The 136810-nt window shown below is 58.6% G+C and overlaps 3 protein-coding genes and 1 pseudogene across 5 annotated transcripts; 3 read left to right on the top strand and 1 right to left on the bottom strand.

Annotated features, from left to right (window-relative positions):
- Positions 1–6681: 6681 nt before the first annotated feature.
- KCNAB3 (potassium voltage-gated channel subfamily A regulatory beta subunit 3) lies at positions 6682–13744 on the top strand. 2 transcript variants are annotated; one of them, XM_077806655.1, is made up of 14 exons: positions 6682–6923; positions 8260–8303; positions 8474–8511; positions 8635–8714; positions 9000–9044; positions 9186–9230; positions 9835–9878; positions 10223–10309; positions 11947–12032; positions 12255–12375; positions 12584–12678; positions 12912–13032; positions 13248–13336; positions 13655–13744. In XM_077806655.1, exons 1-14 carry the CDS (start codon positions 6682–6684, stop codon positions 13742–13744), a joined length of 1227 nt encoding a protein of 408 aa, XP_077662781.1. The 2 variants fall into 2 exon arrangements, with proteins under 2 accessions (XP_077662781.1, XP_077662782.1); XM_077806656.1 differs by lacking the exon at positions 10223–10309.
- Positions 13745–22510: 8766 nt separating this feature from the next.
- Positions 22511–24927, top strand: RNF227 (ring finger protein 227). The gene is made up of 2 exons (XM_077806630.1): positions 22511–23068; positions 23855–24927. The coding sequence occupies exons 1-2, from the start codon at positions 22570–22572 to the stop codon at positions 23905–23907; spliced, it is 552 nt and encodes a 183-aa protein (XP_077662756.1). The 5' UTR covers positions 22511–22569; the 3' UTR covers positions 23908–24927.
- A 1997-nt stretch (positions 24928–26924) lies between these two features.
- LOC144258206 (protein mono-ADP-ribosyltransferase TIPARP-like) lies at positions 26925–58922 on the top strand (annotated as a pseudogene). The gene is made up of 7 exons (XR_013344648.1): positions 26925–27145; positions 52106–52265; positions 53391–53880; positions 55015–55018; positions 55134–55321; positions 55399–55649; positions 57185–58922. The product of XR_013344648.1 is annotated as a protein mono-ADP-ribosyltransferase TIPARP-like (transcript).
- A 1302-nt stretch (positions 58923–60224) lies between these two features.
- Positions 60225–127770, bottom strand: CHD3 (chromodomain helicase DNA binding protein 3). The gene is given in 42 exon segments (XM_077806628.1): positions 60225–60807; positions 60809–60822; positions 61048–61165; positions 61608–61771; positions 63307–63502; positions 63935–64067; positions 64812–64920; positions 65111–65251; positions 65633–65737; positions 66009–66162; positions 66763–66878; positions 67386–67551; positions 68083–68227; positions 68890–69023; positions 72401–72486; positions 73417–73482; positions 76684–76861; positions 76947–77113; positions 77708–77939; positions 79291–79415; positions 79876–79993; positions 80501–80632; positions 81442–81583; positions 81943–82116; positions 82710–82831; positions 83148–83285; positions 83836–84036; positions 84609–84800; positions 86639–86738; positions 87099–87230; positions 87892–88103; positions 88238–88441; positions 89488–89721; positions 95396–95571; positions 96806–96985; positions 98101–98248; positions 100301–100431; positions 101156–101394; positions 110072–110196; positions 112602–112775; positions 113551–113669; positions 127291–127770. Coding segments are annotated over 42 exon segments (6231 nt in total). The 5' UTR covers positions 127490–127770; the 3' UTR covers positions 60225–60717.
- Between the last annotated feature and the right edge of the window lie 9040 nt (positions 127771–136810).

Genomic DNA, 136810 nt, shown 5'->3' with positions numbered 1-136810 from the left:
CACACCCATACACACAGCCCCGGCGCCCCAGACAACTGACAATAACACACCTGAACACACAGCCCCAGATCCCCCAGAGACCCTACGATAACACACCCATACACACAGCCCCGGCGCCCCAGACAACTGACAATAACACACCTGAACACACAGCCCCAGATCCCCCAGAGACCCTACGATAACACACCCATACACACAGCCCCGGCGACCCCAGACAACTGACAATAACACACCTGCACACACAGCCCCAGAACCCCCAGAGACCCAACAATAACACACCCGTACACACAGCCCCGGCGCCCCAGACAACTGACAATAACACACCTGAACACACAGCCCCAGATCCCCCAGAGACCCTACGATAACACACCCATACACACAGCCCCGGCGCCCCAGACAACTGACAATAACACACCTGAACACACAGCCCCAGATCCCCCAGAGACCCTACGATAACACACCCATACACACAGCCCCGGCGACCCCAGACAACTGACAATAACACACCTGCACACACAGCCCCAGAACCCCCAGAGACCCTACAGTAACACACCTATACACACAGCCCCGGCGACCCCAGACAACTGACAATAACACACCTGCACACACAGCCCCAGAACCCCCAGAGACCCAACAATAACACACCCGTACACACAGCCCCGGCGCCCCAGACAACTGACAATAACACACCTGCACACACAGCCCCAGAACCCCCAGAGACCCTACGATAACACACCCATACACACAGCCCCGGCGACCCCAGACAACTGACAATAACACACCTGCACACACAGCCCCAGATCCCCCAGAGACCCTACGATAACACACCCGTACACACAGCCCCAGTGACCCCAGACAACTGACAATAACACACCTGCACACACAGCCCCAGATCCCCCAGAGACCCTGCAGTAACACATCTATACACACAGCCCCGGCGCCCCCAGACAATTGACAATAACACACCTGCACACACAGCCCCAGAACCCCCAGAGACCCTACAATAACACACCCGTACACACAGCCCCAGCGACCCCAGACAACTGACAATAACACACCTGCATACACAGCCCCAGATCCCCCAGAGACCCTACGATAACACACCCGTACACACAGTCCTGGCACCCCCAGACAACTGACAATAACACACCTGCACACACAGCCCCAGATCCCCCAGAGACCCTACAATAACACACCCGTACACACAGCCCCAGCGCCCCCAGACAACTGACAATAACACACCTGCACACACAGCCCCAGAACCCCCAGAGACCCTACGATAACACACCCATACACACAGCCCCAGCGACCCCAGACAACTGACAATAACACACCCGCACACACAGCCCCAGAACCTCCAGAGACCCTACGATAACACACCCATACACACAGCCCCGGCGACCCCAGACAACTGACAATAACACACCTGCACACACAGCCCCAGAACCCCCAGAGACCCTACGATAACACACCCATACACACAGCCCCGGCGACCCCAGACAACTGACAATAACACACCTGCACACACAGCCCCAGATCCCCCAGAGACCCTACAGTAACACACCTATACACACAGCCCCGGCGACCCCAGACAACTGACAATAACACACCTGCACACACAGCCCCAGAACCCCCAGAGACCCTACGATAACACACCCGTACACACAGCCCCGGTGCCCCCAGACAACTGACAATAACACACCTGCACACACAGCCCCAGAACCCCCAGAGACCCTATGATAACACACCCGTACACACAGTCCCGGCACCCCCAGACAACTGACAATAACACACCTGCACACACAGCCCCAGAACCCCCAGAGACCCTACGATAACACACCCGTACACACAGCCCCAGCGACCCCAGAAAACTGACAATAACACACCTGCACACACAGCCCCAGAACCCCCAGAGACCCTACGATAACACACCCATACACACAGCCCCGGCGACCCCAGACAACTGACAATAACACACCTGCAGACACAGCCCCAGAACCCCCAGAGACCCTACGATAACACACCCGTACACACAGCCCCGGTGCCCCCAGACAACTGACAATAACACACCTGCACACACAGCCCCAGATCCCCCAGAGACCCTACGATAACACACCCGTACACACAGCCCCAGCGACCCCAGACAACTGACAATAACACACCTGCACACACAGCCCCAGATCCCCCAGAGACCCTACAATAACACACCCATACACACAGCCCCGGCGCCCCCAGACAACTGACAATAACACACCTGCACACACAGCCCCAGAACCCCCAGAGACCCTACGATAACACACCCATACACACAGCCCCAGCGCCCCCAGACAACTGACAATAACACACCTGCACACACAGCCCCAGAACCCCCAGAGACCCTACGATAACACACCCATACACACAGCCCCAGCGCCCCCAGACAACTGACAATAACACACCTGCACACACAGCCCCAGAACCCCCAGAGACCCTACGATAACACACCCATACACACAGCCCCGGCGACCCCAGACAACTGACAATAACACACCTGCACACACAGCCCCAGATCCCCCAGAGACCCTACGATAACACACCCATACACACAGCCCCGGCGACCCCAGACAACTGACAATAACACACCTGCACACACAGCCCCAGATCCCCCAGAGACCCTGCAGTAACACATCTATACACACAGCCCCGGCGCCCCCAGACAATTGACAATAACACACCTGCACACACAGCCCCAGAACCCCCAGAGACCCTACAATAACACACCCGTACACACAGCCCCAGCGACCCCAGACAACTGACAATAACACACCTGCATACACAGCCCCAGATCCCCCAGAGACCCTACGATAACACACCCGTACACACAGTCCTGGCACCCCCAGACAACTGACAATAACACACCTGCACACACAGCCCCAGATCCCCCAGAGACCCTACGATAACACACCCATACACACAGCCCCAGCGACCCCAGACAACTGACAATAACACACCCGCACACACAGCCCCAGAACCCCCAGAGACCCTACGATAACACACCCATACACACAGCCCCGGCGACCCCAGACAACTGACAATAACACACCTGCACACACAGCCCCAGAACCCCCAGAGACCCTACGATAACACACCCATACACACAGCCCCGGCGACCCCAGACAACTGACAATAACACACCTGCACACACAGCCCCAGATCCCCCAGAGACCCTACAGTAACACACCTATACACACAGCCCCGGCGACCCCAGACAACTGATAATAACACACCTGCACACACAGCCCCAGAACCCCCAGAGACCCTACGATAACACACCCGTACACACAGCCCCGGCGCCCCCAGACAACTGACAATAACACACCTGCACACACAGCCCCAGAACCCCCAGAGACCCTACGATAACACACCCGTACACACAGTCCCGGCACCCCCAGACAACTGACAATAACACACCTGCACACACAGCCCCAGATCCCCCAGAGACCCTACAATAACACACCCGTACACACAGCCCCAGCGACCCCAGAAAACTGACAATAACACACCTGCACACACAGCCCCAGAACCCCCAGAGACCCTACGATAACACACCCGTACACACAGCCCCGGCGACCCCAGACAACTGACAATAACACACCTGCACACACAGCCCCAGATCCCCCAGAGACCCTACGATAACACACCCGTACACACAGCCCCAGCGACCCCAGACAACTGACAATAACACACCCGCACACACAGCCCCAGAACCCCCAGAGACCCTACGATAACACACCCGTACACACAGCCCCAGTGACCCCAGACAACTGACAATAACACACCCGCACACACAGCCCCAGAACCCCCAGAGACCCTATGATAACACACCCGTACACACAGCCCCGGCGCCCCCAGACAATTGACAATAACACACCTGCACACACAGCCCCAGATCCCCCAGAGACCCAACAATAACACACCCAAACACACAGCTCCGGCGCCCCCAGACAACTGACAATAACACACCTGCACACACAGCCCCAGATCCCCCAGAGACCCTACAATAACACACCTGCACACACAGCCCCAGCGCCCCCAGACAACTGACAATAACACACCTGCACACACAGCCCCAGAACCCCCAGAGACCCTACAATAACACACCCGTACACACAGCCCCAGCGACCCCAGACAACTGACAATAACACACCTGCACACACAGCCCCAGATCCCCCAGAGACCCTACAGTAACACACCTATACACACAGCCCCGGCGACCCCAGACAACTGATAATAACACACCTGCACACACAGCCCCAGAACCCCCAGAGACCCTACGATAACACACCCGTACACACAGCCCCGGCGCCCCCAGACAACTGACAATAACACACCTGCACACACAGCCCCAGAACCCCCAGAGACCCTACAGTAACACACCCGTACACACAGCCCCAGCGACCCCAGACAACTGACAATAACACACCTGCACACACAGCCCCAGAGACCCTACAGTAACACAAACACTTGTCCAGAGCTAACGCTGGGTGCTGCCTTCCCCTCCCCCCGTTATCCCCTCCCCCGTTTTCAGCTCCCCCTCCTCTCCCTGGTAGCCTGCCCAGCCCCCCCAAACAGTGCAGGTGGTGCCCAGGCCAGATCTGCGCCATGGTTGGGCACAGATGGGTGTAGACAGGTGCCCTGGGCTCCCTCTGCCCCTCCCCCCCCCACTACCAGGAGAGCGGGTGATAAGGGGCAATGGGGGTCTGGCACAGCCCTGGTATAGGGAGTGGGGGTGAGGCAGATGCTTCAGTGAGGCCAGACCCGCATCGGGGCCTCTGCCCCGCTTACCCTGAGAGACCCTACAATAACACACCAGGGCAGGCTGCCTCCCTCCGCTCTCTCCCGGCTCTGGGAGGGGAGTGGGGGCTGGTGGTTAGAGCAGAGGGAGCTGGGAGCCAGGACTCCTGGGTTCTCTCCCAGCTCTGGGAGGGGAGTGGGGGCTGGTGGTTAGAGCAGAGGGAGCTGGGAGCCAGGACTCCTGGGTTCTCTCCCAGCTCTGGGAGGGGAGTGGGGGCTGGTGGTTAGAGCAGAGGGAGCTGGGAACCAGGACGCCTGGGTTCTCTCCCGGCTCTGGGAGGGGAGTGGGGGCTGGTGGTTAGAGCAGAGGGAGCTGGGAGCCAGGACGCCTGGGTTCTCTCCCAGCTCTGGGAGGGGAGTGGGGGCTGGGGGGCTTCCAGCCTTTTCCCACTGATTGGGAAATGACGCCACCAGGTGGCTGTAGGAGCAGCTGCAGCCTGGGTGCTGCGGGGAGAAGGCAGCCCCGGGCTGGGATTTCAGCCCCCCCAGGCCATGCGCTGTCCGTGCAGGGCCCTGACTTCGAACTCCCGCCCCTCCCCCAACCCTTGTATCCAACAGGGACCCCCTGCAACAGCCCCCCCTGCTCTGACCACCAGCCCCCCTCCCAGAGCTGGGGAGAGAACCCAGGAGTCCTGGCCCCCACCCCCACTGCTCTAACCCACCAGCATCCACTCCCCTCCAAGAGCTCGGGAGAGAACCCAGGAGTCCTGGCTCCCAGCCCCTCCCCCACTGGACCTCACCCCGTACATCCCATCCCCTCCGCTCCCCAGATATCGGGGAGGGGGGGGAGGGTGTCTGTGCAGCGCCAAGGGGGGGGTCTGATGGGGGGGTCTGGTCTGGTCTGTGTCGGTACCTCCCAGCTGCGCTGCCGACCACTCCCAGCAGGGGGAGCGCTGAGCTCGCTTCTCCCGGACCCTTGCCTTTTTTCTGGGGGGGGCGGGGCGGGTCTGGGCTTCGGTCCCCCTCCCCAGCTCTTCTCGCGCTCCCCCCATTAATCACCCCCCCCCAAATTCTTATACTTTATCTCAGAAACTCTTGGCCGGACCCAGGCGTCCGGCTGCGAGGGGACCAATCCACCCCTCCCCCATACACACTGGAGCGGGACGGGGGAGGGGGGGAACTGTCCTACATAGCAACAGCCGCACCCCCCCCCCCCCAGCAGAGCCTCACACTCCTAGCGCTCGGGGATTAACGGGGGGGGAACCCCAGGGGTGGGGGCCCTTTAAGAGTCACTGCGGCGATGAGCGCAGCGCCCCTCCCCCTCCAGCTTGGGGTGGGGGTTCAGACTGCAGGAGGGAGAGGCCCCGGGACTGGGGTGGGGAGAGAACCCAGGAGTCCTGGCTCCCAGCCCCCACTCCCCTCCCAGAGCGGGGGAGAGAACCCAGGAGTCCTGGCTCCCAGCACCCCCTGCTCTAACCATCAGCCCCCACTCCCCTCCTAGAGCCAGGGAGAGAACCCAGGAGTCCTGGCTCCCAGCCCCCCCCCCCCCCGCTCTAACCACCAGCCCCCACTCCCCTCCCATCTGCTTCCCTCCCGCCATCCCTTGCCCTGGACCAGTGGGTGGAGCCTGTTATGCTAATGAGGCCAAGGCTGCTCTGCATTGTGCAGCGATCCCTCCGGGAGCGGGGGGACTCTCTCTGCCCCTCCCCCACTTTCCCCCCCGCCCAACCCCACTCCCCGGACCCCGCACGCCCCCATCCCCAGCACGGCCTCGGCCCCTCCCCCACGGCCACCCCAGATTACCGGCAGCCCCCATCCGGGGGAGAGGACGGGGGGGGGGGGGGCTGCGGTCACCGTAAGGTTAAGAGCGAACACCCCGGGGGGGTCCCGGCCCCCCGCACCTGAGCCATGCAGGTCTCGATCGCCTGCACCGAGCAGAACTTGCGGAGCCGCAGCACCGAGGAGCGGCTCTGCACGGGGGGGCGCGGGGCGCCGGCCCCGGGGGGCACGGGGAATGGGGGGCACCCGCCCCCTAAGGGCGCTCGGGGGCTGGCGGCGGTGGCGGGGCTGCGGGCTCCCGGCCAGCACCTGCCCCACATCGCGTTTCTGCTGCGGGAGTCCACGGGGCTGGCCACCGGCATGAAATACAGGTAGGGGGGCAGGGACGGGGAGTTGGGGGGGGCCGGGGACAGAGAGGGGGAGTTGGGGGCACCCATGGGGCGTAGGGGTCTGCTGACGGGAACATCGAGAAGCATAAGAGCTCGTGCCTCAGTGGTTAGAAGAGAGGGGGCTGGGAGCCAGGACTCCTGGGTTCTCTCCCTGGCTCTGGGAAGGGAGTGGGGGCTGGTGGGTTAGAGCCGCGGGGTGGGGGGCTGACAGCCAGGACTCCTGGGTTCTCGCCCCGGCTCTGGGATGGGAGCTGGGGCTGGTGGGTTAGAGCAGGGGGAGCTGGCAGCCAGGACTCCTGGGTTCTCTCCCTGGCTCTGGGAGGGGAGTGGGGGCTGGTGGGTTAGAGCAGGGGGAGCTGGCAGCCAGGACTCCTGGGTTCTCTCCCTGGCTCTGGGATGGGAGTGGGGGGTCTGGTGGGTTGGGAGGGGGCAGGGACTGGAGACAATTGGACACACATCATTCAACTTCCAGTCACAGATACTCCAAGTCCTACCAGTTTAGTTTCCACTGGTGTGTTATTGTGGGGTCTCTGGGGGCAGAGGGACCTCCATGTGTGGGTGTGTTATTGTAGGGTCTCTGAGGGTGTTTTTGTAGGGTCTCTGGCGGTACAGGGAGCTGTGATGGGGTAGCTGGGCTCTGTACCCCCTTCCCACCCCTGGCAGGGGCCAATTAATTCTCTGTCCTATTTGACCCTTCAAATTGCTTTAAAATAATGCCCCTCTCCCTCCTGCCGTGGGTGCGAATCCCTCTTAAGGTGGGGGCAGTCCTGTGGCTGCAGGACTCCTGGGTTCTCTCCCCCGCTCCGGGAGGGGAGTGGGGGCTAGTGGTCAGAGTGGGGGGGGGGCTGGGACTCAGGAGTCCTGGGTTTGTTGTAGCTGTGTGATCTCTGGCATGGCCTGTGGTTGGTGCCTCGGTTTCCCCTCTCTGCTCTGGACGGAGATGCCCGGCTCCTGTGCCAGCCGGAGCAGCCGCAGTGAGTGAGAAGTTACTATAAATAGCTCCAAGATCGGGGCTGACCCCAGGCCTCTGCACCGCCAGGGGGGGAGGTGGGGCACCGGAGGGTATCTGCCTCGTATACGGGGCCCCTCGTAAATCAGCCACCTCTGGGGTGGGGCGGCTGGTTACACAGGGACCCCTTGCCTGGCGCTGAGCCTGGTGGGGCTCAAGGTAATCCAAGAGCATTAGCAAAGTGGGGTGGAGGGTGCCCTGGACAGGGTTGGCAGGGGGCTGTGGGTCAGGAATGAGGGGCACCAGGACTCTCTGTCCTTGGGGGGTGGCCTCTGTAAACCCCCCCCAATTCTGCTTTTTCTCCCGCAGAAATCTGGGTAAATCCGGGCTCCGTGTGTCCTGCCTTGGGCTTGGTGAGTTCTCGTGGCGTGGGGAGCGCGGGCTGGGGGGATCCCGGCAGGGCTTGGGGCTCGCTGGGAGGGCACAGATGGGGGGGTAGAAGGGTATCTGGCCCCCCCCAAGACCTCCCCACATCTTCCCCCTCTCCTGGCTCTGGCTCATATCACCGATTCTCTCCCCACAGGCACCTGGGTGACGTTTGGCTCCCAGATCTCAGACGAGGTGAGTCCTGGGTCAGCCGGGGAGCTGTGGGTCCCTGTGAGATCCTGAGGGGGCCCAGCATGGGGGTGGGGGGGGGCATGGAGCCGTGGGTCCGTCACCTGACTCCGCTCTCTGCACCCCCAGACGGCGGAGAAGGTGATGACCATCGCCTACGAGAACGGGGTCAATCTCTTCGACACTGCCGAGGTCTACGCTTCCGGCAAGTAGGTGTCCCTCCCCGGGCAGGGGGGAACCCAGGAGTTCGGGCTCCCAGTTCCCCGCCCCCACCCTGCTCTAACCGTTCTACACCACTCCTCTCCCACAGCTGGAGAGAGAACCCAGGAGTCCTGGCTGCCAGCCCCCTCTGCTCTCACCCACCAGCCCCCGCTCCCCTCCCAGAGCCGGGGAGAGAACCCAGGAGTCCTGGCTAGGGAGCGCTGTGCTGTTCGGTTGGGGGGACTCCTTCATTTCTCAATTTTTCTTTCATCTGTTTTTTTCCCCTTCTTCAGGGCAGAAAAAACTCTGGGCAACATCCTGCAGAGCAAAGGCTGGAGGTAACCCGCCCCCCAACCTCCCTTCTGTGGGGCAGGGACCGGGAGGGGGCTCAGCCCCTACTAGGGGGCCGAGCCAGTGGGGCTGGGCTGGGGGGTCCCCCCCCCATTGCCTGTCTAACCTGCCTCCCTTTCTTCCCCCAGGCGATCCAGCTATGTTGTCACCACCAAGATCTACTGGGGTGGCCAGTGAGTACCCAGAATGCCATGGGGCTGGGGGGGCGGGGAATGGGGCAGAGGCCAGTCCCCTCTAGGGGCGCTGGCTCCCATCAGGCCCCAGGGGGGGACTGGCTGGCTCAGGGGGGCGGGGAATGGGGCACAGGGCCTGTCTCCTCCAGGGTGCGCCGGCTGCCCTCCGGCCCCAGAGCGGGGACTGGCTGGCTCAGGGGTGCAGGGAATGGGGCACGGGGCCTGTCCCCTCTAGGGGGCACCGGCTCCCATCCAGCCCCATAGCAGGGACTGGCTGGCTGAGGGGGGCAGGGGAATGGGGCAGGATCCTGTCCCGTCTAGGGGGCGCCGGCTCCCCTCCAGCCCCAGGGCAGGGACTGGCTGGCTCAGGGAGGTGGGAAATGGGGTAGGGGCCTGTCCCCTCTAGGGGGCGCCGGCTCCCATCCAGCCCACATTTATCAATGAGAGGAATTTGCCGGGTCTCAGCCCAGCAGGGGGGGTAGGGTGTGTGCTAAGGCTGAGCTGGCCATGGGCCCTGAGGCCCCCGGTGCCCCCTGGGGGCAGGTCCCTATGGGGTGGCTTAGGGGATTCCCCCACCCCCATCTCTTAATCTCTCCCCCTCCAGGGCGGAGACGGAGCGGGGCCTCTCCCGGAAGCACATCATTGAGGGTGAGATGTGTGGGGGCGGATGGGGGTCAGCACAGGGGTGGGGTGGAGCTGGGGGAAGGGCAGGGGGAGCGGCGGGACAGGGTTTGGGCTTATGGGGGTGGAGCTGAAGGAAGGGGGGCAGCAGGAGGAGGTGGGGCAGGATTTGGGGAGCCTCAGGGGAGATGGAGTAGGGGATGGGGTGGGGGCTATCAGGATTGGGGGGGGCTGTGGGGAGGGAGCAGCACGGGAGTGTCCATCCCAGGGGGGAGGAGTTGGGGGGGTGGCAGGATTCAGGAGTCCAGGCAAGGTGGGGGGGTCCCTGTGCCCCCCAACTGACCCCGCCATGCCCCTTCCCCCCCCCCCAGGGCTGAGGGGGTCACTGGAACGGCTGCAGCTGGACTATGTTGATATCGTCTTCGCCAACCGCATGGATGCCAACAGCCCCATGGAAGGTGGGTCCTGCCCCCTCACACCGCCCCCGCTGGCTCCGTCTCCCCTCCCCCCATCCCTTCAGCATTGCCCCTCCGGGGAGCCCCCACCCCGGCACCGAGAGCCCTCGCGTGTGTGTGTCCCCCGGGAGATCTCATGGGGGGGCTGTGGGGGGATGGGCCCCCCATATCCCCCCCTCACCTCTGTCTGCTTCCCCCCGCAGAGTATGACCCCAACTTCCGCCTACTGCTACTGGAAGGTACTGGAGAGACACACCCCCCCCCGACCTCCCCGTAGACCCCCCACCCCATGGAAACCTCTACAGCCCCATAGACCCCCCAAACTCCTATAGAACCCCCCAGAACCTATCGAACCCAATAGGCCCAGGCTTGTGAGCTAAAGAGCCCCCTGAACTTGCATTGATACCCCCAAACCCCATAGACCCCTGAATCCCTGTACTACCCCATACACCTGACCCCATAGGGCAGAGACCCTCCTGAACCTCCATAGATCCCCCCCCCAAACTCCATAGATCTGGCCCCATAGGGCAGAGATCCCCTGGAATGCCCATTGACCCCCCAAACTCCATAGAACTGGCCCTGTAGGATAGAGATCCCCGAAACCCCATAGTTGCCCCTTAAAACTAATAGAACCTGAATGCCCCAGAAACCTCCTCGCCCCCCCGCCCCCGATGGACCCGGCCCTGTAGGGCAGAGATCCCTGAACCGCCTGGAACCCCATTAATCCCCTTGCTCTCCAAACCCCATAGACCTCTCCCATACGGTGGACCCCCCCCAAGCCCTCATAGACCCAGCCCCATAGAGACCTGCCCCAAAGCCCCCTAGAACCCTATAGCACCCCGACCCTCATTGACCCAGCAGTGTAAGATAGAGACCCCATACTGGGTTGCTGTGGGGTTCACGGGACTCTACCCTATAGGTCAGGCTCTCTGCGTACGTGTCAATGCAGAGGGGTGTCTGCTCATACTGTAATGTTTGGGCGGGGGGGTGGAGATGGGGTGAGCCCTGCCCGTGGACAGACCGACACAGATCCTAACAGGCCCGTGGCCGGCACGTCCCTCGGAGATGGCTCGGCCCAGGTCCCACCTCTGTCTGCTCTGGCTCTGCAGTCTGGGTGTGAAAAACTGCCCTCAGTAGGTTTCAGAGACAACACCCCATTGAGCTAAATGGGGCCGGGTCATGTCTCCCCTGTGGCCAGCCAGGAGTGAATTCATCACCTTTAGGTCTCCAGAAATAACCCAGTCACTGAGATAAATTGAGTCAGGTCACAGGTCTGTCCGCAGAGTGGGCCGGAAACCCTGCCATCAGTCGGTTTCAGAGTCAATGGTCCATTGAGCTAAATTATAGCGGCCCCCATATCCGTCAGGGCTATATACTTGCCCATCGGTAGGGGCCAGGATTAACACCCCCATTGGTGTCTGCCAGCAGCTTGTAGCTCTGACAGAGCCATTGTTCCACAGCTCAGGCTAAAATGTGCTATTGGTAGGGTTCAGAGTGAACACGGCAGCCAAGTGGGGCGCAGGTCCCGCAGCTTTGAGCAGCTGGGAGTAGAAAGCGGGGCTCCCTCGGGGGGGGAGGGAAGCGGGGGTCCTCGGCTGACCTGTCTTCCCTCTTTCTCCCCTCCAACCCCCCGGGCCCAGAGATCGTGCGGGCCATGACTTACGTCATCAACCAGGGCATGGCCATGTACTGGGGCACCTCGCGCTGGAGCGCCATGGAGATCATGGTGAGTGACCCGCCCGCATCGGGAATGGGGGGGGCCGCGGAGGGCACCCCCGGTTTCTGGGGGGGGAGCGGGGCAGAGGGGAGGGGACGTGGCCTCCAGGCAGGGAGAGACTTTCAGGGCCCCATGCCTGGGAGGACGATGCCAGGAGGTGGGAGGGACTTTGGGGGCCGCCCCCCCCGGCCACGCCAGTCTGACCTCCCCCCCCCCCCCCCGTGCCCGCAGGAGGCATATTCGGTGGCGCGACAGTTCAACCTGGTGCCGCCGGTGTGCGACCAGGCCGAATACCACATGTTCCAGCGTGACAAGGTGGAGTCGCAGCTCCCCGAGATCTACCACAAGATCGGTGGGTGCCCGCTGGAGGGGAGGGGGGTCCATGGGGCAGGGTGTTGGGGGGTGGAATCGGGAGCTGGGGTTGGAGGGGAGGAGGGTCCATGGGGCAGGGTGCAGAGGGGGAGGGGATGAGGACAGGAGGATCTGTGGGGCAAATGGGGAGGGGCGGGGGGAGTCGCTAGGGGGCGCTAATCCCTCCGTTCCCCCCTCCCCTGCCCCAGGTGTGGGCGCCATGACCTGGTCCCCCCTGGCCTGCGGCCTCATCACCGGCAAGTATGAGGAGCGGGTCCCCGAGAACTGCCGAGCCGCCATCAAGGTACGGGGGCCCCCCAACCCCCCCCGTTTCCCCCATGTCCCCCCTCCCGGCCCACCCCCCATGCCTAGCCCGGATGCCCACACACACACCCTGCCATGACCCCCTCACCCTTGTCCTGCCTCTACGCCTGCGGTGCCCCTGGTGGCCCTGCACCCCCATCTGGGCTCCCTCTGCCTCGTGTCCCCTAATCCGCTCCCCGGCCCCCCTGACGCCCTGTCCCCATCCCCCCCCAGGGCTACCAGTGGCTGAAGGACAAGCTCCAGAGCGACGATGGGCGGAAGCAACAGGCCAAGATCAAGGAGCTGCAGCCCATCGCCGAGCGTCTGGGCTGCACCGTGGCTCAGCTGGCGATTGGTGAGGGACAGGCCCCGCCCCAGGGCGGGGCTAGGGGGCGCTGTGGGGCGGGGGGGGGCTCAGCAGGTGGCGCTCTCCCCTGGCAGGCCTAGCTCGGTGGTGCTGTGGGGCAGGGAGCAGGGCAGGGGGCTCAGCGGTGGGCACTCTCCCCTGGGGGGGCAGTGGGGACTGACCCCCCCCCGGACCCTTCCCACCTCCCCATCTCTGCCCCACAGCCTGGTGCCTGCGCTCGGAGGGCGTCAGCTCCGTCCTGCTCGGGGTGTCGAGCGCAGAACAGCTGATTGAGAACCTCGGAGCCATCCAGGTGAGCGCCCCGCCCCTGCTGTGCTCCCCCCCCGGCACTGGAGGGGAGCGGGGGCTGGTGGGTTCGAGCAGGGGGGGCTGGGAGCCAGGACTCCTGGGTTCTCTCATGGTTCTGGGAGGGGAGTGGGGGCTGGTGGTTAGAGCAGGGGGTGCTGGCGGCCAGGACTCCTGGGTTCTTTCCCTGGCTCTGGGTGGGGAGTGGGGGCTGGTGGTTAGAGCAGGGGGGGCTGGGAGCCAGGATTCCTGGGTTCTCTCCTGGCAGGGGGAGGGGCATGGGCATGGGAGAATCTCACCCCCCCCGTCCCCCGTCTCTCGGCAGGTGCTGGCCCAGCTGACCCCACCCGTCATTCAGGAAATTGACGCCCTCCTGGGCAACAAGCCCAATACAAAAAAAGAGTCCCGGGCTTAGGGACACGTCGGCGCCCGGGCCTATGCACGACCGTGTCCCATCGGACTGTGTATCCCTCCGCCTGGCTCTCTGGTGGAGAGGAGGAGCCGCTTCGCGCATGACCCCAGACCCCCCCCCCCGGTATCTTTCCGTGGCGGGGGCGGAGCCGGATCCCTCCGCCCCCCCGTCCCCCCGGCCGCTGCTTCGACCTATCCCCACTGCCGGCATGAGCCAGGGGATTGGCGGGCGAGAGGCCCCGCCCTCCCCGCCAGCTTTCGCGCCGGATCTCGCCGGCCGCTTCGCCTCCCGCCGGATCCATGCTCCCGTTTTTAAAGGGACGGGCCCCCGCCTCGTCCTGGGGGACAGGCGAGGGATTCATTGATCGATCTAACGAACCCTCGTTAATTTGCTGGCGGCCTCTGCGAGTTGAGCCAGTTTCCTGATTTTTATTTATTTATTTTTTTGGTCCATCTGTCCGAGAGATTTGGGGAGGGGCCGTGAGGACCCCCGGGGGAGCCAGGAGCGTGGGCTGCACGGGCCGGGGGGAACTCCAGTAATCGGACAGAGGTGGGGGGAAATCAGGGATGGATCCCAAGTGCGCAGCCCGGCAGCTGACGTGGAGAACGGGGGGGGGGCGAACATGGGGGCACTTTCCTTGCGGCCCCCGCCCCCGTTGGCTCCTGTGTGGCTCTGGGACTCTTCCCCCCCCTCCCCAGCTGGCTGCCCCCTGCTGGGGCCTTGGGGAATTCCCTCTAGGGGCCTATTTTTCCTCTCCCTGCCCCTCTCCCCGGTGGCGGAAGGATATTGATCAAATCCACCCACCCCAGGACATTTTTCTGTCCACTTGAGTTTCTTTCTCTGCTTTAAATGGAAAAAACAAAACAAAACCCATGGATCATCCAGAGCCAGCTGTTCCTATAGCAATAATGCTCCAGCGAGGGGGGGCACGGGGGAGGCCTACGAGCCCCCCCCCATCCAGGACTGCCCCTCCCCCTCCTGCTTTCGCACAATCCTGGCTTCCGGTCGGACGGACGGGGGCTGGACAGACGGGCCCCGTCCTCTCGGGGGAAGGTGGACTCTGTACCAACACGAGAGCGGCGCTTCCCTTTCTCCCCAGGAGGGGGCGACAGGCCCTGCTGCTGACAGAAACCCAGAGGAAAGCGATGGGGGCAGGACCCAGGCGTCCGGGACAAAGTCTCCGCTCCCCTGAACCATCCTTTTCCTTTGCTTCCTGGCCTACGTGGCATGCGGCTGCCATGACTTGCCCCAGAGGTGGCCGCATCTCCTCATCGGGCCGGGGGTCCCTGAGTGGCCCGGCACTGGCTCCCGCGGGGCTGCTCCAGCTGGGCTGGCAGGCAGGCAGGTGGCCCCCGCTCTGAGCCGGGCTCTGGGGAGGGGAGTGGGGGCTGGTGAGTTAGAGCAGGGGGGCCCCCCCCACCCTGAACTGGGCTCTTGCCCGCAGACCCTGTGTGAACCTGCACTGCACCTCAAGAGCCAGTAGGGGGCGCGTTTTTCTTAGATCCCACCAGATGGGTTTCAGACTTGGGAGGGGAATTAAACGCTGGGGTGCGTTAGAGCCGGGGGGGGGGAGGGGGCTGGGAGCCAGGACTCCTGGGTTCTCACCCCAGCTCTGGGAGGGGAGTGGGGGCTAGTGGTTAGAGGAGGGGGGGCTGGGAGCCTGGACTCCTGGGTTCTCTCCCTGGCTCTGGGAAGGGAGTGGGGGCTGGTGAGTTAGAGCAGGGGGGGCTGGCAGCCAGGACGCCTGGGTTCTCTCCCTGGCTCTGGGAAGGGAGTGGGGGCTGGTGAGTTAGAGCAGGGGGGGCTGGCAGCCAGGACGCCTGGGTTCTCTCCCTGGCTCTGGGAAGGGAGTGGGGGCTGGTGGGTTAGAGCGGGGGGGGGGGGCTGGGAGCCAGGACTCCTGGGTTCTCTCCCCGGCTCTGGGAGGGGAGTGGGGGCTGGTGGGTTAGAGCGGGGGGGTGGGGGGATGGGAGCCAGGACTCCTGGGTTCTCTCCCTGGCTCTGGGAGGGGAGTGGGGGCTGGTGGGTTAGAGCGGGGGCGGGGGGGGGGGAGCTGGGAGCCAGGACTCCTGGGTTCTATGCCGAGCTGACGCAGTCTGTGACCTTCTCCGCTGTTCATAATGAGCCGCTTCATTGAGCGGTTCTGCGGCGGACGGGATGTTTGTCCCCTTTTTCCGCAGTAGGGCGTGAAAGGAGAATAGCCCAAGGCCTGAAATAGCTGCCGTGCTGCGGGGCGGGAGTGAGGGGCACCAGCAGGGCTGGGGGGGCAGGGCTGGGCTGGCAGGGGGCTGCAAGGTAGGAGTGGGGGGTACTGGCAGGGCTGGGGGGGCAGGGCTGGGCTGGCAGGGGGCTGCGGGTCGGGAGTGAGGGGCATCGGCAGGGCTGGGGGGGGCAGAGGCTGCGGGTCGGAAGTGAGGGGCACTGGCAGGGCTGGGCTGGCAGGGGCTGCGGGGCAGGAGTGGGGGGCACCAGCAGGGCTGGGGGGGCAGGGCTGGGCTGGCAGGGGGCTGCAGGGTAGGAGTGAAGGGCACCGGCAGGGCTGGGGGGGCAGAGGCTGCGGGTCGGAAGTGAGGGGCACTGGCAGGGCTGGGCTGGCAGGGGCTGTGGGGCAGGAGTGGGGGGCACCAGCAGGGCTGGGGGGAGCCCAGGGCCCGGCTAGCAGGGGGCTGCGGGGCAGGAGTGGGGGGCACCAGCAGGGCTGGGGGGAGCCCAGGGCCGGGCTAGCAGGGGGCTGCGGGTCAGGAATGAGGGGCACCGGCAGGGCTGGGGTGTGGGGGGCGCAGGTGTGGGTCTATCTCAGGGTTACGCCTCCCCACCCACCTGATGCGGTGCATTGCAGGTCGTTCTGTTGTGCCCTCCAGTTGGGGCCCCCCTGCCCTGTAGCCTCACCCCACACGGACCCCCCGCCCCCCGAGATCTCTGGGGTTTGGGTGTGGACGCTTCGCTCTCTTTTCAGAAGGTTGAAATGTAAAAAAGAAAATAATAAACCAGTAACCAACCGAGCCTGGTGGCGCCTGCCTTCTTCCCGAGCACCAGCAGGGGGCAGCGACGCTGAGGGGACTGGGCCACACAGCCGGGAGAGGGGTCCCCGGGTAACCAGCCGCCCCGCCCCAGAGGTGGCCGCATCTTGGCGCCGGGCGAGGAGTCCCCGGGTCACCAGCCGCCCCGCCCCAGAGGTGGCCGCATCTTGGCGCCGGGCAAGGGGTCCCCAGGTCACCAGCCGCCCCGCCCCAGAGGTGGCCGCATCTTGGCGCCGGGCGAGGGGTCCCCGGGTCACCAGCCGCCCCGCCCCAGAGGTGGCCGCATCTTGGCGCCAGGCAAGGGGTCGCTGGGTCACCAGCCGCCCCGCCCCGCCCCAGAGGCGGCTGCATCTTGGCGCCGGGCAAGGGGTCGCCGGGTCACCAGCCGCCCTGCCCCAGAGGTGGCCGCATCTCAGCGCCAGGCGAGGGGTCCCCGGGTAACCAGCCGCCCCGCTCCAGAGGTGGCCGCATCTTGGCGCCGGGCAAGGGGTCGCTGGGTCACCAGCCGCCCCGCCCCAGAGGTGGCCGCATCTCGGCGCCGGGCACGGGGTCCCTGGGTCACCAGCCGCCCCACCTCTTCCCCCCACAGCATCATCCTGAAGTGGGGCTCTGGTGTAACCCCCCTGGATCCTTTCCCACCATCCTGCTGCCTGGGCCCATGCGTCCCGACTTAGGGGCTGCTAATTTTTCCCCTTCCTCAGGCTTGTTTCAGCCCAATCCCCCAGCTGAGCGTAGCCCCCCCACCCCCCCACAGAGACCGGCCGGTCCCACCTCCTCCCCTGGACCCCTCGGCGTGTGGAGAACTGGGCTGAGCCCGGGGGGGGCGGGGGGAGCGTGGCTGAGATGGGGCCTAGATGGCACGTCCCCCCACACAGGGGGCCTGAATCAGCCACGGTGCCCAGCCGGGCACAAGGGGGGAGCCTGGCGCGCGCGGGGTTGGACGGGGCCGACGTGTGGCCAGGGCGGGTGCTGGCAGGGGCTTCGGCAGCTGGGAGAGTCCCCGGAGAGCCGCTGACTCATCAGTACTAGAGTCACACTGGGGGTGGCAACGGGCCAGAGCACACGAGCCGTGCGTTTCCACAGGCTTCCCGGCTCCGGGGGCGAAGAGTGAGTGGCTGGGAGCCAGGACTCCTGGGTTCTCTCCCAGCTCTGGGAGGGGAGTGGGGGCTAGCCCCCCGAAACAAACCCCAGCACGCCCATGTCCATCCGACGCGCCGGCCGTTTGTCTGCTACATAATTGAGTTTGGCTTGGGCCAACATCTCGCTAATCCCGGCGGAGAATAACAGAGGGGACAAAATACTTGACCATAAACCCAGTTAGCCTGTTATTTGCTCCAGAGTCAATCCAGAGTCACTCCACGGGAGTCAATGGACCGATCTCTCCCCTCCCTCACTCCAGAGTCAATCAGGAGTCACTCCACTAGAGTCACTGGGACAATCACCCTCCCCCCGCACACACACACTCATTCCGGAGTCAATCAGGAGTCATTCCACATCTTGGCTGTAACCCCCTTTCTCTATGTGCCGCTGGGCCACCCAGCGCAAGAACAGGGAGGGGCTGGCACATTGTGCCATGCTGTATATCGGCACCCAACTCCCATGGGCCGTCCCTGCCGTTCCACTATCTTGCGCCCGGCTGGGCGGCCCCATGTGCCACGTCCCAAACCCACCTGATCACATCCTGTTCGCTAATTTGCCTCTTCCTCTTCACCCCCCGGGCACTGCCCGTTGAGGAGGTGACACCCCAGTTACAGCCCTGCCGGGAAGATGGCTGAACAGGCCCAGCCAGCCGCCAGGCCCACAGTAATTAGCCAACAAATTTCATGCTCCCTGAGCCAGGCGCGTGGGGATAATGCGCCTCCCGTGACCAAGGGAGGCTGGCCAGGCACATGGCAGCTTCAATTACCAGAGACAGGCAGGTGGGGCTGTGTGCCTCAGTTTCCCCACCTCTTTGGCTAGTCTTTGGGGCAGAGCCCGTTGCTCCCCATGGGTCTGTGCAGCACCTGGCACAATGAGGGGCCCAGATCCGGTTTGAATGGTCTTACAGCTTCCTTAAGACTGTGTGATTATTTCACAGGGCTGGGAGGGGGGTGGCGGGGATAGCAGGGGGCTGCGGGTCGGGGGTGAGGGGCACTGGCAGGGCTGGGGCAGGTGGGGGGAGCTCAGGGCTGGGAGTCAGTTTGCTGTAGGGCAGGGTGTCTCAGCCCCCTTTCCGGGTTCGCCGGGTTGAGCAATCCTGGGAAAACCGGCTCCTGGGATTACGCAAATCCCAGTGGAAGCTGGCACGGTGCCCACGGCAGGGAAACCAGGGTAGGACCCAACCCCCCGAACGCACCTCTCTGCCCAGCCCCCACTCCCAGCCCTGCAGAGCCAGCGTCCCCGAATCCCATCCCCTGCCCCCCTGAGCCAGCTAGTCCCCGCCCGGGGCCGTCTGGGAGCCTGGGGGGGAAAGGCCCCATGTCCGTACCCAGTCCCAGAGAGGAGGGGCGCAGGGGACATGCCCGCAGCTTTCTGGCCGTGTGGCATGTAGGCACCTGGTGTATTTATTTACCCGCTGGGACTGACTCATGCTTTGTGGCTGGCGGGCGTGAGTCAGAGGTTGGGAAATCGGCCATGTGGCAGGGCACAGGCCGCCGGGTCATCTCCCCCTTCCCAGAAGCTATTTGCCTGGGGGGGGTCACATGGGTCCCTAGATCCTCTCTGTAGCTCCCAGGCCCCCCGATTCCCCCCGACACCCCCAGGCCCAGCCCAGAGCGTCCAGTTAAACCAAGGTCTGCTGGCAGCGAACAGGACAGGCCGAGGTCCCTGCCGGTCTGGGGCTGTCCGAAAGCTGTTGCACCCCGAGCCAGGCAGACACCAGGAAACGCCCCTGCACCAGCTGGGGTCTGGGGACGGGAAATCAGGCTGGTTATAGGATGGAGGGAAGACAGGCAGACAGGGGATAGATTTGGGGCACATGGATGCTGGAGAGGAAAGCGGGTGAGGGGGTGTTTGGGACATAAACACACATGATCTATCAATCGCTCACACACAACCCGCGGGGGACACCACAAATGTACCACCACCAGGGCGGTCGGCCCGGAGATGGCCGCACCGCCATAGGCAACCGCGGTCATGGGTACGACCGTACCCCCACTCGCAGGCAACACAACGGAGAATGCGCTGACCCCGTGGCCCGCACAATGTGCTGACCCCGTGGCCAATTGCAAGCCCCCAGCCAGACTGGGGGGTGTTCGGCCATGGGGAGATCTGGCCCCAGTAGGGAGCCCTGGGCCTTTGGGGGTGGGGATGGGGTAGGATCCAGCCCTCAGGCAAACTGGACACTAGAGGAATGGGCTTCCCCAGCCCCCCAACTACCCCGACCTGCCTGGAGTGGGCACAGTCCCGGCACCCATGGGCGTCCTCCTCTGGGTAGGGCAACGAGTGCCTGACGCTAATGGATTTAGTCCCACTCTCCTTCCACTGCTGGGGAGAGAACCCAGGAGTCCTGGCTCCCAGACCCCACTCCCCAGCTAGAGTGGGGGAAAGAACCCAGGAGTCCTGGCTCCCAGTGCCCCCCACCCCCCCGCAGCCTGCTGCTGACAATGGAGCCCAGCTATTTGCTAATGACTCCAGCCCCTGCGGCTCCAGCTGCCCCAGGGCTGGGCCCGTCATCTCCAAAGCCAACTCCGCTTGGATCCAGGCCCGGGCTCATCACCTGCAGGAAGAGCGAATGACGCACGTTTGGACCAGCAGCTGGGGGTGACCTCATCCTACCCCCGGGGGTATCCTGCCACGGCTTCTCCTCAGCCCCTTTCTGGTGCAGCACACCAAGGGCCCGTCGAGGAATGCAGCCACCTCTGGGGTGGGACGCGGCAGCTGGGTAACAGCCCCGGAGAAACAGTGCACAGGGATCACTCACCTAGCACTGCAATGCAGCCACCTCTGGGGTGGGACGCAGCAGCTGGGTAACAATCCCTGAGTGATGCTGCATAGGGATCACTCACCTAGCACTGCAATGCAGCCACCTCTGGGGTGGGACTCAGCAGCTGGGTAACAATCCCTGAGTGATGCTGCACAGGGATCACTCACCTAGCACTGCAATGCAGCCACCTCTGGGGTCGGACGCAGCAGCTGGGTAACAATCCCTGAGCGATGCTGCATAGGGATCGCTGGCCCGGGACCGGAATGCAGCCACCTCTGGAGCAAAGCACAGCCGAGGTTTAACAGCTGCAGAACACCACGACACGATCGTTTAGCAGAGGATGCGCAAGAACCATGTTAGGAAGCTGGAACAGGTGGCCGGGGCAGGGGGAGGCCGTAAGCCACGGGGTCCTGTCACCCACATGCCCAGCCCTGTAAAACACGGAGGGTCAGGACATGGCCAAATGGGCCCAGGACAGGCCCTCAGCGGGATTGGAGGCTGAGGGGAGAGCGCAGTCTAGTGGCTGGGGCTCTAAGAGGGTGTGGACACCCGAGGCTATCCCCACCTTGGGCGATCACCTCCACCCTGTCTGTGCCTCAGTTTCCCCCTCTAGACAGACAGGCGTGGCGGTGTTAACTAGCCGGCGCGGAGACCCCGAGACCCGCCGGAGAGCCGGTCCCCTCGGAGGGGGATTATTTCTGATTTCTCCCTGGCGGGCGCCCAGGCACCCAGGCCTGGTTCAGGGCTGCGCCAGGCGCGCACAGGAGGCCGGCAGAGGCATGAGGGGAAGCGACGCTTTTGGACGGACGGAAACAGGCCGTTAGGCAGGTGGGTGGGGGGCGCAGAGCGGTCAGGGCTCAGCCAGGGAACCAGGGTTAGGGCAACCCCTGGGCCGGGGGCCCTGGTCGGAACCTCCTTTTACAGCGGGAGAAAATGACGCAGTGATGGGGACAGAACCCAGGAGTCCGGGGCTCCCATCCCCCCACGCAGAGAACCCAGGAGTCCGGGGCTCCCATCCCCCCACGCAGAGAACCCAGGAGTCTGGGGGGGGGGTCCCATAGAGAACCCAGGAGTCCGGGGCTTCCACCTGCTCCTCCCCCCACAGAGAACCCACGAATCCAGGCTCCCCCGAGAACCCAGGAGTCCGGGGCTCCCATCCCCCCACGCAGAGAACCCAGGAGTCCGGGGCTCCCATTCCCCCCCACCCGAGAACCCAGGCGTCCGGGGCTCCCATCCCCCCACGCAGAGAACCCAGGAGTCCGGGGCTCCCATTCCCCCCCGCCCGAGAACCCAGAAGTCCGGGGGGGGTCCCATAGAAAACCCAGGAGTCCGAAGCTCCTATCCCCCAATGCACAGAACCCAGGAGTCCGGGGGCGGGGGGTCCCATACAGAACCCAGGAGTCCGGGGGGGGTCCCATAGAGAACCCAGGAGTCCGGGGCTTCCACCTGCTCCTCCCCCCACAGAGAACCCACGAATCCAGGCTCCCCCGAGAACCCAGGAGTCCGGGGCTCCCATCCCCCCCGCCCGAGAACCCAGGAGTCCGGGGCTCCCATCCCCCCACGCAGAGAACCCAGGAGTCCGGGGCTCCCATCCCCCCACGCAGAGAACCCAGGAGTCCGAGGCTCCCATCCCCCCCGCCCGAGAACCCAGGAGTCCGGGGCTCCCATTCCCCCCGCCCGAGAACCCAGGAGTCCGGGACTCCCCCGCGCTGCGGGTCCGGGAAGGGGCGGAGTTTGGCCGCGGGCGCGCCCCGCCCCCCCAGGCCGGGGGCGTGGCCAGGCCGGCTATATATCCGCCGCCGGCCCGCGGGGGAGGAAGCCGTTAGGCGAGAGAACAAGTTTGTGCGCGTGCGCGCGGCCCCTTCCGCCCTCGGGTACGGCGGCCGCCAGCGGACACGCGAGCCATGGACGCGAACGCGGAGAGGGGCGCCGCCGAGCTGGCGTGCGGCATCTGCTACCTGCCGTACGACCGCCGGGCGCGCGCCCCGCGCCGCCTCGGGCCCGCGCACGGCGCTTGGCGCCGCCCCGCCCCCTGCCACCACGCGCTCTGCACCGCTTGCCTCTGCCGCCTGGCGCGCGACCAGAGCTGGGAGGCGGTCACGTGCCCCTTCTGCCGCACCCCCACCTCGCTGCGCGTGCGCGGCAGGGGCTGGGAGGCGGAGACGAGGAGGCGGAGCAGGAGCAGCAGCAGCAGCCGGCGCCGCCTGGCCCTGCCCCCCGTCGACCCCGACCTCTGGAAGCGGATTGGCCGGCGGGAAGAGGAGGCGGGGGAGGAGGAGGAGGCGGTGCCTGGTAATGACGTACCGGAGGAGGCGGGCCAATCGCGGCTGTGGCGGGCGCTGATGAAGCTCCTGCGAGGGGGCGGCAGCCGCAGTAGCACGCGGGAGCGGCAGCCAATCAACCGTAAGTATCTCCCCTCGCGCCCGCTCCTTCCCCCCCCCGCACCCCTCCCCGTTCCCCTTCAACGGTTCGGGCGCGCGCTGCCCGCCCCAAGGGCGGGGCCGCACGTGCCTGAGGAGGGCGCAGAGCCTGGGCCACGTACATCCGGGTCCTTCCCACTTTGGCTCTGAGGGGTAGGAGCCTGGCCTCAACGTAGCCAATGGGGGGGGGGGGGAGGATGTCAAGTCAACTCCCCCCTTCAGCTAGCGCTCCACCCCTAGGGGTCTGTGGGGGGGTGTGCTGTCAAGTCACTCCCTCCCTCCCCCCTTAGCGTGCCCACCATGGGGGGGGTGATGTAAACTCACCCCCACCGTGGCACGTGCCCCCTCACCCCTAGGTGGGTGGGTGATGTCACCCCCCTCCTTGGTGATGTCATCTCTTATGGGGGGTGACGTCACCCCTTGGCCATGGGGAGCGTAGGGTCTAGTGATTAGAATGGGGTGGGGGCTGGGAGCCGGGACTCCTGGGTTCCATCTCTCACTCTGGGGGGGAACTGGGCTCTAGTAGGTTAGAGTGGGGGGGGGGGCGGCACGCTCTGGGAGGTAGGTGGGGCAGGAGGTCGGCCATCATCAGTACCCGTCCCGCCTTTCTGCTCAGTTCCCGCTCTCTAACATGGGGACAGGAAATCCTCGAGCGGAGGCGTTTCAGTGGTAAATATTTGCCAGGCTGGGTTGCGTGGGCCGGGGAGCGTTATCACTTGTGTCGTTAGGTCTCTGCCTGCACTCACGGCTCTGTGACTCTCTCCCGCAGCCTATTGTCCAGAGATGAAGGATCTCGCCCTCATGAACTGCTACATCATGTGAGGCTCCAAGGGCTAGCCACAAGAGTTGGGGCTGGCTGCTCGTCAAAAGGCTCAGAAGACTCTTGGGAGAAACCAGCTCTTTCTCTCCTCCTCCCCCAGCAGTGCTGGCTAGCTTCTCCTCCAGGCAGGTAGTTACTGACAAACTGTCTGATCTCATTAGACTCCATCAGCTCTATGGGACTCAACCATAGCACTGGAGCTAGAGTTCCTGGTTCTCATTAACCTGCAGAGAGAGATTCCCGAGGCACCAGCGACTGGCGCGATTGCTTGCGGCATTGACCTGTCACTGCTCATCTCTGTTGCAAGCAGGGAGACTTGACGGGGGCTGTTGGGTCAAATCAGCCGCAGAGATCTGACTGTCTGTTGCCATGAGGCCTGGCGGCTGATCAGTTTGGAGGCTGGCATCCCAACAACTTGTCTGGTCCTGACATCTACAGCCCCTGAAATGCCTTACGTGTCCAGCTCTCCCACTCTCCACCCCTCTCTGCCGTATAAAATGCCAGCGATGCCACTGACCCACCTACCAGCAGATACGGTAAATATCTGGTGGAAAGTCCCATATGGGCAAACTCTGAGCCTCCAGTATTAACTGATTCAGACAGCAAGATTACGTCTGTGTGCTAACGAACTAGTTAAAAATACCCCTCAAACCCATGACCTCTTTCTCTGCGAATCCCAATGAAAAGCCTATTGCTGTGGTGGTGTTGCCAAATTATCTGCCAACCCATATCCTTTACCATTGCGCAAGTTAGCAGCCCAATCTGGAGGCAGAATTCCTGTCTGGCCCCAGTTTCGGAGCGCTGCATGTGAAACCGTTGCATGAGGCGAAGGTTTCAGACGTCCCATGCATCTCTCGCTGAAGAGGCTGGCTTCTTGGTGCTCTCTGCTATTGTAGCATTTCTGTGAAATGAATTTAAATATTGAAGAGTTTGAAATAGGGAATGTGTGTATCTGTTGTCTTTAATATTTAACTATTGTAACTTATATTTAATTTTAATAAAACCTGAAATGTCAACGCTTATTTGGTTGCCTTGATCTCCTTTCCAACAGGAAGGTGGTGCCTGGGGACAGTATCATCAGTAAGACCCATTGCTGTTACTTGGGAGGGAGGGAGGTCCAATAATCAGGACAGGGAGTCAGGACTGGCTTAGAGAACGGTCTCTAATGCTTAGAGCACGAGGGGGTTATTTTTTAAGCCCTGTTGCAGAGCAAGGGTCCTTCCTTATCCTGAATAGTGCATAACCTCAAATGTGAAGGATGCTGTCACTGGTTTGTGGCATGTCTCTGCCACTAGCCCCTGTTAAAACAACCTCCTAGAAGAGTCATTCTAGTTACCGTGTGGCCTGCTCCTATTTCTGTGTAGTCTTAAGACACTGTGTGCAGCTTCTCTTCACTCCATAGACCCAACACTCTTATCTAGGTGGCTCAGAAACTGTCTTTAGCACTCACAGCTGCCTCTGCCCTTTCTTCCCCACTCCTTGAGCCCATCTGATTGTTCTCTGCACCCATGTTCTGACGGTGTGTCTCAATTTTATCCCCTACTCAGGACTTCAGGTTTTCATTTCCCACCACTGACAGCTCTTTAAAATGGGCCCTGTAAACTCCATGTGGATTTGGCTGCACCATCACCTGAGATTAGAGCCACACGCTGGAACTACGTATCTGTGCCTGGCTAGGGGAGAGGATATGACTAAGACTTTGGTGACTAACAATTCTCATTAAGCACCAGCTGTTTATTATTTAAAATTTAATAGATTCTAAGATCACTGTGATCATCTAGTCTGATCTGCATAACCCAGGCCAGAGAACTTCCCCGAATTATCTCCTGTTTAAACTAGAGAAGAATCTTAGAAAAACATCCAACCTTGATTTGTTTGGCATCTACAGTAACTAGCCATACATAATCCCGGGCAAACCCAGTTCATCTTGACCTCCTTCCTACCTAGCAGCTCTGCTGACTCGTGCTTACTCTGATCTTAAAATGATCTCATGGCATGTGACTTTCAGATCACGAAGAAGCCCTTGCCTCACTCACCTACACCCTCCCAGACGTGCTCTTCTCCTTTGTCACCTAGGGTGTGACACTGAGCCTTGAGTAGAGTTTCTTTGGTGGCAGTAAATAAGGAGAAAATGAGGGACACCAGCCAGGCAGATTGGAACATGGCCAGTCCCTGGAGACTCCCTGTCTGGCTAATGGGACTCTGTGGCTCTTAATTGACTGTGATTGTTTGCGCTTTGTGCCTGAAAGGAAACAAATCTAGAGTAAAAATAAACAGAGGTGGGTGGACTTTCCTTTTTTTAAGAACGACCCAGTTTGGGGAGCTTGTGAAGTGGATTTTTTCCATCTGTGCTCTTCTCCAAAGAAGGTGTAAGTGGGTTTAAGGCCACAAGGGGCTGTCAGGTTTCAGAGTAACAGCCGTGTTAGTCTGTATTCGCAAAAAGAAAAGGAGTACTTGTGGCACCTTAGAGACTAACCAATTTATCTGAGCATGAGCTTTCGTGAACTACAGCTCACTTCATCGGATGCATACCGCGGAAACTGCAGCAGACTTTATATACACACAGAGATCATGAAACAATACCTCCTCCCACCCCACTGTCCTGCTGAAGTGAGCTGTAGCTCACGAAAGCTCATGCTCAAATAAATTGGTTAGTCTCTAAGGTGCCACAAGTACTCCTTTTCTTTTAGCTTATCTAAAGTGATCATCAAGTTGGGCCATTTCCAGCACAAATCCAGGTTTTCTCACCCTCCACCCCCCCACACACAAACTCACTCTCCTGCTGGTAATAGCCCATCCAAAGTGACAACTCTCTTCACAATGTGCATGATAATCAAGGTGGGCCATTTCCTGCACAAATCCAGGTTCTCTCACCCCCCTCCCAAAAACCACACACACAAACTCACTATCCTGCTGTGTCGGACTGCAGTTCCCAGTCGGGTGGGTGCACCGGCTGCTGCGCAAGGGGAACTATGAGGAATGAGTGGGAGCTGGAGCCCCGGTGTACCTGGCCGCTGTGATGGAGTATCTGACCGCTGAGATCTTGCAGCTGGCTGGCAACGCTGCCTGGGATAACAAGAAAACCCGCATCATCCCTTGGCACTTGCAGTTGGCCGTGCAGAACGACAAGGAGCTGAACAAGTTGCTGAGGGGAGTCACCATTGCACAGGGTGAGGTCCTGCCCAACATCCAGGCAGTGCTGCTGCCTAAGAAAACTAAGAGCCACAAAGCGAAGGGCAAGTGAGAGCGGATGCCAACCCCCCCCTCAAGACCACCACCTTCCTCTGGAAAGATCAACAATTGGCCACAGCAGGAGACGGGACAGTGCTCTGAGCTTGTCCGTAGAATCCTCTCTCTGGATGCCTGGCTGCTGTGTCTTGCTCACATGTGGGTCCGATTAATAAACAGATTTGGGGATGGGAAGGAATTTCCTTACAGATCAAATAGGCAGGGACTTTGTATGTGTGGGGGGGGTTGGGGGGGGCACAGGGAATTTATCTTCCTCTGCAGCATGGGGTATGCATCACCTACTCAATTCCCTGCCATTGCAGGGGACCTAGGCGTGGCACCTGGCTTTCTCCTGTTCTCTGCCAATTTAGCATCCTGAGGGCGGATGTGCTTTGGTCTAACTGAAATCATCGGGCTCAACATAGCACTATCTGGGTGAAACTGACTAGCCCGTGCTTCACAGAAGGTCAGACGAGATGATCTGACAGCCCCTTATAACATTCATAAACCAGTTGGAGAACACTTCAATCTCTCTGGTCACGCAATCACAGACATGAAGGTCGCTATCTTAAAACAAAAAAACTTCAAATCCAGACTCCAGCGAGAAACTGCTGAATTGGAATTCATTTGCAAATTGGACACTATTAATTTAGGCTTAAATAGAGACTGGGAGTGGCTAAGTCATTATGCAAGGTAGCCTATTTCCCCTTGTTTTTTCCTACCCCCCCCCCCCCAGACGTTCTGGTTAAACTTGGATTTAAACTTGGAGAGTGGTCAGTTTGGATGAGCTATTGCCAGCAGGAGAGTGAGTTTGTGTGTGTGTGTGTGTCCCCGGGGGTGGGGGGGGAAGGGTGAGAGAGCCTGGATTTGTGCTGGACATGGCCCACCTTGATTACCATGCACATTGTAGGGAGAGTGGTCACTTTGGATGAGCTTTTACCAGCAGGAGAGTGAGTTTGTGTGTGTGGTTTTTGGAGGGGGGTGAGGGGGTTAGAATCTTAAACTTGGCCTTGGCCCGCACTGTCACTCCTTGCTTTCCATGGCCAGACGTGACGGGGATTCCCGAGCACCTGACTACTGTCACTGCAGCGATCAAATGCACAATAACACTACTTGGTGGGCAGGGGAGATTGGAAACACACATTGGGTGGGGGAAAAAGTCCCTTCTTGGCCCTTGCAGGTGACAGGCTAAAGCCCTGAAGCATGAGGTTAGATTCATAGACTCCAAGACCAGCTGGGACCACAAAAACCATCCAAACAGCACACAGAAGCTGGATTAAAACACATCTTTCGCAAAGCTATCTTGTCATAAAGGCTCCAAACAAGGGAGAGTCCCTTGAAATGTCACCCTCTCTGGCCTTTGCCTTCCAGCTCAAGGGAAGAAACCACTGCTTCTCTAGCTTCTCTTGGAGATTTTTCATGCCTGGACCTGCTTGCTTCGTAAGGTGACGTCTCCTACAGAAGGGCCTCAGGCCGGTTGGCTGCATTTCGCCCACGTTCCTAACAGAGGAGGCTGTTTTCTGAACAAAGTATGGAGGCTATATATTTACATGAGGGGGGGACTATTCTGGAAAGCAATGACTGAGGAGAAAAAAAATATATATATGGGGCGTGTGGTATATAATCAGGTGAACCATGAGTTCCCAATGCAACTCTGTGACCAGAAGGGCTAATGCAGTGCTTGGATGCATAAACAGGAGCAGCATGAGTAGGAGCAGAGAGATGATTTTACCTCTGCATTTGGCATGGGTGTGACTGCTGCTGGAATGCTGAGTCCAGGTCTGGTGTCCACAATTCAGGAAGGGATGTTGATAAATTGGAGAAGGTTCAGAGAAGACCCATGAGAATGATTACAGGATTCAAAAACCTGCCTTAGAGTGAGAGCTTCAAGGAGCTCAATCGAGGTAATTTAAGAAAGAGAAGGACTAGGGGTGACTTGATCAGTCAGGGAACCAATATTTAATAATGGGTTCTTCAATCTAGTAGAGAAAGGTCGAACAACATGTTCCTATGGCTGGAAATTGAAGCTAGACAAATTCAGAGTGGAAATAAGGCATAACATTTTAACAGAGCAGTTAACCATAGGAGCAACTTACCAGGGGCCGTGGAGGATTCTCTCACTGACCATTTTTTAAATCAAGATTCGGTGTTCTAACTTCCACTGATGAGTTAGGAATTTAAATCGCTTTAAAGATTTGAGCCTACATTTCACTGACTTTCAGTGAGACTTAGGTTCCTGAAAAGTCGCTTCTAAGGTGTTCAAAAGTGCCTTGTGCTCAAAGTTTGGCCAGCTGTCCCTGGTTGAGAAAGAGGTGTTAGAAGGGATGGGAGTTGAGCAGAAAGAACAGCCTCAGCGAAGCTATTAAAATCCTCCCGTGCAGTGCTGTGTGACAGGCATAAAAGAGGTACGTGCATAAAAGAGCAGTGTAACTAGGTCAGATGTGGTTGGATTTCAGCTCTCCGAGGCTAAGCAGAGGGAAACGGAGCTGCGAGCCAGCCACAATAATTCCATCTCTCGGGTCCCTTGTCGTTCTAACATGGATGCATAGATTATAACACCAAGAGGGACCCTTGTAGTCCCATCTTGTATAACACGCTGGGTGGGAAGCCCCCAGCCCAGTTTCTGGGCTATATTTATTTTTTTAGATTTCAAATCAGAAAGATGCCTTTCTGACGCTCTGATGCACCCTAGCATCATTAATCATATAATTAAATGAAATCTGAGCGGTGTTAAAATCGTTGCTTCACAGGATCTCGGCTGGCCAGCTACCCTTCGTCTAGGAAGCCGTCTCTAGAGAGCCGGCCCAACAAAGGTCGTTTTCAGCATACCCGGAGAGTCGCGTTATTTGGGCTATTTCAGATCATCTTGGGCAGCCTCTGAACCAGGAGTAAATAAGTATTTGAGCACAGGCAGATAAATAGAAACGCTGTGTGTTCATGAGTGTGACGGATGTTTCAAAGGGAGAGGAATGACAGATTTAACAAACTTCTCCCACCTGCCTAGTATCTAAGAATAGCCAGGTGTGCTCGCTCCTACCCCTTTCATCAGGGGCTGCCTGGAGGGTAGCATGTAGCTGGGAGGTTTAGGTTGGATATTAGAAAAACTTTTTCACTAGGAGGGTGGTGAAGCACTGGAATGCGTTACCTAGGGAGGTGGTGGAATCTCCTTCCTTTGAGGTTTTTACGGTCAGGCTTGACAAAGCCCTGGCTGGGATGATTTAGCTGGGGATTAGGTCCTGCTTTGAGCAGGGAGTTGGACTAGATACCTCCTGAGGTCCCTTCCAAGCCTGATATTCTATGATTCTATGATAAGTGGAAGGTATTTTGGTAAGGGTCGTCTTTATGGCCTCTTTCCATCAACACCGCAACTCCCAGCTCTTGCTATCTCTCTGTAGCCTTTAGGCCCAAATTTTCGTGACTAAAGGTAGACCCTCAAATCCATATTTAGGCCCGGTAAGCAGAAGTCTATGGAAGCTACCGGCCTCTGAACACCAGACCAGTTGTCTATGGGGCTAGTTGTGCACGTGTGCCTGGTTTTGGGCACCCAAAATGTTGACCTTTTGCCTCGGTTTCAGATTTCCCCATCTGTAATATGGAGGTACCTGGGAGCTGCTATGCAAGGGTTAATTAGGAAAGCATAGACTATGCCATACTGGATCTAGACCAGCGTGTCGCCTCAGGTTCTTGTGAGGAAGGTGGAAGAACCCCAGCGTAGACAGAAGTGACATAATCTGTCCCTCACGTCCCCTTCTGATCCCTTTAGGGAGAGATTGGTTTAAATCTGGAAGCATGAGGAGTAAGATCCCTTACAATAGTGAATGCTAATCAACTTTGAAACTCTGGATATTCATATCTATATGAATGTCCAATCCTTTCTTGAATCGTGCTGTGTTTCTGGGCTCAGTTAGTATCAGAGCCAAGATTTCAGGGAGTTTAGTACTAAAGTTTTAGAAGGGGGGAGCGGCCCTGAGTGTAATCGATGCAGCAATGCTTCCTGAGTCTGCAGAGAGCCTGAGCCAATTGCTCTGAGATGGGGGATCTTTCCCATTCATATCAATTACCCCCAGAGTTTGGGGATACTTACAATTTAGGGTGGAAACTACAACACTCAGGGTTTTTTCCATGGTTTCCAAGCAAAACCATGAGAGCCAGTGAGAAATGTTTCCACGTGATGTTTCTTTGTTGAAAAATGTCAGAACCAAAATTTTGTGGGAAAGGCTCGGTTTGGACACATTTCTCGATGTGAAACATTTTTGAAAAATTCTGAATGTTTCAAAACCAAAAATTGTGTTTTTTCCACTTTGAAATGATTTTTCTTTATTTTGAAATGTTTAGCTAATTAGAAAACAAATATTTAAAACACCCAGTATGGTTGAATAGACATGAAACATTTGAAAATGACTGACACAAAATGTTTTGATTGACCTGAACTAAATTTGGGGGATGGGGGGGGAATTTTCAGTTTGTGAAAATATTCAAATTTTTGTGTTTTCCTCCTGATTTGGGACTGGAAAAATTTCCAAACTTTCCCAGATGTTCACAGGACAAAAAAGCCATTTCCTACCCAGCTCTTAAACGACTTGTAACTTGATAACTTTGGCTGAGTTTCCTCAAAACTCAGTGAATCTCAAACTCAAAAATAAACTCCTTTAAGCCATACCAGTCATATTTCTCAAGCATGATGATTTCCCAGTAGCAATCCCTCTGAAGCATCTGCTGTTGGTCACTGTCGGAAGACAGGATACTGAGCTAGATGGACAATTGATCTGACCCAGTCTGACCGTTCTTATGTATGTGTGTATTTTTTGGAATGCGCACACATTTCTATTTTGAATCTTATTTCGCTGTCTATATAAGCACCCCAAATATTTGCTTAAAGTTTTACTTTTGTGCAATAGAACGGATTCCTTCACTGTTTAGAGCTTACTTCATTAGACGTATTTGAAGACTAGCAAGCTCAGAATTATATAATAAAATCTGTGTTAGCGATGGATCGGGCGAAATCGGTGGCTTAGCAGAGTTGGGCATGTGTCTAAACATTTGATGTATCTATATGGGTAAACACTGGAGTATTTTAAGGGATCTTGGCACTTACCTCATTCTATTTCAACGTACTGAGCAACAGAATCAAATCAGTATATCTCTTCCCTCAGTTCATCTCTGCCACCTAGTGGGTAAGTGGACACGTTAATTGTTAAGAAGATTTATTTTGAGTGTTTTTTTATTTGCTTTATTATTTTTGTATTTCATAGATCCTAAGCCAGATCATCCAGTCTGACCTCCTATAACACAGACATAAAGCTGCCCTGAATTGTTTCCTGGCTGAACTAGAGCAGATCTTTCAGGGAAACATCCAATCTGACACTAAACTGGGAGGAGAGGTAGACATGCTGGAGGGTAGGGATAGGATACAGAGGGACCTAGACAAATTGGAGGATTGGGCCAAAAGAAATCTGAGGAGGTTCAACAAGGACAAGTGCAGAGTCCTGCACTTAGAACAGAAGAACCCCATGCACCGCTACAGACTAGGGACCGAATGGCTCGGCAGCAGTTCTGCAGAGAAGGACCTAGGGGTGACAGTGGACGAGAAGCTGGATATGAGTCAACAGTGTGCCCTTGTTGCCAAGAAGGCCAATGGCATTTTGGGATGTATATGTAGGGGCATTGCCAGCAGATGGAGGGACGTGCTCGTTCCCCTCTATTCGACATTGGTGAGACCTCATCTGGAGTACTGTGTCCAGTTTTGGGCCCCACACTACAAGAAGGATGTGGAAAAATTGGAGAGAGTCCAGCGAAGGGCAACAAACATGATTAGGGAACTGGAACACATGACTTATGAGGAGAGGCTGAGGGAACTGGGATTGTTTAGTCTACGGAAGAGAAGAATGAGGGGGGATTTGATAGCTGCTTTCAACTACCTGAAAGGGGGTTCCAAAGAGGATGGATCTAGACTGATGATCTCCTTCCTTAGAAGTTTTTAAGGTCAGGCTTGACAAAGCCCTGGCTGGGATGATTTAGTTGGGGATTGGTCCTGCTTTGAGCAGGGGGTTGGTCTAGACACCTCCTGAGGTCCCTTCCAACTCTGATATTCTATGATTCTATGGTGTTCCAAGAAGGAGGAGTGCTAGGCAGAGACGGGCTCGATCTAACAAAGAAAGGGAAGAGCATCTTCGCAAGCAGGCTGGCTAACATAGTGAGGAGGGCTTTAAACTAGGTTCACCAGGGGAAGGAGACCAAAGCCCTGAGGTAAGTGGGGACGTGGGATACCGGGAGGAAGCACAAGCAGGAGAGCACGAAAGGGGAGGGCTCCTGCCTCATACTGAGAAAGAGGGACGATCAGCAAGTTATCTCAAGTGCCTATACACAAATGCAAGAAGCCTGGGAAACAAGCAGGGAGAACTGGAAGTCCTGGCACAGCCAAGGAATTATGATGTGACTGGAATAACAGAGACTGGGTGGGATAACTCACATGACTGGAGTACTGTCATGGATGGATATAAACTGTTCAGGAAGGACAGGCAGGGCAGAAAAGGTGGGGGAGTTGCATTGTATGTAAGGGAGCAATATGACTGCTCAGAGCTCCGGTATGAAACTGCAGAAAAACCTGAGAGTCTCTGGATTTAGTTTAGAAGTCTGAGGAACAAGGGTGATGTCGTGATGGGAGTCTGCTATCGACCACCGGACCAGGGGGATGAGGTGGACGAGGCTTTCTTCCGGCAACTAACGGAAGTTATTAGATCACAGGGCCTGGTTCTCATGGGAGACTTCAATCACCCTGATATCTGCTGGGAGAGCAATACAGCGGTGCACAGACAATCCAGGAAGTTTTTGGAAAGTGTAGGGAACAATTTCTTGGTGCAAGTGCTGGAGGAACCGACTAGGGGCAGAGCTCTTCTTGACCTGCTGCTTACAAACCGGGAAGAATTAGTAGAGGAAGCAAAAGTGGATGGGAACCTGGGAGGCAGTGACCATGAGATGGTTGAGTTCAGGATCCTGACACAGGGAAGAAAGGAGAGCAGCAGAATACGGACCCTGGACTTCAGAAAAGCAGACTTTGACTCCCTCCGGGAACTGATGGGCAGGATCCCCTGGGAGAATAACATGAGGGGGAAAGGAGTCCAGGAGAGCTGGCTGTATTTGAAAGAATCCTTATTGAGGTTACAGGGACAAACCATCCCGATGTGTAGAAAGAATAGTAAATATGGCAGGCAAGCAGCTTGGCTTAACAGTGAAATCCTTGCTGATCTTAAACACAAAAAAGAAGCTTACAAGAAGTGAAAGATTGGACAAATGACCAGGAGAAGTATAAAAATATTGCTCAGGCATCCAGGAATGAAATCAGGAGGGCCAAATCACACCTGGAGTTGCAGCTAGCAAGAGATGTTAAGAGTACCAAGAAGGGTTTCTACAGGTATGTTAGCAATAAGAAGAAAGTCAAGGAAAGTGTGGGCCCTTACTGAATGAGGGAGGCAACCGAGTGACAGAGGATGTGAAAAAACCTAATGTACTCAATGCTTTTTTTGCCTCTGTCTTCACGAACAAGGTCAGCTCACAGACTGCTGCACTGGGCAGCACAGCAGGGGGAGGAGGTGACCAGCCCTCTGTGAAGAAAGAAGTGGTTCGGGACTATTTAGAAAAGCTGGATGAGCACAAGTCCATGGGGCCGGATGCGCTGCATCCGAGAGTGCTAAAGGAGTTGGCGGATGTGATTGCAGAGCCATTGGCCATTATCTTTAAAAACTCATGGCGATCTGGGGAAGTTCCGGACGACTGGAGAAAGGCTAATGTAGTGCCCATCTTTAAAAAAGGGAAGGAGGAGGATCCTGGGAACTACAGGCCAGTCAGCCTCACCTCAGTCCCTGGAAAAATCATGGAGCAGGTCCTCAAGGAATCAATTCTGAAGGACTTAGAGGAGAGGAAAGTGATCAGGAACAGTCAGCATGGATTCACCAAGGGCAAGTCATGCCTGACGAATCTAATTGCCTTCTATGATGAGATAACTGGCTCTGTGGATGAGAGAAAGCAGTGGACTTATTGTTCCTTGACTTTAGCAAAGCTTTTGACACGGTCTCCCACAGTATTCTTGCCAGCAAGTTAAAGAAGTATGGGCTGGATGAATGGACTACAGGTAGTGATCAATGGCTCCATGTCTAGTTGGCAGCTGGTATTAAGCAGACTGCCCCAAGGGTCGGTCCTGGGGCCAGTTTTGTTCAATATCTTCATTAATGATCTGGAGGATGGTGTGGATTGCACCCTCCGCAAGTTTGCAGATGACACTAAACTGGGAGGAGTGGTAGATACACTGGAGGATAGGGATAGGATACAGAGGGACCTAGACATATTGGAGGATTGGGCCAAAAGAAATCTGATGAGGTTCAACAAGGACAAGTGCAGAGTCCTGCACTTAGGACGGAAGAATCCCATGCACCGCTACAGACTAGGGACCAACTGGCTCGGCAGCAGTTCTGCAGAAAAGGACCTAGGGGTTACGGTGGACGAGAAACTAGATATGAGTCAACAGTGTGCCCTTGTTGCCAAGAAGGGTGGGGGAGGGATAGTTGAGTGGTTTGAGCATTGGCCTGCTAAACCCAGGGTTGTGAGTTCAGTCCTTGAGGGGACCATTGAGGGATCTGGGGCAAAAATTGGGGATTGGTCCTGCTTTGAACAGGGGTTGGACTAGATGACCTCCTGAGCTCCCTTCCAACCCTGATATTCTATGATTCTATGAAGAAGACCAATGGCATTTTGGGATGTATAAGTAGGGGCATTGCCAGCAGATTGAGGGACGTGATCGTTCCCCTCTATTCGACATTGGTAAGGCCTCATCTGGAGTACTGTGTCCAGTTTTGGGCCCCACATTACAAGAAGGATGTGGAAAAATTGGAAAATGTCCAGCGGAGGGCAACAAAAATGATTAGGGGACTGGAACACATGACTTATGAGGAGAGGCTGAGGGAACTGGGATTGTTTAGTCTGCAGAAGAGAAGAATGAGGGGGGATTTCATAGTTGCTTTCAACTACCTGAAAGGGGGTTCCAAAGAGGATGGATCTAGACTGTTCTCAGTGGTAGCAGATGGCAGAACAAGGAGTAATGGTCTCACGTTGCAGCGGGGGAGGTTTAGGTTGGATATTAAGAAAAACTTTTTCACTAGGAGGGTGGTGAAACACTGGAATGCGTTACCTAGGGAGGTGGTGGAATCTCCTTCCTTAGATATTTTTAAGGTCAGGCTTGACAAAGCCCTGGCTGGGATGATTTAGTTGGGGATTGGTCCTGCTTTGAGCAGGGGGTTGGACTAGATGACCTCCTGAGGTCCCTTCCAACCCTGATATTCTGTGATTCTATGACTTCATCCTTTAGGGATTTGCAGAGACTCAGGGCAGGCTTCCAAAAGAAGCTGGCATTTATTAGTCTCCTGAAATCCAGGATCTAAGAAGCCTTTGGTTAGTCTTCACTCTGAGTCCCTGCTGATGGAATCCCCTGCCTGCAGCCTTCTGGGTTTCACCTCTTGCTGCCTTTCTGCTTCGACAGTTGTGAACACGTCATTCGTACCGATGCAGCCCTGCCTCATGGGACTCTGACCCCATTCCCCCACCCCAAGGAAGAAACTAACCCCTTCCCACCCAGTGGCTAGCAGTACTAAGTGAGATGGGGGAAACTGAGTCACATATCTTTCTCATAAAAATATTATTACTCCTTCTCGCTGGTCTATGGACAATATGTTCAGGACATACAAGCAGAGAAGTTAGAGAGGAAAAAAAAACAATAACATTCTGGAGACTTGCTGGAGACCACAACACACCATGACTTTGTTGCTTACAATGCAGAACCCGAACACAAGAACCGAAACCAGAGAGAGACAAAACAGGTTGCTCCCCCCGCCAAACTAGAGAAAACTCATCTCACCTTTCTAGGCTGGCCGGCTGCAGACTGCCTGCTGCTAGACCTAGCGTGCATGCTTCCCGCCAGCCAGCCTGCAGGACCAGGAAAACACCTGAGAATTTGAAGTGATATACCACAGATTTCAATACACCGTGCCATAGAGTTTCTCAGCTGCTCTCCCAAGTTGCCTGAACCTTTGTCTTCCAAGAACATATTTTTCCCGTTGATGGTGGTTCCCGCTAAGAATTCTTTGCTCTTGCGCTCCAAGGCTCCTCCGTTGGCCTTCCAGGAAATGCTTAGCTAGTCCGTTCTGTTCACAAACATGGCAGAGAGGCAAGGTGGGGGAGGGAATATCTTTTATTGGACAAATGGCCTTCCCACGTTCTCCGTAGTCTGCGCCTGGAGCGATCAGCTGGTCTGAGCCTTGGATCATGTCCACCAGAGGAAGCTGACTAGCATAGCTATGCTGAGATAATTCCCCATGTAGACATTCTTATCTGAATTCTTCCTGCACCATTGGACCTCGCTTAGGACTTCGTCAGCCCTGTCTATCCTCTTTGCATATCCTGTCTCTCTCGTTAAGCCCCGGGCGTTTTCTCTACCGTTTGATGAAGGCATTCTTTATCAGTCCCTTCGGTGTCTTCCTCCGGCTGGGTCACTGGGGCGGATTCCTCATGCGCTCACACACCGGTGTTGATCAGGAGTAACTCCACCGGAGTCGATTGGGGCCCATTCCCCTCTCACGTCGATGTCGACCAGTGGAGTTACTCCTGGAGTTCATGGGGCTGATTCTGATCTCTGCTGGAGATGGAGGGTTTACATCCAGAGTAACACACCAGGGGCCCCCTCCTTTCTTAGGTCCATCCCAGATCTCCTTCTTCCAGCACTTCCAAGGTCTAGAACACCTTCGTCCATCTGATGGTCGGTGTCATAAACATACAGCTCAGGGTAGCATAAAATCTCTCTTTTACCTGTCAGGGGTTAAGAAGCTCAAATAACCTGGTTGGCACCTGACCAAAAGGACCAATAAGGGAAGAAGATACTTTCAAATCTTGGGGGGAGGTTTTGTTTGTGCTCTCTTTGTTGTTCTCTCTGACAGAGAGGGACCAGGGCAGGAAAAAAACATCTCCTAAAACCCTACCTGAAATAAGCATCTAAGGTTACAAAAATTGTAAGTAAAGCAAGGAAATGCGTTAGATTATCTTTTGTTTTAGCTTGTGAATTTTCCCTATGCTAAGAGGGAGGTTTATTCCTGTTTTTTTTGTAACTTTGAATTTGAGCCTAGAGGGAAATCCTCTGTGTTTTAAATCTTTTTATTACCCTGTAAAATTACTTTCCATCCTAATTTTACAGAGGTGCTGTTTTTACTTTTTTCTTTATAATAAAGTTCTTCTTTTAAGAACCTGATTGGTTTTTAGTGTCCTAAAAACCCAAGGGTCTGGTCTGTGCTCACCTGATTAACCTATTGGTTGGTATATTATTCTCAAGCCTCCCCAGGAAGGGGGGTGAAGGGGTTTGGAGGGATATTTTGGGGAAACAGGAACTCCAAGTGGTCCTTTTCCTGAATCTTGGTCTAACTCACTTGGTGGTGGCAGCAGTACCATCCAAGGACAAGGAAAGGATTTGTGCCTTGGGGAAATTTTAACCTAAGCTAGTAGAAATAAGCGTAGGGGGGTATTTGATGTTGGTCCCCACAGCTGTACCCCAGAGTGGGGAGGGAACCCTGACAGAAGGTTTTGACCATGATTTCAGCTGCTCAAGCCTCTGATGTCTGAAGTCCTGAACACCGCATCAAGTAGCTTGAAGCACGCGACGCGCCCTCAATCCAGGCAATATTACGGCCGTTTAAGCTAGGTAAAAAGCTCTAGCATGTCCACTCTTATCCACTGCTCCGAACGCAGCCTCCTGGCCCGTGACCTAGGAGAGAGCTCAGATTCTAAGGCCAGTGGTAATAGGCGTCTAATTTCCATTGGTTTTCGGATGTTTGCAGCACTGTTGTAGCCAGGTTGGTCCCAGGATAAGAGAAAGACAAGGTGGGGAAGGTAATGTCATTTATGTGGGTGCAAGAGACAAGCTTTCGAGCTCCACAGAGCTCTGGGAAAGGCACATGAAGGAGATGCAGCAGCCACAGCTCTGTCCCCAGACTGAGACGAAGGACCAGAAACAGAGGAAGGATGCAAAGATCATTCCACAGCAGCACAGATCAACAGAGCCCTGGCACTGGGCAGGACGGACTTGGTCTTATCTTCTGCTCTTTTGTGTGAACCTAAGGACTTCCTGATGCCATGTGCCAGCTGACTGATAAATCCGACCCTGTCACCGCAAATGCTTGCGGAGGTGCGTGTCCCCGAGGAGCGTAAAAGCCTTGGACTCGCTGGGCAGAGCTCACGGGGCCAAGCAGAAGTGAGGGCGCCCAGAGGCTTCGTCTCGGAGGTGTTGAGGCTGTGTGGATGGTCTTGGAAGGACTGGAACCCCTTGCGGGTCTGGCACACTAAAGAGGTCTTCCCAAGTGTCTGCTTAAGCATAGATCCTGAGGATCCGTGACAGGGGATCTCCTTCAAAATCCGACGGCTACCACTAGCAAAGTGTTTTTGACTTGATTTGGTCAGGAATTTTTGGCATGGAACTTTATTTTCCTCAGAAAATGCCAGTTGGCCAATACCCAAACTTCCACCACAAGGGGGCAGACACGATAATTTCTTCTTTGCAACAACAACTATGTAAAAAAAAATTTTTTTTTAAATCCTGTTTTGACACATTTTCAGAGCGAAACGTTTTGCTTTGCCAACTTTTGATGGAAAAAATGTTGAAACCCCTGCGCTAAGGCATTAGACCCCATTCCCTTTCCAGAGCCAGGATAGAACCCAGGAGTCCTGGCTCCCAGCCCCCCTGCTCTGACCCACCAGACCCCACTCCCTTCCCAGAGCCAGGATAGAACCCAGGAGTCCTGGCTCCCAGCCCCCCTGCTCTGACCCACCAGACCCCACTCCCTTCCCAGAGCCAGGATAGAACCCAGTAGTCCTGGCTCCCAGCCCCCCTGCTCTGACCCACCAGCCCGCACTCCCTTCCCAGAGCCAGGATAGAACCCAGGAGTCTTGGCTCCCAGCCCCCCTGCTCTGACCCACCAGACCCCACTCCCTTCCCAGAGCCAGGATAGAACCCAGGAGTCCTGGCTCCCAGCCCCCCTGCTCTGACCCACCAGACCCCACTCCCTTCCCAGAGCCAGGATAGAACCCAGGAGTCCGGGCCCCCCAGCCGATAACGCTCTGACAGGTTATATCTGTTGGGGTTTGTTGCCATCTAGTGGACAGATAAGCATATTTTTAATACAAGGGAACCTCAGAGTTACAAACCCCTCCGGAATGGAGGTTGTTCGTAACCGAAATGTGCGTAACTCTGAACGAAACGTTACGACGGTTCTTTCAAAAGTTGACAGCCAAACAGTGACTTAATACAGCTTTGAAACTTTGCTATGCAGAAGAAAAATGCGGCTTTCCTTGGATTTTTTAGTCCCGTATTTGCTCTTTTTTTTTTTTTTTTTGGTCTCTTCTGCTGCCCGATTCCTGTTCCAAATGAGGTGTGTGCTTGACTGGTCAGTTCGTAACTCTGGGGTTCAATACTCGGAAGGTTGGAAATATCCGATTTTATAACGGCGTTGCCGAGAAGAAAATCCAGCTCTTCCCCATGGGATAAAGAGGTCAGAATCCAAAAGGCATGTTTTGCAAATGCCACACTTTGATGGGAAAAATGTCAAAAACCCTGCTCTAAGCCATTCGACTTTGCAATCAGTGCTTTTGAATTACTGGTCGATGAGGAAGAAAGGAAGGAGGTCCATATTTTAGTAACTGAACCACAGCTGCCAGAGGGCCCCCCGCTTTTAGTGGGGTGCCAACCGGGCCAGTAAACCCAATCTAAATCTGGAGTCAGGACTCCGCTGAAGCGGTGTGAGAGGTGAATCTGGGCCGAGAGGAAAGAGCAACTGAAGATCAGTAGCGGGAGAATTTCCTGCTCTTCTCATTCCAGTTTCGCAGGAGTGACGTGTGCTATACCAGAGTGAACAGTGAGGCAGAGATTAGCCTGGGATCTCACAGCAGGCTCGGGGCAGGGCTGGAATTAGGGCTGGGGACCGACTGGCTAGGCAGCAGTTCTGCAGAAAAGGACCTGGGGATTACAGTGGAGGAGAAGCTGGATATGAGTCACCAGTGTGCCCTTGTTGCCAAGAAGGCCAACGGCATATTGGGCTGTATTAATAGGAGCATGGCCAGCAGATGGAGGGAAGTGATTATTCCCCTCTACTCATCACTGGTTAGGCCACATCTGGAGCATTGCGTCCAGTTTTGGGCCCCCCGCTACAGAAGGGATGTGGACAAATTGGAGAGAGTCCAGCGGAGGGCAACAAAAATAATTAGGGGGCTGGGGCACATGTCTTATGAGGAGAGGCTGAGGGAACTGGGGTTATTTAGTCTGCAGAAGAGAAGAGTGAGGGGGGATTTGATAGGAGCCTTCAACTACCTGAAGGGGGGTTCCAAAGAGGATGGAGCTCGGCTGGTCTCAGTGGTGGCAGATGACAGAACAAGGAGTAATGGTCTCACGTTGCCGTGGGGAAGGTTTAGGTTGGATATTAGGAAACACTATTTCACGAGGACGGGGGTGAAGCACTGGAAGGGGTTCCCTAGGGAGGTGGTGGAATCTCCTCCTTAGAGGCTTTTAAGGCCCAGCTTGACCCCTGGCTAGGATAATTTAGTTGTGGCTGGTCCTGCTTTGAGCAGGGGGTTGGACTATCCAACCCTGATCTTCTATGATTCTAAACCCGGACTCCTGGGTCCCTAGCCACTAGCCCATAGCGTTACCCCATTCCCTCCCTCAACACTGGCATTACAAAGGTAACCCATTGACAGCACCTGCGTGGGTGTTATAATCTAGCAGGACGCTTCCCATGTGCAGTTCCTGAAGAAGCATCAAACCACTCTGGATAATGGATTATTCTGGATTATTTCTGTTACTGTGGGGCCCTGCGCTTGGCTGTATAAACCTGCCCCAGACCGCTTCCGATCGAAGTACCAGACAACAAATGAATGGATAGTGGTCAGCGCAATTGGTCGTGGTCTTGTCTCAACCCAGCCCAGCCGTCCTCAAGACGAATGCAGGCCAGACTTGCCGGGTGGACTCTCTCCAGAGAAGCAGGTACTCGGAAAAGGATTTGGGGGAGCATGGGGGGATAATTAGCTGACCGTGAGGACGCTGTGGGCAAGAGGTTGACTGAGATCCGCGGGTGATCCTTTGAGAGGGCCACCAGCGTAGTAGATGGGGAGCAGTAGACGTGAGAGATTTTGATTTTAGGTGGGCTGTCGACGCAGTCCCATGGGATATTGTCAGAAGCAAACCCGGGGAACACAAGAGGGATGAAATCAATACAAGGTGGGTGCATGACCGGCTGAAAGACCAGACTTGAAAAGCAGTTATCAATTGATCGCTGTCGGACTGGGAGGGCAAATCTAGTGGGATCTTGCAGGGGTCAGTCCTGGATCCAGGGTGACTATTTTCATGACTGACTTGGATAATAGAGTGGGGCATAGGCATAGAAAATCTGCGGATGACCCCGAGCGGGAAGGGGGGTGCAATCGTGTGTGTGAGATCTGTGGGTCCTCTGAGCCCTGTGGATGTGTGTCTGTGTGAGAAAGAGCTGTGTGTTTGTGGGTCTTTATGTGTCTGCGTTGGTGTGTGCAATTTGTGTTGTGTTTGTGAGTCTCCGGGTGTGGGGTGTGTTGGGGGGGTGTCTGCACTGTCTGTGTGTGTTTGTGGGTCTGTGTGTCGGTGTGTGTGACATCTCTGTGTGTTTGTGACTGTGGGTCTCTGTGTGGGGCCAGTCACTCCATCCCCTTGCCTGCTGCCCCTCCCCCTCACTCTAATGCCCCCAGACCCCACAACCTCCTCCAGAGGCGAGTTTTCGTTTTCAGTTGCTGAGCCAGGGCCTGGGGCCGGACAGGGCACGGGTCTGTAGCCCCAGGGACTGGTTCCCAGGCAGTGCTATGCAGGCCGGGCCAGGGCTCCTGGGTTCTCTCCCCTGCTCTGGGAAGGGAGTGGGGTCTAGTGGATAGAGCGGGGGGGAGGGCTGGGAGCCAGGATGCCTGGGTTCTCTCCCCGGCTCAGGGAGGGAAAAGGTGTCTAGTGGATAGAGCAGGGAGGGCTGGGAGCCAGGACACCTGGGTTCCATTCCCCTCTCTGTATCACAGCTGTGATGACTGCAATTTACGGAGGAGATGGGATTGGGGGCGGGTACAGCCTCTTCCTTCAGGCCGGTTCCAGGTCTGCACGCTTCTTTTTCTTCCTGTTGCTGGGAAATCGCCTCTCTCAGAGCTGGGGATGGCCGATCATGCTGCGGAGCAGAGCCAAAGCCCAGCCGGAGAGGAATTTCCCCTTTCCTGCTTCCTTTTCTCCTGAAATAAAACTCAGGAATTTCCCAGTGGATTTTCCTCGACAAGAAGAACAGAGACCAGCCAGCCTGGGGAAGTGGGGAATCGGAGATGGGGCCTTTCCCCTCTATGGGGGACCGGTCCCAATCTGGCATCAAGGGCCAGGGCAGGACTAGCAGGGGGTTGTGGGTCGCGAGTGAGGGGCACCGGCAGAGCTGGGGAGGGAGCTCAGGCCTGGGCTAGCAGGGGGCTGCATGTTGGGCATGAGGGGCACCGGCAGAGCTGGGGAGGGAGCTCAGGTCTGGGCTAGCAGGGGGCTGCGGGTGAGGGGCACTGGTATTCACACTCCTGGCCCCTACCCCCCTGCCTGGTGGGATCCAGATCTGTGTGATCCGGGGCGCCCAGGGCAGCCCTCACTGGAAAAGCCACCGTCAGGGCAGGCTGCAAAATGGAGCACAGATACTCCCACAACGGCTGGGTAACACTGAAGTTAAATTTCCCAACCAGTCACAGAGTGTGCTCCTGGTCCCCCACACTGGTTATCAAGACACAAAAACGAAACCACACAGTGATCTTATTGCATTCCAGTTCTCTGGCTCCCAGTCAGCACCTAGGTCCAGTGCAGTGAGAAGTTATTAAAAAAAACTCTGCTCACGTATACAAAATGTTCTTCTCACCCCAAAGGGCCAGCCACGTCGCCAGGTCAGTAGAGGTTGGGATCTTACCCAAAATACCAAGCTGTCAGCCAATCCTTTAGTGTCTAAAACGAAAAGTTTATTATAAAGAAACAAGGAAAGATAACCAGAGAGATGTCAAATGGCAAAACAGTCACATACATACAAGACTTAAAGTCCACAGATCAGGTTCCTAGCAGTATTGGTGAGTTTGCTGGCTTGAAAGTCCCTCTGGAGCATATCCACAGCTTGGATGGGTCATGCAGCAGTTCTGCAGAAAGGGACCTGGGGATTACCGTGGAGGAGAAGCCGGCTAGGAGTCAGCAGTGTGCCCTTGTTGCCAAGAAGGCCAACGGCATATTGGGCTGTATAAGTAGGAGCATGGCCAGCAGATGGAGGGAAGTGATTATTTCCCTCTACTCATCACTGGTTAGGCCACATCTGGAGTATTGCGTCCAGTTTTGGGCCCCCCGCTACAGAAGGGATGTGGACACATTGGAGAGAGTTTGTAGAAAGATTCGTCCAGAGCTAAGAAGCAGGACTGAAGACAAAATGGAGAAGATGCAGTTGCCTTTTATAGTCTGTTGCCACGCGGCCTGTGTTTCCTTTGTTTCCAACACAAGCTGCCCGGCACATGGCTTGGAAGCCTTTTCTCTCCATAGGCATGTCATAAGGTGTATCCCTTGCCTTCTCTCAATGGGACAATTGTATCGCTGGTGCTCCTTAGTGGGCCAAACTGTCTGGGGGTGTCACCCAGAAGCATAGCACATGTTTTGAAATACAGACATATCTATAACTCATAATCCTTGCAACAAAGCCCGTTGCCAACTGTGTCCACATATCTATTCAGGGGACACCGTCATCGGGCCTAATCACATCAGCCACACCATCAGAGGCTCGTTCACCTGCACATCTACCAATGTGATCTATGCCATCATGTGCCAGCAATGCCTCTCTGCCATGTGCATTGGGCAAACTGGACAGTCTCTACGCAAAAGGATAAATGGACACAAATCAGACGTCAAGAATTATAACATTCAAAAACCAGTCGGAGAACACTTCAATCTCCCTGGTCACTCGATTACAGACCTAAAAGTGGCAATTCTCCAACAAAAAAACTTCAGAAACAGACTCCGACGAGAGACTGCTGAATTGGAATTAATTTGCAAACTGGATACAATTAACTTCGGCTTGAATAGAGACTGGGAGTGGATGGGTCATTACACAAAGTAAAACTATTTCCCCATGTTTATCCCCTCCCACTGTTCCTCTGACGTTCTTGTCAACTGCTGGAAATGGCCCACCTTGATTATCACTACAAAACGGTTTTTTCTCCCCGCTCTCCTGCTGGTAATCACTCACCTTTCCTGATCACTCTGGTTACAATGTGTATGGTAACACCCATTGTTTCATGTTCTCTGTGTATATAAATCTCCTCACTGTATTTTCCACTTTATGCATCCGATGAAGTGAGCTGTAGCCCACGAAAGCTTATGCTCAAATAAATTTGTTAGTCTCTAAGGTGCCACAAGTCCTCCTTTTCTTTTTGCGGATACAGACTAACACGGCTGCTACTCTGAAACCTGTCATAATACAGAGGTGATACAAACACATAAATGAGATGATCATATTTGGCAAATCATAACATATTTGCAGATGCCCTACATGGCATATCTGGCACAACTCATTGCAATTTTACAATATTAATATTCATAATATCCTCAAGCATCCCCCAGATTCCGTCGTACAGCGTCACGGTCTCTGCACGGGTTACATTTGAGGCAGCTCCACACTGTCACAGCAATGGGCTCAGGCTCTGAGCAGACTCAGGCAGCGTTGCTGATGCTCAGGGCAGAATTTGAAGGTTTTCTCTGTAACGGTCACAGAGTCACCGGGGCTCTGGAACTACTCCCTACGAAGCCAGGCAGGACTCTGGGGGAGCCTCCTCTCTGAGCAGACTGTCACCAGGGCAAGAAGCTCACCCGGCTTCCACCTTCCTGGGTCTGACCTCGGAGCATTCAGCATCCTCTGCCCCTCCATGCGCTTCCCACGAGTCTGCCCAGGCGGGGTCCTGGGGAAGCCAGTGGGTCCTGACCCCCAATTCCACAGTCAGACGTGACTCTCAGCCAGCCAGGAAAACAGAAGGTTTATTAGGCGACAGGAACACAGTGTAGAACAGAACTTGTTAGCACAGAAATCAGTGACTTTCAGCCACATCCATCTTGGGGAGTCCTGGCCCAGACTGCCCTGGCCTCCCTCTCTTCCAGCCCCAAGCCGCAGACTGCCCAGCTTCCAGCGACCCAACCCCCAACAGCCCCATTGCTCCTCCTCCTGGTCTTTGTCCTGTTTCCTGGGCAAAAGGTGTCACCTGGTCACATCCCCCTCCTGGGTCTCAGGTTACATATGTGCAGACAGCTAAGCAGCCTCACCTGCCCCCGAGGGCCTCAGTCTAAATCACACCCAATTCCCACCACCTAGGCATTGGTGTAATACACAGGGAAACTGAGGCACACACCATATTAATACAGGACCATAAGACTCACATGCAAGATAACAAGGTGACTAAAACCCCACTTTGTCACAGTAACTATAACATCTGGAGACCTGATTTTTTTTTTCCTGGTCCCACACACTGGTTATCAAGACGCAAAAACGAAATCACACAGTGACTGAAGAACATTGTGGAGATCTGTCGCTCGTCCTTCAACACTTTTCCTTCGACACTTTGGGAACAAGGCTGAAGTCTATGAGGGGTAGATAGATCTGCTTAGGAATTGTTCAATGCATCAGGGGGTTTTGGGGGTCCAAAAATACTGATTTCTCGATTTCCAAACTGTTCACACAACGGGGACAGGTTCAAAGAATTTCCTGTTCCAAAAAAGTGTAGAGGAAGAATTGTCCAAATGTTTTGTTTCGACATTTTTTTCAGAACAAGCAAAAAAAATCCAGGTGGTTTCCCATTTGAAGTGAGTTTTTCATTACCCAATTTACACGAGCTACGCGAATGACAAAAGCATAAAGACGAGAAGAACTTTAAAATCCAAATTGACCCTTTTAAAAGTTTTGGAACAAAACACTCCAACTGGTCTGAAATGGAAAAAAAGAAATCTTTTTTGGTCTGCAAATATTTTTTGTGCTCTTGACTATTTTGTCCATATTCAAGCTGAGGGGAAATTTCAGCCTCTTGAAAATATTTGCAGGATGGCAACATCCATTCCCCCTGCCAATGCCGCGGAGAAAGGGACACTGATTCGTTTCAGTTTGTGTTGGGCCTCCAGAAAATGCCCCCAATCTTCACACGAGTGCTTGACTTTAGGCAGTTGGGTTGTGCCATCCGTTTTATACGGTTAAACTGGTGCATTAAGAAAATAACTCCAATCCAATGTCATGCTTCAGGCCTTCAGCTGGCCACCAGCAGTGGTCAGGAAGGAATGTTTCCCCAATGCACAATTGGCCAGATATAGCTGGGATTTTTTTTATCTTCCTCTGCAGCCTCAGAGGATGGCCACAGCAGGACACCAGACAGGAAGATCAGTCGGCGGAGTATTTGAAGCCACTGGGATTTTGATGTGTTACATACTTATGGAGGCCTGTTGAGGTGAGTCAGGACCAACCTGGGTTCTATTCCTGGCTTGGCCACTGGGTGACCTTGGGTAAAGCTGCTCCACTGATCTCTGCCTCAGTTTCCCCATCTGCTACAGAGAGAGAATGTGGGAAAGCACCTGGAGAGCTGTTGATGAGAGCGAGGTGCTGTTACGTTTCTGTGAAATCTAAACCGTGGTGGCAAGATCGGCACCGACGAAGTGGAAAGTGTCTTATCTTCGTCTGAGATGAATATCACAGAGGTCGTAAGTCTCGTTCTGTTTGTACAGCCCCTAGCACAGGGGGGCCATGATGGGGGCTGCTAGCCATGTACGGAGATGTCAATACAAACAGTTTAAGCACATGGATCATTCAAAACCCACTCCTCTCTCATTCATCCTTCCTGTAATCAGTATCACTGGGGGGACTGCGCTTGAAATATTTTCAGAGCCGGGGAGAAAATATTTTGGAGCGGTTTCCTATGAAGCTGGACTGGGCCCAGACTCCTGGGTCCTATTCCCAGGCCTGCTGCTGGGATCCAGTTACAGACAACCTATTTTGTCCCAAATCGCTCCGCGGTCCCCCAGGAAAGGGGTTGTGATGAACTCACATTTTAAAAATTATTTCACTGTAAAAATAGATTCCCCCCCCCCAATCAAAACTGCAAAAAACTTACCAAATAACACTCTTCCCAGGAAAACTCCATTTGAAGTTAAATTGACCCTCTGTCCCCAAAATCGGTGAAATTGACCCCCCCCCCAAAAAAAAAAACAGCCATTGTCTCCATTTCTTTTTCATTTAAAGCCAGGCCTCTTCTCCCGTCTCCTCCCCAGGGGCTGAGAAAAGGAAAGCGAAACCGGAGCCGGCCCCCCCGGGTCCCATAGCCTCCCGGGGGAGGCGCCAGGGCGGGTTCCTCACCGTGACTCGGGCCCAGCGCCGGGGGAGGAGACCGGGAAGGGCCGGGGGGGGAGTTGGCTCCGGTGGGGACTGGGAAGAAGTGAAACTTTGTTGTTTGGGTCGCTGGGTTTGGGGTGGGATCGCGGCTGCCCTGGGCTTCTCCCAACGCCCGAGCCCCCCCACCCGCGCGGGGCCAGGCTGGGCAGCGGGCCCCCCCTCCCAAAAAAAAAGAAGAGAAGAGGGGGGGAAATACAAGCAACAGCCCCCCCGCCTTGCTGTTGGAAGCGGATCGCAGGCAGGTGGGGTGCGGAGACCCGGCTGCTCTGAAGGCGGAGCTGGCTGCAGAGGGGGTGAGTGGGGGGCACCCCCAGTGGCTGGGGTGGGGTGGGGGCGGTTCCCTGCTCTCCTTGGCTGCCGGGAGCTGAGGTATTGGGGCGGGTCTGGGCTGAGAACGGATGCGATGAGGTGAGTGGATGGTTGCATCGGAAAGCTGGGAGGCAGGACTCCTGGGTTCTCTCCCAAGGCTCCGGGAGGGGAGTGGGGGCTGGTGGGTTGGAGCAGGGGGGGCTGACAGCCAGGACGCCTGGGTTCTCTCCCCGGCTCCGGGAGGGGAGTGGGGGCTGGTAGGTGAGAGCAGGGGGGGCTGGCAGCCAGGACTCCTGGGTTCTCTCCCCGGCTCTGGGAGGAGAGCGGGGGCTGGTGGGTCAGAGCGGGGGGGCGGGGAGCCAGGATTCCTGGGTTCTTTCCCCAGCTCTGGGAGGGGAGTGGGGGCTGGTGGGTCAGAGCAGGGGGGCTGGGAGCCAGGACTCTTGGGTTCTCTCCCCAGCTCTGGGAGGGGAGGGGGGGGCTGGTGGGTTGGAGCGGAGGGAAGGGGGGGGGTTAGGTACTAGGACTCCTGGGTTCTTTCCCCTCCCCATGCACTCTGACCTCTCTTCACTGTTTCCTCTTCCCTACCGTCCGTCTGTCTTTCTGTAAAAACCCAGCTGCTTTCTTCCGAGATCTGCTCCCCCCCCTCGCCCATCCCCCCCGGCTGGGTTGCTGATCAAGCTGTGGGTGGGGTGATCTTTCCAGACCTTGCCTAAATTAGGTGTCTCCTGCTGGCTGAGCCCCTCCCTCTCCCTGCAGCTGTGCAAACCCAGAAGAAAAGGGGGGGTGGGGGTCACTGAATTACCCGCTCCACCTTTCCCCCATTTGATCCGCCCCCCGTGTCGCGAAACCCTAGCTGGAGCCCCGCTTTTCATCCGCAGAGCTCGGGGAGGGGGTGAGGCTGGCCTCTCCTGGCTGGGGGAGGAAACTGAGGCACAGCGGGGGGGAGGGCAGAGGAGAGACTTGCATCAGGGCAGGGGGGCTCACATCTCGGAAGAACGCTCCGGTACAAAGATTGGTTTCCGGTTTTGACCCTTTAAACCCCCCAGCCCCCACCCCCACCCCCCCACTTCTTGCGAGCAGAACCGAGGCGTGTTCACGGGACCAGGCCCTGGGAGGTGATTCGTTTCCCGTCTGTCCAGAGATGGGAGGTATTGGCAGCTTCCAGACTGTTTGAATCAGTAGCCTGTGTTCCCAGCCCCCCCGCTCTGACCACCAGCCCCCACTCCCCTCCCAGAGCCCGGGAGAGAACCCAGGAGTCCTGGCTCCCAGCCCCACCCCCCCCACTCTAACCACTAGCCCCCACTCCCCTCCCAGAGCTGGGGAGAAAACCCAGGAGTCCTGGCTCCCAGCCCCACCCCCCCACTCTAACCACTAGCCCCCACTCCCCTCCCAGAGCCGGGGAGAGAACCCAGGAGTCCTGGCTCCCAGTGCCCCACCCAACAGGTCCTATATTGCTTTCCCCAGCCCCCTAAAATACCCCCACTACGGAGCCATCTCCCTAAGTAGTGGAATGGCCTTGGGGGGGGTGATATCTGTACACACACACCCCCCATATCGTCTTGTTGGAGGGGGGAGGGGCGGGGTGTGTCTGATGTCAGTCCTGGGCCCATTGGCCTGCTCTGGGGGTGGCCCATGGGAGCCAGGGGGAGACCCTACAATAAGAAATGCCCTGGGTGGAGGAGAGGAGCAGAGTCTGGTGGGTTAGAGCAGGGGAGGCTGGGAGCCAGGACTCCTGGGTTCTCTCCCCGGCTCTGGGAGGGGAATGGGGGCTGGGGAGTTAGAGCAGGGGGGCTGGGAGCCAGGACTCCTGGGTTCTCTCCCCAGCGCTGGGAGGGGAGTGGGGTCTGGTGCATTAGAGCAGGGGGAACTGAGAGCCAGGACTCCTGGGTTCTCTCCGCAGCGCTGGAAGGGGAGTGGGGTCTGGTGTGTTAGAGCAGGGGGGCTGGGAGCCAGGACTCCTGGGTTCTTTCCCAGCTCTGAGAGGGGAGTGGGGTCTGGTGGGTTAGAGTAGGGGGGGCTGGGAGCCAGGACTCCTGGGTTCTCTCTGCAGCGCTGGGAGGGGAGTGGGGTCTGGTGCGTTAGAGTAGGGGGAACTGAGAGCCAGGACTCCTGGGTTCTATCCCTGGCTCAAGGAGAGGAGGGGGGCTAGAGGTTAGAGTAGAGGGTGGAGGCTTGGAGCCAGGACTCCTGGGTTCCATTCCAGCCATTCCCAGCCCTGCCGGGCAATAGCTGGCAAGTGCCGAATCACAAGACCCGTTTGCTGGGACACTTCCAACTCCTGGCCTGGAGGTGTTGGGGGATGGGGCCTGTTCTCTCGGGGCTGACCCGGGGCTGTAGTTCATATCCCAGCTCCTCCCTCCGCATGGGGGGCCGGGAGATGTGATGGATCAGTGACCCCCGCCCTGTGGCCCTCAGGGTTACTGATTCTGGGCAGGGCCGGGGGAACAAACTGCCGGGGCTCGGTTCTCAATGAAGGAAAACGATACGTCCGGAGGAGGAACAGAGACGTGATTTTTTACCTCTGGATTTGGCCCTGGTGTGTCGGGGAAACCGTGTCTCCGTTGTGGGGCGAAACTCCCAGCTCCCCCCTGCAGCGGAAAAACACGGCTACGCGTCTCGCCAGTTGGCAGTGGTTTTGCCAAACTGTCCCGCTGGGGGCAAAAAGCTTCTCAAAAAAGTCAAAAGTGGCTTGATATTTTTTTTGGGGGGTGTGTGTGGAAAGGATCGAAAGGACACTTCAAATTTCCTTCCATGGGACGGGGTTTTAAAAATCACCAAAGCCTTCGAAGAACCGTTGAAACCCGGCGTTCGGTTCGCCTTGGCCTTTTGTTGCGTTGAAATTTATCCCGCCCGACTTTTGGTTTGCATCGGCTGAAAAATTGCCCAGATGTTAAAAACAACATGAAGATCTATTCGAAACTGCTCTGGGTTTTGGGCGTTTCCGGGCACGGAATTTTTGGAAATTTTGCCGAAACGTTTGGGGTTTGTAACCCGTCAAAATTGAAACAGTTTTCACTCGCGCCGCAGTTTGGCCTTTTTACGGCTCTGTGTTTCTCCAAAAAGTCCCCGCAAAAGTTTTGTTTCGCTCCAAACGCCGTCAAAAACCATTTTGTCCCCTGCCTGTGAGCTGCAAAACCCACCGCTCTCGGTCCGGTAGAGAGGGCCCAGCCCAGGCCGACGCACAGATGCCGTTTCTCTTCTCTCGGCTTCGCCGCGTCTACGCTGGGGTTTTGCTCGGCAGAGCCGTGTTGCTGTCGGTTTTCGTACGCTGGACCGACACGGCCAGGCTTGAAGTGCCCATCGAGTCAGCCAGATATGTGGGAAGAGCGTCGAGGGTTTCAAAAGATCGCGGCAAAACTGATCCGCCCTCTTTAACGGAGCGAGCAGACGCCGGCAGGTGATGGGATCACCGTGGATCGGACACACGGGACGGCTCGGGTTTTTTGGGATTTCCACCGCACCGGCCTTTTCGAGAAGCTGACCCAAACTGGCTTCAAGCCGGGACGGTTTTGTTTGGGAAAATGTCAAAACAACCCCCCCGCCCCAAAACAAACAATGGGGTGAAACTGCCACAAATTTGCAACCCATTTCGCTGTCCCCTTTTTCTTCCAGGGTGTGGGAGGTTTCAGATGGAGAATTTTGCATGAAGAGATCTTGGCAATCTTTGCTCGGGGTCTCTCAGATCTCTTCCTAAAACACGGGATTTACCCCCACTCTAGACATCAGTCCCGAATCCCACCCCCTCAAGCACCCCAGACAGACCCTCATTAGCCCTGGAGCTGGGGGGGGGGGGGTCGTCACACCGGATCAGGCCCACCTTGCTCGGCATCCCGGCTCTGCCGCCGACCGGCACTGACTGAATTGTAGCTAGGAGCCAGGACTCCTGGGTTCTCTCCCCAGCTCTGGGAGGGGAGTGGGGGCTGGTGGGTTAGAGCAGGGCGGGCTGGGAGCCAGGACTCCTGGGTTCTCTCCCCAGCTCTGGGAGGGGAGCGGGGGCTGGTGGGTCAGAGCAAGGGGGGCTGGGAGCCAGGACTCCTGGGTTCCATCCCCGTCTCTGGGAGGGGAATGGGGGCTGGTGGGTCAGAGCAGGGGGGGCTGGGAGCCAGGACTCCTGGGTTCCATCCCCGTCTCTGGGAGGGGAATGGGGGCTGGTGGGTCAGAGCAGGGGGGCTGGGAGCCAGGACTCCTGGGTTCCATCCCCGTCTCTGGGAGGGGAACGGGGGCTGGTGGGTCAGAGCAGGGGGGCTGGGAGCCAGGACTCCTGGGTTCCATCCCCGTCTCTGGGCGGGGAATGGGGGCTGGTGAATTAGAGCGGGAGGGTTGGGTTCTGTCCCCCAACACTAACCCTTACTCATTCTCTGTCTCCCTGTTTTCCAGCTCTCCCCAGGAGGATCGGGCCGTGTCCAGGCGCCCCATGGCGGCCGTCAGTGATGCCCCGGTAGCCCTGCCATTCGGCGTTCCGCCCCCCCGTCGCGCTGCGGCTCAAGGCCCAGGCGCGGCTGCTCCCCCTCCGGCCCCCGGAACCGGGCGGGGCCGCCCCAGCCCCCCCGCCCGCCCTCCGCGGCCCCCGCCAGCGACCCCTACGGGGAGAGGGTGGAACTGGCCCTGCGGGAGGCGGCTCCGGAGCCGAGCCCCGAGGCCGGGCCCGGGTGCGAGGAGCTGACCTTGGACCACCTGCTGGAGATCGTGGCCCAGCTGGAGTACCACACCCGCCCCGAGGACGGGGTCCGCATCTGCCCCCCACTTCCTCCTGGGCTGCTGCTTCTCCGGGGCCCGCTGCCCCCCGCACCGCACCCTGCTGCCCTACCTCTGGCAGCTCTGGCGGAGCACCAGCCTCCCGCCCGGCTGGCTGAGCGTGGGGCCCGAGGCCCACGGGGCGCTGGAGCGGCTCTACGGCGACCCCGGGCGCACCCACGTGCGGGCCTCCTACCAGTGAGTGCGCGGCCGGGGGGAGCCGGGACGCCTGGGTTCTCTCCCCGGCTCCGGGAGGGGAGTGGGGGCTGGTGGTTAGAGCGGGGGGCCCTGGGAACCAGGACTCCTGGGTTCTCTCCCCGGCTCTAGGAGGGGAGTGGGGGCTGGTGGTTAGAGCGGGGGGCCCTGGGAGCCAGGACACCTGGGTTCTCTCCCCGGCTCTAGGAGGGGAGTGGGGGCTGATGGTTAGAGCGGGGGGGGCCCTGGGAGCCAGGACACCTGGGTTCTCTCCCTGGCTCTGGGAGGGGAGTGGGGGCTGGTGGTTAGAGCTGGGGGGACGGGTGCTGGGAGCCAGGACGCCTGGGTTCTCTCCCCGGCTCTGGGAGGGGAGTGGGGGCTGGTGGTTAGAGCGGGGGGGCCCTGGGAGCCAGGACGCCTGGGTTCTCTCCCCGGCTCTGGGAGGGGAGTGGGGGCTGGTGGTTAGAGCGGGGGGCGCTGGGAGCCAGGACGCCTGGGTTCTCTCCCTGGCTCTGGGACGGGAGTGGGGGCTGGTGGTTAGAGCGGGGGGCCCTGGGAGCCAGGACGCCTGGGTTCTCTCCCCGGCTCTGGGAGGGGAGCGGGGTCTGGTGGTTAGAGCGGGGGGCCCTGGGAGCCAGGACGCCTGGGTTCTCTCCCCGGCTCTGGGAGGGGAGTGGGGGCTGGTGGTTAGAGCTGGGGGGACGGGTGCTGGGAGCCAGGACGCCTGGGTTCTCTCCCCGGCTCTGGGAGGGGAGTGGGGGCTGGTGGTTAGAGCGGGGGGCCCTGGGAGCCAGGACGCCTGGGTTCTCTCCCCGGCTCTGGGAGGGGAGTGGGGGGCTGGTGGTTAGAGCGGGGGGCGCTGGGAGCCAGGACGCCTGGGTTCTCTCCCTGGCTCTGGGACGGGAGTGGGGGCTGGTGGTTAGAGCGGGGGGCCCTGGGAGCCAGGACGCCTGGGTTCTCTCCCCGGCTCTGGGAGGGGCATAGGGGCTGGTGGGGTAGAACAAGGGGGGAGGGGCTGGGAGCCAGGACTCCTGGGTTCTCTCCCTGACTCTGGGAGGGGCGTAGGGGCTGGTGGGGTAGAACGGGGGCGGGGGGCTGGGAGCCAGGACTCCTGGGTTCTCTCCCCGGCTCTGGGAGGGGCGTAGGGGCTGGTGGGGTAGAACAAGGGGGGAGGGGCTGGGAGCCAGGACTCCTGGGTTCTCTCCCCGGCTCTGGGAGGGGCGTGGGCCGCTGACCCCTCTTCTCTCCACCCCCAGCCCTTCGCCCAGAGCATCGAGGCGGCGCTGCGGAGCGGCCAGGAGGAGGCGCCGTGCAGCACGGCCGACCACAGCTACCGGCTCGACCTGCGGGCCGGCTCCCAGGGCAACCTGGCCACGGGCACCCTGCACCCCCTGCGGGCCCGGCCCGCCTTCCGCGCCCCCCCCCTGCTGCTGCCGGAGCTACGGTAACCGCCCCCCCCGCCGCGCCCCCCCCCCCCGAGCCGGGCTCACGGCCCCCTCACCCCCTGCCTCGCCCCCGCAGGACGCTCTCCGGCAGCCTGCACCCGGGCCCCCCCGCCGGCCCCGGGCCCCCCCCCCCCGGCCCCGCCCTACCCCGAGAGCTGGGCACCGCTGGCCCCCCGGGCAGGACTGGCGGCAGGTGCCCACGGCGGTGGAGGAGCGCGGCTTCCGGCTCATCTACGGGCTCCTCCCCAAGAGCCGGCCCGAGGCCCGGGGCCGCCTGGAGCGGGCACGGCGGGTGCAGAACCCCTTCCTGTGGGACAAGTACAAGCGGTGAGTGCCCCCCCCGCGCCCCCCAGCCCTGCGCCCCCAGCCTGCCCCCCATGCCCTGCGCCCGTCGCAAGCCCCGCACCCTCTGCTCCCTGCCGCGCCCCCTTGCCCTGCCCCCGCTGAGCCCCCACAAGGCCTGCGCCCACCGCTCTCTCCTCGCCCTGTCTGCACTGTGCCCCCTGCCTGCTCCCCCCAGCCCTGTGCCCCCCATTCCCCTTACCCCCGTCCCCCGCGTCCTACCCACCCTGCGCCCACCCACACCCTGTGCCCCTCCAGCCCTGCCCCCCCACTCCTCCCAGCCCTGCCCCCCCGGCCACGCCCCCCAAACCCTGCCCCCCCCTCTTTCCTTGCCCTGTCCCTCTCACCCTGCATCCCCGGCCACACACCCCAGCACCTGCCCCTCCACGGCCCCCCAGCACCCCCTAACCCCTCCCCCTGGGCATTTCCTGGGTGCAGAGCCCCTTCCTGTGCGACAGGGACAAATGGAAGGGTGCCCGGCTCTAACCACCACTCCCCTCCCGGAGCCGGGGCGAGAACCCAGGAGTCCTGGCTCCCAGCCCCACCCTGCTCTGACCCACCAGCCCCCCGCTCCCCTCCCGGCGCCAGGGCGAGAAACCAGGAGTCCTGGCTCCCAGCCCCGCCTGCTCCCCTCCTGGCGCCAGGGCGAGAACCCAGGAGTCCTGGCTCCCAGCCCGCCCTGCTCTGACCCACCAGGACCCGCTCCCCTCCCGCGCTGGGGCGAGAACCCAGGAGTCCTGGCTCCCAGCCCCTGCTGCTCTGACCCACCAGCCCCCGCTCCCCTCCTGGCGCCAGGGCGAGAACCCAGGAGTCCTGGCTCCCAGCCCGCCCTGCTCTGACCCACCAGGCCCCGCTCCCCTCCCGCGCTGGGGCGAGAACCCAGGAGTCCTGGCTCCCAGCCCCACCCTGCTCTGACCCACCAGCCCCCGCTCCCCTCCCGGTGCCAGGGCGAGAACCCAGGAGTCCTGACTCCCAGCCCCACCCTGCTCTGACCCACCAGTCCCCGCTCCCCTCCTGGCGCCAGGGCGAGAACCCAGGAGTCCTGGCTCCCAGCCCCGCCCTGCTCTGACCCACCAGGCCCCGCTCCCCTCCCGGCGCTGGGGCGAGAACCCAGGAGTCCTGATTCCCAGCCCCACCCTGCTCTGACCCACCAGTCCCCGCTCCCCTCCTGGCGCCAGGGCGAGAACCCAGGAGTCCTGGCTCCCAGCCTGCCCTGCTCTGACCCACCAGGCCCCGCTCCCCTCCCGGCGCTGGGGCGAGAACCCAGGAGTCCTGATTCCCAGCCCCACCCTGCTCTGACCCACCAGGCCCCGCTCCCCTCCCGGCGCTGGGGCGAGAACCCAGGAGTCCTGGCTCCCAGCCCCCGCTGCTCTGACCCACCAGCCCCCGCTCCCCTCCCGGCGCCGGGGCGAGAACCCAGGAGTCCTGGCTCCCAGCCCCACCCTGCTCTGACCCACCAGCCCCCGCTCCCCTCCCGGCACCGGGGCGAGAACCCAGGAGTCCGGTGTGTCCCCCTGCAGGAAGCAGAGCCACATGAGCCGGCAGACGTCCCCGGAGCAGCGGGCTGCGGATCATCTCTTCCACGGCACGTCGGCGGGCGCGGTGCCGGCCTTCTGCAAACACAACCTGGACCCCCGGCTGCCGGGGAAACACGCCGCCCTCTACGGGCAGGGCAGCTACTTCGCCCGCCGCGCCAGCTACTCCCACCGCTACGCGCCCCCCGCCGAGGCCGGCCTGCGCCACGGCTCCCTCTGCAAGGTGCTGGTGGGGCGCTCGGAGCCTGGGGCAGCCGGCCCCCGCCCCTGGACGCCGGCGACCCGGCCAGCGACCCGTACGACTCGTGCGTGGACAGCCTGAGCGACCCCCAGATCTACGTGGTCTTCGACGGCGACCCGTGCTACCCCTACTTCCTGCTCCAGTACCGCCAGCTGGACGAGGTGGTGATGGTGGGCTGAGCCGGGGGAGGAACCCAGGAGTCCGGCTGTGGGCCCCCCCGCCCGGATTCTCCTGGCTGCGGAGTGAGGGGGAAAGAACCCAGGAGTCCTGCGGCTGCTCCCCCGCCCGGCTGTGGAGTGAGGGGGAAAGAACCCTGCTTCCCCCCCCCCCCCCGGATTCTCCTGGCTGCAGAGTGAGGGGGAAAGAACCCAGGAGTCCTGCGGCTGCCCCCCAGCCCAGCTGTGGAGTGAGGGGGAAAGAACCCTGCTCCCCCCCCCCCCCCGGATTCTCCTGGCTGCAGAGTGAGGGGGAAAGAACCCAGGAGTCCTGCGGCTGCCCCCCGCAGCTGTGGAGTGAGGGGGAAAGAACCCAGGAGTCCTGCGGCTGCCCCCCCACCCAGCTGTGGAGTGAGGGGAAAAGAACCCTGCTGCCCCCCAGCCCGGGATTCTCCTGGCTGCAGAGTGAGGGGGAAAGAACCCAGGAGTCCTGCGGCTGCCCCCACCGCCTAGCTGCAGAGTGAGGGGGAAAGAACTCTGCGGCCCCCCCCCCCCCGGATTCTCCTGGCTGCAGAGTGAGGGGGAAAGAACCCAGGAGTCCTGCGGCTGCCCCCACCGCCTGGCTGCAGAGTGAGGGGGAAAGAACTCTGCGGCCCCCCCCCGCCCCGGATTCTCCTGGCTGCAGAGTGAGGGGGAAAGAACCCAGGAGTCCTGCAACTGCCCCCTAGATTTTCTGGCTCTGTGCTCAAAGGGGGATGGGGCTGTGCCCTCCAGGAGGGGAGGGTGGGGGTGGACACAGGGACGTCCCATGGAAGGGGCCAGCTCGGGTGTGATTGGTCTGGGTTGGGTCCAGCAGGAAGTGATGTCATTCTACAGCAGGCAGTGATGTCACTGGACCCCGACCTAGCCATGCAGGGGCAAGCAGGAAGTGATGTCATGCTACGGGCCCCAGCAGGAAGTGACATCCACTAATGGGCTTGCAGGCCTTGACATCATGTATGAAGGCTACACCTGGCCATGATGTCATTACAGAGCCAACCAATGGGGCGCAGCGACTGGGAGTTGCCTCGTTTGACCCTGGGAGGCCCCGCCCACTCTTACAAACCGGATTCTGATTGGGTGTAAACTGAGTCAACAAAGCATGGCCAGCAGGAGCCCCTCCCACTTTGCCAAACCAGCTCCCGATTGGCAGAGAGGGCAGCGGCGCTGGGCTCAAACCTAGGGCCTGCCTGCGGGCATCTCCTGCTGCTGCTTTAATAAGGGGGGGGGGCTGTTGTAGGGCCCAGGCTGGGACCTGGCCCCATTGCCCCCCAGCAATAAACCAGGCGTGGAGCCTAGGCCATGACGTCCGTGTTCTCTGTGGGGCGGGGGTCGCTCCCCCCGGGAATGGGCCGGAACGAACCTTGCCTCAGTTTCCCCACCTGGTTCTTTCTTTCCAGCCGAGCCCCCCTGGAGCAGAGATGTGGGGCTGGGGGGGTTCTTCTGACCCCCGCTAGCAACTCATGGTTCCTAGCAGGGGCCCCCCTTCCCCAAGGGAATGAGGCCCCCCCCCAAATCCAGCACCCAGGGGGCTGCTTCCCTTCATTTCCCCCAGGTCTGCCTGGCATGGGGCCACAGCCAGCCCCCGTGCTCTAACCCACCAGCCCGCCCCCCACTCCCCTCCCAGAGCCAGGGAGAGAACCCAGGGGTCCTGGCTCCCAGGACCCCCTGCTTTTGGCGAGGTGGTCCTGCCTTTCTGCTCCAGTTTACACCCAGGGTTTCCTCTCCAGTAAGACCCTCACACCTGTACCCCCGTCCCCTCACCGCCGGGCTGGGGGGGCTCGTGGCTGCCCCGTTTCCTCAGGGCTGGCGGGTAGGGCCCGGTCTGGGGCTCGCCCCTGCTGCAGACTTTATACCGGTGCCTCACTGAGACCCCTGCAACGCCCCCCTCGACTTGGGGGCCTCAGGCACGCTGGGTGAGAGCAGCCCCGTGGTCCCGGACCCCCCCTGTGACCGCTTTGAGTCCTGCCCGGTTTGCCACGTTGGGGACTGCGGCTGCTGCCCCGTCACTGGCCCTTCCTGGCTACTGTGGGATCAGTTCGGACCAGCCGGGTTTGCCAGGACAGGCCGCAGCGGGAAATGGTCACTGGGTGCCACAGCGAGACCGGTGATGTGGGGCAGGGGAGAGAAATGGGTGTGGAGGAGTGGCGAGGGGGGGGCCTGGACAGATTGTGGGGGGGTGCAGGGAGAGACGGGGGCCGTGTGAGGGTTCTGTGGGGACTGATAGACAGAGACAGGTAGACGGACAGACAGGGTGCCGGGGAACGGCTACGTGGGCGGACAGGCGGGCGCGTGGGGATGGACAGGGGTGTGGGGGGCAGGCAGGCGGGCGCACGGGGATGGAGGAATGGACAGGCGGGCACATGGGGACAGACAGGTGTGTGAGGACAGGCAGGCGCATGGGGTTGGACAGGCGGACCTGCGGACGGGGACAGGCGGACGTGCAGGGACAGGCGTGCAGCCGTGCCAAGAGGAGCAGCGGGCTGTGGTGGTCTTTGGGGAGGGGCTTCCCGCTGTGGGGGCACGGGGCCCTGCCCCACTGCGGGGCTAGGGAGACCCCCGCCCCCCACAAACACAGCCGGAGGCAGGGTCATGTAGCCAAGGAAACGGTGCCTTTATTCCGCGCGGTTTAAACAAGAAGTGATGCGAACTGCCGACAATCCGGAGTGACTCCTGGCGCGCCCCCAGCCGCCCCGCCCCCCTCCAGCCAGACTGCAGCGAGGTAGAACTGCCCCCCTGCCCCGCTTTGGGATGGGGGGCGACCTTCCCAGGCCGGGGGGGCCGCCCCCACAGTGGGGTGCCGAGGGGAGGGCCTGGGGGGCTGGCGGGGGGGCACCCCATACAGTATGTGTGTGTATATATATATATATATATTCATATTTATAGAGTAGCCAGCAGGGCGGGGGTCCCAGGACTGGACCCCCCCGTCACCCACCCAGGCTACGTACCCTCCCCCCGGGGGGGGAAGCGGGGTCCCGTCTGGACAGAGCGGGGGTGGGGCCAGTATCATGCCCCCCTCCCCCGGGGGAAAGAGAGAGAGAGGAAGGGGGCTGCCCCTGCCCGCGGGAGGGGAGGGGTCCCCGTCAGTCGTCGATACAGATCACCTCGCCGGCCCGGGGCTCCTTCTTCTCCAGGGGGTCAGCGTCCCGCTCCCTCTTCACCAGCACCGGGGGGGCCGTTGGTGGCGGCTGCGGTGAAGAGGGGGGAGTGGGGTGAGAAGAGAGAAACCCACCAGCCCCCGCTCCCTGCCCAGAGCCGGGGAGAGAACCCAGGAGTCCTGGCTCCCAGCGCCCCCTGCTGTAACCCACCAGCCCCCGCTCCCTGCCCAGAGCCGGGGAGAGAACCCAGGAGTCCTGGCTCCCAGCCCCCCCCTCGCTCCGCCCCCACCATGCCCTGGACCTGCGGGTGCTGACCTGTGATGAAGGACCCAGCTGGCATCTGGCTGTAGTTGGCGCCCGCCGTGGGCAGGGCTCCGGCGCTGAAGGAACCCCCGAAGCTCTGGGGGGTGGCGTACGGGCCCGGTGGGAAGGCCTGGAAGAGAAGGCGGGGGGAGGGGGCAGTGACTCTCCAGGCCCATGGGGGGTGGATCAGGGTGGTATGGGGCCTGCAGGGCCAGGGCCTAGGCCCCCCAGTTATTACAAGGTCCAGGGGAGTAAGGCCAAGCCCCCCCCCAGGCATTATGGGGCCTGTGGGGGCAGGGCTAAGCCCCCCCAGTGGTTACAAGTCCTGCGGGGGCATGGCCAAGCCCCCCAGTAGTTCCAAGGCCCGCGGGGGGCAGGGCCAAGCCCCCCCCAGGCGTTACCGGGGCCCGTGGGGGAGGGGCCAAGCCCCCCCCCCCCAGGTGTTATCGGGGTCCGCGGGGGCAGGGCCAAGCCCCCCCAGGCGTTACCAGGGCCCGCGGGGGCAGGACCAAGCCCCCCCCAGGCGTTACCGGGGCCCGCGGGGGCGGGGCCAAGCCCCCCCCAGGCGTTACCGGGGCGGTCTGCGTCTCGTTGCCCTTGTTGGCCAGGCGGCTAAGGATGCTGCGCTCGGACATCTGGAGGCGGGCGGCGATGGGCGGGATGCGGGACAGCGTGGCCGGCAGGCGCGTCACGTCGGCCTTCATGTCGCTCAGCAGCTCCTCCAGCTGGTTGAGCACTGGGGCGCGGAGAGACAGAGAGAGGGGGAGAGGCGTCAGGCGGGGCGCGGGGGGCCAGGCCGGCTGCGCGGCGGGGGGCCCCGCCCCACCAGGGCCGAGCCAGCCGGGGTGCCAGAGGCAGAGCAGGGCCCTGCCCGTCTCCCCCAACCTCCGTGTCAGGTCGGCTCAGCCCGGAGACCATCGAGTGGGGAGGGACGTTACTCCGGAGTAATTACATTACTCAGGGGGATGAATACTCCAGAGACAGTCGGGGGGATACTCAGGGGGATGAATACTCCAGAGATATTTGGGGGATACTCAGAGAGATGAAAACTCCAGATACTCAAGTGGTACTCGGGGGATGAATACACCAGAGATATTCAAGTGCTACTCGGGGGGATGAATACACCAGAGATACTCAAGTGATACTTGGGGGTGGGGACGTGAATTCACCAGAGATACTTGGGGGAAGAATACACCAGAGCTACTCGAGTGGTGATACTCAGATGGATGAATACACCAGAGATACTCCAGTGATACTCGGGGGGATGAATACATAAGAGATACTCCAGTGATACTCGGGGGTGAGGGTGTGAATTCACCAGAGATACTTGGGGGAAGAATACACCAGAGCTACTCGAGTGGTGATACTCAGATGGATGAATACACCAGAGATACTCAAGTGATACTCAGGGGGATGAATATGCTGGAAATACTCGAGTGATACTTAAATACACCGTGACACTCGGGGAGAATTACACTGGAGATACTCAGCAGGGACCGCTGTACCAGAGTTACTCAAGAGGATGAATACACCGGAGATACTCACATGATACTCGGGACGGGAATACACCAGAGATACCCATCAGGTGTGGGGGGGTGTGATGGTGAAGTAATGCACCAGAGATACGCAGGAGGTGAAGTACACCAGAGACACTCACATGATACTCAGGGTTAGGAAGGGAGGTGAAATACACCAGAGATACTCACATGATACTCGGGGAGAAATACACAAGTGATACCCAAGAGATACTCAAAGGATACTCAAGAGATACACCCGCGATACTCAGCAGATGCTCAGGGCACACACCAGCGATACTCAGGGCATACACCAACAATACTCAGCAGATACTCAGGGCATACACCAGCAATACTCAGCGCACACATCAGCGATACTCAGCAGATACTTGGAGGGTAGTCATCAGATACGCTAGAGATACTCCAGGCATACCCATCTGATATTTGGGGAATACACCGGAGATACTTAGCTGATACTCGGGTGATACCCCAGAAATTCTTAGCCAATTCTTGGGGGGATACTCAGCAGAGGTTTGGGGATTACTCAGCAGATACACAAAGAGATACTCAGAGGATACACCAGAGATACTCAGAGGATACACCAGAGATACACAGAGCAGGATTAAGGAGACAACCGAACACAGCGGCATTTCTGATCACAACCCCACTTTAATGATTCAGAGAGCACGGTACAGAGGATGCTTTGGACGTTACAGACACCGTCCTCTCCGCGCCCGCCTGCCCGCCCTCCTCTTACCCTTGTGAAGGACGGCGTTGGCAGGCTTGTTGCCAGCCAGGGACTCCTTGGACAAGTGCTGGTGGCTCTCGGCCAGACACTCGACCTCGGCAAAGCGGGTGTTGAGCGCCATGGCCGGGTGGCTGGGGTCCTGGGTCATGTTCAGGTAGGCGGCTCGGCGCAGCTGCTCCTCGATCACCAGTGCCTGCTCCAGGAGCTGCGGGGAAGGGGGCAGGAGAACTGGCTGAGCCACCCGCAACCCGCAGGGGCACAGGGCTCACGGACTGTCACCAGCCCCCCTGCCCTGACCCTCTACACCCCACTCCCCTCCCAGTACCGGGAGAGAACCCAGACGTCCTGTCTCCCAGCCTCCCTGCTCTAACCCACCAGCCCCCATGCCCCTCCCAGAGCTGGGGAGAGAACCCAGGAGTCCTGGCTCCCCACCTCCCCTCTTCTGACCACTAGCCCCCACTCCCCTCCCAGAGCCGGGGAGAGAACCCAGGAGTCCTTAGTTAGGATTCTCCTCTCCCAAGGGCATTGTGACCCCGCTGTTAAGAGCGGTCCTGGGCCCTGCCTCCCGCCCCCTTCCCACCCGCCCAGCCCCGCTGACTCAGGGGTCGAGGGGGGGGTCCCCACTTCCCACTCCTACCTTGAACCTCCTGGCCAGGAACTTGTTCTTCATCTCCAGGAAATTCCCCTTGTTGGCCTCGGTTTTGAAGGGCTCGTTGATGATGGTGAACTGGGTGTCGTTCTGGATGTCCTGCCAGCGGGCGTAGCCATGCCTGCGCGGGGCCGGGGGCGCTAAGGATCCTGCCGGGTGGCGGATGGGGGCTGCCCCCTTTGCCTCTCCCTCCCACTCCCAACCAGACGCCCTCACAGGAGGGGACAGGGCTCGGGGATGCTCCGGAGAACCCATCGGGAATGGGGGTGCCAGGGAAGCTTGGCAGGTTGGGTAACTGGTTCAAAACAACCAGGCTCTCTGGAACTTGCGGGTATCAATCCGGCACTGGGGCATTAAGTAGCATCCTGTGGCTGGGAGTTCCACAGGGAAATAGGTTTTTGGGATCAGTGATATCCAGTGGCGGGGAGTTCCACAGAGAAATTGGGTTTTGGGGATTGGTGATATCCAAGGCAGGGAGTTCCATGGGGAAACTGTTTTTTGGGATCCGTAATATTCAATGGCAGGGAGTTCCACAGGGAAATTGGGTTTGGGGATCAGTAATATCCAGTGGCGGGGAGTTCCACAGGGAAATGTTTTTTGGGATTGGTAATATCCAGTGGCGGGGAGTTCCACAGGGAAATTGGGTTTGGGGATCAGTAATATCCAGTGGCAGGGAGTTCCACAGGGAAATTGGGTTTTGGGATCGGTGATATTCCATTGGCTGGGGAGTGTGGGGGGGAAATTGCGTGCTGGGATCGGTAACACCCCACAGCTGGGGGGAATTGCGCGCTGGGATGGATTAGACACTTTGAAATTGGAGGAATCAGATTCCCCGTCCCTGGAGCCAGGCTGCGGTGAAGGATACAGAACGATGCCAGCCAGCAGCCAGTAGTCCTGGCGCCGGTGCCAGATCTCATTCAGCTTCCCGGAGGAGATGGCCGCCCGCTCCTCGTTCTGCCACAGCGTGTGCAGCTCTGCGGAGGAAAGGGGCGGGGGGGGGGAGAAGGCGGGTGGTGTGAGATCCGCGGGCGTGCCCACACCATCCAGACGCCCCCTTCCCAACCGAGATCAGGGCCCCATCGCCTCACAGACTGTCCCCCTCTCCCCACTCTCCGCGCTCGCTCTTCAGACACTAGCCCCGGCACACCAGGGGCGGCCTCTCACCCGTGAAGCCGCCATCCGCGATGTTGAACATGAACCGGGGCTTCTCGGCCTTGTCCTCCTTCCGCCCGTTGGCCTTGCTCTCCTCCTTGATGCTGCCTGCCTTAGGCTCCTTGCCAGCTTCCTTCTCCACCTTCACCTCTTCTGCAAGCACAAGGGCCACCATTAGGGGTCAGAGTCAACACCCCCAGTTGCTATGCACACAGACAGACAGACAGCTCAGGCCCGGACGTTGTCCCTCACCCCTCCACCCCGCCGTGGCTGTGTGAAACAGCTAATAAGGGCAGCCTTTTAAATATCCATTCATTAGGGTCCAGAGTTAATGCCCCAACAGAGCTGTACAGGGGCAGTTCACGCCGCTCTTAGCGCTGATCGCTGCCCCTCACGCACAATGTCAGAAGCTCTCCAGGCTCCCAGAGTCGCCCCGCGGTGAAACCACGGACAAAGCCGCGCGGAAGGAAACCCTTCTCGCATCCTGAACCCAGGTCCCCGCCCTTTCAGGCCTGTGAATCCCCCGCAAGTTACCTTTCTTCACCTCCGGCCCCTCCCCGTCCCCCTTCTCCTTGGGCTCATCGGTGTCAGCAGGTCTCTCCTCGGCCTTCTCCGCCGCTGGCTCTTCCGGCCCGGCACCTGGAACCAGACAGCACCGAGACCCGTGAGCCACAATCAGCCAGGTGCTGGGACAAGTTCGGGACAGAGGCCCCGGGTTAGGACCCGTCTTGGCCACCTCTCCATGCAAGTCCCAGCACCTCTCCCAGCCTCAGTTTCCCCATCTATCAGACAGGCAGAGTACTGGGTCTCCATCTGTCCCTATAGACACTCTCCATCCATCCACCCCATAGCCACTATATATCCTTCCCCATATAGGCCCACTGACCCCAATGAAGAGACCGGGCGTTACCCGACTTCTCCTTCTCGTCCTTGACCGAGGGCTCTGCCTCCGGCTCCTTCTCCCCCAGCCCCATGGGCTCGTCCCCGTCCGCTTTCTTGGCTGCCTCCGGCTCGCTCTTCTCCCCGGGGGAGGTGGTGGGCGTTGGATGCTCCAGAGCAGGCCCCTGAGGGGGAGAGGACACGGGTTCGAGGAGGCGGATGTGCAGGGGGAGCGGCCAAATCCCCAGGTCCCATGCCACATCCCAGGGGCCATCTCGCAGGAGGGAGCTGGCATAGCGAGGCCGCAGCCTGCTCATGTCCGGGCAGCCGTTTATCTGCCCCAGAACGAGGGGCAGGATTATCAGCCCCGCACTGCACAGGTGGGGAAACTGAGTCTCAGAGGGAGGTACCGAGCCCAGCACCTCCCTGGGTTTTAGTCCCATCTCCAGCCACAGGGGAATTATCCCACGAAATCAGGGACCTGCCCGCTGGCCAACTGGCTCTTCAGGGCCATCTCTGGGGTGGGGAGAAGCCACAAGGTCTTGGTGTCGCCCCCCTGCATGGAACAAGGGAAAACGTGCAAATCTCGAAAGTACCCGAGCCCGGTAGAGGCAAGGCACGGGCAGATGGGCAGCGGAGCGTGGAAATCAGCCCCAAGCAAGGCCCTGTGCCGTTGTTACCGAAGTTCAGCCCCAGACCCCTGCCTCAGTTTCCCTTTGGGTCTCTGGCTGGGCTGGGAAGTGCCCGGGTCTGCCCCGGCTGCCTGCCAGGCCCCGAGCGCCTACCTCCGTCTCCGTCCGCTCGCTGCTCTTCGGCTCCTTCTCCGGCTCCTTGCTCTCCGGCTCCTCCTTCTCGGCCAGCGGCCCCGTCCCGTCCCCGCGCTCGCTGGGGGCTGGCGTGGCTATGAGGAGACCGGCATCAACTGGGCAGTGCCAGCCTCCCGGGTGGGGCCAGGGGACCCTGCGGCAGGGAGAGGCCCCAGGCTCCTCCCCCTCCCTCCTCTGTGATAGGGTGAGGCCCCAGGCTCCTCCTCTGTGATAGGGTGAGGCCCCGGGCTCCTCCCCTTCCCACCTCCATGATAGGATGAGGCCCCAGGCTCCTTCTCCGTGATCGGGTGAGGCCCCCACTCCTCCCCTTCCCTCCTCTGCAATAGGATGAGGCCCCTGGCTCCTCCCCTTCCCTTCTTTGTGATAGGATGAGGATGAGGCCCAGGCTCCTCCCCCTCCCTCTTCTGTGATAGGGTGAGGTCCCAGGCTCCTCCCCTGTGATAGGGTGAGGCCTCAGGCTCCTCCCTCCCCGCCGTGATAGGGTGAGACCCCGTCCACCCCCCGCCCGTGTGGGTGAGATTCCCGGGCTGCGGCCCAGCGGGGCAGTACCGGGATCCGGCCCCCGTGGGGCCAGGCCCCACCTGGCTTGGAGGTGCAGGGCGTGTTGGTGCAGCTGGGCTCGGGGGTGGTGGTGGAGGTCTTGATGGTTGGCGAGGAGGCGCGGGACGACCGCTTGGAGTCGGCGCTGGGGTCGGGCATCAGCTCGGGCATGCTCCACCGCCCGTTGATGTGCTCGAATTCCTGCACCTGTGGGGTGGGTGGGGAGCAGACGGCACCGCGTCAGTCCCACCCCCCACCCTCCCCCACAACCCTAACCCAGACCCCTACCCCTGCCCAAGATCAGGCCCCTCCCACCATCATCCTAGAGAGTGCAATCAACTCGTCTGCCCCAAATGAAATCGGGGAGCCTGTCAGTGAGAAAAAAGCCCCTGCCTCAGAGAGCTCAGTTTAAATAGACAAGAAGGGAAACTGAGGCACAGTGCTGGGTGGGGGGGCTGGCGGAAGGTCAGTGGCTATTCACTAGATCGTGCTGTCTTGGGCCTTTCCCACCCCCACTCCAGGATCAGCTTCACTAGACGCAGCTCAGGCCTCCTCCCTGGAGGCTGCTCAGCTCACACCCCGGATCCTCTCCCGGCGTCTCCAGCGGCGGCTGCTCGCCGACGCTCCAGAGCTGTCGAGCTCCTTCCCGCAGGCCGGGGACAGACCGACAGACGCGCCTCCCACCCGCACTCCTCAGCCCAGGCCCCACCCCCCCGCAACCCCCCCTCGGCAACGCACCTTCTTCTTCACCAGCGACATGACACCGATGCGTGTCAGGACCTGCTGCCGGGACAGCCCCTCCCTGGGCACGCCGTCGGCAAAGGTCTCCGAGCCGTCTGCCCCGGGCTCGCACAGGTGCCTCATGAAGAGGGAGACGTAGGCCCTGCCGGGGGGGAGTGGAGAGACCAGGAGCTGAGAGCCACGAAGCCCCCCCGCTTGGCAAGAACAGCCCCCCACATGAGCTGAAGGGGAATCCCCTCTGGCTGGCTGCTAGCAACGTGCGGGGGCTAGGACACACGCCAGCGGGGGGCAGTGCCCCCATCCGGCGGGCCCACGAGACAGGGGAGCCCCAAAATCACCGGCGTCAGGATGCCAGCCGCCCCGCACGCTCTCCCCACTCTCTCGAACGCCCGCCAGCTGCCATCAGAACCAGCTTCTCATCCCGCCCTGCATCGGGGCGCCCCGCGGGGAGCCTGTGCGGCGGGCCGGCTCGGGGTGGGGGGCACAGCCACAGCTCAGGCATGTCCCCCCAGTTTGCCCCAGCACAGCCGCCCCCCACGAGGGGGTGATCTCCGTCTGCGCGAGGGAGGGGGCAGCGCCTTCCCACGCCCACTCCAGGAAAGCAGACGGCTGGCCGCGCAATGGAGCACTCAGATGAGTAAGAACCGTCATCACGTGGCAAGGGGGCACGTGCAGCATCCGCGGACTGGGGGGGCCCTGCTCGCCCTCCCTCCCCGGGACCCAGAGAGGCTGGGGGAATTGCGGAGCAGGGTCTCCCCGGCCTGGCGAGCCCTCCCCAGGCCGGCACCCTGCGTCTATACCTACTTGAACTCCTTCTCTGTCTTGCCTCGCAGGTCCCGGACCAGCCACTGGGTGGTGAAGGCGTCCTGTGGGGGCATCCCCCAGCGCATGACGGCGTTCAGGAACGCCTTGCGCTGGCGCGTGTTGAACCCCAGCACCTGGCGGCAAAGGCGGGTGAGAGAGAGACCCCCAGCGCCCTCCCCGGGCAGCTCCCCGCCCTCTGCGGGCCCCCCAGCGAACTCCCCGGGCAGCTCCCCGCCTTCTGCGGGCCCCCCAGCGCCCTCCCCGGGCAGCTCCCCGACCTCTGCGGGCCCCCCAGCGCCCTCCCCGGGCAGCTCCCCGCCCTCTGCGGGCCCCCCAGCGAACTCCCCGGGCAGCTCCCCGCCCTCTGCGGGCCTCCCAGCGCCCTCCCCGGGCAGCTCCCCGCCCTCTGCGGGCCCCCCAGCGCCCTCCCCGGGCAGCTCACCGCCCTCTGCGGGCCCCCCAGCGCCCTCCCCGGGCAGCTCCCCGCCCTCTGCGGGCCCCCCAGCGAACTCCCCGGGCAGCTCACCGCCCTATGCGGGCCCCCCAGCGCCCTCCCCGGGCAGCTCCCCGCCCTCTGCGGGCCCCCCAGCGAACTCCCCGGGCAGCTCCCCGCCCTCTGCGGGCCCCCCAGCGCCCTCCCCGGGCAGCTCCCCGCCCTCTGCGGGCCCCCCAGCGCCCTCCCCGGGCAGCTCACCGCCCTCTGCGGGCCCCCCAGCGAACTCCCCGGGCAGCTCCCCGCCCTCTGCGGGCCTCCCAGCGCCCTCCCCGGCAGCTCCCCGCCCTCTGCGGGCCCCCCAGCGCCCTCCCCGGGCAGCTCCCCGCCCTCTGCGGCCCCCCAGCGCCCTCCCCGGGCAGCTCCCCGCCTTCTGCGGCCCCCCAGCGAACTCCCCGGGCAGCTCCCCGCCCTCTGCGGGCCCCCCAGCGAACTCCCCGGGCAGCTCCCCGCCCTCTGCGGGACCCCAGCGCCCTCCCCGGGCAGCTCCCCGCCCTCTGCGGGCCCCCCAGCGCCCTCCCCGGGCAGCTCCCCGCTCTCTGCGGGCCCCCCAGCGCCCTCCCCGGGCAGCTCCCCGCTCTCTGCGGGCCCCCCAGCAAACTCCCCGGGCAGCTCCCCGCCCTCTGCGGGCCCCCCAGCGCCCTCCCCGGGCAGCTCCCCGCCCTCTGCGGGCCCCCCAGCGCCCTCCCCGGGCAGCTCCCCGCCCTCTGCGGGCCCCCCAGCGAACTCCCCGGGCAGCTCCCCGCCCTCTGCGGGCCCCCCAGCGAACTCCCCGGGCAGCTCCCCGCCCTCTGCGGGCCCCCCAGCGCCCTCCCCGGGCAGCTCCCCGCCTTCTGCGGGCCCCCCAGCGCCCTCCCCGGGCAGCTCCCCGCCCTCTGCGGCCCCCCAGCGCCCTCCCCGGGCAGCTCCCCGCCCTCTGCGGGCCCCCCAGCGCCCTCCCCGGGCAGCTCCCCGCCCTCTGCGGCCCCCCAGCGCCCTCCCCGGGCAGCTCCCCGCCTTCTGCGGCCCCCCAGCGCCCTCCCCGGGCAGCTCCCCGCCCTCTGCGGGCCCCCCAGCGCCCTCCCCGGGCAGCTCCCCGCCCTCTGCGGCCCCCCAGCGCCCGCCCCGGGCAGCTCCCCGCCCTCTGCGGCCCCCCAGCGCCCGCCCCGGGCAGCTCCCCGCCCTCTGCGGCCCCCCAGCGCCCTCCCCGGGCAGCTCCCCGCCCTCTGCGGGCCCCCCAGCGAACTCCCCGGGCAGCTCCCCGCCCTCTGCGGGCCTCCCAGCGCCCTCCCCGGGCAGCTCCCCGCCCTCTGCGGGCCCCCCAGCGCCCTCCCCGGGCAGCTCCCCGCCCTCTGCGGGCCCCCCAGCGCCCTCCCCGGGCAGCTCCCCGCCCTCTGCGGGCCCCCCAGCGAACTCCCCGGGCAGCTCACCGCCCTCTGCGGGCCCCCCAGCGCCCTCTCCGGGCAGCTCCCCGCCCTCTGCGGGCCCCCCAGCGAACTCCCCGGGCAGCTCCCCGCCCTCTGCGGGCCCCCCAGCGCCCTCCCCGGGCAGCTCCCCGCCCTCTGCGGGCCCCCCAGCGCCCTCCCCGGCAGCTCCCCGCCCTCTGCGGGCCCCCCAGCGCCCTCCCCGGGCAGCTCCCCGCCCTCTGCGGCCCCCCAGCGCCCTCCCCGGGCAGCTCCCCGCCTTCTGCGGCCCCCCAGCGAACTCCCCGGGCAGCTCCCCGCCCTCTGCGGGCCCCCCAGCGAACTCCCCGGGCAGCTCCCCGCCCTCTGCGGGACCCCAGCGCCCTCCCCGGGCAGCTCCCCGCCCTCTGCGGGCCCCCCAGCGCCCTCCCCGGGCAGCTCCCCGCTCTCTGCGGGCCCCCCAGCGCCCTCCCCGGGCAGCTCCCCGCTCTCTGCGGGCCCCCCAGCGCCCTCCCCGGGCAGCTCCCCGCTCTCTGCGGGCCCCCCAGCAAACTCCCCGGGCAGCTCCCCGCCCTCTGCGGGCCCCCCAGCGCCCTCCCCGGGCAGCTCCCCGCCCTCTGCGGGCCCCCCAGCGCCCTCCCCGGGCAGCTCCCCGCCCTCTGCGGGCCCCCCAGCGAACTCCCCGGGCAGCTCCCCGCCCTCTGCGGGCCCCCCAGCGCCCTCCCCGGGCAGCTCCCCGCCTTCTGCGGGCCCCCCAGCGCCCTCCCCGGGCAGCTCCCCGCCCTCTGCGGCCCCCCAGCGCCCTCCCCGGGCAGCTCCCCGCCCTCTGCGGGCCCCCCAGCGCCCTCCCCGGGCAGCTCCCCGCCCTCTGCGGGCCCCCAGCGCCCTCCCCGGGCAGCTCCCCGCCTTCTGCGGCCCCCCAGCGCCCTCCCCGGGCAGCTCCCCGCCCTCTGCGGCCCCCCAGCGCCCTCCCCGGGCAGCTCCCCGCCCTCTGCGGGCCCCCCAGCGCCCTCCCCGGGCAGCTCCCCGCCCTCTGCGGGCCCCCCAGCGCCCTCCCCGGGCAGCTCCCCGCCCTCTGCGGGCCCCCCAGCGCCCTCCCCGGGCAGCTCCCCGCCCTCTGCGGGCCCCCCAGCGCCCGCCCCGGGCAGCTCCCCGCCCTCTGCGGCCCCCCAGCGCCCGCCCCGGGCAGCTCCCCGCCCTCTGCGGCCCCCCAGCGCCCTCCCCGGGCAGCTCCCCGCCTTCTGCGGCCCCCCAGCGCCCTCCCCGGGCAGCTCCCCGCCCTCTGCGGGCCCCCCAGCGAACTCCCCGGGCAGCTCCCCGCCCTCTGCGGCCCCCCAGCGCCCTCCCCGGGCAGCTCCCCGCCCTCTGCGGTTCCCCCAGCGCCCGCCCCGGGCAGCTCCCCGCCCTCTGCGGGACCCCCAGCACCCTCCCCGGGGCCCAAGTGTCCGCGGGGCCCACTGCTGAGAGATGAGGCCCTGCTTAGCAGAGCCAGAGCTCACCTGCTCCCCCCTCCCAGAGCCGGGAGAGAACCCAGGAGTCCTGGCTCCAGCCCCCCTGCTCTAACCCACCAGCCCCCACCACCCTCCCGGAGCCGGGAGAAAACCCAGGCGTCCTGGCTCCCAGGACAGCGTCTCACCTCGATGTTGCCCCCGACTCGGGCCAACAGTGGTGGCAAAGGTTTGTCTTTCTCGTTGCGGAGCTGCCGTTTGGACTGGCGCCGACCTGCGTGGGCGGAAGGAGACGCGATGAAGTGTCCCTGCCCGCCAAGCCAGAGGCCGGAGCCCCTGCCCCGGGGGCCGGGAACGGAGCCGGGGGCTTGGCGCGGGGGCCGCGTGCCAAGCGCTGGCTGCACGGACCCCACCCCGTCCCCATCATGCCAGGCACTGCACAGACCCAGCCCCTAAAACCAGGGCCCCATGTGCCCCCCCGGACCTGGCCCCCCCAGTCACACTAGGCACGAGATCTAGCGGTCAAAGCACACCTCCAATGCTGGGCCCGGAGCTTCCCACCCGGCCTGGGCCGTGTTCAGACTGCGGCTGGGTCTGTCTACACTACAGCCAAGACACCGGCCGTATCCGGTAACGCCGACAGACCGTGCTCGTTAACCGCGTTTCCGAGCTCTTCCGCTAGAAAGAAGAGTGTCTTTTCCGCCCGCCTGATCACGTCCGCGCAAACGCTTTCCAAGCCCAAAAGGTACAACCTTCCGGCTTGGCTCATCCCACGCCGGATGCTTTCCATTGGCCACGTTTGTTTGGTTTTCCCCCCTGCTGCATGCCAGTGGGCAAAAAACCGAAATTCGCCCCGGTACCTTGGTGTGCAGGTCTAGCTCCTACTACTCTATCTGAATCAAAACGAAAGGATTTAGGCACGCTGATTTCATCAACGTCACCAGCTCTCCTTTCTTACATGCGAACTACATCCCGCGTAACACGGAGGAGCAGAGCAAGTTTCGACAAGCGGGAGACAACGGACGGGATCTCATTCTTTCATACTTTTTTTTCCCCCCGCCACAAAAAATTGTCACGCCCGCAAAATTTCTGGGCATTTGACATTCCTAAGCAAGGCTTAAATGGGCCTAGCCCTGGGACAGGGTCTGATGTTTTCCCCCACAACTGACACAGAGCGGTTGTACCCCCAAACCCGGGCCCTCACCTTCCGGCCTCTCATCGAAATCTTCGTCTTCCTCTTCCGATCCCACCGAGTACTCGGACTGATTGTCTGAAATAGCATCACGGCAGTTGGTAACCGGAAAAGGACTCCCTCGTTAGCCCCACTCCGGATCAAGGGTGGGGGGGCATGCAGGAATCCCAGCACAGATTCCTCCTTCTGATCCTCACTGCACCGCGGCTCACTAATTTGCCCCCCACATCACAGCATAGCTCTGGCTTAAAAATGAAGAAGCTGGCTCGTTCACATCCGAAGATACCCAGATGGCAGGGAGGGGGAATCGCAGACTGAGTGGCTCACGGCGCCGGGACACGTCCTGACCCCCAACCCACACGAGCCATTTTCCCTTCTCTCCCAAAGTCGAAATTCCAAAAGTTCCCGCGAGATGGGAATTCGAGAACTTTTTGTTTAGGACACATCAAAATGACCTTCCTGATATGATGTTGAAACATTCGGAAGTATGATACAGATCTCGATCCATGTGAAATATTTCACACACACAGACGCACACACACCAAGTCTTGCATATTGAATATACTATAGAAAGTATTATAAAGAATATAAAATATTCACAACGGTATATGTTAAATGTAAAGTGTTATGGAAAATATTAACTTATATTTATATACTGATTATATTTAAAATGCTCTAGATAATATAAACTATTAAATATAAAAAACAAAGTATACTATAAAATATTATGTTTTATTTATTGTCATGATTTTCATTTTACTATAAAATATTTACTATTAAACTATACAGAAATTAAATAAAGAACTATTAAAATAGATAAATGTATACTTTAATAGTTCCTATCTGATTTCTTTATAATACTTTATAACTTTATAGTAAAATAGATAAATATATATTGAATAGTTAATATTATATTTAATGTATAATATAAAATTTTGATATAGATGTTAATAGTTAATACTTTGTATTATATTTAAAGTAGATATAAATATAAAATCTGTATCTATTGTAATAGTTAATACTCTGTATTATTTTTAAAGTATAATAGAAAATCTTAAATATAATGTATTAATCTAAATTATAAAAATATTTTAATAAAATAGAAAATTATATATATTTATTTTAATTGTATTTATAGTATATTTAAAGTATAACTGATAAGATTTTATTATACTTTAAATATACTATAAATATTAAAATAAATATTAAATTTTAATTAAAATGTATATTTTAATAGTTAATATTTTATATTAGAGATCATATTTAAATATCAAGTATATAGAGAAAAACTTAACTGTTAATATATGGATAAAATTGAAAGTTGACTATTATCAACTATAATATATAAAGTATTATATAAATACAAAATATCATATATAAAAATAATATGAAAATTAAAAGTTTAAGTGTTTAAAAATTAAAAGTCAAAAGGAGCTATAAAGAGGGAATGAAGCTCAATGAGAAAGTCGAAATGACATGAACTGAGACCCCCTCCATGTTGATTCAAATCATTTTGAAATTTTCCCGTTGAAATCGACGACTTCCCACGAGACATTTTGGTTTAAACAAAACAGTGTTTTCCGGGCAGAAAACTGCTACATTGACTGTTTTCTGATTGGTTCTCATTAAAGACCTGCACAGGGAGAGCCATGAACTGATAGGCCTGGAGAGGCCAATCTGATGATCGGATCTGACCTCGGGTGTGTCACAGACCAATTACACCCAGGAATCCCTGCACCGGGCCCATATCTTATGGGGGAGTGTGACGAAGTGGGACTGTTCTTAATATTTCCTCTGAATACTGTGGGGGTGCCTCAGTTTCCCCTAGGCAGTTCTTAAGTATCTAGGGGGTGGGATGGGGGTGTATGATCATTGCAGAGCCCTAGAGGGCAAGTGTGTGCAGGGGTCTGGACACAGACAATGGCCGACACCCTGTTTCCTGGCCACGGATGGCCTGGGCCCTTCCCCCCTGCAAGGTGAGAGCTAAAGTGTTGGAGAACAAAGGAATCAGGTGCCCTCCTGGCCCAGAAAGGGACAAAGCCCAGAGGAGGGGGGGCTGGAGAGAGTTTCAGTTTGGGGCTGGCTGGGACATGGAGTGAAGGGCAGACGGGGTTGTCTGGCTCACTGCCCCCCAAAATGGACCCAGCTGAGGGGTCCTGTTCTCTGCACCTACAAGCTCAGTTTTAGACCATGTTCCTGTCGTCTAATAAACCTCTGTTTTACTGGCTGGTGGAGAGTCCCGTCTGACTGCGGAGTTCGGGGGCAGGACCCTTTGGCTTCCCCAGGACCCCGCCTGGGCAGACTCGCTGTGGGAAGCGCACGGAGGGGCAGAGGATGCCGAATGCTCCGAGGTCAGACTCAGGAAGGTGGAAGCCGGGTGACCTGTGTGTCCTGCAGACAGTCTGCTCACAGAAAGGAGACTGCCCCAGAGTCCTGCCTGGCTTTGTGGGGAGCATCGCCCGGGGACTCCGTGACAGGGAGCTAGCGTGGATCTTACTGCGGATCCACCACCTGTGGGGGAAGCTGTTGCCCCTGGTGGTGAGAAATCTGCATCCTATCTCCAGGCTGCAGGTACCTGCCTCCAACCCCAGCCGCTCGACTTAACGCGCCCTATTTCCCTCTCCACGTGGAGATTACGTTACTTCTTCTCCATCTCAGCAGGCAGATTTCCATCCGCTTTGAGGGTCAGCAGCGATTTCAAGCAGGACGGGTTATTAATCTTGGTTATTAATCCTGTAGCTCTTAGCAGCAGCTCTCAAGGAGGTCGGCAGCATTATGGGGAAACTGAGGCACAGGGCGGGGCCTTGCTCAAGGTCGGCCACTGGTGAAGCCAGGAACAGAACCCGGGACGTCCCAGCCCAAAACTGTACCCCCTAGCGTACACCACATCCAGTTACACCCAGCACCTATTCTCCCGTCAATCCCGGAAACCAGAGCTCACTACTATTGTGGGTCTAAGGCGGAAGGCGTAACAAGGGTGAGGTGTGTTTGTACGGAAAAGGACACCACCCCAATCCCCCCGGACCCCCACCTGCACCACACACTCGTTTTCTCCCCGACTCCCCCCAACGTCGCTGAGCGGGAATAACAGCCCCTCCTGCCAGGCGGATGCAAATGCCCCCTCAGCCGCGGGATACAGGAGAGGACCCCATAACAGCAGCTCCGGCTGGCCCTGCCCTGTCTCCAGTCCTGCCCCACAGCCTCCTGCCAGCCCAGCCCTGCCAGTGCCCCTCGCTCCCGGCCCTGCCCGCCCAAGTGCAGGGACGGACGGGTGCTGACCTTGGTCCTCCTGCGCAGCGTCGTTGTAGTTGACCTGTTTCCGGACCCGTTTGCCCTTCCCCAGGTTCCGGGCCAGGTCCTCCTGCTGCTGCTCGTAGTGATGGCGTAGGAGTTTCTCCCAGTAGTCGGGGTCCACGTTCTCCTCCTGCTTAATGATCTCCCGCTCGATCTCCTCGATCTGCCGAGGCAGGCCGGGGGTGAGGGGCTGGGCCGGGCCGGGCCGGGGCCCCCCCGGCTCCAGCCCCGGGCTCGCCCCGACTCACCTTGTCCTCCTCCCGCACCACGTACTGCGCCACCTTGAAGGAGCTGAGATACTCGTTCATGTTCTGCACGTCAGCGTCGTCGGTGGCGTCCTGGTTGCGGTCGAGCAGCCGGGCGATGGCCTCGTTGTCGTAGTGGATCACGCTGCTGTCCTCTTCCTTGTTCTCCCCTGGGGGGGGGGGCAGACCCACGTCAGGGCGGGGGCCCCTCAAGCCCCACCCGCGGCCCCCGCAGGGAGGCTGAAGCCAGGGGGCGAGTCTGGGGGCAACAAGGGCTGTGGGGCTCCCCTCCCCCGCCCCGCCTCCCCCCACTGGGGGGTCCAGGCTCCGCGCCCCCTGGGATCGCAGGGCCCCCGTCCCTCAGCCTGGCTTCCTCCCCACCCCAATCAGCGCCCCCTACAGCCCAGGCTCCTCCAAGTCCTGCCCCCCTCCCGCCACCCAGCTGGCCCCCTCTGAGCTCCGCCCCACCAGCCCCTCCCCCACCGCCTCCGAGCCTCACGCCCATCTCTTGCCCCACACAACCCAAGCCAGCCACCCCATCCTCTACTTCCTATCCCCCAACTCCCTCCCCCAACCCCCACCCCAGCCACCCCATTCTCCGACCCCTATCCCCCAACCCCTCCCCAGGCAGCCCCACCCTTATCCCTCACCCCCCACACCAGCCATCCCCTACCCTACCCCTATACCCCCACACCCTCCCCAGCCATACCCTCCCCCGCCAAGCCCCACTCCTGTCCTCCCCATCCTGCCCAGCCGCCCCTCACCCTCGTTCTCATCCTTGAAGAGCTCCTCGGTGCCGAATTTCAGGATGTCGTCCAGCTCCTGCTTGGACATGCTGCCGGCCTTGGAGCCCAGCCCCGGGCGCACCACCAGGTGGGTCAGCATCATCTTCCTCTTGGCCACCTGCGTGATCCGCTCCTCCACCGAGGCCCGCGTCACGAACCGGTAGATCATCACCTTGTTGGCCTGGCCGATGCGGTGAGCCCGGCTGAAGGCCTGCGGGGCCGGACAGGTGGGCGTGGGGTGAGATGCAGGGTTGCCGGTCCGTCTCCCCGTCCGCCCGTCCCACCCGCCTGCCTCCCCGTCCGCCCGCCTCCCCAGCTGCCAACCACCCGCCCGCCTCCCTATCCACCCACCCAACTCACACACCCACCCATCTCCCGGTCTGCCTGACAATCATCCGCCTGACCCACCCACCTGCCTCCCTGTCCGCCGAGCATCCATCCATCAGCCCAACCCACCCGCCCGCTTCCCCAGCCGCCCAACCACCTGCCTGCCTCCCTATCCGCCCGCCCATCCACCCACCCAACCCACCCGCCCGCCTCCCCATCCACTCAATCGCCCATCCACCCAACCCACCCGCCCACCTCCCCGTTCGCCCATCCGTCCATCGGCCTGCCTCCCCACCCTCCCATCTCCCCGTCCGCCCGACCCACCCACCCGCCCGCCTCCCCATCGGCCTGCCTCCCCGCCCAACTCACCCACCCCCGCCACCTGCCCATCTCCCCATCCATCCGACCCACCCACCCGCTTCCCCATCCGCCCAACCCACCCACCTGCCTCCCCGTTCGCCCATCCATCCATCAGCCTGCCTCCCCACCCTCCCATCTCCCCGTCCGCCCGACCCGCCCACCCGCCTCCCCGTCCGTCCGACCCACCCACCTGCCTCCCCATCTGCCCATCCATCCGTCGGCCTGGCTCCCCGCCCACCTCCCCGTCCGCCCAACCCACCCATCTCCTGGTCTGCCTGACAACCATCCACCTGACCCACCCACCTGCCTCCCTGTCCGCCCAACCATCCATCCATCCACCCGACCCACCCGTCCACCTCCCCGCCTGCCCATCCCCCACCCCGACCCACCCGCCTGCCCATCCGTTCATCTGACCCACCCTCCCAGGGAAGCTGGCCTGTCCCTTCCATGCCTCCCCCCCTCCCCGTGACCTGGATCCACCCAACCCATCTCAGAGGCAAAGATCTACCTACCCCGTCCTCCGGGGCAACTCTCTGCCTGAGTCCATCCACCCGAGACACGGAGTCCCCTCTGGCTCTATCTCACCACCCACCCATTTCCCAGGGGCACCTCTCTGGCCAGCCAACTGTTTCCCAGATTCCCCTTCACGGCGCCCCCCAAGAGAAGGGCCTCTCCCCTGACGGGGGTAAAGTGGCGAGGTTCCATGGATGGTCACAGAGCTATTCCGGAGCCAGAGATGCAACCTGGGGCTCAGGAAGAAGGAGCCAGGTGGGTCCTCCGGGCCTGGGTCTCCTTGGCAGCCATCCTGGGCAAGGGGAATCCTCGCCTGCCCCCCAGCTGCCCGCCCTGGGGGCGTGGCGCCGCGGGGAACTCACCTGAATGTCGTTGTGGGGGTTCCAGTCCGAATCGAAGATGACCACCGTGTCTGCGGTGGCCAGGTTGATGCCCAAACCCCCGGCCCGGGTCGAGAGCAGGAAGCAGAACTGCTGGGCCCCGGGAGCTGGGGGAGAGATAGCACGGGTCACCCGGGGGAAATCCCAGCCTCCCCGCATGGGCAAGAACCCGCCCCCATCTGGAACCATCAAAGCTCTTGCTGTCTGGGACCATGACCCTGGGCACTGGTGGGACTGGGGCAGAGGGGGCCAGGTTGGAATCTCCTCCCTGACGAGAGCAGGACACTAACGAACCAAACTGGCCGCAGCTGCCAACGCAAGTCTCTGCTACAGCTGACTTCCCCCAACTCGCCACAGGGGGGCTCTCGCTGGCCCGGGCCCGGGCTGCGGGGATCATGGGGCCCAGGCCGGAGGTGTCAACTCGCAACGTCACTGTCACTCGGCACCACCTCCCTGGGCAGCACCTGGCGCGATGGGCCCCCGATCTTGGTCAGGGGGGTCTGGGCACGGCACGGCGCGACGAGGCCCCAATCTCAGTCAGGGGGGTCTGGGCAGGAGGATTCGTACCGTTGAATCTGTCAATGGCTTCCTGCCGCAACGTCCCAGTGATCCCGCCGTCGATCCGCTCGTACTTGTAGCCTTCGTAGTCCAGGAAATCCTCCAGCAGGTCCAGCATTTTCGTCATCTGAACATTCAGGGGAGATGAGGGTGGTCAATGCTGGGCTCCGAAAACAGGGATCCCTTGCCGGGCACTGAGATGCAGCCACCTCTGGGGCGGGGCGGCTAGTTACCCAGGGACCCCTCACCCGGCGCTGAGATGCGGCCACCTCTGGGGCAGGGCAGTTGGTTACTCAGGGACCCCTCGCCCGGGGCTGAGATGCAGCCACCTCTGGGGCAGGGCAGCCCCTATTTAACCACCCCTGGCCGTGCAGGAGTTTCAGACAGGACACGAGGGAGGCTGCTGTATCCGTCTGAGAGGGGATCCATCGGGCAGGATGGAATTGCCCAGGGCCGGAACGCCCCAGGACGCCTGGGTTTGCGCCCTCCGAAGCCTGGTGCGGGGTGGTTAATGACCCCGAGGCATTTGGGCGTCAGAGGAAAGACACCACGTACGTGTCACCCGCACGAGGCTGCGAATTAACACACAGGCCCCGGCCGACGCCACCCGCGCCGGTCCCTCGGCCCACCTCACCTGAGAGAAGATCAGCACCCGATGGCCCTGCTCCTTCAGCTTCCGCAGCATCTTCTGTAACAGCATCAGTTTGCCGGAGGATTTGATGAGGGCACCGCCCTCATAGGCACCGCTGGGCAGCTTGGGGGATTCCTGGCGAGGCCAAGACGGCAGCTGTTCAGCTCCGAAAACGCCCCCGTCACGCCCAGGCAGGGCCGGGGCTGATTCCGGGCACTGCTAAGGGGAGATCTTAGGGACGGATCCCAGGGGAGGGCGGGTAATGGGACGGCGCCCAGCCCCAAATCCTCAGCCACGATGAAACCACCCCGCCGGAAACCCCACAGCTTCCCTCCCCACGGCGGCTAACGCCTTACGCTACTCGACGGTGATTCTCCGCGTCCCTCTCCCAGCCCCGACAACTCGTCTCCGTCGCCCCCAATGAAAGATTTTCCCTCCCCCACCACGTTGGTTTTTAAATCAAATTCACTCGTTTTCTTCCCCCCTGCCCCCAGGCCGCTCCCGCTAATCTTCCCGTCGTTCAATCCATGCTCGGCATCAAAACGCCACGGACGTTGTAAAATCCTTTCCAACGTTTTAAAAACATGTTTCCATTTTGATACGTTTCTTTCAAAGGATTCTTTCTGGACCAAAATCGATGCGAAGTCATAGAATGCGTCCATGGGGCCTAATCTGCATATAAAGCTCCACCCAGCTTCATTGACTCCGCCTCCTGGGTCCAAGCCCTTCCTTTCCGGGATGAACCATGGTCTGCCTGACACCCCCGACACACACCCCTTGGACGGGCAGGATGTATCAACGCGCCCACACCCTCTGGGGTACACCGGGGTCTCCCCAGACTCCTCTCCTCCCCCGGGACAGGTGGGACGTTACCAATGGGCCCACATGCTCCAGGGTACACCAGGGTCTCCCCAGACTCCTCCCCAGGGACGGGCGGGACGTACCATCGCAGCCACAGGGAAGAGGTAGGGGTGGTTACAGCACTTCTTGAGGTCCATCATGATGTTGAGCAAGGAGACCTGGTTGCCGCCTCCCCGGGAGTTCAGGGCCTCGAAGTTGCGGGTCAGGATGTATTTGTAGTATTTCCTGAGCAGGGAGCGGGAGGGAGGGTGAGGCTGGGCCCTGCCACTGCCCCGGAGCCTGCTCCCCAGCAGTGTGGAAGGGAAGAGAGTCCTGGCTGCCAGCCCCCCTGCTCTGACCACCAGACCGCTCCCAGAGCCGGGGAGAAAACCCAGGAGTCCGGGCTCCCAGCCCCGGCCCCTGCTCTCACCATGTACCCCAACACACTCACACAGTGCCAGGCAGGGAACGGCTCTCCAATCCCATCCACACCACATCCTATGCCCCTATCTCCGATGCCCGCCACTGAGCCCCCAACCCCACTCCCTGCCCCACCGCCCCCCCCCAAGCGCCGCCCTAACCCTCCCCCAGACAGAGGCGGTTACTTCTGCATGGGGCTCAGCTCCACGCGCACGATCAGCTCCGTCTTGGCCGGCATGTTCTTGAAGACGTCGGCCTTGAGGCGCCGCAGCATGTGAGGGCCGAGCAGGTCGTGCAGCTTCTTGATCTGGTCCTCCTTGGAGATGTCGGCAAACTCCTCCAGGAAGCCCTCCAGGTTACTGCGGGGACAGGCGGATGGGGCCGGGTTAGCCTGAGCCCCCCGCCCCGGCAGCGTTGCCAGCCTCCCTCGCCGGGCCCGGGCCAACCTCCCAGCATGCAGCACCGCCCCATGCCAAGCCCCGCCAGCCCCCGCCCTGCAGCACGGCACCCCTCTGGTGTCCCCAGCCCTATCCTGATTCACTAGGGGGATTGGACCCAAGGGGCCTGGGGTCTCACATCCCCAGCAGAGCACGCCACCGACCCTTGCTGCGCTGCCACGGGTGTGAGGTCCCATACTCCTAGGGGTCATGAGGCGTGACTTTCCTACACCCCCCCAAGCCAAACCAAGCCAACCAAGGTGGGGTGATGCCCAGGCAAGGTGGAGGCAAATCGGGGTGGGAGGGGTCTCCTTGAAGGTGCGGGGCACAGGGTGCATGTGCCAGGAAGGGGGGTGGAGTGAAATTCCCAGCACGAGCCCGTGTCCCAGCTCCCTTAAGGGCCCCAGGGGGTCAGGGAGGGGGATCTCCCAGCACGAAGCCATGTCCTGGCTCCCTGCGGCGCCCCAGGGGGTCAGGGCAGGGGTCTGGTGAGGGGTAGCGGGGGGCTGACGTACTTGAAGCGCTCCGGCGTGAGGAAGTTGAGCAGGTGAAACAGCTCCTCCAGGTTGTTCTGCAGCGGCGTCCCCGTCAGCAGCAGCTTGTGGTCAATCTTGTAACCGTTCAGCACCCTGAAGAACTGGGAGGGGCGCGGGGGGTGTCAGAGGCTTGCAGCCCCCACCCCACCCCTCCAGACACCAGTGGGGGCAGCCCAAGGGTGCTGTGCAGGGAGCTCAGAGAGCTTGGCAAGCCAGCAGAGAAAGAGCTGAAGCCCCCAGCTCCCACTGCCCTCCCAGAGCCAGGGAGAGAACCCAGGAGTCCTGGCTCCTAGCATCCCCTGCTCTAAGCACCAGCCCCCACTCCCCTCCCAGAGCCAGGGAGAGAACCTAGGAGTCCTGGCTCCCAGCCCCCCTGCTCTAGCCCCCCAGCCCCCACTCCCCACCCCATGCCGGTACCTTGGACTGGTTGTTCTTCAGCCGATGAGCCTCGTCCACCACCAGGCAGGCCCAGCGGATGGAGCCCAGCGCCGCCTGGTCGATGGTGACCAGCTCGTAGGATGTGAGCAGCACGTGGAACTTCACCTGAGCTTCCCTCTGCAGGGAAAGGCCGGGCCGGGTGAGTGGGTGGAGCAGCAGCCGGGCTGGGACCCCCGCCGGGGATGAGCCCTGGCGGCTAACGAGCCGGGGACCCCGAGCCACGGGCAGCCCCATCAGTGATCCCCAGCCCCACTCACACCCTGCGCCTCCCCAGCCCAGCCTCAGGGCCCTGCAAGCCCCGAGCACTGTGAGCCGCGCTTCCCGCCCGGAGAAAGAGGCACAGGAAGGTGACAGGAGCTGACAATAGAACCCAGGAGTCCGGGCTCCCAACCACCACCCTGCTCTAACCAGTAGACCCCACTCCCCTCCCAGAGCTGGGAGAGAACCCAGGAGTCCTGGCTCCCAGCACCCCTGCTCTAACCACCAGCCCCCACTCCCCTCCCAGAGCTGGGAGAGAACCCAGGTGTCGTGGCTCCCAGCCCCCCCTGCTCTAACCACCAGCCCCCACTCCCCTCCCAGAGCCGGGGAGAGAACCCAGGTGTCGTGGCTCCCCTGCCCAATGAGAATAACCAGGCACACGCAGCTCGGGGCGGGAGGGGGTCCTCACCTTCATCTTGAAAGCCTTCTTCCCGCCCTTCATGGCGTTGTCCTCGAAGGAGAACTCGTTCTCGCGGATGATGGAGCGGCTGTCCTTGTCGCCCGTGTAGGTCACCACGTAGAACTTGGGCGCCCACATCTGGAACTCCCGCTCCCAGTTGATGATGGTGGAGAGTGGGGCGCTGACCAGGAAGGGGCCTTTGGTGTGACCCTGGGCAGAGAGAGACACCCAGGGGGTTAGGGGGCAGAGAGAGACACCCAGCGGGTGAGGGGGCAGAGAAAAGAGTGGCTGGTTATACAGGGGCGTTGAAATGCGGCCACCTCTGGGGCGGGGCGGCCGGTGACCCAGGGACCCCTCGCCCGGCGCCGAGATGCGGCCACCTCTGGGGCGGGGCGGCCGGTGACCCAGGGACCCCTCGCCCGGCGCCGAGATGCGGCCAGCTCTGGGGCGGGGTGGCCGGTGACCCAGGGACCCCTCGCCCGGCGCCGAGATGCGGCCACCTCTGGGGTGAGGTGGCTGGTGACACAGGGACCCCTCGCCCGGCACTGAGATGCAGCCACCTCTGGGGCAGGGCGGCTGGTGACCCAGGGACCCCTCGCCCGGCGCCGAGATGCAGCCACCTCTGGGGCGGGGCAGCCAGTGACCCAGGGACCCCTCGCCTGGCGCCGAGATGCGGCCACCTCTGGGGTGGGGTGGCTGGTGACACAGGGACCCCTCGCCCAGCGCCGAGATGCGGCCACCTGTGGGGTGGGGCGGCTGGCTCTTTCCCCCGGCGACATTACCTCCTTGTAGAGGGAGTAGAGGAAGACGATGGTCTGGATGGTCTTGCCCAGGCCCATCTCGTCGGCCAGGATGGTGTCGGTGCCCTGGGCCCAGGAGAAGCGCAGCCAGTTGAGTCCCTCCAGCTGGTACATGTGCAGGGTCCCGCCCGTGGAGGTGATGAACCGCGGCTGGGTCTCGTACTTCACCGTGGGCTGAAGGGCGAGAGAGGGAGCCGGTGTTTGGGGGGGGGATGTCTCGCTACCGACCTCCCGCGGCTGGCTCCGGGAACAGCAAGGGACCGTCCTGAGCAGAGCTGGGAGCCTGCTGCATTCAGAGTGAGCCACGGGACTCAGGAGTCCTGGCTCCCAGCCCCCCTGCTCTAACCCACCAACCCCCACTCCCCTCCCAGAGCTGGGGAGAGAACCCAGGAGTCCTGGCTCCCAGCCCCCCGTTCTAAGCACTAGCCCCCCATTCTCCTCCCAGAGCCGGGGAGAGAACCCAGGAGTCCTGGCTCCCAGCCCTCCTGCTCTAAGCACTAGCCCCCCATTCTCCTCCCAGAGCTGGGGAGAGAACCCAGGAGTCCTGGCTCCCAGCCCCCCTACTCTAAGCACTGGCTCCCACTCTCCTCCCAGAGCAGGGAAGAGAACCCAGGAGTCCTGGCTCTCAGCCCCCCATCTGCTCTAACCCACCAGTCCCTGCTCCCCTCCCAGAGCCGGGGAGAGAACCCAGGAGTCCTGGCTCCCAGCCCCCGACCCTGCATATATCCCACAGGGGTTGCTGCTCAGTTGCACACACAAAACCACAAAAAAATCACAACTCCCAAATCACACAACCTGCCCCATCCGCAGACCAAACTCACGCCAGCTCCCCAACACTGAGCATGCAACCGACACACACACCTGCCAAGCCGAGATCCCACAACGACCCAGGCCCCAAGTCACAGGCAACACCCACAAAAATCACAACCCCGCCCCTCCACACGCAAACATCCCCAATCGCACACAACTGCTCCCCTGATCTGGTGTCCCCAACACACAGCCACACCAATCTAACACACTCACACAAGTATCACGCAGGCTTGTGCGTGGGCACACGTAGCCACAGACAACCATCACACACAGTCAGAACCCCGCACGCTACAACCGGCCACGTGCCATCGTGCCGCAAACCCCGAGATCGGACACACACAAGCAGGAAGGCGCACACAACCACAACAGATCCACACAACCACAACCCCCGGCGGCAGCCACCCTCACTGAAACACACGCAGACAGGGCCAGTCACATACGTACAGGTGGGCACGGACAGAAATCCACCCCGGCAGAACCCCACTAATGACAACCCCACACCCTGCCAACCAGTCACACACAGTCACAACCCCACGCCGCAACTGCTCACATCCGACTGGCGTCTACAGGCAGACACGCACAAAGACACCAAAATCCACCCCACCACACCCACAGCAAACCAGGCTCAAGTGACCACGGCCGCAAACGCGGGAACAAACAGACGTGCGACAGGGCGGGCCCACCCCATGGATCACGCACTCACAACGCTCCAAAGCACCCACCCACACACAGCAAACCAGCCAGCCACAATCACAACCCCACGCCGCCACCACATGAATTAGTGCACGCACAGGCGGGTGGACACAGAAATCACAAATCACAACCCCCAGCCCCAGCGATTCAGAGCTCTCTCATATACACACACACAAAGTCAGTGACCCACCTTCCCACACACAAATCTACACACACAAACACACACGGAGTCAGTTACCCACCGTCCCCCACACACACACTCCTATCACCGAGCCCCATCCAGTTCTCCACCGGCAGGAGCGCCGGGAGGCCGAGTGGCTCTCCATCTCAGCCCTTTCCCCCGGGGGGGAAGCCGAGGGGGCCACGCCCCGGGGCTCCCCGGCCAGCCCCCCATGACGCTGCTTTGCCGGATCCCTGCCACCCCAGCTCCCGGGCGCCTCCGGCATCCGGCTCCCCCTCCCTGAAACCGCTGCCCTGGGGCGCGGCGTGGGGGGGACACACACACTCACGTCGTTGGTGGGGGAGTTCGGGGGGCCCTCGGCCGGCATCTCTTTCTTCTTCTTCTTGTACTTCCGGGGCTGGGCCGGGTCCTCGCCCATGATCAGCTCCCTGGGCGGGTGAGAGCAGGATTAGGAACTGACCCGGCGGTGCAGGGGGCGAGGTAACCGGCGGCGAACGGGACAGACCGCGGGGGGGGCCCCGGCAGCCCCCGCCGCAGCAGGGAATGGACGAGGCGAGCCGCCCCAGGCTGGGAAACGCCCCCCAGTCCCCTCGCCCCGTAAACGGATCAAGCGCAGTCCCGAAGCCGGGTTCGGTTTTTTTGTTCCCGAGCTTCGAGCCGCCGAAAATCCTTCGCCTTGTTTCAAGCCGAAACCCGGGGCCGGCCGGTTTCCAGCCACCCCCTTCTTGGGGCCTCGGGGCCCAGGATTTCCTCCCCGCGCCCCCCTCCGGCGCCGCCCCCGCGGGTACCTGTGCCTCCAGTAGGCATGCTTGTGGAAGTCGAAGTCGGGGATGGCCATCTCGTCCTCCTCCCACGTGGACTGGTCGTAGGGCAGGTCACGCCACTTCACCAGGTAGTGGTAGTTCCCCTTCTTGTCGATGCTGCCCGGGGAGGGAGCCGGTGAGGGGCACCCAAAAGTGGAGACCCCCAGGGCAGCACAGGGGGGGCAGAGAGGGACAGCCCCGGGGCAGTGCGAGGGGGCGGACAGGGACAGTCCCGGGGCAGTGCGAGGGGGCAGACGGGGACACCCCCGGGGCAGCACGGGGGGGGCGGACGGGGACACCCCCGGGGCAGCACGGGGGGGGCGGACGGGGACACCCCCGGGGCAGCACGGGGGGGGCGGGCGTGGGCACCCCCAGGGCCCTGGGGCAGCACAGGGGGCAGAGGGGACACCCCCAGGGCCCCGGGACAGTGCGGGAGGGTGGGGGGGACACCCCCAGGGCCCTGGGGCAGAGTGGGGGGGCGGGGGGACACCCTCAGGGCCCCGGGGCAGTGCGGGGGACAGACATGGGCACACCCAGGGCCCTGGGGCAGAGCGGGGGAGCGGACGGGGACACCCCCAGGGCCCCGGGACAGTGCGGGGGGGTGGACGGGGACACCCCCAGGGCCCCGGGGCAGAGTGGGGGGGGACACCCCCAGGGCAGCGCGGGGGGGCGGGCATGGGCACCCCCAGGGGCCTGAGGCAGCACAGGGGGCAGAGGGGGCACCCCCAGGGCCCCGGGGCAGCGCGGGGGGCACCCCCAGGGCCTCGCCCCGGCCCACCTGTGGTTGATGATGCGGTGGATGGCCATCCACTCGGGCTTGATGCCGTAGCGGTAGAAGCGCTCCTCCATCTGGGCGTAGAGTGGGTCTTTGCTCTTCCGCTTCTCGCTCTTGCCGTCGTCCTCGCCGGAGCCGTAGTCCAGCGGGGGCGGCTCGTCCATGTCATTCTTCCGCTGGTAGTTGCGATACATCACCAGGTGGAAGATCTCCAGCTGGGCGCCCGGCGGGCCGGGGAGGGAAGAGGAAAGGGGGGGTGAGGCGCTCGGGTATGCCAGGCTCTGCGCAGACCCCCAGGCACCCCCCCAGCCCACACACGCCCCCCCCCCCGCCCGCCCCGGAGACCTACCTGCAGTTCCTTGGCCCAGGAGCAGTGCCAGTAGGACTGGCCGACCCACTTGACGAAGAACTCCCGCTCCGAGCGCCCCTGCAGCGGCTTGGGCGAGGGCTCGTCCGGGTCGGCGTCGGGCGGCCGGGGCACCAGCACGGGCGGGGGCGGCTCCCCCCAGCGCCAGTGCAGGATCTTCTGCACCCGGCCCTTCAGCACGGGGCACTGCGGAGGGGACGGAGGGGGAGTCAGGCCCGCCGCGCTCCCCCACCCGGGCACCGGGTCCCGCTCGGATTCAGCGCCGGCTCCCCCCGGTCCCCGCAGGGTCTGCTGCCCCCTTGCGCTCTGGGCAGGACTCCACTTCCTGTCCTAAAAGGGCCCTGTTAGGTTTGGTCATCCTCTCTCAGAACAGCTGATACGCCCCGCTCCAGAGGTGGCCGCATCTCAGCGCTGAGCAAGGGGTCCCTGGGTAACCAGCCGCCCCGCCCCAGAGGTGGCCGCATCTCAGAGCTGAGCAAGGGGTCCCTGGGTAACCAGCCGCCCCGCTCCAGAGGTGGCCTCATCTCAGCGCTGAGCAAGGGGTCCCTGGGTAACCAGCCGCCCCGCCCCAGAGGTGGCCGCATCTCAGCGCTGAGCAAGGGGTCCCTGGGTAACCAGCTGCCCCGCTCCAGAGGTGGCTGCATCTCAACGCTGAGCAAGGGGTCCCTGGGTAACCAGCCATCCCACCCCAGAGGTGGCCGCATCTCAGCACCGGGCAAGGGGTCCCTGGGTAACCAGCTGCCCCGCTCCAGAGGTGGCTGCATCTCAACGCTGAGCAAGGGGTCCCTGGGTAACCAGCCATCCCACCCCAGAGGTGGCCGCATCTCAGCACCGGGCAAGGGGTCCCTGGGTAATCAGCCACCCCGCCCCAGAGGTGGCTGCATCTCAACGCTGAGCAAGGGGTCCCTGGGTAACCAGCCATCCCACCCCAGAGGTAGCCGCATCTCAGCGGCGGGCGAGGGGTCCCTGGATAACCAGCCACCCCACCCCAGAGGTGGCCGCATCTCAACACTGAGCAAGGGATCCCTGGATAACCACCCGCCCCGCCCCAGAGGCGGCCGCATCTCTGCTCAATTTTTGCAGCTCTCCCCACGCCCATGAACTCCACGTCTCTCTGGGATCCCACGGGATGCTGCACAATGCAGAGATCTCCACGCCGAGAGGCGGAGCTGAGCCCGGGGCACCAGACCGTGCAGGAGGGGGCCTGGCTCTTGTCCGCCTGGGCGCCCTACCGTGCAGCGGGGGCAGAGCCATTCGCCGTTGGGGATCTCGGGCAGCGGCGGGTTGAGGCAGTGGATGTGGTAGGAGGAGATACAGGCATCACAGCACAGCAGCTCCCCGCCGTCCTTGCAGACCCGGCAGTACTCCATGTGGTCGTCCTCCTCCTCCTTCTCGCCTTCCTCCTCCAGCTCCTCCTCGTACTCCTCGTCTTCCTCCTTGGCTTCCCACTGCACCCCCTCCTTCTCCTGCAGGGGGAGCGAGGCAGCCGGTCAGACAGGGGCGGGTGCCCAGCAGCAGGTATGCCCAGAGACCGGACGCTCGGTGCGGGACAGGCCCCCAGCGGGACGCACGCGCCCAGAGACCGGACGCCCGGCGCGGGACAGGACCCAGCGGGACGCACGCGCCCAGAGACCGGACGCCAGGCGCGGGACAGGCCCCCAGCGGGACGCACGCGCCCAGAGACCGGACGCCAGGCGCGGGACAGGCCCCCAGCGGGACGCACGCGCCCAGAGACCCGACGCCAGGCGCGGGACAGGCCCCCAGCGGGACGCACGCGCCCAGAGACCCGACGCCAGGCGCGGGACAGGACCCAGCGGGACGCACGCGCCCAGAGACCCGACGCCAGGCGCGGGACAGGCCCCCAGCGGGACGCACGCGCCCAGAGACCGGACACCCGGCGCGGGACAGGCCCCCAGCGGGACGCACGCGCCCAGAGACCGGACGCCAGGCGCGGGACAGGCCCCCAGCGGGACGCACGCGCCCAGAGACCGGACGCTCGGCGCGGGACAGGCCCCCAGCGGGACACACGCACCCAGAGACCCGACGCCAGGCGCGGGACAGGCCCCCAGCGGGACACACGCACCCAGAGACCCGACGCCAGGCGCGGGACAGGCCCCCAGCGGGACGCACGCGCCCACAGACCCGACGCCCGGGGCGGGACAGGCCCCCAGCGGGACGCACGCGCCCACAGACCCGACGCCCGGCGCGGGACAGGCCCCCAGCGGGACGCACGCGCCCAGAGACCCGACGCCAGGCGCGGGACAGGCCCCCAGCGGGACGCACGCGCCCAGAGACCCGACGCCAGGCGCGGGACAGGCCCCCAGCGGGACGCACGCGCCCAGAGACCGGACACCCGGCGCGGGACAGGCCCCCAGCGGGACGCACGCGCCCAGAGACCCGACGCCAGGCGCGGGACAGGCCCCCAGCGGGACGCACGCGCCCAGAGACCCGACGCCAGGCGCGGGACAGGCCCCCAGCGGGACGCACGCGCCCACAGACCCGACGCCAGGCGCGGGACAGGCCCCCAGCGGGACGCACGCGCCCAGAGACCGGACGCCCAGCGCGGAACAGGCCCCCAGCGGGACGCACGCGCCCACAGACCCGACGCCAGGCGCGGGACAGGCCCCCAGCGGGACGCACGCGCCCAGAGACCGGACGCCAGGCGTGGGACAGGCCCCCAGCGGGACGCACGCGCCCAGAGACCCGACGCCAGGCGCGGGACAGGCCCCCAGCGGGACGCACGCGCCCAGAGACCGGACGCCCGGTGCGGGACAGGCCCCCAGCGGGACGCACGCGCCCAGAGACCGGACGCTCGGCGCGGGACAGGCCCCCAGCGGGACGCACGCGCCCAGAGACCGGACGCTCGGCGCGGGACAGGCCCCCAGCGGGACGCACGCGCCCAGAGACCCGACGCCAGGTGCGGGACAGGCCCCCAGCGGGACGCACGCGCCCAGAGACCGGACGCCCGGCGCGGGACAGGACCCAGCGGGACGCATGCGCCCAGAGACCCGACGCCAGGCGCGGGACAGGCCCCAGCGGGACGCACGCGCCCAGAGACCGGACGCCAGGCGCGGGACAGGCCCCCAGCGGGACGCACGCGCCCAGAGACCCGACGCCAGGCGCGGGACAGGCCCCCAGCGGGACGCACGCGCCCAGAGACCCGACGCCAGGCGCGGGACAGGACCCAGCGGGACGCACGCGCCCAGAGACCCGACGCCAGGCGCGGGACAGGACCCAGCGGGACGCACGCGCCCAGAGACCCGACGCCAGGCGCGGGACAGGCCCCCAGCGGGACGCACGCGCCCAGAGACCCGACGCCAGGCGCGGGACAGGACCCAGCGGGACGCACGCGCCCAGAGACCCGACGCCAGGCGCGGGACAGGCCCCCAGCGGGACGCACGCGCCCAGAGACCGGACGCCCGGCGCGGGACAGGCCCCCAGCGGGACGCACGCGCCCAGAGACCGGACGCTCGGCGCGGGACAGGCCCCCAGCGGGACGCACGCGCCCAGAGACCGGACGCCAGGCGCGGGACAGGCCCCCAGCGGGACACACGCGCCCAGAGACCCGACGCCAGGCGCGGGACAGGCCCCCAGCGGGACGCACGCGCCCAGAGACCGGACGCTCGGCGCGGGACAGGCCCCCAGCGGGACGCACGCGCCCAGAGACCCGACGCCAGGTGCGGGACAGGCCCCCAGCGGGACGCACGCGCCCAGAGACCGGACGCCCGGCGCGGGACAGGACCCAGCGGGACGCATGCGTCCAGAGACCCGACGCCAGGCGCGGGACAGGACCCAGCGGGACGCATGCGTCCAGAGACCCGACGCCAGGCGCGGGACAGGCCCCAGCGGGACGCACGCGCCCAGAGACCGGACGCCAGGCGCGGGACAGGCCCCCAGCGGGACGCACGCGCCCAGAGACCCGACGCCAGGCGCGGGACAGGCCCCCAGCGGGACGCACGCGCCCAGAGACCCGACGCCAGGCGCGGGACAGGACCCAGCGGGACGCACGCGCCCAGAGACCCGACGCCAGGCGCGGGACAGGACCCAGCGGGACGCACGCGCCCAGAGACCCGACGCCAGGCGCGGGACAGGCCCCCAGCGGGACCCACGCGCCCAGAGACCCGACGCCAGGCGCGGGACAGGACCCAGCGGGACGCACGCGCCCAGAGACCCGACGCCAGGCGCGGGACAGGCCCCCAGCGGGACGCACGCGCCCAGAGACCGGACGCCCGGCGCGGGACAGGCCCCCAGCGGGACGCACGCGCCCAGAGACCGGACGCTCGGCGCGGGACAGGCCCCCAGCGGGACGCACGCGCCCAGAGACCGGACGCCAGGCGCGGGACAGGCCCCCAGCGGGACACACGCGCCCAGAGACCCGACGCCAGGCGCGGGACAGGCCCCCAGCGGGACACACGCACCCAGAGACCCGACGCCAGGCGCGGGACAGGCCCCCAGCGGGACGCACGCGCCCAGAGACCCGACGCCCGGGGCGGGACAGGCCCCCAGCGGGACGCACGCGCCCACAGACCCGACGCCCGGCGCGGGACAGGCCCCCAGCGGGACGCACGCGCCCAGAGACCCGACGCCAGGCGCGGGACAGGCCCCCAGCGGGACGCACGCGCCCAGAGACCCGACGCCAGGCGCGGGACAGGCCCCCAGCGGGACGCACGCGCCCAGAGACCCGACGCCAGGCGCGGGACAGGCCCCCAGCGGGACGCACGCGCCCAGAGACCGGACGCCCGGCACGGGACAGGACCCAGCGGGACGTACGCGCCCAGAGACCCGACGCCAGGCGCGGGACAGGCCCCCAGCGGGACGCACGCGCCCACAGACCCGACGCCAGGCGCGGGACAGGCCCCCAGCGGGACGCACGCGCCCAGAGACCGGACGCCAGGCGTGGGACAGGCCCCCAGCGGGACGCACGCGCCCAGAGACCCGACGCCAGGCGCGGGACAGGCCCCCAGCGGGACGCACGCGCCCCGAGACCCGACGCCAGGCGCGGGACAGGCCCCCAGCAGGACGCACACGCCCAGAGACCCGACGCCAGGCGCGGGACAGGCCCCAGCGGGACGCACGCGCCCAGAGACCCAACGCCAGGCGCGGGACAGGCCCCCAGCGGGACGCACGCGCCCAGAGACCGGACGCCCGGCGCGGAACAGGCCCCCAGCAGGACGTACGCGCCCAGAGACCCGACGCCAGGCGCGGGACAGGCCCCCAGCGGGACACACGCACCCAGAGACCCGACGCCAGGCGCGGGACAGGCCCCCAGCGGGACGCACGCGCCCACAGACCCGACGCCAGGTGCGGGACAGGCCCCCAGCGGGACGCACGCGCCCAGAGACCGGACGCCCGGCGCGGGACAGGCCCCAGCGGGACGCACGCGCCCAGAGACCCAACGCCAGGCGCGGGACAGGCCCCCAGCGGGACGCACGCGCCCAGAGACCGGACGCCCGGCGCGGAACAGGCCCCCAGCAGGACGTACGCGCCCAGAGACCCGACGCCAGGCGCGGGACAGGCCCCCAGCGGGACACACGCACCCAGAGACCCGACGCCAGGCGCGGGACAGGCCCCCAGCGGGACGCACGCGCCCACAGACCCGACGCCAGGTGCGGGACAGGCCCCCAGCGGGACGCACGCGCCCACAGACCGGACGCCAGGCGCGGGACAGGCCCCCAGCGGGACGCACGCGCCCAGAGACCCGACGCCAGGCGCGGGACAGGCCCCCAGCGGGACGCACGCGCCCAGAGACCCGACGCCAGGCGCGGGACAGGCCCCCAGCGGGACGCACGCGCCCAGAGACCCGACGCCAGGCGCGGGACAGGCCCCCAGCGGGACGCACGCGCCCAGAGACCCGACGCCAGGCGCGGGATAGGCCCCCAGTGGGACGCACGCGCCCAGAGACCGGACGCCCGGCACGGGACAGGCCCCCGGCGGGACGCACGCGCCCAGGCAGGGACCCGACGCCAGGCGCGGGACAGGCCCCCAGCGGGACGCACGCGCCCAGAGACCCGACGCCAGGTGCGGGACAGGCCCCCAGCGGGACACACGTGCCCAGAGACCGGACGCCAGGCGCGGGACAGGCCCCCAGCGGGACGCACGCGCCCCGAGACCCGATGCCAGGCGCGGGACAGGCCCCCAGCGGGACGCACACGCCCACAGACCGGACGCCAGGCGCGGGACAGGCCCCCAGCGGGACGCACGCGCCCAGAGACCCAACGCCAGGCGCGGGACAGGCCCCCAGCGGGACGCACGCGCCCAGAGACCGGACGCCCAGCGCGGAACAGGCCCCCAGCAGGACGCACACGCCCAGAGACCCGACGCCAGGCGCGGGACAGGCCCCAGCGGGACGCACGCGCCCAGAGACCCAACGCCAGGCGCGGGACAGGCCCCCAGCGGGACGCACGCGCCCACAGACCCGACGCCAGGCGCGGGACAGGCCCCCAGCGGGACGCACACGCCCACAGACCGGACGCCAGGCGCGGGACAGGCCCCCAGCGGGACGCACGCGCCCAGAGACCGGACGCCCGGTGCGGAACAGGCCCCCAGCAGGACGTACGCGCCCAGAGACCCGACGCCAGGCGCGGGACAGGCCCCCAGCGGGACGCACGCGCCCAGAGACCCGACGCCAGGCGCGGGACAGGCCCCCAGTGGGACGCACGCGCCCAGAGACCGGACGCCCGGCACGGGACAGGCCCCCGGCGGGACGCACGCGCCCAGGCAGGGACCCGACGCCAGACGTGGGATAGGCTCCCAGCAGGACGTACACGCCCAGGCAGGGACCCGACGCCAGGCACGGGATAGGCCCCCAGCAGGAAGCATACGGCCTGCACAGATCAATACCCGCTTTCAGAGGAAGCTTGACTCTCTTCTCTACAAATTCTAGCATCCTGCCCAGGGAAACCGAGTCAGGCCAGCCAGCTTTTCAGCAGCCTCTACCCCTCTGGGTCACCCCGATCACAAGTGACACGCCTCACAGGGCACCGATTTCTCAGGACGGACACCTGTAAGTAGCACCCAAAACGCACCAGTCCCTTCTGGGAAAGGCGGCGGGGGTCTCTACAGGGCACAGGGATGGTACCTACGCGGGCAGGGGGTCAGGGAGCAAGGGGCGCGGCCAGGAAGGAACAGAGGGCGGCTTACACAGTGGGGACAGCTCCATTTGCCCTCGGGCGCCTTGTCGAGTTCGGGGTCCAGACACACCAGGTGGTAGGCCCGGGGGCAGGTGTCACAGAGGATGATCTCGCCGCCCTGTTGGCACACTTCACAGTAGTCCTGGTGGTCCGTCTCGTAGCCGTCCACCTCCTCCTCGCCAGCCACTGGGAAGGGACGCAAAAGCAGACACTGCAGAAAGCGGCGTCCAGACCCCACAGGCTGCTGCACCTCCCGCCCCACACGGGACGCACCGTTCCCGCAGGCCAGGAAACGGATTTCCGGTCCCGCAAAGACTTCAGCAAGGTCGGGATCCCCACCCCAGCCGGCCCGGCTTGAGCCAGGGCAAACTGCTCAAAAGTTCACCAATAGCTGCGGCCTGACAAAACTTTCTCTTTTCCCCACGTTGGGCCAATCGAATTTCTAAACCTTCTGGCGAATTTCTAAATCTTTGGTTTCAACTTGGACCATTTCCCAACTTTTCTTTAAGTCTAATTAGCTCATATTTCACAACCATTTGCAATTCTGACCGGTTTTCCAGCAGAAAATGCGCATGCTTTCGACCTTTTTCAGTCCGATGGGCTTGAAATGGGCCTGATTTCCACCTTTCGGGATCTAATTGGCTTACATTTCAAAACTAGTCACGATTTTGACTAGTTTCAAGGTTGAAAATATTCCCAACTTCAACCTTTCCCCAGTCTAATTCATTAAAATTTCTAAACAAAACGGCATTTCGAAGCAGAAAACAGGAACGTTTTGTTTCCACAATTTCAAGCTTTCTCCTGTCCCAAGAACATTTTTGAGAGTTCAAGTTTTAAAAGTTGTTTCAGACCAGAACTTTTCATTTTGAGAGTTTCAAACCCCTCTGCCTCGGGATCTGGTTCGAGTCAGGAAATTCCCCAAGCCCAACCTGTTCTGAATGCTTTCGGATTTCACAAGTTGGCACTTTCCGACGATGAAGAAACAATTCATCAAAAGATTCCCGTTCAACTTTATTGTCTGTACTAGGAGCAGAGGAAGTCTGGCTTGACGGAGGACATGGACACTGCCCAGCTGCGTTAAGTCACTTCCTCCGTCTGTGCCTCGGTTTCCCCACTTAGCCTCTATCTATTCAGGGCTTCTCTACATGCTACTTAACTAAAAAAAAAAATTATTGGTAAAAAAACCCCAATTTCAAGTGTGACATTTACGAAAACAAGCTAGAAACCCACTGAACCAGGACACAGGAGAACTGGGTTCTGTTCCCAGCTTGGCACTGGGCAATCTGCCTCCCTGTGCCTCAGTTTCCCTATCTCTCAATGGCCATAATGATACTGATCTCCTGTGGAAAGCACTCTGAGATCTGCTGCTGGAAAGCGCTAGATAAGAGCTAAAGTCTGTTATTATAGGAACTAGACACACTCTGGTTCAACCACTTGAATTCCTTCAGGGAAGCATCGCCCAGGAGGTCAGACGAGAGACCACGATCCCCCCTCCTAGCCTTGGAACAGCTCGTCAGGGCGGGGGACAGCCTCTCACCATGCGTCTGCGCAGCGCCCAGCACCACGGGGCCCCGATCCTGGATTGGGATTGTGGAAATCGCTGTAACACAATAACAAGTCAGAGTCTGCAGCACTGTCGGACCCACAGGCTGGCTCGGGGGGCAGTGAATGGGGCACGGGGCCTTTCCGTTTTAAGGGGTGCCAGAAGATGCTACCTGACCCCCTCAGACAGCTCATGCCCTGAAGCATGGAAGTGGATGACTGACAGCCCAGCTTGCCTATCTTGGGGTCCTGGACTCATGCACGTCAAGTATTTGACTACCATGCATGCTACACTGAGTAACAGTCGTAAGCTACTGGGGCCTTTTTGCACAAGCCGGGGCGAGCTACATCTTAGGGACTGCTGCCCCGGGTCAGACCATCTACCCCGGTATCCCGGCTTGCCCCCTGGCATGCAGGCTCTGACCCATGGGCCCAACTAGCCCGGTATCCCAGCTCGTCCCCTGGCATGCAGGCTCTGACCCATGGGCCCATCTAGCCAGGAATCCCGGCTCGTCCCCTGCCGTGCAGACTCTGACCGATGGGCCCATCTAGCCCGGTATCCCGGCTCGTCCCCTGGCATGCAGGCTCTGACCCATGGGCCCATCTAGCCAGGAATCCCGGCTCGTCCCCTGCCGTGCAGACTCTGACCGATGGGCCCATCTAGCCCGGTATCCCGGCTCGTCCCCTGGCATGCAGGCTCTGACCCATGGGCCCATCTACCCTGGTAACCTGGCTCGGCCCCTGGCGTGCAGGCTCTGACCGATGGACCTGGTATCCCGGCTCGTCCCCTGGAGTGCAGGCTCTGACCCATGGTCCCATCTAGCCCGGTCTGGTACAGTACAAGCCCCTCTGCTGCAAGCCAGCAACAACCAGAGCATCTCTCAATTAATTTCAGCCCACAGGCTGTCATTTCAACGGACAGCACTGCTCCACCCCGGGTGTAAAAGCTCCTCCTACTCCTAGAAGTCCTGCCCCCCTGTGAAAGCTCCTCCCCCTTCTAGAAGCCCCGCCTTAGTGTGAAAGTTCCTTCCATCCCGAGAAGCCCCCACCCCGGTGTGAAAGCTCCTCCCACCCCTGGAAGCCCTGCCCCTGGCATGAAAGCTCCTCCCACCCAGAGAAGCTCCGCCCCTGGCATGAAAGCTCCTCCCACCCTGCTGCCACGGCCACGCTCACCCTTCTTCCTTTTCCTGCCAGGCCGGCCCCGCTTCAGTTTCTTGACCCGCCCCGAGCTGTCGGACCGCACCGAGGAGCTGTGGACACTGGAGTTGTCGACATCAGACTCTTCCTCCATCTCGCCCACCTCGTCGCTCTGAAACACATGCTGTACATAACCATAGTGGCCCTCGTTAGCCGGGGCTCGTCCAGACGCGCAAAGTGGGGGATGGGGGGGGAACAGGGACGGAGGGCGGGTCATGCGGCGTCACTGATTCATTGCTGCGGGTGCCCTCCCCCCAGATCTGGCACGGGGGGCAGGGGGACATCAGTGGGACCGAAAATACAGACGTTCATGCCCATGGCTGGGCCACGGATTAGCAGGTCCCCCACGGTCGCACATGAGCCCCCAGACTAGGGAGACCCCTGCCCTGGCGCCCCGAGGCATCTTTGCCTGCAGGGCAATTGGGGAGGGAAGGCGCTGGAGGGCTCTCCGCTCGCCAGCAGTTTGGCAGGCAGCCTTGCTGGAAAGCAGCCAGGCTCCAGCCCCGGTTAAAGCCAAGTGTGGCTTCCACCACCTCCTCCCGTCTGGCCACCTACAGCCCAGGTCAGAGGGTCTGCTGCGGGAGCCAGGGCAGGGCTAAGGCCGAGAGCCCGGGTGAGCTATGCAAGACAGACGCACTCCAAGGGTAAGTCCGCAGTGCAAAAAAAAAAAAGTGGGAATGCTCTGAATGTTGTGTCTGAATGCTGTGTGCGTGTGCCTCAGTTTCCCCCACGTGTTATTGAAAGCCGGGAGGGTGGGTCGTGACAGCACGCCCGGAGGGGAGACGGTGCCCCAGAGTCCTGCCTCGCTCGGTGATGCCAGGGTACGGCCACACTCCACGGAAAAACCCGCCACCCCCAGTTTCAGAGCTCAGGTCAAGTGACTCAGGCTGCGGGGCTCAAGACCCTCTCCCCGTGTGGCGCGATTCTAAGCCCCACCGGTCATCCAGCACTTCCAATCCCGTGAGCTTGGTTTTCTGAAGTCGGGGGACCGTGCAGAATAACCATGAAGCCAGGGAGGTAAATTCCCAGCCATGTGGGAGCAAACCAAGCAGCCAAAGCAGAGACCTGGAAGGGTGCGTCTACACGTCACACGACGCCTGGGCTGGGACTCAGGTTCGAGCCACGGCCCCTGCGTTCCGTCCGGACGCGGGTCTCCGCGAGCTCTCAGGACTTGGGACATAGGACGCTGCTGGGGTGTGGGTCGGGTGCCCCAAGTCCTAGCCCCGTTATTTTGAAGCGTGTATGCGAGCCGGAGAGACCCAGGTCCAGCCATTTTAAGCTCTGGTTCACAATGCGGTGTAGACGGAACCCCAGCAGAACTTTCTATGCTTTGGACGATGTCCTCCCAGCGCTGCTCGGATGTTTGCTCCAACCCTGCCCTGTCCCCTTCCACAGGCGCCGACTCCGTCGGTGCTCCAGGGAAAAATTAGTGGGTGCTCAGCACCCACCAGCAGCCAAGCTCCTCTCAGCCCCCGCCCAACCTCCTCCTCCTCCTCCCCACATGAGCGCGCCGCATCCCCGCTCTTCCCCCCACCTCCCAGCACTTCCCCCCCGGCCGCCACCAAACAGCTGTTTGGCGGCGTTAGCACACTCCAGGAGCGGGGGAGGGAGCGGGAACGTGGCGCGCTCAGGGGAGGAGGCGGGGAAGAAGCGGGGCCGGAGCAGGGATTTGGGGAAGGAGTTGGAATAGGGGCAGGGAGGGGGAAGAACTGGGGCGGGGACTTTGGGGAAAGGGTTGGTATGGGGGTGGGGCCTCATGGAAGGGGTAGGAAGGGGCGGGGCCGGGGGCATGGGGGGTCGAGTATCCATGGGAAAGAGGGGAAGTCGGCGCCGATGTCCCCTTCCCTCTCCAAAGCTGGCCCCCCTCCTATCAAAACCCGCCCCCTCAATCCATCCCAGGCTGAAAGCCTCAGATAACACCCGTGGCTGGTCCCTGCTTCGCCTGCTGGCATTTGGGATCATTCTCAGCTTCCTGACCGGGCCCCAGCAGCAAGTCACCAGTCCTCTCCGGCGGGGCCCCAGCATAGCAACGGGAATTATTCGGGAAGGGGGAAAAAAAACCCACCCGCTTTTGTGAGAGTTGGGGACCCGGCGTGACCTCCCTCCTGAGCTCCCAGTACCACCCCCGGCTCTCCCCGCACCCCAGCGAGTGTGGCCGGGAAGGAGCGTGGCTTACCGAGCTGCTCTTTTTCCGCTTTCCACCGATCATGCCCAGCTTGATCTTCAGGGGAGCCATCCTCTTCCCTTTCATCTTCCTCTTCATCTCTGGCACGCGAGGGCTCTTGCTGCGCCTTTTGTGACCCGGCCCTTTTGTCAAAGAAAGCAAGATCGATCAAAAGCTCCAAATCCACCTCAACAACAGGCATGGCCGGCCTCCTGTTCCAGAAGGGGAAACTGAGGCACGGGAAAGGGACTTGCCCTAAGTCACAATGCAAGCAGCTGGGGGTAGAACCCAGGAGTCCGGGCTCCCAGCCCCCACCCTGCTGTAACCCACCAGCCCCCACTCTCCTCCCAGAGCCTTGGAGAGAACCCAGAAGTCCTGGCTCCCTGCCTCCCCTCCTCTAACCCACCAGCCCCCACTCCCCTCCCAGAGCTGGGGAGAGAACCCAGGAGTCCAGGTGGGTGGGGAGGGGAATGAGACACGGGGCCTTTCCTCTCCTGGCCCTGAGGTATCATGGGAATTGTAGTTGCAGATGCTCCATGCAGCTATTGTCCTGTATAGGCCAAGGTTCCTGGTCAGACTACATATCCCATGATGCACCATGGTGTTGGAGAAGAGGTGCATCATGGGCAAACCCAGCCATGAAGCATCCTGGGTATTCTAGTGGTGGGTGCTTCATGAATCCCTTCTCCTCTGTAGTCCGGGGTCCCTGGTGGGACTACATCCCCCATAATGCTCTCCTACGGTCTTCACGATGGAGAAGCAGTGCACTGTGGTAGTCCCTGGCCCTGGTGCATCATGGGAGATGTGGTCCAACCCCCCTCCCTACCCCGACAGGAGACAAGCGGGACGGAAATCCGGGTGACTCACCTTTCCCTTCTTTGGTTTTGGCTTTGCGGATGGGAGCGGGCTGCGGCTCGGTAGCCACGGCCGACACGGCCGCCGACACCTGCTCGGCCACGGCCGCCGCCGCCGCTGCAGCTGCTGCCGCCACGGCCGCAGCCGAGCCCTTGAAGGGGTTGTTGGCGCTGAACTCCCGCCACTTGGCGCCCAGGATGGTCATCATCTTGGACATGGGGATCTTGGGGTTCTTTTTGGCAATGAGAGGCCTGCGTGACATGAGACAAAACCGGGGGGGAAGGGGGGGTGAGATAAGTATGGCGCCGCCTTGGCCTTTGGAAGCAGAGTCCCCCCTTTCACCACCCCCACCCCCCAGATCTGAGCTCCCCCTGCCCGCTGCTGGCTCCCTGCGATGACCAGTAGTATGGGTCACCCCGCTGTTGTGCCAAGAGCTCCCAGGGCTGCTCAACCGCTGCTCTGCCCCAAGCCCCGCCCCGCCTCTTCCCACCACCTTCCGCGCCTTGTTCCTCCCCCCACCTCTTCCTGCGCACACCCCTCCCCCTCTCCCCCACACCTCCTGCACGCCACTGAACAGCTGATCACTGGCGGGTGGGAAGCGCTGGCGGGGGAAGCGGAGGAGCTGCCGGTGGGTGCTGAGCACCCACTGTTTTCTTTCCCGTGGGTGGTCCAGAGCCGCCACGGAGACGGCGCCTATGCCTTCCCAGGCCTCGGAGTTCGCAGCCACAGAGATGCACAGCCTTTGTTCCACGCCTCTCTGAGCAACGGGCTCGGGCTCTCTGCAGACAGCAGCTCATCTCCGGGCAGCTTCCTCACCCCAGCGCTACCCTCTTGGGCAGATGTGGCTGCGTCAGTTACATTAGCGGCAGTTCGCGCCCAACGCGGATTTGGTTTCAGGCTCTCTGCAGACTCAGGCTGCCTCAGATAACCCGCGGAGTAAAGTGCGTGTTTTCTAGACAACCATAAAAGCGCCAGACTTTGGTTTTTCTTTTGAATCTCTTTGCTCCCTGGCCTAGCAAGTTCAGCGTTTCCTGTCACTCGCCAACAGAACAGCCAAAGGTGCTAAGGCTTTACGATAATAAACATATTTCTGTGTACATAAAGTTAAAAAAGCATCCAGAGCCTGCACCGATACTAATCTGCACCAGTTCAGGCTTTGCTCGAGGCAGCGTTCATCGTTACTCCTATTTTAGAGCGTCGGGACATGGGCACAGAGAAAGGTCCCGGGTGTCAGCAGCACCCAGACCTCCAAAGTCCCAGTCGGGGAGACCCGCTGGAGCTTGTAAGCTAGCAAACCGTCGCATCGGCTGTAGAGTCGTATCGCGACAGAACCCAGACGCCCCAAATCGCGGTGGGAACCTGACCAGGCCAGGTCAGGAACGAAGGGCAAGAGACCACAGCGGTGTCAGCCAGTGCATTGGGAAGCAGGATGCCTGGGTTCTAGTCCCAGCTTGGCAACTTCGAGAAAATCCCTGCCCTGCTCTGTGCCTCGGTTTCCCCTCCCACCCCAGTGTTTTGCCTATTTAGGTTGTAAGCACTTTGGGACAGGGACGGTCTCTCTCGCTGTGTGTTTGTGCAGCACCCTGCACCCCAGAGACCCTGATCTCGGTCACTGGAGGCGGGGGGAGTGTCTATTCAGTGCCCGGCACAACATGGAAGGAGGATGTTCTTTGTTCTTTTATGTCAACAACCATCTCTGAGTCTGAATAATTTACCACCCTGCCTCCTAATGCACTCGTTAAGTGGTGTGAAGTACATTAGGCAGAGATAATGGAACCTCAGTCACATGGGAAGCCCGACTAGAGAGAGGGGTCAGCTATCAGATAAAACACTGACATCTCTCAAAACCTACTTGAAAGAGGAGGGGCCCTTAGACGAACACTGGGCAAAAAATTTCCGCCAAAAAACGCCCCCCACGGATTTGGCGTCACCGACGAACATTTTGTGGATTCATGTCGGTTTCGCCAAATTGTTCGCATCACGGGAAAAGAAATGACCCGCCATTCTAGACGTGTCATTTAGAGGGACGGCCCACACCACAGTGTGGTGCTCTGTCTAGGGGACGCAGAGAGAGGTTGAGGAGTTGCTATACCATGGGTCATGGTGTTCGACGCAGAAGTCCCAGGTTCAATCCCTGTTCCCCACACTCAGACATTTAGATGAGATCATCAGACAGGAGAAAGTGCATAAGCACACACAGATGGGATGAAATTTCCCTTCTGGGCAGGTATTTTCTAATAGCAGTTTTATTGCATCTGAACCGTGCAATACTGGCCAGTGTCAAGGCTCATCGGGCTAAACCGAAGGAGCAATTAAATACCCCTCTATGCATCGAGAGTTGAAACAACAGGAAGCTAACGCCCAAAGCAATGCCGATCAAAAGCTAAGGGGGTTTCCATGGGATTGATTTGGTTGCAGTGTGCGTTTGAGAGAGAGAGCGACAGCAAGCCAGAAGAAAGCGAGAGAAAGGCAGTTGTATCCTAGGAGGAGGCCAAGAGACAGAGCTCCTTAGGCCGCAGGGCTGGCTAGAAAGGCGGGCTTAGATGTTCACAGATTCCAAGGCCAGATGGGACCGCTGAGATCATCTGACCTCCCGTATAACACAGGCCATAGGACTTCCCCAAAGTGATTCCTGTTTGAATTGGAATAGATCTCAGGGTGGGAGGGCCGGTGGGGGAAAATCCGGTGGGAGAGCAATACTGCGGTGCATAGACAATCCAGGAAGTTTTTGGAAAGCGTAGGGGACAATTTCCTGGTGCAAGTGCTAGAGGAGCCAACTAGGGGGGGCGCTTTTCTTGACCTGCTGCTCACAAACCAGGTAGAATTAGTGGGGGAAGCAAAAGTGGATGGGAATCTGGGAGGCAGTGACCATGAGTTGGTTGAGTTCAGGATCCTGACGCAGGGAAGAAAGGTAAGCAGCAGGATACGGACCCTGGACTTCAGGAAAGCAGACTTCGACTCCCTCAGGGAACGGATGGCCAGGATCCCCTGGGGGACTAACTTGAAGGGGAAAGGAGTCCAGGAGAGCTGGCTGTATTTCAAGGAATCCCTGTTGAGGTTACAGGGACAAACCATCCCGATGAGTCGAAAGAATAGTAAATATGGCAGGCGACCGGCTTGGCTTAACGGTGAAATCCTAGCGGATCTTAAACATAAAAAAGAAGCTTACAAGAAGTGGAAGGTTGGACATATGACCAGGGAAGAGTATAAAAATATTGCTCGGGCATGTAGGAATGAAATCAGGAGGGCCAAATCGCACCTGGAGCTGCAGCTAGCGAGAGATGTCAAGAGTAACAAGAAGGGTTTCTTCAGGTATGTTGGCAACAAGAAGAAAGCCAAGGAAAGTGTGGGACCCTTACTGAATGAGGGAGGCAACCTAGTGACAGAGGATGTGGAAAAAGCTAATGTACTCAATGCTTTTTTTGCCTCTGTTTTCACTAACAAGGACAGCTCCCAGACTGCTACGCTGGGCATCACAAAATGGGGAAGAGATGGCCAGCCCTCTGTGGAGATAGAGGTGGTTAGGGACTATTTAGAAAAGCTGGACGTGCACAAGTCCATGGGGCCGGACGAGTTGCATCCGAGAGTGCTGAAGGAATTGGCGGCTGTGATTGCAGAGCCATTGGCCATTATCTTTGAAAACTCGTGGCGAACCGGGGAAGTCCCGGATGACTGGAAAAAGGCTAATGTAGTGCCAATCTTTAAAAAAGGGAAGAAGGAGGATCCTGGGAACTACAGGCCAGTCAGCCTCACCTCAGTCCCTGGAAAAATCATGGAGCAGGTCCTCAAAGAATCAATCTTGAAGTACTTGCATGAAAGGAAAGTGATCAGGAACAGCCAGCATGGATTCACCAAGGGAAGGTCATGCCTGACTAATCTAATCGCCTTTTATCATGAGATTACTGGTTCTGTGGATGAAGGGAAAGCAGTGGATGTATTGTTTCTTGACTTTAGCAAAGCTTTTGACACGGTCTCCCACAGTATTCTTGTCAGCAAGTTAAGGAAGTATGGGCTGGATGAATGCACTATAGGGTGGGTAGAAAGCTGGCTAGATTGTCGGGCTCAACGGGTAGTGATCAATGGCTCCATGTCTAGTTGGCAGCCGGTGTCAAGTGGAGTGCCCCAGGGGTCGGTCCTGGGGCCGGTTTTGTTCAATATCTTCATAAATGATCTGGAGGATGGTGTGGATTGCACTCTCAGCAAATTTGCGGACGATACTAAACTGGGAGGAGTGGTAGATACGCTGGAGGGGAGGGATAGGATACAGAAGGACCTAGACAAATTGGAGGATTGGGCCAAAAGAAATCTGATGAGGTTCAATAAGGATAAGTGCAGGGTCCTGCACTTAGGACGGAAGAATCCAATGCACCGCTACAGACTAGGGACCGAATGGCTAGGCAGCAGTTCTGCGGAAAAGGACCTAGGGGTGACAGTGGACGAGAAGCTGGATATGAGTCAGCAGTGTGCCCTTGTTGCCAAGAAGGCCAATGGCATTTTGGGATGTATACGTAGGGGCATAGCGAGCAGATCGAGGGACGTGATCGTCCCCCTCTATTCGACATTGGTGAGGCCTCATCTGGAGTACTGTGTCCAGTTTTGGGCCCCACACTACAAGAAGGATGTGGATAAATTGGAGAGAGTCCAGCGAAGGGCAACAAAAATGATTAGGGGTCTAGAACACATGACTTATGAGGAGAGGCTGAGGGAGCTGGGATTGTTTAGCCTGCAGAAGAGAAGAATGAGGGGGGATTTGATAGCTGCTTTCAACTACCTGAAAGGGGGTTCCAAAGAGGATGGCTCTAGACTGTTCTCAATGGTAGCAGATGACAGAACGAGGAGTAATGGCTTCAAGTTGCAGTGGGGGAGGTTTAGATTGGATATTAGGAAAAACTTTTTCACTAAGAGGGTGGTGAAACACTGGAATGCGTTGCCTAGGGAGGTGGTGGAATCTCCTTCCTTGGAAGTTTTTAAGGTCAGGCTTGACAAAGCCCTGGCTGGGATGATTTAACTGGGAATTGGTCCTGCTTCGAGCAGGGGGTTGGACTAGATGACCTTCAGGGGTCCCTTCCAACCCTGATATTCTATGATTCTATGATTCTATCCCATCTTAATTTAAAATTTAAGACTGTGAGTTGGTGGATATTCATGGTAAACAAACAGCATTTCTGACCTCTATCATCCATTTCTCCTCCGAACGGAAACCACCGTCTGGGTTTTAAGAGGGGCAATGCCCCCTCTCTTTGTGACACATTTTTGCTCTGTAGCACACACATCATCTGTATTCCCCTCCTCATTAGACAAACACCCGTCAGGGATGGTCTACTTTTTTTGTTCAATATCTTCATAAATGATCTGGAGGATGGTGTGGATTGCACCCTCAGCAAGTTTGCAGGTGACACTAAACTGGGAGGAGTGGTAGATATGCTGGAGGGTAGGGATAGGATACAGAGGGCCCTAGACAAATTGGAGGATTGGGCCAAAAGAAATCTGATGAGGTTCAACAAGGACAAGTGCAGAGTCCTGCACTTAGGACGGAAGAATCCCATGCACTGCTACAGACTAGGGACCGAATGGCTCGGCAGCAGTTCTGCAGAAAAGGACCTAGGGGTTACAGTGGACAAGAAGTTGGATATGAGTCAACAGTGTGCCCTTGTTGCCAAGAAGTCCAATGCCATTTTGGGATGTATAAGTAGGGGCATTGCCAGCAGATCGAGGGACGTGATCGTTCCCCTCTATTCGACATTGGTGAGGCCTCATCTGGAGTACTGTGTCCAGTTTTGGGCCCCACACTACAAGAAGAATGTGGAAAAATTGGAAAGAGTCCAGTGGAGGGCAACAAAAATGATTAGGGGACTGGAACACATGACTTATGAGGAGAGGCTGAGGGAACTGGGATTGTTTAGTCTGCAGAAGAGAAGAATGAGGGGGGATTTGATAGCTGCCTTCAACTATCTGAAAGGGGGTTCCAAAGAGGATGGATCTAGACTGTTCTCAGTGGTAGCAGATGACAGAACAAGGAGTAATGGTCTCAAGTTGCAGTGGGGGAGGTTTAGGTTGGATATTAGGAAAAACTTTTTCACGAGGAGGGTGGTGAAGCACTGGAATGCGTTACCTAGGGAGGTGGTAGAATCTCCTTCCCTAGACGTTTTTAAGGTCAGGTTTGACAAAGCCCTGGCTGGGATGATTTAGTCGGGGATCGGTCCTGCTTTGAGCAGGGGGTTGGACTAGATAACTCCTGAGGTCCCTCCCAACCCTGATATTCTATGATTCTATGATTCTACTCCTGCCATGAGTGCAGGGGACCGGACTAGGTGACCTCCCAAGTTCCTTTCTATGCCCTGGTCGCAGTCTTCAGAACCGTAAAACGGTTGTTATAAAGAGGACGGAGACCAATTGTTCTCCATGTCCGTCCATGGCGGGACAAGAAGGGACTGGCCTAACGGGGGCCAGAACTCTTGAGATCCCTTCCAGCCAACTCACGGAAAGAGCCGATTTGCCAAATCAGACACTAGGTGGCGCTCCCAGCCCAGCTAAAGCCTCGGGAAAAAGACCACTGCTTGTCGGATATCCTGGTTCGGGCCCTAAAGACAAACAGTCATAGAATCACAGAATATCAGGGTTGGACGGGACCTCCGTCCCGGCCGCATTTTACATTCTGAGTGGTGGGGGCCCTCTGCAAAGGGGCAGCATGAGTATTATCCCCATTTTACAAACAGGGAAACTGAGGCATGGGGGGCAGAACCGGTTATTGAACCCAGATCTCCTACCTCCCAGCCTATGCTGCCTACCACCCTTGGCTGGGAGTGGGAGGCTGGGGAGTGATCCCCAGCAGTTTTCAGACCCTCAGCCAATCCTCCTCTGAAGCGGATCCAACCAGGTCCCCTCCTCAGCTGAGTTCAAAGAACAGGGCTGGTGAAATGCAACCGCCGGCGGGGGAGCCATTTTGGTGGCATCGCTCCCAAAAGAAACCCCGTCCCAGATGCAGAGATGGTAGATTCACAGGCCCAAAGGGATCCCTGTGACCATCTACTGAGAGGCTATCCCAGGGCTGCTCCCCTGATCTCTGGGCCCGGGCGGGACCAAAGTGACACGGCCAAAAGGAGCCGCTAGACCCCCAGCTCTCTCCAAAGGCCTGCGGGAAGACAAGAAAGCCGGCGAGGAGACCCCCAATGGGAAACCCCGAGAAGCTCCAGCTCCAGTCTGAGTGCATTTGCTATTAGGGGAATCAGATCCAAAGGCTAATTAGGCAACTACCGACGCCTTTAATTCCTCCCGGGAACCTGCTGGCAGCTGGCGCGGCTCCCGTTGCTTCAGGCCTGGAATTCCACTTGAATAGACTTGGCGCTGGCTTGGGTTTCTGGGAGGCCCGGAGGTGTTCGCTCACCGCGGTGACCCAGCGCCGAGCTCTCCGTGGCCAGGGCGGCTGCAGGCCGCGCTCTCCGGTTGCCAGGCGGTAAGGAAGCCTTCTTGGCTGCAGATCCTCCCTGGCAAGACTAGGATCTGACTCCAGCCCCCCAGCCCGCCCTCCCCAGCTGGCTGCCGCAAACTCCCTCGTTCAAGGGCACCAGTGTAAACCCTGCCAGATCTGCTGGCTGCTACCCACGGCATTCTCCTGGGCTTCTTGGGGCTGTGCCACCTGGCATGCAGCCCAGGTCCGTACGGATATCCGGGCTGCCGCACCAGCTGGGTCAGGCATGATGGGGGCGGGCTGCTGGGGCGTCATCGGGGTAATGATGGCATGGCACAGCCCGTGTCTCCTGGCTGACCCTCCTCAGGGCCTGGCACAGTGGGCTGGAGAGTGACAGGGGTCAGCAGAGGAAAGACCCCAGCTGGTGTCAATGGGCATCTCTCCATTGCAGTCAATGGGGCCAGATCCCGGCTGGTGTCAATGGGCGTCTCTCCATTGCAGTCAATGGGGCCAGATCCCAGCTGGTGTCAATGGGCATCTCTCCATTGCAGTCAATGGGGCCAGATCCCAGCTGGTGTCAATGGGGCCAGATCCCGGCTGGTGTCAATGGGGCCAGATCCCGGCTGGTGTCAATGGGCGTCTCTCCATTGCAGTCAATGGGGCCAGATCCCTAGCCAGTGTCAATCAGCCCTGGCTCCACTGACACACGCTACCGGTCTTCCTGGGGTTCCTTCTCCCCGAACACCTGGTGCTTCCGGGTGGTGGGGAGAGCCGAGACTGGATCCACTTCCTCTTCCCGCTTCCGGATCTGCTGGAGGCAGCTGCAGCCGATGGGGTTGGGGCAGAGGGAGATGGCTTGGTCCAGGGATGTGATCAGCAGCAGGGGGCCTTTTCATCCTTCTCCTCCCCAGCCACAGGGCAGGCAGACGAGGGGCAGCACCCCACGGCCAGAACAGAGATGCCGTAGAGCAGCTCCATGCACCCCCATTAGGTGCCACTAATGAGCTCATGACTGTCAGCACCGAACGCCGCAGACAGATGGAAAGCATCAGCACGGACTTCGGTCCCAAAGAGACCACCGAGGACTTGTTACATTTATATTCCAGTGGCTTGTATGCCAAGATCAGAGTGCGCATTGGGCCGGGCACTGCCCAGACCCCTCTACCCGATGGGCACTGCCCAGACCCCCCTGGCCAAGATCAGGGCCCCATCACACCAGGCACTGCACAGACCCACCTGACCGAGATACGGGGCCCACCACTCCAGAGATCCCAACGAAGGTTGGGGCCCTGGCCTGCCAGGCGCCGCACGAGGTACAGTCCCTGCCCAGAAAACTCCCTGTCTGCCCACATAATGGGTGGGAGGGGAGACAGAGACCCAGAGAAGGAAGGGGACCCACCCCAGGTCACATGACAGGGCAGGGGCATAAACAGAACCCAGGTGTCCTGACTCCTAGCTTCTGCCTACTGTCCATCCTACAACCTGATTCAATGGGAAATCCAAAGACTCCAGGTTCTTACCTCATGAACTGGCTGAAGGCTTTGTAGTTGGTGAGCGTGTGATAATCCTCCTCGGAAAACACATGGTCCACGTCTTCCAGCCCCCAGGTCATGAGCAGCTGGGCCGAGGATTTCTGCTCCACCTGCTAAGCAAGCCAAACGCTCCCTGTTAGCCAGGCAGCCAGCTGGGGAGGAGGGTGGTTTCCTTGTGTTGCCGGGGATCCTATCTAAAGGGGAGGATACACCCCTTCCCTCCCAGTGGGAGGCTTCCCAGGATTGGTGCGTGGAGAGGAAGCCTGAGGGACCACCACAGATGCATCCTAAAGACTCTAGTCCTGAAAGATCTTCCACTCTCCTACGTCCCTGCTGGAGACGGGATATAATGGATCTTCCATACTGAATTGCCAAGGATCCAGTAACTACCAGCAAAAGAGAGCGGGGAAAACAGAATCACAGCGTTCACAGCCAGAAGGTTCTACCAAAATCATGCAGCACGGCCTCCTGTCTATCGCATGGCCAGTCACGCACTAAGCCCAACAAGGTCAGGGACCTTCCTCCGTTTTCCAGTTCATGGGCAAGTCTAAAAAATCCGGGAACGCGAGAATCATGACGGGGTCTGACCAAACATAAAGTTTTTCAAAATTCTTGGCATCTCCAAAAAAACCCACCCAACGGTTTTGGGTCGAACGCAACTTTTTGCTCACCCTGAAACGTATGGTTTCAATTTCAATCAGGTTTCTTTTCTTTTCTTTTCTTTTTTTTAAATAAAATGAAAGGAAAGTTTGAAAGTTGTTCCAAAGAAACCAAAAATCAAACGTTCCGTTTGCAAACTTTTTTTGCAATTTTTTTTAGAGGAAAACAACAGGAAATCATGAAATAGAAAATCGCTTTCAACTGAAAAAGTCAAAATGTTTCATGTTGGTTTTGGGAACTATTTACCTTTTCGGTTCAATGAAATTATTAGATGAAAAGTCGTTTAGAAACATTTTGATTTTTTCAGCATTCCCCCCCTGCCCCCTGCCAGGGATTTTTTGTTTGTTACTTTGGAACCAAAACAACTTGGCAAAATGGACGCAAATTTGCTAAATGTTTTGGTGCCCCTGAATCTGTATTTTTCACCGACAAAAGTTTCAGGTGCAAAATGCCCAACTCTAGGCTAATGCACTCATACGCGGGGTCCGGACGCGCTGAGTGGGACTCTGGCATGGGATTATCACAACTGTCCTTTCTGGCTCAATCCTGGAGGCTCAGGAGGGGGGTGAAAATCCAAACCTTCCACTTTCGGTGCTCAAACACTCCTGATCTTTTCCCCATGAAAAACTTCCCACTGGAAAATGTGATTTTGTCCAGACTCACTAAGTGTTTCATTTCTCCCAAATCGGGAAAATCAAAATGAGAAATTTCATTTCAATTTTTGGTGGAACAGATGGGGATTCACTGAGGCAGAATTATACCCATCAGAGGAAGGGAGGGTCAGGAACAGTCTCCCAGTGCAGGGCCCGAGGGAGACAGATGAATGGGTCTGGAGACAGAACTTGCCCAGTGTCTGATGGGGGTGATATGATGGGGTGGCCTGCGCTAGCCGGGACTGAACTTGGTGACTCCGGGGTTCCCTGCCTGTCTTATGTCTCAACGGAGTAATTTTGTTGCAGTTTTCCATTTTCAGATTTCCCGGTTTTGGGGGGTGGGGGGGCGTTCTTCCCACTTTTTCTCAGGGAGGTTAATCAAAGGGTGAACGAGGGAAAAGCCCCAAATCTGAAAATCGGAACAAACCATTTCCAATGCAAGCAAAAAAATGGGGGTTCGAAAGGAAAATTCTCACCAAAACCACAACATTTTGCTGGTGAAAACTTTCAGAGGGTGGTTTTTCCCCTACAGAAACATCTGGGATTCCCAACTCCATCCGTTTGCCCTGAACTGCTTTTTTATGCTTCCTTTCCGTGCCTTCTCCAGCAGAACAGCATTCCCAGAGCGCTTTGGGACAGTGGCGATTTCTGTCCCGAAGCAAGCTCCCAAACGGTGCTCGCTAAAATACAATGGCTGCAGTTAAGCACTCCCGCCAAGCCTGTGGGAATCCCTCTCTCTAGCCGCCTTGTTCACGCGGGGTCCAACTGATCGTCAGGTTTGGGGGCTGATCTCCTGTTGGGATCATCCGGGCACGTCTTGCCTCGTCAGTCCCCTGCCATGGCAGGGAAATCAGGCATTGCGGGGGTACCTCGGTCTCTGCTGCTCTCTGCCAGGTTCGTCTCCCGAGATGGTTAGGTCTTTGGACTCGGTAGAGGGGTAACTGGGTGGAAGTGACTGGCCAGCACTAGACAGGAGGTTAGCGTGGATTACCTGGTGGCCCCATCTGGCTTTACGCACTATGGGAATATCGGCTCCAGCCCACTGATGCTCGCCATGCAACGCAGCCACAACCCGAGGGAGCGGGGCATCCGGGCGGTGATTTCCCCTACAGGTGCAGAGGGCCACCGGGGGGGGTTTCACCCCAGAGAGCTCGGCCAGCAGCACACAGCAGCGGGTGGCGGATCGCCGCTCCCAGGCTCTGTACCTTTACTTTCTGGCCTGCGTCACCATCCACCTTTTTCCGGCGTTTGGTCTTCTTCTCCTTCTTCTCCCGGTGCTTCCGCCGCTTCTTCTTGGCCACCCCTCCGTAGTCGCTGCTCCCGCTCTCCGACTTCTCCCGGAACTCCTCCCGGTCCGACTCAAACTCATCCTCGCTCACCTGAGGGGCGAGAGGGGCAAAGTCAAAGGGGAGCTAATCGGGGAGGGAACAACCTGTCAGCACAATGGCTCCCAGTGGGGACAGGGCAGTTGTTAATCCCGGTCAAACGGGCTGGGACGATTTGAGGGGAGGAGGTTTGTCTGGCGGATCCAGTCGAACCGGCTGGACGATTTGGGGGTGGGGGATTTGTCTGGCGGCTCCGGATCGAACCAGCTGGGATGATTTGGGGGGAATCTCTCAGGTGCCCTGGCTCTTATGCATTTCATCAGCAGATCTCAAAGCGTTTCACAAATGAGGTCAGCATCATTTTGCAGATGGGGAAACTGAGGCACCGTGGGGTTGGTGGGAAGGAGAAGGGAGTGATTTGCTCCAGGTTACCCAGTGTCAGAGCTGGGAATAGGACCCAGGAGTCCTGCGCCATGCTCCAGCGCTCTGTATATTGACATTTTATTTTGGGGAGGGTGCCAGCTGCCCCCAATAAAGAGGCCAAACAGACTCTGGCTGCAGGGTTTGAGCCTTCCCGGGCTAAGGAGACAGGCCAGGCCAATAAACCCAGCACGGTGGCAGGATCAGCCCCCGATGCCCACCGAGTTCAAAAAGGGATGTTTCCCCGCATAGATTCCCCTCCCCGTCCAAGATCAACCCACCCCACCATCGCACCCTCCCTCCCCCAGTTGCGGACCCTTCCCGTCTGAGATCACACCCCTGCCAGCCTCCGCGGCCAGCTGCCCCACACCTGACGAGTCGGCAGCCCGGCAAACGGGTGGCAGCTTACTAATTTTTTGCGCTTCCGGGGCTTCCCTGGCTTGTTCTCCTTCTGTTTGCGGGGACCCCTTTTCTTCTTCTTGACGCCCAGGGCGCTCTCCAGGTTCCTGAGATCCCCATCTGCTTCGTCTACAGAAAGAAAAAATAAATAAGTCAAACAGGCCCCGGGATTCTGTGCATCCGGCTCACGCGCCGAAGCAAGCTTTCTTTCCCCCAGCTCCCTCTTCGCCCACCCCTACAATCTGTCCAGCGCGGCTCTGCCAAGGATCCTCGCCTCTGAGCAGCCGGGGCCACGCGCTAATAAGCCGAGAGACCCTGCCTACAGCCGTGCCGTCCCACGGGCCTGGAGCTGCCATCTGTTCTCCATGCCTGCTACGGTTGCCGGGCACGTATTACAGGCCCCCCAGGAACTGGGCTAAGAGCCCAGCTTGTCGCGCTTTGCAGCCGCTCGAAGCCGTCTCATTGAGGACACATAGGGACCTCCGAGGTGAACGGCAGGCCAAAGAGACGCAGGTGAACTGTCTGAACCGAGGGAATCTCTCGGCCGGCGTCAACAGCAGCTCCCCATTAATTCTCTCCCCCACAATCCTGAAGTCATAAGGCTGCCAGACTGGGTCAGGCCTCGCTACAACTAATCGAGTATCCCGTCTCCAACAGCGGCCTGAGCTAGCACTCTGGGGGAGTGTACAGAACAGGGCAATTATCCAGTGATCCACGGCGGTCTACCACTCCCGGCTCCTGGTAGCCCGCGGTTTAGGGTCGCCACGAGTGTGGGGTTGCATCCCGGACCATCTTGGCTAAGAGCCACCAATGAACCGATCCTCCGTGAACTTTTTTGAAAGGCAGTTATATTTTTGGTCTTTGCCACATCCCCTGGCAATGAGTTCCACAGATTAGTTGTGCCAAAAAATTACTTCCTCTTCTTCGTACTAAACCGGCGGCTGCCTCTGTTTTTCGGCAGGTGAGCCCTGGATTTTGTACAGTGTGAAAGGGTAAAACAACACTTCTCTGAGTGTAGGGGAAATTGACTGGCCCGTGCTAGACAAGCCAGATTAGATGATCTAACGGCTCGTTCTGGCCTTCAACGAAACAACGGGCCCAATTCCATTTCTTTCCCACATCGGCTTTACGTAGACGCAGCCCCGCTGCTAGTGAGCCAGACCTGGCTGGAGAGCAGCGGCTCCAAACCATCAGCTGGCCTTTCATTATGCAAACACGCCAAATCCTCTCATCTGGCGTTTTGAGGGAAAGTTACTCTTGTGAGTTTTTTTGCAATAATATGAAAGCATCAGCAGGCCCCAGCTAAGACCAAGGCCCACACTGTGCCAGGCACTGCACAAACACCTAGTCAGAGACAAATCCCCTTCCCAAAGAGCTTACAATTGAAATCAGCAGAGAAGGGGAAACTGAGGCACCAGGCATGGGAACGACTGGCCAACAGACGCACAGTCCACTGCCCTGTCCAGTTAGAGTTCAAGGCCAAAAGGGCCAATCAGATGCACCAGCCAGGCAGCTAGAAAGCAGATTTTTTGCACGATATCAAAGCACCAGCCCACGGTCCCATCTCCAGCTCCGGCCAACCTCTGATGCTTCCGGGAAAAGTGGCTCCCACCCCCAGATACCAATTGCGCATCAGGGTGAAAATTCCTTCCTGACCCCTGCAGGCAACTTGGCCGGAGCCCTGAAGCATGAGATTGGCTCGGAGTCGTTATCCTAATTGCACTAAATTACTGGGCTCCTTGAAAATTTTGGCATTCCCAGCCCACACTGCTGAGAATGACTGACGTCAGGAGCGAAGAACCGAGAAACGTTCTCTTTTCGTAACGCCATTTGCACCGCAGGAAGGATCCCTGCAGGAAGAATAGCTTTTGGCATTTCACCCTGGCCCAACGGTTTCCTTCAAGTATGGTGTAGGTTACAGAGAATTCAGCGTCAACCTGGAAAGATTCCTAGGAATGGAGTCACACGTTATCTATTAAGGATTATTTACATAGGGAAATTGAGTGGTATAGCTGCTCCACCAAACCTCCTTGTCAGGAATCGCTAATCGATTCTCACCCTCCCTTCCTCCAAATTAAGTTTCAAGCCTTGACAAGCCTTTACATGCTTCTCCAAAACAAGACCTCACCAGGTCGGATTGCATCTTCATCCTCCTCACAGCTGGCAGTGGATTTCCAGCAGCAGAGATACACACGTGCAGTCCGCCCCAACCTCCCCCTGGCTAAATGCTACATTTACTCCGAAGACCCTGTTATTTCACCAAAGGGCAGACAGCTGCGTTCCAGTATTTATTCATTCCCTAGGATCGTGCTACTGACCCGTCCAGCTGTGGAAAGCCACCATTATTAGGGCTTTTAGGGTGAAACGGATATTTACCCATTACTCTTCTCTTGCAAAATAATAAACACGCAGCAGCAGATATGAGTTTGGGCCTTGCGTAAGGGGAAATTATGGTTTGTAGGCAGACCTGGCTGGTCATTTCACACCTCCAGCCACAGGTCCATTCTCGGCCCCAGACCCACCCACAGCTGTGGCCCCAGCCTCGGCCCCCTTACCCCGTCCGTGCCCACCCCCAAGCCACAGCCCCACTCCCGGCCCCGGCTCCCAGGCGGGAGCGCAGACAGGGTCGGGGGGGACGTGACTGTGAAAAGTTTAGGGACCACTGATTTAAGGACCATAACGTTGCGCTTCAAAAAGTTCACCTTTATAACCGCTAACACACAAATTGTCAACATCACACGTTAAAATTTACAAACGAACTACCCTCAGATCCAAATCGAATGAGTTCTCAAGTAGCGTTTTTCTTACTTTGCCTATTTGTAAATTTCAGCGATTACCTATGGACATCTTTTTGGTGCACCTACGGTGAAATCGACATTTACCAGCTTTCACCGATAAAAATCAAATCCTTCCACACGGACTCACAGGGCAGGTTTTCCAAACCGCTGATCTTTCTCCACGTCAACAGATGCACAGGAACAGACAGAATCCGGGCTTTAGGATTTGGGGAAATTAATCCAGATTAACGAAAGCTATGCTTTTGAACCACATTACACCCCTGAGTGGAGACTGTTCGTTCAGAATAAGAGAGGCCTTCGTTCAGTGTAATTGAATTCTCTTCCTAAGCAGAGTTACTGTTCTGGACTAAAACGACTTTGATTTCAGAATAGTATTCACGTGGGGAACTATTCCAGTCGATTTCCTGGTGCAGTTAAACCCTTAGTCCCCTAAATTGGGCTTGCACCCTGTACTTGTTCCAGCCCTGCTGAAACTCGCCCTAAATTCAATGGAAATAGGTTCAGGATGGACAAAAGATTGGTAGCAACACGCACAAAGCTGATGTGTAGTTCGATTCAGAGTTCTGAGGCAGCCCTGCTCCTGTGGCCCCAGCAGGAAGGCTGCGAGGGAGCCTGGTCAGGGCACAACGGGGTGCCCCCCACCCCACCCCAAAACGCAGGGAGGGAAGATCAGATGCAAAGGCGCTTGTTGGATTTCCAGTCTGCCCGTCTCTCTGAGGTGATCAGGGTGGAGGACTGAAATCACAACCCAGATTTGGGCTCAGGAAGGAATTCATTCCCCCCCGCCGCCAACCAGGTCAGATCAGCAGGGACCTTTGCCAGGGGTTCGCCTGGCTCTTCAGTGGGTGCAGACTGCTTGCCGGGATCACCTGGCCACAAATCTCACTTAGTATCACAAGAGTCTCGGACATTGGGGGCACCTCGGTCTCTTCTGTTCTCTGCCAGTTTAGTCTCCTGAATGTAGAATCGTAGGACTGGAAGGGACCTGGAGAGGTCCTCTAGTCCGGTCCCCTGCCCTCATGGCAGGACTAAGTATTATCTAGACCACCCCTGACAGGTGTTCGTCTAACCTGCTCTTAAAAATCTCCAATGATGGAGATTCCACAACCTCCCTGGGCAATTTATTCCACCGCTTAACCACCCTGACAGGTAGGAAGCTTTTCCTAATGTCCAACTTAAACCCCCTTGGCTGCAATTTAAGCCCACTGCTTCTTGTCCTATCCTCAGAGGTTAAGAAGAACAATTTTTCTCCCTCCTCCTTGTAACAACCTTTTATGTACTTGAAAACTGTGATCACGTCCCCTCTCAGTCTTCTCTTCTCCAGACTAAACAAACCCAATTTTTTAAACCTTCCCTCAGAGCTTATGTTTTCTAGACCTTTCATCATTTTTGTTGCTCTTCTCTGGACTCTCTCCAATTTGTCCACCTCTTTCCTGAAATGCAGCACCCGGAGCCGGACACACTACTCCAGCTGAGGCCGTATGAGCGCGGAGCAGAGCGGAAGAATTACTTCTTGTGTCTGGCTTACGACGCTCCTGCTAACGCAACATCAAGATGCTTTGGTGTAACTAAAGTAATCAGGCTCCCTATAGGCGTAACCCGGTGATATCACAGGAGGTCAGATTTCAGAGTAACAGCCGTGTTAGTCTGTATTCGCAAAAAGAAAAGGAGTACTTGTGGCACCTTAGAAACTAACCAATTTATTTGAGCATAAGCTTTCGTGAGCTACAGCTCACTTCATCGGATGATCCTTCAGACTTAAACTCTAAGAAATCTCCACACTCTTCGAGGCAGCCAGCAGAGTGACCCGCTGCAAATCGAAGGCAGAAGTTTGAATAACCCCCAAAAAAACCAGCATCGTGGCAGGCCAGGCCCTTAGAAGCAAGCAGCTGGACACCGAATTGCCAATGGTTGAGGTGGTGTTGTCTTTTAATCCTGTTACTTGAACTTAGAAACAGTCGAGACTGCGTTGGATTTCCGAGACACTTACGGTGTGTCCATGCGGCAGCTGGGAGGGTAGACATAGGCACACACACTCACTAAAATAGCAGCGTTTGAGACAGGAAGTGAACCGTTCCCATCACCAACTAATAGTAATCCCACTCCCCCTCCTTGAGTTTGGTGCCTCCGTCCCCCGAGTCCTACCCAGCTTGTGAGATCCAGTGGGATCAGAACCCAAGATGGGTCACGACCTGAGAGGCCAGCAGCAGCAAACCCATGAGTCAATCACCTCGCAGCAGCTATCGAATGTCAAATGACCGGGATCCTGGCAAGGCCGACGGCGGTTTGAAACAAGCAAGGCTCTGAGTTATGTGCCGAAGAGCAGAGGAAAAGAGATTCTGGCTCCCTCGCCTGTGGCCCAGGGTAGTATGAATGACTGAAGCCAGACCTCAGGGAAAGGGGATTTTTTTTTTTAATCCACTGGACGCTGCCAAGCCGAAGCCTTCAAAACCCATGAGTCCGGCCGCAAAGAAAATTATGAGGTCGGCTTTAAAAAAAACAACAAAACCCTGAGATTTAAAAAATAAATAATAAATCCCGGATCCCCACCCTTCTCCTCCTGGCTTTATGTTTTCAAGCTTTCCCCCACAACCCAGAGAGGAAGCAGCTTGCTATTTTCAAACAGCCAAAGCTGAAAGTCTCATGACTCCGGGAGCTGAGGATTTAAGGAAATCAACAAATGGCACAAGAGCTTTGCAGCGCCGTCCTCAGCATACCGGCAAAAACGGACAGAGCTTGTGGGCTGCAGCACGGGGATTCTGAAGCACGCCCCCCGTTCCAATTCCCTCCTTGCTCAGCCCAGCGGCAATCAACCTCTGCGCCCTTTTTGGACCGCGGTTTAAACATCTGCTCTCCTCCGCAGAAGCTTGGATTAGCTCCGGAAGGCCAGACATAACGGGGCCTGGCTAATGTCACGAGACAGCCCGCTCAACAAGCAATTAGAAAGCCGTTTTCACGCCTCGCCCCTCTCCTTTCCCCGCCGTGAGCAATTTCTCCACCTGCTTGACTGGAGAGCGCAGGGGAACGTTCCCCAAGTGTGACTAACGCAGAACAGCATCCTCAAACCAGCGAGACCAGAATCCCAACTGCCGCCACCGTGCAGCCAAATTCCTCACACCCAGGGTGACAGGGTTTTGATCCCTTTTTTTTTTTAATTTGGTGTCAAGGCAATTGCCAGACTGGCAGCCCCGGAGACGGAAGATAATTAGCAGACAGAAACAGGCACAACCCAGCCAGGCCTCAATGCTGGGACGGCCAGCAACGGGTCCCCGGCGTCAATTTTGAAGGCCAGAAGGGGCATTACAACCACTTTGTCTGACATGGGCGCTCGGGCGGGACTTCTGAGAACCCTGCACTCGTTTCACACAACGGGCCGCCATACGGCCGTCATAAAGGAATGACTTTCATTCCCTAGCTGAGCTGTCCCCCGCAGGCGGCATCACTGGGGGGCATGGATCAGCGTTCACGTCACGCGCTCCCTGGGCTGAGAAAGCAAATGATCCAACCACCGGACCAAATTCAGTGATGAATCTGGTCACCTACCACCTGCAGCACGCTGTGCATATGCTAAAAGGGAACGTCGCTTGCACTTGGGGCAAATCCCCTCTCTCAGACCAAAGGGTGCAGGCTCTCTGCAAATTCAGGAAGCATCGCTGCATCACATTGTCACATTGTCAAGGTTTGTCTCCCGCACATTGTCAAGGTTTGTCTCCCTCCCGCCGGTAGCGTTGGTCTTTTTAAAATAAAAACGGAGACACCTGAGAACAACTGAGAGGTGGATACCCCACCTTTTGGGAACCCTTCCCTACCCTAACGGCACCTGGACTGGATTCAAACTGTTCCATAGCGCCCCAACTCCCCTCCTTACACCTTGATCAAGGAGCACTTCCTGCCGTGAGCCATGGGCACTCGGCACTTTACAGGATAGACCCCTAAAAGTTAGGTTTAAGCAGAGGACGGAGGGAAAAGGGTCTTGCGGGTAAAGCTTTTGACTATGACTCAGAAGATCTGGGTTTAATTCCCATCACAGACTTCTGATACGACCAAGTCACCGAGACCCAGATTTTTACAGGTATTTGGAATGAATGGGATTTAGGCACCTAAAAACCTTTAAACATCCGGCCTTCGATCCCTGGGGCCCTCAGTTCTGGGGATAACGACACGTCCCTTCCCCTCAGGGCCCCCTGGACAGACAGGATCAGACTCCAGAGTTTGCCCAAGAAAGCCATGCACGTCTGTCTCCTGGCTCAGGAGTTCCATCCCCCGGACACAGAGCCTTTCTCCTCTAGCTCATCCATCCCAATCAAGCCCGCGTCGTTATCCGACGTCTGTTCGGTGACCCTACACGTGTGACAAGCTGGCGGGTTCTTAGCCTGGCTTCCCGTGGGGCAGGTGGCCACATAAATCACAGCTGGCACTAACTGGCTGTCTTTTGACAGAGGTCGAGAACTAAACGGGGTCACGGCTGCCCTCTCAAGCCCCCGGAGAGGGTCCCTGTAGGTCACAGATTAAGCACACTGATCACACTGTCCTCTCCAGGATCCCAAGCTAATATCCTTTACCAGTGCTAAATTCACACTGCCACGTCTTTGCCCGCAGGCCCCAATCTAACAAAGCATACAAGTGGGTCCCACTTGCTGGATGATCGGGGCCTTGGGTACAACAGAGCAACAGAGCGGTGAGCCTGGATTTACAAAAGAAGATAATGGATTTCCCTGGCCTGCAGGGGAGGGAGGGAGGGGAAAAAACAACCTCAGGGAAGACAAGACAAATGCACTGGTTTATGCAGGAGCCTGCAACCACCTACCCGGGGTGGATTCCTCATCTAATAATCCTTTGGCAACTTCACACCGCATGCTGGCTGCGGGAGAGAGACATTGGCCAAACCCCTGCGCCAGGTGCAGGGCAAACATGAACTCAGCCGCACAGAGAGGAATGACCTGTCGGATGATGCCAGTCACCTCAACAGGGGATGCCTTGCTAGGTTAGAAATGACAACACCGCCCTCTGACACACACACACACACACACACACACACACACACACAGTAGCTGACACCACCAGCTCTTTTGCCTTGCAAATCAAAATGCAAAAAATAAAAAATGGAGACGCAGCCAACGGGGTGGACTTGCCTTCGCACCCTCCCCGCCTAGATTCCTGTCGGAGCCTGCCTCAGCCACCAGCCCCTTCTGTCTAAGCATCTGGCTCCGTCCCAGTTTCTTCTGACAATACAACATTATCTCTTCAGCCCTGTGGGTTTGAATCACCTTGTTCCATCCCTGCGCCGCTGCTCAGTTCCCGGTGGGATGTAATTGACAAAGCCGAGGGGAGTGGGGCAGGCCACAGTGCATCCTTACAGCCCCTCAATCCCGTCAATTTCTAATCCTGCCATCAATCTTTTCTTTTTTCCCCCCCCACCCCTTTCAGATTCCCCCCCCCTCCCTAATCATAATATTGATGCACATGCGCAGCCGAGACGGGTATTTTGGCAGGCAATCAACTAGAATTTTCCACACACGTGACATTTCCACTCCCTACCTTGGAAAAAAAATTATTTCTAATATATATATATATATATATATATATATAAAAATACTTGCACACACATAGATATTATATAACGCAACAAGGGATGGTGGGATGTAGATTTAACTAAAACCAGAAATCAAGAGTTATTTCCCTGTAACCAGCAACAAAAGAAAGACTCAAGAATCTTCATCTCATTCACTACAGATGTCTTTTCCACTCCACTTGCATATTTAAATTTAAACAAAAGACAAGCAAACCAAGAACAGATCCTTTATCTACGAAAGGGGACAGGGGGGTGGGAGGAGGCATTTCCACCAGGGCAGGGGAATGGGCCCTTCTTATTTTTAATAGTGGCTTTAAAAATCATTGTCCGCAAGGTAGAAATTCGCCAGTCAGGTTTGGTGGGGAGGGATTACGGGTACAACTTCATTTGGCGACGCACCTCGGGACTCTGCCGAATTAAACACAGGGTATGAGGGAGATTTTCAGCAAGCGCTTGGGTCCCCCGTTAAGCAACTGACTGAAGCAGACAGATTTTCAGAAGTGCGTAATGCCCACCTCTTTCCCCCTTGTTCTCAGGTGGGTTGCTGAGCCCCTTTGCAAATTTAGCCTTTATCTGGTATAAATCCACAGGGACACCAGCTGACAAGGAAATGTCCCTGGTAAATGCAGCTCCAGCACGGGGGCCGGGAGAGATCAGAGACCCAGTGCAGAAGTAGAAAGGTTATTGAGACCTTCCAGCATTTCAGACGATGAGCTGGATTAGCAGGAGATGGAAAAGCAGTCACCGCTTTAGGACCAATGTGAGGAAAACTCTTGCCAAGGAAACCTGGTGGAGTTCCCAGTGCCCTACTCAGGAGAGGGGACAGCTACTTTGGAAGAGATTTCACGCTGGAAAGCAACCAAGGCCGCCAATCCTCCAGCTGGATCCGTCATCAATCACAGGATCAGGGGCTAAACATATCCCCACGTTTCTCAGATCCCGTAAGAATTTCCATTTGGTTGTTTTACGGGGAAATACTACTTAAAGTGCCCCTTTTGGGGGGTAATTATAAAGCACCCTCCTGCAAACTTTAGTGATCTGATTTGCAAAGGTGCTGAGCACATCCAGCTCCAGCAGACTTCAGTACAAATGGTGAGCCTTTGCACCTCTTCAAACCAGGAACTTGCTTCTTAGACTAGCGTCCGAAGCGGGCACCAGGGTGTTACATCCTGCAGGTACCCAATCCTGCGAAGACTTAATTGGGTGCTTAATTCTGATCCCACAAGGAATCCCGCTTCGATCAGTGACTTTAGCTGTCCACATTGCTATGCGTGTCTTTAACTCTTTCCAGAAGCAGCCCCACAATTCGGATGTTTTCAGGAAAGGGAGAGCTCTGGGAAAAGCAGTCAACCTGTGATCTTCTACCTTCCTGGTCTGGAGGTGTTTAGAAGTTAAAAAATTCTGGCCGAAATTCTGGCTTCATTGAGGACAAAGGAAAAATCCCCACTGATTTCAACAGAGCCAGGATTTTCATCATAAATGCTGAAAAGCCTTGCAGGATCAGGGCCTACTCAATACAAGGCCTAGTTCAAGGTGGCCCTGATCTCTGCTCAGCAGCCTGTACGTGAATACAAATCAATAAAAAGCAAAGCCATATTGTCATTTTATGAACGGTTCTGGATTCTTTCGCTTAAGCGCCTCAGTGTTACAAGTGGAGAATCGGGAGGTGGATTTAAAGATTGAGGGGAAGGAGGGACACCGGTTTCGTGATGAAGCAATGCTGCTTTTAAAACTGAAACACAGATTTCTGACCATTTTGAAAAGCGGGGAAGAGGAGACTCTATTTTAAAACTTGGAGCTTAAACACACACACCTTTTCCTTTTAACTGAAAAGTGAGTTTTCTTGATCAAGAGAAAATAAAGTGAATGTTTTTCTCCCTCTCTAGCATTTTTTTTTCAATCAGTATTCGCAACGGGGAATAATCTTTGCCTTTCTTTAAATTAGCCACACCTTTTATGTCGTAAACCTGCAAATCTTTCCTCCACTTTCTCATATAATAATTATCCCCAGCTCTTACCTATTTTCTTCAGTAGATTTCAAAGCGCTTTCCAAAGCAGGCCAACAGTATCTTTAGCCTCATTTCACAGAGGACGAAACTGAGGCAAGGGGTGGGGAAGCGGCTCGCTCAAGGTGACCTCGCAAGGCCAGGGGCAGAGGCAGGATTTGAACACAGCTCTCAAGCCATACATCTTCCAGGCATGACTTAACACACAACACAAGGAACTTGACTCACACTCTGAAGCCAATGGGACAACTTCCATGAGCAAAGCTACTCACCCGAGTGTCTCCAGGATCAGAAACCCAATGCTTTGAAACCACTGAACATGGTTTTATATACGTAGCGATCACAAGTTTCCGCCAGGCAGGGAATGCTACAAAAGCAGGTCGAGGAAGACAGCAGTCTTTACACTGGCATCAATAACTACCCCCGCCCAAAAACACTCAACATTAAAATTAACGTATTTATTAAATCAACAGAAAGCAAAGTGACTTTGTGGACCTGGAAATCAAATTTGGTGACAGAAAAACATTGGCTTTATTTCCTCTTTTTTTAAAGTCACAAATCCTTTACCTACAAGGCTGAAACTAATAATTTTTCTCTCTCTACGCACCGATCGTTTCGACCAATCCATGTGCGGAAAGACCCTACTGCTGAGAACAGGATTGGGGCAGAGACTGTCCATTTAGACGAAGGCAAAAGACCTGCACGTCTTTCACATGACGCATGGTGAATGACAAGTCTTTGCAAGATCGACTGTAAACTCTTGCGACAGAGACGACATATGTGTTAGCCAGGTACCCATAGCCTAAGCCAATGGGGCCTTGAACCATGATTAGGGCCTCCATGTGTTAACTGGACTAAAAATAAATTAATAATTACGGCAACGATAAAGGGAGAAGTAAAACCAGTGGCATTTTACGCCCACACTTCCTGATTTCTCTGCTCCTCCGATTCCTCATGTTTCCTTCCCCCCGCCACGCCTGACGTTTTCTTTATAAGGGACAGCAAATCGAAGCGAATCTGGGGAGAGATATGTCTGGCGGCAGGAAAAGATTCAAAATGTTTTTAAAGGACAAGAGCCTTCGGTTGCATCCCCATGATTTCATTAACGTTTAATGTTTACTTTTTAAACCAGTACTCCAACACGAAGGGGATGGGCCCCAGGAAGTAGGAAGCAAGTCAGTTACATAGGGGCAATATGGACTGGTCTGAGGGCAACCCGCGAAACACGGCCATTTGACATGAGGCACCGACCCGCTGCTCTCCGAACCTGGCTGACGAGCCTGTCCTGAAAAGCACCCGCCACATTCAGCCTGGCCATGACCTCACTGACCTCCCTGCCTCACGTCACCCTCCGCTCCCGCCATCGCCAACCCGGCCCTGATCCATCCACGGGCCCCCCAGCCCATTAACCCCGTCCTCCCCTCACCCTCCGCTCCCGCCATCGCCAAGCCAGCCCTGATCCATCCACGGGCGCCACAGCCCATGAACCCCGTCCTCCCCTCACCCTCCGCTCCCGCCATCGCCAACCCGCCCCTGACCCATCCACTGCCACCACAGCCCATTAACCCCGTCCTCCCTGCACCCTCCTCTTCCGCCATCGCCAAGCCGGCCCTAATCCATCCACAGACCCCACAGCCCATGAACCCCATCCTCCCCTCACCCTCTGCTCCCGCCATCGCCAACCCGCCCCTGATCCATCCACTGCCACCGCAGCCCATTAACCCCGTCCTCCCCTCACCCTCTGCTCCCGCCATCGCCAAGCCAGCCCTGATCCATCCATGGGCCCCGCAGCCCATGAACCCCGTCCTCCCCTCACCCTCCGCTCCCGCCATCACCAACCCGGCCCTGATCCATCCACTGCCACTGCAGCCCATTAACCCCGTCCTCCCCTCACCCTCCACTCCTGCCATCGCCAACCAGGCCCCGACTTATCCACGGCCCCACAGCCCATTAACCCCGTCCTCCCCTCACCCTCCACTCCCGCCATCACCAACCCGGCCCTGACCCATCCACTCCTGTTGAGGGGAATGGGCCTCATTCCTTAAGGCACCCTTTACTCCTGTCACAGGTGATGTAACTCTAGCCTGAGGGGTGGCTACTGACCTCCGCCCCACAAGGGACCACCACACACAGATATAGGTAACCACCGTGGCCCTGTCCCATGGACAGCCGAGCCACTTCCACTCCCAGTTCACCCTCACCCTGCCCAGAGTCCAACGCTCTCCCTGGCACCGGAGCCATGGTGGCCCATCCCACAGGGCACTGAGTCGGGTTGGGTGTTGATCTCCATCTGCTCCCTACACCCTGAGATCCCATCCCCTGGAGACCACCACGAGTCAGAGAGACAAATGACACCTACCGCCCCTAATGCCAGCAGGCCCCACCCCACAGGTTACTGAGCCCCCACGCCACCCGGTGCCAGCTGATCCAAGTGGGCCCCGTTCTGCTCACCGGGAGCCAAGCACACCCCCCCCCACTCCCGCCAACACCCAGCAGGAGCTGTCCTGCCCGCCAGGCACCCAGCACCCCCCACTCCTGCCAACACCCAGCATCCCCCGTCCTGCCCGCCAACACCCAGCAGGCCCCAAGCAATCAGGGCCACCGCGCATTCGGGGGTGGAGGGGGCAATCTTGTTCTCCATTGGAATCCATGGGGGAACATCGGGCCCCACTGAGGCCACTTTGGGTGGGGGAGGGCCCTCAAAACCAAGTCGAGGGGGACTTGCCTGTACCCCTCCCCCCATCCTGATCCTTCAAAACGCGGAGGGGGGGGACTAGAATCTCTGGGGGCAGGTGGGGCTCCCTCAACGTTCCAAAGCGCTTAGGCACCGCGCGAGGCGCGTGGTGGGGGGGGTCAGAAACTCTCGGGGCCCCCCATAACGTTCCAAAGCCGTTGGGACCGCGCGCGGGGGTAGGGCTGAACTCTCGGCCCCTCAGCGTTCCAAAGCCATTGGGCAGCGCGGGCGCACGGGAGGGGGGAGGGGGATCGGAACTCTCGGCCCGTCAACGATCCAAAGAGGGGAAGGGGGGGGGGAATGGAAACTTTCCCCTCAGGGCAGCGCGCGCCTGCGGGGGGAAGGCGGGGGTGAACTCTCGGCCCCTCAACGTTCCACAGCCGTTGGGCAGCGCGGGGGGGGAGGGTGCTGCGAACTCTCGGCCCCTCAACGTTCCAAAGCCGTTGGGCAGCGGCGCGCGCGCGACGGGGATAGCTGCCGCGGGGGGGGGGGGGAGCCTCGGAAGTCGGAACTCTCGGCCCCTTAACGTTCCGCAGCCGTTGGTTGTTTACAAACAATGCCCCCCCCCCAAAGTTCCAAAGCCGTTGGAGGGGGAGGGGGGCTGTTTTGACGCCCGGCTCTGGGGAGGGGGGTTGTTTACCTGGAGGAGCCGCAGCTGCTGGTGGAGTTGATGCTGCTGGTGCCCGCGGAGCAGCAGCGGGCGGGAATATGTCGCCTGGGCTGTTGTCCCCTGCTCCTTCTTCCTCCTCCTCTTCCTCCTCTTCTTCTTCATCCCCCTCCACCTCAGACACCACCATCTCCTCCTCCTCTTCCTCGTCCTCCCTCAGAGGGGAAGCCATGGTGGTGCTGGGGGGGGGGGCAGGGACACACACAGAGAGAGAAGGGGGGGAACAACCCCCCTTCACTACACACAAAAATCCTCCCCCCCCACTTCAGATCACCTCAGTCACTAAAAAAAAGAAGAGCCTGAAAAAGTCCCATGAATTCAAAAAAAGAGAGGGAAAAAAACCTAACTTTTTCCCCTCCCCCCCTCTAAAAAATATAAAAGGGGGGGAGGAAGCGAGAGGGAGGTTTAAAATATATTTAAATTCTGAGGGGGCAGCTCAGCATAATATTTGCCACAAGAGCAAGGAACAAAAATGGCCGCCCTTAAATTATTTTTAAAACAGACCCCCCCACGAGGGAAAAAAAAGGGAAAAAAATCCCCCCCACCCCTTTCTTTATTGAAAAAAAAAACACAAAATGGCTGGCTTGATTTTTAAGTCACCCCCCCCCCCACCACACACACACACACCTCTTCCTTGAGGTTAACAAAAAAACCCAGCCCCCCCCAAAATCAGTCCAAAACAGCCACAACAACAACAAAAAGACCCCCCCCTCTTAATTTTTCTCCTTATTGTTGCTTGTTTGAATCTCTCAGCTCATTGCATAGATGAACAATATTTGTATATTCCTGGCACTGGGGGGGAACTGAAAGAGAAAGATTTCTGCATAAAACAAAGATGGCTGCTCTAAATTATTTCTTTTTTCTTATACTTCCCCCCCACCTCCCTCAATAAAAATATTTTACGGGGGGGGAGGACAGAAAAGGCTGGGATTAATCAGTACTCATGCTCAGTGTGACATCAGCATAAATTGTTAAAGGTTAACTAGTTCCATACTAGTAACACCATATATATATATATATATATAATTTTTTTGCCTGCTTTACTAGTTCATGTGAGAGACAAGAGAAGGGGGGCCCTCATTTTTTTTTCTTCCTTTCTTACTTTTAAATACTTCAGAAGGGAGTGGTGGGGTTTTGGTTTTTTTTTTTCTCTTTTTCTTTAGGCTTAAGGCAAGAGAGGAAGAACCAAGGGGGGAAAAAAAAAAAAAGAATTTAAACGCATGGTCCAAATTCGGTGAAGTACATCGTGGGGATGGATTTAACTCTGTCTTTTCCTTGATATCTTTTTCAAGAAGGTTTTCCACACACACTCACAAAAAAAACAAAACAAAACAAAAGAACGAGATTTCTACCCCCCCAACCCCCTGCTTTTCTATTGAAAACCACTGTCCTTTCTTTTTTGTTTCTTTGTTGTTAACTTTTCCCACATAAAATTGGGGAACAAAATATTATAATTGTTTGTACCTTATTTTATTTTTCTTTTAAGCTTCTGCTTTTGAAGGGGGAATTTTTCCTAAACTTGTAGCTGGAACACAAAATCCATCTAGGTTCTTGACAGCCACCCCCAAAATGCAAATGGAATTGGGGTGCTCCTAAAAATATAAGGGATACAGTACTCTCTAGGGCCCTGATCCTGTGACTGGCTGCATGTCTGCGACTCAACATACTTGCGGTGCCTAGTGATTGCGAGATAGGGGTTCAGTAATCCTAGCCAACGTTTATTACAGTTGGTAGTCCCCATAACAATGTGTATAGTCAGCATGTGTCGGCTTGGGCCCTAAATACAACCTGGACACTCATCCACAGAGCCCGATCCTGCAAATGTTACAGATATATGTAACTTTGGGATTACCCAGGTAAAGTTGCTCCCACATGTACCTGTTTGCAGGATGGGACCTTCGATATTAATGAGGATGATGGGGGAGTTCTGCAACTGCCTGAAATAGGAACAGAATTGGACCTAGAACTGGGGAATGCCAAGCTTAATTATTTTTCTTCTCATCGGCCGCTTGGTTGTGTCCCTTAAAATCAGGGAGCTCCTAAAGTAAATGTTGAAGGAATACAGTCTCCCGTAGCTTTAAAATACCTGCATTTCAAATACCCTTTCCCCACCTGCACCCCTGCAAAATGAAAGCTGTGGAACCCCTCCTGTAGGAATAAGGGATGCAGTCCTGTTCTGATTCCATCTTCTTTTCAAATGCATCTAGGTTTCTAGGACTATCCTCACCAACTCAAAAAATATAGCAGGTAAAATAAAAGCCCCAATCCTGGTCTATGCTAGCAGATTCAGTTGTAGGATCAGGGCCTAATTGAGGATCCAAACAGATCCTGGAGTTCCCTACTTATATTTGTTTTTAAACCATCTTTCTACCTTTTGTTTTCCTTTGCAGGCATATTATACCCCGCTTGTTTCGTTTTCTGTATATTAAAATAAAAGAGACCGCTAATCACACCACAAGGCAAATGGAGAAATCCTTTCTAAATATGGATCCAATCCTGGGAACGGTTAAGCATGTCAGCACAATATGAAACACCCTCTAAACTTTTTTGATTTTCAAATACTCTGACGCCTGGAAGAAGCAAATAAAATTACAAGCCAGGGTTGGGTGGGGGAAGAATTTCTCTTCAATATTTACAGGGAAAGTATGATGATTATTCATTTTTCCCCTCTGTAATCTCTCTCTACAACTGTCAATTCCAGGAGAGAAAAATTCACAGATTTTAAGTCCAGAAGAGATTAGTTTGGCCTCCCGCATAATACGGGCCAGAGAACCGCAGTCTCTATTTTCTGGATAAAGCCCATTCTAGACAAGACTTTTGAACTCTGAAGACTCTACGGCATTCTTTGTCAGAGGTAGCCAGCCTTCTGGGACAACATTTCTGGGGAATCTATCTGAAAAAAAAAAAAAAAAAAAGTTGGGAATCTAAGACAGGTGACCATTAGAAGGTAGGACCCGATTGTGCAATTTTAACACAGGCAGAACTCCCTGCAAGGAGTTTTAACTGCATTACAACTGCAGTCGTAATTTTCATAATCGTAACCTAGCCATAGGTGCTGTATTTCTATTAACTGTGGTGTTAAATCTGGTAGGAAAGGGTTCGGATTTGCATGCACACCACTACGAATGCTGTTTAATTCTCAGCTCCATTCCCCCTGCAGAATAGTCATAAATACCCACATAGGATATGCCCATCGCCTGCAGGGAAACACTGCTTGCCAACCAAATGTTTCCCTCTGTGCCTTTTATATTTAATTCAACACCCCCTACAGCCCTCAGGAGCATGGGCGCTGATCCTATTCATTCATGTTGAAACAGTTCCCTGGCAGCGCTAGAAGCCAATGGTTCTGGACGAATTTGGAGGCGAAAGGGGTGGGTTGGGGTTTTTCTCTTTGGATTTAAAATGCAATAGACAAGGGCTTTTTTGTGGCAGTTGATTTCATGATCTTTGACTTATTTTGTCCTCTGGTTAGCTGCTGGGAAGGGGGAAGAAATTAAAGGGGCATCTGATCATCTGGTTTCGAAGCTGCCAATTTATTATGTTTGCAGGGTGGTTAGTATGGTATTATCATATTGTTAAAAAACAAAAAGATACACAGAGAGCAAAACACACATTTTCTGACAATAAGAGAAACTCTTCTTCAACTTGACCCTGGCTGTTTGTGGCTTGGTCTATACTCCCCAGGGAACGGTTTGGTGGGTTGTGTTGTTTTTTGGGGTTGTTTTTTTTTTACCCCGTCTCTCATCTCTGTTTGATGTTTCTCTGTAGCTCAGCAACTGTCAGAGGGAGACCACTGAAGAAACATAGCACAGTGCTAATAGAGAAGTCGTAGTGTTTATCAGAATGGTTCGCCCACTGCATTTTGTCTTGCAAGAGGATCAAAGAGCCGAGACGGCCATACCCAGACGGTAATTCCCCCAAGGGAACTGTCTCAGGCTCTGTTTGCACTGGGAAAATCTTTCAAGACAACTGCCATGGCCTTGGCCTCTTCCCCACTGGTTTTCTATACTGATGCTTTTTTTCTCTCTCTTTAATAACATGTTAAATTTGTGTGGCGACCTATAACAATGGGGGAATGCCACGTTCAACGCTAAAGAACCAGAGGGCAAAATGCTGGCCCGGTGCAGTTAGTGGGAGTTTTGGCAGTGACGGGCCATGGTTTCACCCCGGCTAATTTTTGCACACATGGACTAGAAAAGTTGTAGCATTTACCACCGCATGGTCTCACAGGTCAGAAACAGGTCGGGATCTCAGGAGAAAAGGGCCCAATTTGCAGCTCTGCCACACATTCCCTACAGGATTGGGGGCAAGTCACTTTCTCTTTCTGTGCTGCAGTCCCCGCATCTGTCTGGTTTATTTAGGCTGTAAGCTCTTCAAGGTAGGGTCTGCCTCTTCTGCTACATACATGTTTAGCACCCAGCATAATGGGGCTAAGTTTTCGACTAGGGTCTGAAGAACTGTGTCTGAATCCTGGCTAAGGATTTATTAGCATGGCATAAGATTTACTACAGCGAGTAATTCCACTGTGGGGCTACTCAGGGTAATATGCAGTACAGCTGATAGTAAACAGAGCCGTCACTCACTTTCAGTAGGCTTTAATGGGTGCATAGGCCTTGGGCTCGCCATCTGCACAGGGGTGGATTTTAAGGCTGACAAAAATAGCACGTTAATATATATAACATCATATAGATGTGATCTTAGTTAAGTGAGGTAGTTCAGGGTACTGTTCTGGGACTTGGTTTCCATATAAATACAGTATGTATTTTTTTAATTTTGGAAATTTAAAAAAAAAAAATCTTTGGAAAGATTGTAAAACCGTGAGCTGGAAAAATTCCAGGATGCGCCCAGGTTTGGGGAAACGGGTGGATGCCGCTTTGCTTCTCAGCATGGAGTGTGCGTCATTCCTACCCCTGCCACTAACACTCTGCCCTTCTATGGCACCGTTTCCCCCTCTGTGAAACAAAAATGACGATAATTACTTGCCTGTAACAATACACACTGGTGTCATGGTGAGGATTAATTAGGCAGTAATGCAGTGCGCTGAAGATTAAAGGTTGATGTCTCAGATGGTGTAAACTGGTTACTTCCACTGACTTTGATGGAGCTATGCTGATTTACATCAGCTGAGGACCTGGGTGTAAAGATGTTCTAGAAATGTTAAGTATTAATACCATCAGAAAGATCAGAGCAGTCGTCTTCTTCTTTAAACTATTTATTTAGGGAATTTTAAGAAGTTTGCAAATCCTTGCCATGTAAATATCAGAAACAAGACAATCATCACAACAGTTAGCTTTTGGTTCGAGAGACATTACACAGGAATATAGTCATCAGATCTTTTTATTTAACAAGGTGTCACCATACTACAGAGAAAGCACCAATAACCAGGTATGTCTGTCTAATGTTAATATTCAAAAAAATTGAACAGGGTGTGCTTTTCTTTTTTTTTTTTTTTGCAAATGAATGTACTTTGAGTACTGAATAAATGTTAACCAGATATCTAAGTATCTATCTATCTCTCTGTCTATTTTGCTGGATACATAATTGGTTAATTTTGTTAATAATTGTGTTAATTTTTCCATAATCACAAATCTCCCATATTTCTTTGAATCATTCCTCGATGGCTGGGCTGTTTCTCTTTTTCAGTGAGAGGCTACCACTGGTCAAGCAGATGAGAGATTCATTCTTCATTTCCTTTTGTGTGACCATTTTCACTGGGAAGCCCCAGGTAGATCAACCAAAGGGTCATTCCAAAGCAGCTTCTTTTGAGAACATAGTGAAAGACCTTTCTATTAAAAGTGCATAAATAAATTTTAAAAATACGTGCAAGGTTGCCGCCATTTTTAAAAAGCAGAACAGCGATATTTAAGGGTATTCTGAACACCCAAGCAAGCGGCATAGGTTAGGGATAAAGAAACGGGATGGCACAGATAATCAGGGTCGGGCTACAGGGGTTTTATTTGCCTCTTGATTATGGATTTGAATCTGGACCAAAAATTCATCCTCAGCTGACAACTCTTTGGCGTCACATCTGTAGACTGCATCCTTGTCTGTACATTTGGCGCTTGTCAACCAGGACACATCTCATCCAAGAGATGAAGGATTGACTAGGCCCCGTCTTGTGAAAATTCTGTTCATGCCAGATTAGACTGTAAATTGCCTGGAGTCCAGGAGTCGAATGCATTTGCTGCCACTCACCCGTCAGGTGACCAATGGACACATATTGGACTGGAAGCGACCTTAGAATCATAGAAGATTAGGGTGGGAAGAGATCTCAGGAGGTCATCTAGTCCAACTCCCTGGTCAAAGCAGGATCAACACTGACTAAATCATCCCAGCCACGTCCCTTGATCTGCTGGCAATGCTTCAACTAATACAGCTCAATATGCCGTTGGCCTTCTTGACAACAAGGGCACACTGCTGACTCATAGCCAGCTTCTCATCCACTGTAATCCCCAGGTCCTTTTCTGCAGAACTGCCTCTTAGCCAGTTGGTCCCCAGCCTGTAGCAGTGCATGGGATTCTTCTGTCCTAAGTGCAGGACTCTGCACTTGTCCTTGTTGAACCTCATCAGATTTCTTTTGGCCCAGTCCTCCAATTTGTCTAGGTCACTCTGGACCCTATCCCGACCCCCCAGCTCAATGTCATCTGCAAATTTGCTGAGGGTGCAATCCATCCCATCATCCAGATCATTAATAAAGATGTTAAACAAAACTGGCCCCAGGACCGACCCCTTGGGCACTCCGCTTGATACCGGCTGCCAACAAGACATCAAGCCGTTGATCACTATCTGTTGAGCCCAACGATCTAGCCAGCTTTCTATCCACCTTATAGTCCATTCATCCAATCCATACTTCTTTAACTTGCTAGCAAAAATACTGTGGGAGACTATCAAAAGTTTTGCTGAAGTCAAGATATATCACGTCCACCGCTTTCCCCATATCCACGGAGCCAGTTATCCCATCATAGAAGGCAATCAGGTTGGTAAGGAATGACTTTCCCTTGGTGAATCCATGTTGACTGTTCCTGATCACCTTCTGGATCAAGTCCAGTCTCCTGCTATCACAGACCACCCCAGTGATATCACCCTGTTCCTCAATTTATCAAACTTAATTTTAAACCTAGTTAGTCTGCCTTGTCTATTCCGATTGTAGGGACTGTCTCTTACTATGCATTTGTACAACGGAGCTCTGATTCCAGTCGGTGCTATCACACTAATCGAGGACGTATGGCTCCTTTGCAGGTCTGTAAAGTGCCTAGCGCAGTGGTTCCCACGCTGAGGTCCATAGAGAGCTGGCTGGTTATGTGATGCTGGCTCTCCTCCTTGTTTCCAGTTGCTAAATCATCCCGAAAGCAGCTAAAAATACACAGAACATTTCCCTAACATCACTTTTCCATGCCAGTGACTGCCATAGCTGTAAGGGGGACGCTCATCGGTGGTGGCGGAGTTGTCCAGGAGTCAAGCTCAGAACCATTTGACCCCCTTCCCGACCTGGCACAATACTAAATCCTGATGAAAAGCACGTGCTGGGAGTCAGGCAAGCAAAAGCGGCGTTCTTGACTCTAACAACGAGGAGTCCTTGTGGCACCTTAGAGACTAACAAATTTATTTGAGCATAAGCTTTCGTGCGCTAAAGTCCACGTCATCAGATGACTCTCTGCTGTCTGTCTCACAGATGGGATGTACTCTCCCTGAAGTGACGGGCCTGGCAGCTCCAAGCCAATAGACACGTCTGCCCTTCAAATTGCATTTTGTCACCGCACTAGACCCGGGGCTTCCCCATGGCTCAAAGGAACCACGATTCCCTAAAGAGGAAGGAGGGGAGTCTCTCGGGCCCCAGTCAGTGTCACCAGGCTGGGCAGCATCTGGATGTGCCGGTGCTAACCAGCTGCTCTTCATCCCTACTAAGAAGCCACGGCTGAGAGCTTTGCTGAAGGGATTGTAAAATGTAGCAAGTATGGGGTTGTTTCTGGGGAGCAGGCTCAGTGTCTGAGTGCAGAAAAGGCATAGGGAGCTCCTGTTCAGAACAGCATCGGCATCGTGACAAATCCCAGAAGGATTTAGTCTGCAGGGGAGCCACCTGGATAGATATCTAGCGAGGTCCTGGAGGTGGATATTCAGTTGATGGCCATCATTGGCCTGTTCGATACAGATCACCTAAAAACAAGCTGTGCTTTAGAAAAGAGAAGGCATTTAATTCTGTTACAGTTGTCACATGCCCTGTTCCCCGAGTGACTGTGAAATGCTCAGGGAGATTAGACAGGCTACAAAAACAGAAAATCCAATAATAATGGTGGATTTCAACTATCCCCTTATTGACTGGAAACACGTCACCGCAGGATGGGATGCAGAGATAAAATTTCTCAACACCATTAACGACTGCTTCATGGAGCAGCTAGTCCCTAGAACCCACAAGGAGAGAGGCAATTCTTGATCTAGTCTTAAGTGGAGCACAGGATCTGGTCCAAGAGGTGAATATAGCTGAACTGTCACAAGAGCCTCTATTATGGTGTTTTTAAAAAGTTTCCATGCAGGAAAGGGATAGATAAGAAGACAGAAAATATCATCATGCCGCTATGTATGGTCCCACATCTTGAATACTGTGTGCAGTTCTGGTCACCCCATCTCAAAAAAGATATGATGATGAGGAATAATTACCCTGTTCTGTTCACTCCCTCCAAAGCATCTTGCACCAGCCGCTGTCGAAAGACGATACTGGGCTAGATGGACCATTGGTATGACCCAGAATCTTCCTACACGCACTATCTGGGAAGGCACAGTGCAACTATGAGAAATGTAAATCGGGCAGTGCTGAAAGAGGGCAGAGTTAAGGTTGTGTCGGCGTGTACCTTGACTCTGTATTGCCTAGTTTTCAGAGGTTTGAGTTTTGCTGAACTTGACGTTCCGGAAGGGCACAAAATACCTCAGGGCAACCTAATTAAAGTTTTGTGTCAGTGAATTCTTATTCATGTGACATCCTCTTGCCACATCCATGTCTTACATCACTGCTACACCGTCTTTCCTAAGCATATGTCACTTTATGTGTCACCGTAGACAAATAACTCAAGAGAGATTTTTCCAAATTTGGGATTCCCTCGATTCTTAGGGGACAGATTTAAGGATTTTAGGGCCTGCTATTCAGAGATGCTCGGCAACCCCAGCTCTCTGTGGAGTTGTGAGCCTCTGAAAATCAGGTCTAAGTAATCTCAAGTATCCCATAATTAGAGGACACTTGAAAATATGGTTGCTAATCTCTCCAGACTGCAGTTTCCTTATTTGCAAAATGGAGCTGATATCACAGCCTTTCCTGCCAGCTGGGAGAATCGTGAGGCTCCATTCATCCTTGCCAATCGTTGATGGTTTTTTCTTAAAGCTCCCGGAGTCACGTGATTCTGCGAGAATCACAGCTTTCGCTTAAACAGAAAAAAAAATCATACATTTCTAGCTCTCGTCAGCGAGGGAAAAAACTTGAAACCATCCCCCCCCCACGCACACA

This window comes from Eretmochelys imbricata, chromosome 28 (assembly GCF_965152235.1).
Source record: "Eretmochelys imbricata isolate rEreImb1 chromosome 28, rEreImb1.hap1, whole genome shotgun sequence".
Taxonomy (NCBI): domain Eukaryota; kingdom Metazoa; phylum Chordata; order Testudines; family Cheloniidae; genus Eretmochelys; species Eretmochelys imbricata.
The sequence above is the reverse complement of the archived record's forward strand: the minus strand, read 5'-3'. Positions and strand labels throughout refer to the sequence as shown.

Bases quoted from the DNA above. Each gene is read 5' to 3' on its own strand.
- KCNAB3 (XM_077806655.1), top strand. From the start codon at position 6,682: ATGCAGGTCTCGATCGCCTGCACCGAGCAGAACTTGCGGAGCCGCAGC. The intron at 12,033-12,254 runs GTGAGTGACCCG...CCGTGCCCGCAG, and splicing joins GGAGCGCCATGGAGATCATG to GAGGCATATTCGGTGGCGCG. The intron at 13,337-13,654 runs GTGAGCGCCCCG...GTCTCTCGGCAG, and splicing joins AGAACCTCGGAGCCATCCAG to GTGCTGGCCCAGCTGACCCC.
- RNF227 (XM_077806630.1), top strand. From the start codon at position 22,570: ATGGACGCGAACGCGGAGAGGGGCGCCGCCGAGCTGGCGTGCGGCATC. The intron at 23,069-23,854 runs GTAAGTATCTCC...TCTCTCCCGCAG, and splicing joins GGAGCGGCAGCCAATCAACC to CCTATTGTCCAGAGATGAAG.